Source organism: Schistocerca gregaria, chromosome 3 (genome assembly GCF_023897955.1).
Source record: "Schistocerca gregaria isolate iqSchGreg1 chromosome 3, iqSchGreg1.2, whole genome shotgun sequence".
NCBI classification, from domain to species: domain Eukaryota; kingdom Metazoa; phylum Arthropoda; class Insecta; order Orthoptera; family Acrididae; genus Schistocerca; species Schistocerca gregaria.
The window spans coordinates 615,657,618-615,801,796 of NC_064922.1; the positions used below are offsets into that span (position 1 = coordinate 615,657,618).

At 39.4% G+C, this 144,179-nt stretch overlaps 1 protein-coding gene across 1 annotated transcript; it reads right to left on the reverse strand.

The window, feature by feature from the left end:
- Positions 1 to 24,787: 24,787 nt before the first annotated feature.
- On the reverse strand, positions 24,788 to 118,982 carry LOC126354350 (oocyte zinc finger protein XlCOF7.1-like). Its single transcript, XM_050003924.1, has 10 exons — positions 118,864 to 118,982; positions 118,662 to 118,781; positions 118,128 to 118,591; positions 100,849 to 100,987; positions 79,274 to 79,447; positions 63,079 to 63,284; positions 55,529 to 55,730; positions 48,132 to 48,276; positions 26,239 to 26,395; positions 24,788 to 25,394 (listed from the first exon to the last, which is right to left on the reverse strand). The coding sequence occupies exons 1-10, from the start codon at positions 118,975 to 118,977 to the stop codon at positions 24,989 to 24,991; spliced, it is 2,127 nt and encodes a 708-aa protein (XP_049859881.1). The 5' UTR covers positions 118,978 to 118,982; the 3' UTR covers positions 24,788 to 24,988.
- Between the last annotated feature and the right edge of the window lie 25,197 nt (positions 118,983 to 144,179).

Here is a 144,179-nt window from a genome sequence, read left to right on the forward strand (position 1 = left end):
CGAGCAGCAGGATTTTTCTGCTGAGGTACGTTTGGAATTGGCTGGAAAGTTGTGACTGGAGAGCAGGCCATTTGTTGTAATGGAACTGGAGTACTTGTAAACTGCGATGAATGTATGTTAGTCGTAAATGCTTGTTGAGGCATCTGGGGAACATTGAAAGTTGTGTAATCTTAATATTTGATGGCTGATTAAAGTGCTGGATCTGGGAAGTAAATTGGATGTATACATTATTGGTTTGAGGTATGGAGGGGTACGTATTTTTAATTTTCGAAATGACTTGAAGATATTCCATTTGGCACTGAAGCCACTGAGTGTCGTCAAACTTGTCTACATGATGTAACAAACTTTCGAAGAATGACAGTTTGTCGTTTTCTCTGGTTCTCTTTTCTGTAATGTCTGTAAAAATTTTAAGTCGACTTCATCCATTTTTTATGTTGCCTTGTAGGTGGTTTTGCTTTTGAAGCAAATGTTTCGGCTGTTCCTTCAACTGTAGTCACTGCCGTAGGTACTGGTGGAGCACTTAGCTCTTCACTATTGTAGTCTTTGCCTCATTTGTTATAGATTTCTTCTGTTTCTCTTTCCTCGTATATTTTTCACAGAAACTGTAAGTCATTGTTGAATATGTACTTTCTTTTTTGGATGCATGTGAACCACTTGCGTTTGATTCTTTGTATTTTTTGTGACATGATAAAAGCATCATGTAAGCGTTTCCACCTTTTCATGGTTTCTCTACCTGAAAATAAAATATTTGTAAGGCGAAATACGGAAGTATATCGAAAAAGTACAACTTGTTAACTATAATATATGTGTGATTCTTGAAGTTTTCCTGGCGGACATAATGTTCCATATCTTTCGGGCGTGCACTCGAGACAGGGACAATTCTTCTTGTGATATTTCGGCTAGAAACCTCCCAGCCATCTTCAAGGTGAGTCGGAGACTGAGTTCATAGCACACACAAGGATGGGGCCCCTCCACGCCCGCACCAACGTGGTGACCAAACCAAAAGTTCTACTGTCACCTCCGTATAACACGTTAGTTTTAGAGTCAGGAGTCACAGGATGCAGGCTGTGATGTTATCCATGCGTCTGGGTAAGATTACTCATTTACATGGTCCATCAGGAGATAGAAGTGGTCGAAAACGATCGAAGGGTAGCGGTTGTAAGGGCAGAGGAAAAAAAGTGCCAAGGCAAGCGCCTAGGGAAAAAAAACCTCTGCGACAGTAGGACGGGTAGTAAGGGCAGCAGCGGATTGCTAGCTGCGACAGCGCATGCAAGGTGTGGTTATGTTAGTGCGAGGTATCGTGCATCGTTACCGTTGTCGTTGCTGGCGCTCGTTCCAGGATCTGCTGCTGCTGCGTCCCTGAAACATTTCATTGTCGTCATATATTAGTGGGCGATCGGTGATAGATCAGCTCACAGTGTGGGGGGTGTGTGTGGCTGGTTTGCGTGCTGTGTACAGTACGGTTTCCCTGCGATTGCCGGTATTTCGGCGGGTTAAGCATCTGGGGTTGCCAGTAGTAGCTGAGTTGCAGGGGCTCGCCAGTACTGTCATGTTAGCGTGCTATGGACCATAGATGTTCAGTTTCGTGCTAATAGTGTTTTTGGTCTATTATGTTTCCATCTATGGTTGTGGTCGTAGTTACCCAGAGAAAGGATAAACGGGTTACGCGAGTGTCTCGTGTTTCTGTATAGTCGTGTGGAGAGTTTTTGGAATACCTGCAAGATGGTATCTAGCCGATATTCCCGGTGAAGGTCCGCGGTGTGCGTGTAGCGCGGAGCGTTGCTTATGATTCTGAGTACTTTGTTCTGTATGAGCTGCAGACGGCGCACACGTGTGGGCGCAGCGTATCCCCAAACGGGAGCAGCATACGTCATCAGAGGTCTGATAAGTGTGGTGTACATGGACCTGGACACCCTCCTATTCAGTGTGCTATGCCTGTTAAGCATAGGGTAGAGTTGTTTGAGCCTCGCGTTTGCTTTGTTGGTCACGTGTTGGATGTGGTCCCCCCAGAGTAGTTTCCAGTCCAGCCAGACACCGAGGTATTTGACCTTCTCTCGGAAACGTATTGGGCGTGCGTGTAGTGTTATTTGATTGCAGTGTTGATGTTTACGCAGTAGTTTCGGTCTTATGGTGAACAGAACGGCTTCGCACTTGTCGACGTTTACTCTAACACGCCACTTCACCCACCAAGGCTCTGCCGTTCTGAGTGCGGTCTGTAGTCGTGAGTGAGTTCATAGCGTTTGCGGGTGCCTATTTATACGGAGAGTCACGTGATACAAAGCTGCTGAGGATTGAAAGTGCATGCGTCAGAGATATCACAGTCGCCACTACTGCACTGGTCGTAGATAAGATGTATATAGCAAAGATAAACATATAAGCGCAGAGTGCAAACAAAATAGTGATGCTGGGAATCCACAGTGTCTGTAAATAAATTATTAATCTTTAAAAGTGGTAACATCTGTCGGAAGTGAAGATGCAGAAATTCTTTCCGAACGAAGGTGTTAAATAAGCGGTTTCCAAGCATTGTCAAGATGAAATCCTTCGTCACGGTTTATCAGGTTCTCGGCTAGTTGTATTTCTACAGTTCCCTTAACAACTGAGTCCCAGAAAGATGAAGCAGTAGTTAAAATCTTAACATCTTTATAATCCATGGCATGGCCAGCAGAAATGCAATGTTCGGCAACTGCTGATTTGTTGGACTGAAGAAGACCTGCGCGTGGTTTACCCTATGTACTGTTTTCCACACTCTCAAGGGACTTCATAAACTCCTGCCTTCTGCAAGAGCAGATCATCCTTAACGGATCCCAACAAGGCTGCAGTCTTAGCTGGTGGGCGGAATATCACATCCACTTTATGTTTCTTCAAGATTCTAGCGATTTTAGAAGAAACATGAACCACGTATGGGAGAAGGGCTGTAGATTTTACTTCCCTTTTCACTTCCTCATCCTTTTCCTGTAATTTTTCTGCCGTTTTTATTTGCAGGGCTTTCTTAATCTGCTGTTGCGAATAGCCATTTCTCCTAAAAACTGCATCCAGGTGTACAAGCTCATCCTGCAGGCTGTCAACATCAGACACTACATGAGCCCTGTGGACCAAAGTTTTCAGAACACTCATAATTTGCGACGGATGGTGGCAGGTAGATGCCTGCAAATACAGGTCTGTGTGTGCGAGCTTACAGTATATGGAATGACCTAGGGATCCGTCTTCCTTCCGGCGAACCAGCACATCCAGAAACGGTAAACAGCCATTCTTCTCTCGCTCCATAGTGAACTTGATGTTTCTGTGAATGGAATTGAGATGTTTCAAAAACTCTATCAGTTTATCCTCTCCGTGGGGCCACACTATGAAAGTGTCATCCAGGTATCTCCAGAAGACAGTCGGTTTTAATACTGCTGAGTTGAGGGCTTTCTCTTCAAAATCCTCCATAAACAAATTAGCCACCAGGGGAGAGAGAGGGTTCTCCATAGCGACACCGTCAATTTGTTCGTAATATTGTTCATCAAATAAAAAATAACTGGAGGTTAATGCATGCTTAAACAAAGCTATTATATCATCCTCAAAATTGCTGCTAATGAGAAACAGGGAGTCAGCCAGTGGTACTTTGGTGAACAACGAGACAACGTCAAAACTAACTAATAAATCTGTGCTATTGAGCTTCAGACCTTTCAACCTACTGATAAAATCCGACGAGTTGCGGATATGATGTTCACATTTCCCCACAAACGGTCTCAACAGAGAGACTAAATATTTTGCCAATGAGTACGTTGGTGCACCTATATTGCTAACTATTGGTCGAAAAGTCAGCACTTTTAAAATCTGCTCCAAACATGGATCAAAGTCGCCACTACTGCGCTGGTCGTAGATAAGATGTATATAGCAAAGATAAACATATAAGCGCAGAGTGCAAACAAAATAGTGCTGCTGGGAATCCACAGTGTCTGTAAATAAATTATTAATCTTTAAAAGTGGTAACATCTGTCGGAAGTGAAGATGCAGAAATTCTTTCCGAACGAAGATGTGAAATAAGCGGTTTCCAAGCATTGTCAAGATGAAATCCTTTGTCACGGTTTAGCAGGTTGTCGGCTAGTTGTATTTCTACAGCTTCCTTAACAACTGAGTCCCAGAAAGATGAAGCAGTAGTTAAAATCTTAACATCTTTATAATCCATGGCATGGCCAGTAGAAATGCAATGTTCGGCAACTGCTGATTTGTTGGACTGAAGAAGACGTGTGTACCGCTGGTGTTCGACGCATCGTTCCTGTACAGTGCGCGTGATTTGCCCTATATAACGTTTGCCACACTCACAAGGGATTTCATAAACTCACGCCTTTCGCAAGAGCAGATACCAGCAGTACACACGTCCCTAATCGACAACTCAAATGTAGAGGAGGCAGCGCTTGAACTGGAGAAACTCTTAAAACAAGCAACTACCGACAGGAAAGTGAGAAGAGCTAAACCATGGTTCGATCAAGAGTGTTATCAGCAAAGAAAAGAAGTACTCCAAGCTTTACACCAACTAAAAACGGACACAGAAAAATCACTCACTACTACAAACATACGCTGAGAAAAGAAGATCCTATAAAACACTAACAAGGAAGAAGAGAATGGCATACAGGGAAGAAGAGGGAAGAAGACTAGCTAAAGAAGCCAGGAGAGACCCATTCATTGCAATCCGCCCCCGAAAGCAGGCACAGTCGCAGTACATAAGCATGGAAGAATGGACGAGACATTTAAAAGACATTCTCAACAAAGATGGTATAGAAGGAGCACAGATAGCAAGTCAAGAGCCAGCCTGGTCCCCACTCACTCCAAATGAGGACCGAAACATCATTGAATCTACAAAAAGCAAGAAAGCAGCGGGACCGGACATGCTTTACAACGAATACCTTAAAGACACAGCCCATCTGCTAGCACCAACCTGGACAAAACTTTGTAACAAATGCATTGAAACAGCAAAAATCCCAGGCCAGTGGAGAAAATCAATAGTAAGACACACTTTGGAAGCCCACCTCCCAGAATCTCAATTCGGGTTCAGGGAAAAAAGATCCACTATCACAGCAGTGGAGCTGCTTTAAAAGAAAAAGAGAGAAACCATCGATAAGAAGCAAAAATATTATGCTGTATTCATAGACTTCACAAAGACCTTGGACCTCCTCGATCGATCATTAGTAAAAAGGATGCTCGACGAAACCCTGGGAAGAGACAGCGCCTGGACGAGGACCATAAACTCCATAAATGAATTGAACGAGATAAGGATCTCGGACAACCTCGACCTGTCTGAACCAATAAGGCAAACAAACGGAGTACTCCAAGGAGACCCACTAAGCCCGCTCCTGTTCATTCTGGCAGCAAAGGACATTATGGAAATCGCTCGAGACGAAGATGTCGAGGCATATGCCTACGCAGATGACATTGTGATAGGCTCAAAAAACTTAAAGAAACTACAAGAGACTATAGAAGACGTGGAAAAATGGTGCACAAAACACAAGTTCGTAATCAACACCGACAAGAAAAGAATGATGGCATTCAGACCAAGCGGGCAAATCCCAAAAACGACAAGAATTGCACTACAAGGAAAGAAAACATCTATCACAAAAGATTACATATATCTAGGGACAACACTCCAGCCGTCCGCAAAGTGCTTCACTAAACACACAACACAGAAAGCGACACAAGCCATCAGAGCGATAAACGAAATAAGTTCCATCAGAACACTAAATCTAGACACAACTATGGCACTCTTCAAATAAAAAAATAATACCGATACAGGATTATGGGATAGAAATCATATGGATGCACCTAAATGAAAAAGAAACATTGGAAAGAGTAAAAGCAACCTATATCAAAAGAGCATTAGGGATAGCAAAAACCAAAAGATCAAGATTAGTCTACCTTCTCACCCGAGAATCTTTCCTCATAGAGGATCTAAGGACAAGGTTCTTACTTCCCAACTCATCAGCATCTGAGAACCTACTAAGATCACTACTCAAGAAAAGAGAGGAAGTACCAAAGGAATTCTATGGATCCGGGGCCATGATCGACCGCACTTGGACAGCAGCAAATTTTGAGATGAGACACATACTTACAAGACTTGCATTAAACGGATTCCACCATTAAATTTGTGCAAACACAACATACCAAGAACCGTCAAACCTTTGCAAGTGTACACTGTGTGGACAGTCTTGTGAGAGATACCATATAGAAATATGCAACAAGAGGACCAGATCAATTAGAGACTATGCAATAAATGGTTCAAATGATAATCTGTTATCATACCTGCACTGAATGTAATCTACTACTAAGAATTATGCAGACACTCAATACATCCTTGTAATTCACTCTCAAGTAATTGTAATCTAATGTACAACTATAATGGCTATTTTGCTGCAATAAATCGTTTACAAAAACAACGTGCGAGGGATTTGTCCATATAACTGCATCAGCCATACTGGATCATATTATCTGCTAAATTAAGAGATTCAAATACCATTCAGTCTCATTGGATTCTACTCCTGATATATCTCACGTAGATCAGCTGACTCTGAGAGAGCACTATGTCCTACCATCCGGACCAGTGGAAAGATTTGTGAAGTTTTTGGATATGGAAGGTCATACTGCTGAACAACTCTCCCAAAGCTTACTATCTTTTTTTACAGAAATTGGCATTAATATCAAAGATTGTCGTGAGCAAAGCTATGAGCCAGTAACATTGAGTGACATGTACACTGTCTTAGAAGCAGGCTTACAGACTGGTTTTGAAAATGAGTGAGTTGGAAACAGAAATAATGTGTACCGCATGGAACAGAATCCTACAACGCTTGCAAGCGACTGGCGTTTCGCTGCAGTCGTCTGATCAGGATCTGAGCACCAGATGTGCACTTAATAAATCCGTACATGAATGAATATATCCAAGCAATGAAGTTCACAATTTCAGAAATTGAGGCAAAAGCCAAATCCCTGACTAACTGTGAAGAATATCGGCAACAAACTTCAAGACGACACAAGCGAAATACAAAGTACGACCACTTTAGTGGGTCAGCTACACTCGATGAAGTTGTAAAAAATCAAACACCTGGAGAACATTTTGAATTTAAGGTGTTTATTGTGATAATTGACAATGTACTGGCTGCAGTAGCTAAACACATGGAAAAGTACCATCACCTGACTAATGTTTTTGGAATATTACAGGACTCTAAATATCTTAAAGCAGAAATCTTGCCCGCATCTCGTGGTCGTGCGGTAGCGTTCTCGCTTCCCACGCCCGGGTTCCCGGGTTCGATTCCCGGCGGGGTCAGGGATTTTCTCTGCCTCGTGATGGCTGGGTGTTATGTGATGTCCTTAGGTTTGTTAGGTTTAAGTAGTTCTAAGTTCTAGGGGACTGATGACCATAGATGTTAAGTCCCATAGTGCTCAGAGCCATTTGAGCCAATTTTGAGCAGAAATCTTGAGAAGAACTCCCAATATCGTGAATGCTTACCCATATGATTTAGAAGAGTCGCTAGGCGGCGAAGTGGTACAGTTCGCTGAGCTGCGGAAAATGGTTATCGCTGGTGCCATTGACAGAAAAAAGAACTATGGTTTGGAACTACAAATTTACAAACTTTTAATATAAAATTATTTAGGATTGTGTTTTCCAAACGTAGAAAACGCCTTATGCATTTACTTATCTTTAATGATCAACAACTGCAATGGAGAACGTTCCTTTTCAACACTGAAGTGCATTACAAATGAATTAAGAAATACGATGGAACAGGAACGCCTTAATGACCTCAGTATAATGAACAGTGAATACAATTTGATCAAAGACATTGAGCTAACTTGTATTATTTCTAAATTTGCTGAAATTAAATCAAGAAGTATATGTGTAACAATATTTTATTTTATATCCTAAACCATACAACCTTAAAAAGCCAAGGGCTCCTTCTCAGAATTTGCTATGGGCCCCAAACTTGCTAAATCCGGCACTGCTGTGGGTCTCATACAAGAGGATGCTAAACTGGATAGTAGTGTTGCTGACCGTCGATGGTCGAACCCAGGACTCCAGATAGCCGAGCTGAAGGTGGGACCCACCGCCCTGTATTTCGTCAGGAGGCCGAGCAAGTTCAATAGTGTCAAGGCATCAAGGGGCAGTGCAGAGTGATACAGCAGTATTTGGAAGTATTACCTCATTCAGGTAGTTTACAGAAGTGTAATGTCAGCGCGCCGCCCGCGCACTGTTCCGCGAGTCCGGCAGTCCCCTCACTCCTGGACTGCAGACACCGCTGCTGCGGTCGTCAAGGCCGCCCCATGATGGAAGTCAGCTGCGCTCACCCGGTCGCCACCAGCCGATGTGTCTCGTGTTGCGCCCTGTAGCTGCAGGCGATTCTGGAGACTGCTACAGTCCCTGGTCCTCGCTCCCCTCAGCCCCATTTGGTCTGCGCTGTCCAGCCATGGGACGAAGATGGATGTACTGATCACCAGTGGCCCTCGGGCCGCTGCTGCTCCCAGAACAGGATCAGACTTGAACCCGTGCCCTCCTGGACGCCGTGCCGCAACTTGCTGCTAGTGGTGTTTGCCGGAGGGAACACCTGCCGCCGACCCTACCGCTGTTTCAGCGCTGTTGCGCCTCCTGCAGCGTACGCCTCACCTGGACCCCGGTACGCCAAGTGGGAAGCGAACATGGCCCATCCTGGACCCGCTGCAGACCGCTGTCACTGCCCTCCTTCAGCCAGACCATGCAATCTCCAAGTACCCAGCTACCGATCCGTCCCGCCCCGGTGTTGTGTCCCCGCAGGCGGAATGCGGACCGAACAAGTACATAGAAACGAAGCTCAGGTTTACACAGAATATTTACAACATCGCTGCCAGTTTGGCCTCTATAAGCATAGACCAGCACAGGTCCGACCCGACTGACCTGTCACCACCCAAGCTATAAGTGCATGACTATTTATACTGCTTTTTCCCTCGCTTCTGACGTAGAAACTACGGCAGGGGTAAATTCCCAGACGTCAGTCACTTACACATCGCCACTCCCGGCTCTGGCCTACTGTCTCGCCTCACACATTGCAATAACTTAAAGCAACGCTGTAGTTCCCTGCCTTGCTGTTGCTCCACTCCAAACAAATTGTACGTGCAATACGCCACTGCAGCTCCGCACCATGATTACCCTGTCTGGCCCACTAGCTGCCAACTACTATTACCACACACTGCCAGCGGTCCCAGACTTCATTGTACAACCCCGATTTTACTGAATTTTAACAAAATTCCACTTTCCTACGACTAAGACTAATACTAGTGCTGCACGCCTCCCTCCTTTCAACAAGATCCGTCCCGAATCGGAATATAGCAGCCGTGGCCTGTGGCTCCGTAAACACACCCTTTTCACAAAATTTATATGCTACAGTATAAAACTAATGAGAACATAAAAACATTAACGCTACCCTTATACACTGTTTAGTCTGGTTACCCATGCTGTAGGCAACTGATGTGTTGGCACCTCCTCTACTGATGCACGTTTCCACACTCCCCACAACGCTATACTAAAGAAAAATAGAAAAACGGGATACCCTGTGGATGAAATGCCCACTACCATTATTCTGTCGGTGCGATGCTGTTGTAACGTACGAACGCGTTCCAATACTTTATTAACTATAATCGATCCTTTCTGTGTATTAATAAAGGAATGCAACGTTTCCAAAAACTCTGGATTTAACGTAGAGTTTAAATATGTCAGATTCTGCATTGGTAATATCTCCAGAACCCCTTCCCACTACAAGTTACTACAAAATCGTACGACACCCTAAAAAGTTCCCGATAGTTCACTCTGCCCCTATTGAATTCTCTGAAAAAAAGAAAAAAAATAGTCTTTCCCATACGATGACAAAACTAAAACAACAAACAAGAAAACTGCAACTATTATCTGACCCACGAAAACACAAAAAAAGAAAAACGCAAATTATCCCTTGATACAAAAACACAAAATGTAAATATGCCATACAATGTAACACATATAATAATTTACTCCCTCCATGACCGTAACGCATACGGAACGTTATATGTCCCCTGTGGCCCCTTGCAACGTCCTTCTTCTTCCATTTGCTTTGCCTAGCCTCTGCAATTGGGTCACTTCCTTGTAATTGGGTAATCCGTCCACCATTTCTTTAAAAGGCTTTACTCTACTTACGTGGATAACGGATGTTTTTGTTGGCAGCTGCACTTTAGCATTTACAGGCAAAGTCATCTCCACGAGCTGGTATGGTCCGTGGTACTTCAAGAATTTTTTCGTCTTTCCCTTAGGTGTATATGGATTCGTGATCAGTACCCATTGACCTACCCTGTACTGTGGTAAAGGTCCCAACTGCTTATTCTGTTCTTCCTGCCCTTCCAACGCTTTCGTATTGGCCTTTTGTACCCTCTTCCCATATTGTCCGTGCAAATTTCCTCACTGCGCCCCCTTTAGCTCCCGATTTCGGACATAGAATGTCAAACGGTGATGGTACCTTTCTTCCACAGACCACCTCGAACAGTGACATTCTGACCCCTCAATGTATTTTGGTGTTATAAAATGGTTCAAATGGCTCCGAGCACTATGGGACTTAACATCTGAGGTCATCAGTCCCCTAGAACTTAGAACTACTTAAAGCTAACTAACCTAAGGGCATCACACACATCCATGCCCGAGGCAGGATTCGAACCTGCGACCGTAGCGGTCGCGCAGTTCCAAACTGAAGCGCCTAAAACCGCTCGGCCACAACGGCTGGCTTTTGGTGTTATAACTCGATACCATGTACAGAAGATAAATGTCCCATTTATCATGGTTTCCATTCGCATAATAACTTTTTGAAATTGTCTTCATGTACTCGCTCCGTTCTCCCATTCTCCTGCGGATGAAATGGACTGGTCCGTTATTTTTTAATTCTAAATAACCGACACAATTGTGTCATTAATTCGGACATGAAGTTCGTTCCCTGATCCATAATTATGGTATTAGGCACTCCAAACTTCAGTAACCTGTTATTGACTAAAGCTTGTGCTACCGTGCTTGCCTGTTGGTCTGGTATTGCAACCATGGCTAGAAACCGCGAAAAGTTATCAATTATAGTTAAAACTTAACAAGTCCCTGGTGGTGTTTTGTTGTATGGCCCGCAGATATCTAGCCAGATAAACTCGAAAGGTTTCGAAGCCTCTGGTAACCGTTGCAATGGAATTCTGGCGAGCGTCACATCCGCTCGCTGTGCACAAGGTACACAATTTGCAACGTATTGTTTCACATCCCTTCTCTGAGTGCGCCACCAAAATCGTTCTTTACTCGTCTTTCCGTTGCTCGACGACCCCCATGCCCTGAAAGCACATTATCATGGGCCTGCTTTAAGACTTTCTCTCTCAAATTCTTTGGTATCACCACCCGTGGTCCACACCTGGTAACTCTTTTTCCCTTCACAATGAAATGTGGTTGAGTTTTAAAGCCCTGGCACTCCTCATCCTCTGCTTGTCCCCTTTGCTATTCCGCAACACTCTTACTCATTACTTCTAATGCGTCTAACTTGCGACTTAATGCATCTGTATTCCCGTGTTTCTTCCCTGGCTTATAAATTACTTCAAAGTCAAACTCACTTAATTTTAGAGGCCACCATGTTAATCGGCTAGAAGGATCCTTGAGTCCCAGTAATCATCTCAACGCTGCATGATCTGTCACGACCTTAAACTTATTCCTACCATAAAGGTAACGACGAAAATACGTTACTCCATATATTACAGCCAACATATCCTTTTCCGTTGTGGAATAATTCCGCTCTGCCCTATTTAACTGTCTGGAAGCATACGCCACTGAATGCTCCTGTCCCTTTACCATTTGCCCCAGAACACATTCTACTGCGCCATTTGAAGCGTCACATGGTAAGATGAAGTCGTCTTCAAAATTCGGAAACACCAACACCGGACCAGAAACTAATCTCATTTTTTATTCATCGAAAGCTTGCTGGCACTCCTCTGTCCACTGAAATCTAACCCCTTTCTTTAAAAGCTTTGTTAATGGCTCGGCTATTTTAGCAAAATCCTTTACAAATTTATGATAATATGAACATAACGCAATATACGATTGTGATTGCTTCGTCGTATATGATGTTGGAAAATTTTGAACTGCCTCTGTTAACTGAGGATCGGTTTGAACCCATTGTTCACTGATTACATGACCTAAATATTTCACCTGCGTCTGCGCAAAATTACATTTTTCTAAACTCAATGTTAACCGTGCCGACCGCAATATCCTCTAAAGACTTCTCTTAAGCGCGATACATGTTCTGGTACATCCTTCGAAAGTACTATAATGTCATCTAGGTAAACATGTCATTGGTTTCAATCCGCTTAAAATCCCATCTAATAATCGCTGAAATGTTGCCGGTGAATTCTTCAACCCGAACGGCATACGAATATACTGATAGTGCCCCCCAGGAACAGTAAAAGCTGTCTTTGCTCTATCCTCTGGCGCTACTTCCAACTTATGGTGTCTACTTCGTAAATCCATCGTCGTAAAATACTTACATTGTCCCAGATTATCCAATGTGTCAATGATATTCGGAATTGGATATGTGTCTGAAATGGTTTTCTCATTCCGAAGCCTATGATCACAACAAAACCTATACTTCCTAGTACCATCCACCGACTTCTTAAGTACGAGAACTACATTTCTTGAATACGGACTATCACTATGCTCTGTGGTTCTATTCCGTAGTAGTTGTTCTATAAACTCCTCTAGAAACGGTTGCACATGATGTGTTATTCAATATGGTTTCATAAACACTGGTGTATTATCCTCGGTTGGTATGTGATGTTTCGTAATTGGTGTTGCCGGTAACCTACCCTCCGTTCCGAATAAATTGCTAAATGTCAATAACAATTCCTCCAACGCGAACCTGCTGTCTCCCTGCAATTTTCCCCTCAATTGCGCTGCATTGACGTTTTGCTTATGGCTCGCCTCTCAATCCTCCCTATCGACGTCATCTCCATGAAAAACTCCCAATGTGTTCAATAACAACCCTTTCGACAAGCTAAAATCCGCTCTGCCGAAGTTATCTATACTTACATGAACGCTGTTATCTAGTTGAGAGAATTGGTAGAGCACTTGCCCGCAAAAGGCAAAGGTCCCGAGTTCGAGTCTCGGTCGGGCACACAGTTTTAATCTGCCAGGAAGTTTCATATCAGCGCACACTCCGCTGCAGAGTGAAAATCTCATTCTGGAAACATCCCCCAGGCTGTGGCTAAGCCATGTCTCCGCAGTATCCTTTCTTTCAGGAGTGCTAGTTCTGCAAGTTTCGCAGAAGAGCTTCTGTAAAGTTTGGAAGGTAGGAGACGGATACTGGCAGAAGTAAAGCTGTGAGTACCGGACGTGAGTCGTGCTTCGGTAGCTCAGTTGGTAGAGCACTTGCCCGCGAAAGGCAAAGGTCCCGAGTTCGAGTCTCGGTCGGGCACACAGTTTTAATCTGCCAGGAAGTTTCATATCAGCGCACACTCCGCTGCAGAGTGAAAATCTCATTCTGGAAAGTAGAGGTTGCTAATCAGGTAAGGCAAACACTAAATATCTTAAATTGAATGCAATGAAGCAGATCTCATTATTAAAAGAACAGTAAAATGTTACTTACCATCAGTTGGCAAGTCTACCACTGTACTGTCAGATAATGCTTCAAATTTCACTTGTCACATGTGGAAAACATTTTTACATGGGAATGGCATTAAACAAATACCAATATCATGCTTACATCCAGAAGGAAATTTGAGCAAACACATTTTCTGAGAATTCAACAGATGGTTTACGTACAATGACATATCAAAGAAACCCCCAAAGTGATGTAGTTGAATAGCTTTTCCAATGTTGTTAACAGTAATGTCACAGCAATTCAAAGAGGCTCTGTAATTTATTATTTTGCTCTGCAAAGATAAAACCATGTAATACCACTACCATATTTCCACAACCATTGTCGCTGTTATTTTCGATGTTCATATTGCAAAATAAGAGAGGCATGAATCGCTTGCTGTCCGCTTTCTTCTCCTTTCCATAGTGTAAGCATCTCATGTTATTTATTTATAGTATATGATTCAGTGTTAATTATGTTGGAAGGAGATCATATTAGTGATGTGTTGATTTGTGTGCATTAATGTGCAGATTTGCACAATGCAGAAAAAAAGTCTAATTTATTTAACGAAATCTTGATTCATGTTGACTAGTGTTAAGCAAATTATTTTTTGCATACACGCACACTTCACTGTCACCAAACTTATCTGCTTGCCAACAAAGATTCTGAGCCTGAAGACTTTTAACACCGGTAACAAAATTAACTTGAATTGACCATCCCCTGTAAATGTGATTCAACACTGATATTTTAAAATATTTTTTCCATATTCTATTACTGCAGTGGTCATTATGAAGTGCCCAAACTTCTAAACAGTTAAGACTTTGGAAAAATGCAGCATTCGCGTTTTATTTCAAATTTCAAAACGTTTCCTTTCTGTTTGGGTTATAATCTCCTCAAAATCGAGGTTGTGCATACAAGTACATTGCTTCATGGATTTGGCAGGAATCTCTTGCGCAGTGTAGAACACGAAACATAGCTAGGGCCCATGTGTGTTTCATTGTGTAGTGTGTTGAGGTCATGCTGCAAGGCAATTTAACTGCAATAATGTCTGATGATTCAACAGAGAGTGCACTGAAATTTATAGCTGATTACAGCCCAAAGAGAAGACATACGGAATGCCACACCCATAGATTATTTGACTAAAACTTTGAGATGTGATGTCCTGAACATCAAATACTAGATAAAAAGTCTCCACTTATATTACTGTAAAGAATTAGATATCATAAGTCTTGAAGTGTGAAAACAATGGAGAAGAAGAAGCCTACAAAATTTATGAAAACAAATATTCATGTTTGGTGATTAATAGCACAACTAAGGAACCTGACATCTGAACAGAAGAGACAGAGTATGTGTAGATCCTCAATTTATACATTTAATTGCAGTTCTTCTGTACTAATTTTCAAGTAATCCCTTTAAATCACTGTGTAGATAAAATGTATGGTCGAGCATTCAGTTTTCAACTAAATTCCAAGTAATTGCAAAGTCTTTAGTTACTTTAATGTTTTACAGTAGCCCACCCTTGCTCACCTACTACAGCACCCACATAGGTAATGACGTCTGCATTCAACATTTCTCTTTCACGCTGTTCACTTGGAAGTAGTGAAACAATCTTCAAACTTGAGAAACCATGTCATAATTAAAGTATTCTTCACTAAATCATTGCTCTCTTCATTGAATGTTTGATTCTACTCAACATGTCTCTTCAACTTTGTTAATCTCAAAATCGAACTTCTTCACTGTAGATTTGCATCTCACATTCGCCGCAACAGAGATGCATTCCGGGTGTCAAATCTGTATTAAATTCTTGATATCATTTTCTCCTTAAAATATTATCAAATAATTATTGTTCTATTTATATTTGTTCAGCATAATTTTTGACAATTTAATATAACCGTGAACATTTATTACAGATTCCTCTACAGACATCTGTTTTGAGTGTATACTAATCTCTCACTATACAAAATTTTTCGATGCTGATGTTATCCATTATCATCTTGGATCCTCATCGGCAACTTGTCATGCGAGATTACAAGCCCCCGTCCCCCAGGCAGCCTGTGTGGTGTTGGTGGGTCTGTTGCTGATGAATTCCAACTGCTGCACATTGCCCAAATAGTGCCTCAATAAATAACAAAATAAAATACAAATATTTGAACTAATGGAGAATATCCTATTTATTGAAACATATGTCACTGAAGACTGTCTTCATTTGCACTCTGGCAACTTGTTCTTCTTTTGTGGCGACCCAGAAGGAAAACTCAATGAAGTTGGGTTCTTAATTAACAAGAATATCGCTTGTAATGACACATTACAACACAGAGGGGATACAATACGTTAAATTCTGCGCCAAAGATTAAATTGAGAGGAATGTAGAATATAATCTCTGTAACGTTCATATTTGATTCTCTTTTGTTTCATACTCCAAGAAAGAGTTAAGACACACTCTCGCTTGCTACCTTGTAGGTGATCAATGTAATTTTCGATGTATGCTGAAAGACAGCCATCTTGTTAATATTTATGATTTGTGCAATGAGCATAGCAAGTCTTATTGTCTTGTGAATAAAAAAATAGTGAAAATAAATAAAGATGGAAATTTGGTGGAAATGATTGTTTCAGGTGCACAAGAAGTTGGTGGCCTATGCCAAAAGAATAAACAACCAAAGAAATTCAGCGCCAAAACTGAAAACCTCTTACAACAGAGGATAGAAATGAAAATCCAAACCTACCGATTGGGACATGGTAGCATATTCCGAACAATGTAAGGCAATTCGAAGAGAAATGAAAACTGACATACAGAAATTCAGTGAAGACACCTTACGAGCAAGTTTAGAGAAGAAGACAAGTTTAAAGTTGGCCAAACACAAACTCACAATCGGTAAAAAGCAGATTATTGCACTTGATGGAAATGACAGTTGAATCACTGAAAAGGAGGCGAGATTTGAAGTTCATCAGAGACTTTTATAGTAATTTGCATAGCAACCCAAGGGAAAATTGGAGTGTATCTAAATTAAATGATGTATCTAGTGTTCCAGATATACTCCCATCAGAAGTCAAGTGTGCTCTAGATAGCATGAAGAAGGGAACATGCTAGGTGTTGGCATCCTGAAACTGGCAGGAGAGGTAACAATAAATCACCTGGCAAAAGTATTTACTTCTTGCCTGTACTATGCTTCAATCCCACTATCGTGGAACAAGGCAAAGATTATATTGGTACACAAGAAAGGAAGTATTCACAATATCAAAAACTATTGTCTCCTATCAGCTTGCTGTCAATTTTGTATAAAATTTTCACAAAGATCCTGTTAAATCTAATTAGTTCCACCCTAGACTCAGTCCAACCTATAGAACAAGCAGGACTCTGAAGCAAATTTAGCACTATTGACCACATTCTGTCCATTAGTGAAGTGATAAGCAGAACAAATGAATACCAACTGCCTCTCTGCATTGCCGTTGTTGATTTTGAAAAGGCTTATGATTCCGTTAGTCATATAGTTGTCCTCCAAGCTTTGAGTGAGCAAGGAGTGGGAGCAGCATACATTGAAGTGATCAGCAATATCTACAAAACTTCTTCAGCTTATGTTAATAAGAATTCCACATCATGACGGGTGTCAAGCAAGGCTACCCCAACTCCCCAAAACTGTTTTCGGCTATGTCAAAGCTGAGCTGGGAAGTTAAGGGGATTAGAACTAATGGAAGAAGGCTTACCAACTTGAGATTTGCTGATGATATTGCCTTACTGGCCAACAACTTCGCAGAGCCCCAAAACTTAGTTACAGATCTTGTATCGGAATGTCAGTTGGTTGGTTTGAAAGTAATATCCAACAAATGGGTCCCAGCTGGAGATGTGAAAGTCAAGGACAGTTCATTAGAAGAAGTCAGTGAATATATCTACCTTGGCCAGATTATAAATATGAAGGGAGATGTAAAGCCAGAAATCTATCTGCACATCAAGCTTGGTTGGCAAGCATTTGGGAGGAATTCAACAGTGTTCAGATAAAAAAATGCCAATAAATTGGAAGAAAACAGTATCTGATCAATGCATTCTTCCTGTGCTGATGTATGGTTGCAAGACATGGAAACTGGATTCATTTGCAAAAGGGAAACTTAGGATAGCACGGAGAGCCATGGAAAGATCAATGCTGGGCTATACAAGAAAGGATAGGAAAAGGGCAGATGCCATCCGGTCTGTGACAAAAGTTAGGGACATCTTAGAGACAGTAGGCTCCTTGATATGGCAGTGGGCTGGTTACATCGCGAGAAGAAAAGACAGCGGCTGGACGGAGCTATTACTGGAGTGGTGTCCGAGAGAGCATTGGAGGCCTAGAGTAAGACCACCAGACAGATGGGACAAAGGCATCAAGAAAACTGCTGGTAGCACCTGGCAAAGAACTGCCCAAGACAGTTCCACTTGGAGACGACTGCTGAAAGCCTACCTGAATCCATGACTTGAAGAGGCCACATCATTTATTGATTGAATTGGTGATGATGATGATGATTATGATATCAACAAAAAATAACTGATTTTTGAAATGTATTGTTAATCACTCATGAAGCAATGGCAGGAGAACACACATATGAAAGTATTTGTATCTACAAGCTTTCGAAGCAAGTGACACCTTCTTCTGATATAAGGACAGAAGGGTGTGGGAAAGGGATAAAGGGAAAGGACTGGTGAGGTTGAGGAAATTGGAAAAGTCACCCAGAACCTCGGATCAGGGGAGACTTATTGGATGGGATGAGAAGGAAAGACTGGTTGTTGGGGCCTGCACTGGACAAGATTTGAAAAGCTCCAAACTTAAAGGTGGAAGATAGGGTAATACACAAGAGAAAGGTTGTTGACAATCATTGAGCACGAGTTAATGAAAGCAGAAAGCTAAATATTTTGTATGTGGGAGGGGGGGGGGGGGGGGGCAGTAAAGTTAGCACCCACCTGATTCCAATCCTATGACACCATTCCCGCTCACCTTAATCTACTTTTACTTACCAACTACTTTTAACTTTGAGGGGCAAACATACGAACAGATCAGGGGCACAGTCATGGGAACCACAATGGGTCGCTTGGAAGGAAGTACTTCCTAGGATCCATAAGCCTTCAGCTCCTGGTTCGGTTTGGATGCAGTAATGACATTTTTGCCATATGGACTCATGATGCTCTCTTATCAAACTTTTCAGAATATCTAAATACATTCTCTCAATTAAATTTTCTCGTGGCCCTATCACAAGTCCCACCTTCCTTCATTTTGAACTCATCCTCACTGAAGGTCAGCTACACACTTATGACCTACTAAAAAACAACAGTACTTACATTTTGACAGTTGCCATCCTAACATTCTCTCATAAAGAGCCTTGGCATTCAAAGTAAACATATTTCTTCAGATGCACGCTCTTTACATAGTACACCACTATTTCTACTGAGCCTTCACAAGACATAACAACCCCCCAGCCTATTTCAAAAGCAGCTGTCCCAACCATCACATCTGATCATGGTACTGCTAACCTGTCCAAACACCAATGTTGGAGTACTCCTCTTATCACCCAGTATTATCATCCTCTTGAATGTATTAATCAGTTACTTCAACAAGATTATGACTTTCTAAAATCATGCTCTGAAATGAGGTCCATTCTGTTCGACATTTTTTCCCACCACACCTTGAATAGTTTTTTGTCACCATCTCAATATCTGCTGCAATATACTAGTCAGACTCTATGCTTCTTCTGCATCCATTTCCTGACCCTAGGGGTCCTATCTCTGTGGTCATCCCTGCTGTAAGACTTGTCCTATGCACCCTACCACCACCGCCTATTCCAGCCCTGTAACTGGCAAAACATGAACTATCAGAGGGAGAGTCACATGTGGGACAACATGTCATATATGTGCTGTTATATAAACACTGTTCAGCATTTTATATCGGCGTGACTACCAGCGAGTTATCAGTTAGGATGAATGAGCGTAGCCAGCAGATGTAAATACACAATATCCTGTCACAGAGCATGCTCTACAACGTGAAGTTGTGTCCTCAGTGCCTGTTTCACCACATCTGCCGTATGGAGTCTTCCCACAGACACTACTTTATCAGAACTCCATAGGTGGGAACTGGGGTTACAGCATGCCCTTGGTTCTCACCACCAAATGCCTCAATTTATGTTAATTTTCCTTGGTCTCAGCATTCCTTTATTCACCCCTGTTTAGTTTTCTATATCTTTAGTTTTCCAACCTGTCTATTTTTCCGCGACCCCTCCTCCCTCTAACACATACAATGCACTTAGCGTTCTGCTTTTATTAATGTGTGAATAATGTTTTGGCAATAATTTCCGTCTTGCATATTACCGTATCTTCCATCTTCAGGCTCTCAGGTCTTCAAATCTCGTCTGGTGTAATCCCCTACAATCAGTTTTTTCTTCTCATACTGCCAGGTACGTCTCTCTTGAGCTGGGGTTCTAGTTGATTTTTCTGGACTCTCACCATTTCCTGAACCTCACCAGTCCTTTTCCTTCACCACTTTCCCTTCTCCTTCAACCCTTTTGCCAGAAAAAGGAGCCACTGGCTCGAAGAGCTTGCAAATTTTAATACCTTTATATGTGTATTCTCCTGCTGCCTATTTATAGAAAAGAAACACTTGTATAGTATTTAAACCTCATAACCATTACAACGTAACATTAATTACCAACATACTTGTTGATTTGTGGATGACAAGAGTACAGATCATTTCATATCTGTAATGCTTATGGGAAAAAATCCCAAATTTTTGGGCACTATTAGCTGAGGGCAACTACGGTCACCACTTGATGCCATCAGTGATGACACTGGTTTGAGCCATTGTCAGTGGTGGTATAACTGTTAAGCACTTGCTTCCTTCTTGTCAGAGTACAGTCAGTTGATAGAGTGGTGTCCTAGGAGGGACTACTACTTTCTGCACTTCTTTTAAAAAAGAAATGTCAAAGAATTCGGAAAATGCAAAAACATCCTACTTATGCTTCTCGACTGGCTAGATCTATATTATACACTGTTTGACAAAATAAGTGCAGACAACAGTAAATTTTGCAGGATGTTTTACGAGTTGCTTGGCTACGTAAAAGAACATATAATGGGAATCGACACAGAATTAAACAAGTATTACTCAGCAGAAGAAAAACTGGTCCTCACACTAAGGTAAGTCGAGTTGTAATTGTTACTTCGTTCTTATATCTTGCACAGCTATCTATAATTTAGGCAAAAACAAATAGCTAGGACTTTGATCACTTATTTACATGTCAAGAAAAAGTACACTTTTATATGTTAAAACATACATTAATTTTGAAATAATCATTTTCCATAAAAAAATTACTGGAAAAGATCACTGAAAATCTGCTGCCTCACTGGGTATGTGAATCACTAGTATGTTATTCAGTAGATAGTGATGGCGGTGCTGATGATGAAAACAGGTAGTTTTGTTGGTGATTTGAGTTACTTGACAGACTTTGTGCATATAGAAATTCATAAGAAGGGATTTGCTGATGAGGTGTATGTCAGTAAATATTGGAAGATGGATGCCTGACGTTGTCTTTTTTTTCTTTCCTAGAATGCGCTTCTGCAGCAATTTTCTTTTTTAATACTGCAGTGAGTTCATCGTCTTTACTTTTGCCTCTTTTCCTTGCTCTGTTTTTTTGGATTTTCAATTTCAGTTGGATTCTCATGAGTAACTGGATCAACTTCTGCACCTGTGTCTTATGGGTTCCGGTTGTAGCAAGAATGAATGATTTTGTTTAAGAAATGGATAAATATGTATTAGGTGCTAAGTGCAAAGTTACATTACATTGTAATGTACTTTACAAAACAGTAGTAGACAGTATAGTAGCTCTGATGATCAAAAGCTGCCTTTGAAACATGTCAGTTTCAGTGTAGTTTCAGTGCTTTTTATTTACATAATGTGTTTCTAATATGAACAGAAAGTCAGCTGCTTATGTTTTACTCTACAATTTTCAAAGAAAGTGTACCCTTTTTTTTAAAAAAAAAAAAACTTCAATATAACAAGATACAAATCCCCCACCCCAGGGCTCTTTTATAGTAATGACAGAGCCCACGCCTTTTGTGTTTGTTACTGATGAAGGATTTGGATTCTCATCTCAACGTACTCAGTCCTTACTCAAGACAACGCCTTAATGTTAATAAATGTGTATCTAATTACAGACTTTGTACTGCCTGCCAATATACAGAATATTCATTTGGAATCTTTACAAATAAGTGGAGGATTCTCCATTGGTCTCTTAATGTAAATTTGATGTTGTGTGAAGATATTGTTAAATACACAATGTTCTTCACAGTTTTGTCTAGGACAGGGATGGTTTTCAAATGGAAGACACTCTGACAGTTGATGATTTGTCTGACTTGGACTATGGAGAAGAAGTGCGATACAAGCAAGCTCCTAAGCTGAGAGGTAAGTTTGCTGTTTATTTTGTGAGTGAGCAAGTTGCTCTTCCACGGAAAACGAACTGCATTTAAAAAGTTTGTCGAAGCAAATTCATTGTTTATCTAAAGCTTCAAATTAGGTTTGTTAACTTGAGACTTAATTACGATTTTTCACACTATTATTGTGAAATGTGTTAATCTTTGTAACATGGCTTACTGAATAAAAAGACTTGCCTTTTATACTTACAGTAGACAACTGTATCAGTAATTTTTAAGGGTTATTGATAAATAAAATTACAGTCCATCAAAAATCTCCTTCATCTTGAAATTATGTAATACACCTCACAAACCACAAGCTCCAGCTTTTCGTATCAAAACAGCCAACATTTTAGCCACTCAGACCTAAGTTCATGTATCAGCAAATGCCAATATTCAGCTGGATGGTGACAAAAATATAAAAAATGCTATAATTGTTATTTCTTGGTTGCCACATACAGCAAAGAGATGGATACCTCCGAATCTCACTATTTACCTGTTGTTTCGCTAAGCGTAGTATGTATAATCTGTAAAGTTGTTAGTGCAGTAAATATCTCTGGACTTACACATTCATACACAATAATTTCCAATCAGTTTAGATCAGTGGTTCACAACTGAGGGTAATTACCCCCATTATGGGTGAAATGAAATTTTCTGAGGAGTGAAAATGAAAGAGTTTAAAGTTTGTTTCAGTCTCAAAACTAAAACCCACAACTATCATTAGTGTTTCGTAGTGCTGGAATACTGCCTACACCAGTGGCCAATAAATACATATTTTTTTCAAATGCTAACGTTAATTCATGACACAATGTGGCAGCGGCTGCAGCTTGTGAAACTAATGTATGAATATACGTTCCTCATCTAGTCCACCCACTTCATACATGTTTTGTACCATGCATCTATGACAGTATAGTTAACACACAGTCATCACATATGCTTGAATATCTCAGGAATATGGCTTCACCGAGTCATAGATATTCCCACGACAGATCAGAAATTGCTTCCACAGTAATGAACGAATTAACTGACAGCACAACACAACAGTAATGTAATGGCTGGTACATTGCTGTAGGGCTTACACATTATTATTAGTTACCGTAGTCAGACACAAAGCATTGGCAGCCTGAAGTCTTCCAATTCCTGCAAGTTCAGAAGTAAGGAGTCTAGCAATCAAGTGATTTACATGCAGTATGTTGCCTACAGTGCACACATTGTAACTTGAGTGATTTTAAATCAGGGTGGTGGGTGCGGGTGAAGCAAGTGCCTTTAGGAAGTAGTAGTGTGGAGGAAGGATGTTTTGTACGAAATGTCTACCCTCAATGTGGACAAATTTTGTTTTCTGAGAGGGGCTTGTAAGTATCACTCACTGTGCACTGACAACTGCTTCTTCATTTATTTATTTTATTTTATTGTTACTACTGTTACAAGGAAGCAGTACCAATTGTCTCACTGACTCATTAGTTTGTAGTTTTAATTCCTACAAAAACTAAATATAGTTTATCTTTCATCATTTCAGAAGTAAGAGCTTACAAGGAAAATTATATTCCATTCTGAAGTGTACTCAAGCACTAATGTTGATGGAGAGGGGATGGGGTACCAGATAATATCTGATTTTACTCATGGTAATCGTCTCAGAAATGTTATAAAACACTGGTTTCGCACAGTATTATTATTATCTGCATTGTAATATTGCCTTCAATAATCAACTGGATGCAATGAAAATATTAATAAAACCAAGTTCTGACATGACACGTTGGACTATTTCCTTGTTATCAATGGCTCACTAATAAAGCAACGTAATGGAAGGACATGTACAAATATTGAATATTTACGAATATTGCTAAATCCTGTATTGAGCTAGTAAAGTTATAAAACTCACCTAAAACATTCTTCTCATTCATGGGTCTTTCCTCGAACTCCAAAATGAAGTTCTTTAAAATACTGCACCAAGCACCCAGTTTCTCACTTTTGTTGGAATATGCTTCAGTTTTTACATCACAAAGTACTGATTTTCTTTGTATCCCAACAATTAAATCTTCTGTATTCATTTTACTTTCAAAGAGTTTATTCAGCTCCCCGAGTTCTCGAGGCAGTATTAACATATTCATAAGTTAACAATATTATAACACAGTGCAAGTACAGCGTACACAGTACTGTTGTACACGAGCTACTGGAGGACAGCTGTCAGAGTGATGCACCATATGTGTGCACTGGCCCAGTGGAAGAAAAGTGGTGACGTAAGTGTCTTACAGGTCATGGGCCCCATTTACCAAAATACCCTGTGAGGGGTCGGCAAGTTCGACTCGCCAGGGCAGTCACCAGGTCCCTACATTGGTATCTCAGTGTTGCCACAGGTGTCCGCTAGTGACTTCTATATTGTTTCAAATATTATCACGCAAAGGCAATAGTATTTTCAAAAATTATTTATTTTTTGTGCCGTATGTTACTCTGAATTTTTGTGGTTACTGAGACAGCTTTTTCAAAATATCATGACGCTGTAAATATTCACAGAGGATGAGGAATGTAATATAAAGATACCAACAGAAACTTTTACTCTCCACTTGGGGACTTGGAGTGGTTGTCGTCGTCGTCATTCTTTGGTACACCAGGAAACATTATTAAAATTTTGGCAACATGCACATTTGTGAGGGGATATAACCTTCACACGTCAGTATTGAGTGTAGTCAAGTACACTCAATGTAGTGACACATTATCACTTCATTACGAGGTAAAAAGAGAAGGACAAAGATTATAAATTAAATTAGTGTCAGCTGAGTAATAAATATTTCATTTCATGACTCAGTATTTGTTTAGCAGAGATGATGTGTAATGCTACTTTCACAATCACTACATTATACAGACAACTCAAATGTTATGACTTACATGAGGAATTATAAACATAATCACAAGCCTTACAATTGGTAGCAGTGCACAATAAAACCAGATTTCATATTATAAGTTATCAATAAGTGATACTGCTAACATCAAAAGTTGCTGGAACAAAGACCAGTCCAGGTTGAAGTCCAAAGGCTTCTGTAGGAGGTGGTTGCACAAACTGGGCAGTTGTTCCAAGAGTTGGTCCTCCAGTTGCTGTGGTCCCATCGGCTGCCATCAATGGGCCTAACTGTACAGCATCAGTTAATGTCAACATGCCTGCATGTCCTCCATCAAGCTGTACTAGCACAGGTGGGGTACTAGATGCTGATTGCTGCTGTGGTACAACAGTTTCAACAGAGAGTGGAACAGGTAATGGTGATGGCTCATCTGGATCATCAATGTCAGCAACTGGTGTCAGTTCTGAAGGAGCTTCAGTAGATGCTGAAGCTTCAAGAGGGGGATTTGAAGACTCAACCTCTGGATGACATTTCCTGAAAAGTATCACAATTGTGGGAAAACAACAAATTGATCTAAATATTGTGTTAAATGCTACACATGCAGCTGTCTTTGTTACATAATGAAAACTAAATTGACCACATATCCCTCTTCCAAAATTTTAAGTTGTTTCTGTAAAGCAAAGATACATTACCAACCATTGTACTGCCATAATTGAGATAAACTTTCACGGAAATAGGCTAAGGGGAAATTCTGCAGTTCTAACAAATAGTTCTTCTACCTTAAGCTTCTCTTCATAACTTTTCCTTTTCTCAGTATGCCTCATCCACAATCTTGTTATTACTCAGCTCTGTTATGGCTTTCTACAGCCTCAAATCTTAATGTTTCATTGTTGATAATAATTCTGTCAGACATTGAACTTTCTCTCATGGGGCCCAAACTAAAGGCTTCCCGATCTAGTTATAAAAGAACTTCTACACCTTTTGCTTTCTCATCACAAACTACTTTCCACGGACTTCTTGGTTCTGAATACTTTAGCTCTGGTGCAGATGTGCAGAGATACTTCTGTTGATTGATCTTTATACAATAGTACTGGATTGTGTTCATAATTATACACAAGGAAATAGGATGCACAAATTTCTTTGCATTACTTTGCTGCTCTATTCTGAAGTTAACATACTTGTCATTATTGTCAGAGTGAAGGAACCAACTGAAGCAAAACTGATAATCTATCTCAAATCCCCCTGTCCCAAACTCGGATTGTATGAACAAGTTTAAATGATACTTATCCCCTCCTGTTGGTTTTCATCAAACACTTCCTGAAGCTTGTGTGCTGATTGCAAATAAAATTGTTGGTGGTAGAAGGATTTAGATACTTACTTCCGATGCAACTTAAGGTCCCAACTACTGGCATAGCATTTGGGACAAAGATCACAACTGTATCGTTTCTCTCCCAAATGCCGCCGAATGTGATCATCCAATTTTGATTTTCTTATGAATCCTTTGCCACATGTTTGGCACAGGTGAGGGCGTTCTCCTGAAAAGGAATAAGTATTCATACAGGATTGCAAAAAACTCTTTTTACTAAATACTGATTTTATGTATCACCCTGATTTCAAACTTATCTCCAAACAAGTACAGCAATGATGCGTGATTTACAAAGAAATTTACAAAATGAGGCATCACTTCACTTATGAAAAACTTACATAAACAAAAGTAACCGAGGAATGAACATTATGTACAGACTGGAACACAGAAGCTCAGTTTACTTATTTTAACCCTCCCCCTTCCCCCAAATACATGTGCTCACGCACACATTGTGTAACATACAGAAGCAGATATGGGTGAAAGGAAGGAGGACATAAGCAAAATTTGTGTTTGATGCACCTTTGATGAGGAGATCAACAGAGTAGGGACATGAGCCCTGATGGAATAAGAATGGGGAAGGAATTCAACAATTTCTTTTTGACAGAAATTTAAGAAAATCACATAAAGCACATACGGAAGGTTAAACAGCGATTTGAAATTCTCTCTTCCTCCTGGATGTGACCACCCCATGGAGTGGCCAGCCCAATGGCTTGCCTCTCACTGCTACAGCCTCTGTCATGTTGGGCGTCGCCAGGAAGTCGACAACGACCTGTGCTGGAAGTCCCTGTCATCAGCGGCCCTTTCCTTTACCCATCAGAGGAGATTGAGCACTGTCGACTTGTGGTGCCAAAGGAGACCAACTCATTGGCCCCACCTCCACCATACAGCACCCAGTCCCTTGCATGGTCACCCAAGCTGTGCCCCACACACCGTCGATCACCCAAGTCTCTCACAGATGCCGCTGTCTCCCATGCCAGTTGATGGCAGGCACCCTCTGCAAGTGGCTTTGGTGGGCATTCCTACATCCCTCTCTCTTGGCAAAGTCAGCAGAGGCTGGGCCATTTTCAGCACTATGTGCTGATTAAAGAGGAGAGCACAACACATATACTCAGGCTTCAAAAGATGGCTGTGGCAAGCAAATAAGGTAGTGCCACCCTCTGAAAAGCATTTATCAATATACTGCAACCCGGCAATTGCAAGCAGCCTCTCACTACTGACTGAAGCCATAAGTCACGCAACACTGAATAGCAGAGTTTCGACCTTGTCTGATTTATATTTGTGACAAGAGCTTCTCCCTGGATGGTTGTATATGCTTCAGATGACTTGTCTATTTTCTGGACTTACATCAGTTATTAGTTCATCCATGATTTTTGCTGACATTCATCTCTGGAAGTGTCTGTTCTGGTCTGTCCATCTCTGTGTTACCATCAGTGCAAGTTATTATAAATAGCTTTCTGGCCACTGCCAACTGAGACACCTTCATTAGCAGATAGTGCTGACTGAAGCATTTTGTGTTGTTCTGTATGAAAAAGCAGACATGACACACCTACCTCATCATTAATTTTTGAATAACTCGAAAAACAATAATTGATCACAAAACAAAAAACAAAACTCACCACCACAAAGATAACATGTGACAATGATGCCACTGTACACCACATTTCACGCTAGTGGCAGGCTAGCAGCAATTTCAGACAAGAGAATCTCTGAGGGCCTTAATGTTGATAGGGCATTAACTTCTAATTGAATTAAACTGAATTTTATTTAATCCTCTAGGATTACATTGTGTGCAGTAAATGTGTAATATAGGACATGTTAAAAATAAATAAATAAATTCACCACCACTTACCTCCTTACGTACAGCTATTTTCATTACACTCTCCAACATCATTCATTATAACCAAAGATATGGACAAATTTAATTTAGTAGATCTATAAAACTGTTAAAGCTTTCGTTGCCACTTTTTGACAAACTGCTGCTTTCTGTCTCATGTTTTACGGCCAAAGTCTGTTTGATAATTTTTCTGATGTTTCACCAGCATGAATGAAAGACATTGTCTAAGTTTCACCCCCATTGCTGGTAATGGACTGGAGTTGAGCTCATGGCTTCAGATTATATGTACCAACATCCAAGGACTTTTCAGTGGTCATTTCTGTTGCGGTTCTCACTTTCTACCTGCAATGGTTGTTCATTGCAGAAAGATCCATTCACCTTGAGGCTTTCTTCTTTCTTGCTGAAGTTATTCTCATGTTAGTTTGTTTCTATAGCTTCTCTCCACAAGTGGGTGTGACCTGTTCAAATGCCTTCTTCTCTATAGGCAGAACTATCGTCTTGGCGAATTTTACTATGTAGTCGGCCTCACACAGCGCATGTTCCACCTACCCCAACTTACATGCCGCTTATTTTCTTTGATCCTGGTGTTGAGTGATCATCCAGTCATTCCAACATAAAACTTTACCCTTCAACACTGTAAAATTCGTTTTCCTGGATACAGTTTTTGAGCTTCTTGGAAAATTAGTGTCATGCATACTTTCATGCAGATATTTAGGCAGCCTTCTTAGTAGCTTAATAGCCTAGTACTGAGGTCCTTTCTCATGCATTTTCTGTCAGTGAGGTATGCTTTGTTCATTGTTCTTTCTCCGTGTGTTGTGGGTATGCACACTTGCATTTGTAATCCACTCTCAACCATCTTTTGTCACGAGTATTATTGTAGTGATTCACTTGAAAAATTTATTGGACATAATGATTACACATGGTGTACAATACGACTACAGCTCTAATTTTAAGAAAGATACTTGAAATTTGCACCATCAGACATTCTTGCAACAAGATCCATTTAAGACTCCACAGGATCGTGATACAGGAATGATTTCATGGCTCCCCACAGAAGAAAATCAAGGCTAGATAAATTCAGTGAGTGTTGGGGCCAGGGAACTGGGCCACTGTGCCCAAGGCACTGATGAGGGAATGACCTGTTCAAATGCCTATGAATAGCCAGTCCAAAATGAGCAAGTGCACCATCATATTGGAAACACGAGCTGCACCTGACATTTGTTGGAACATCTTCAAGCAAGCTGTTCCAGAAATGTCTGATAATTCATGGCAGTCAAGTGGGATGGCAAAAGGCACAACCTGACAAAGCAGACACTGATGAAACACACCCACATGTTAACTATGAAGTGATGTACCGTGTGGTGTGGAACATAATGGGGTTAGTTTGGTGGATGGTTAAAAGGACCAAACTACTAGGTCATCAGTCCCTTTTTCCTCGAACAGTCAGGTCTATATGACTGTAGATCAGAGGGCCTACTGCGCAAAACCCAAGAGAAGAAAACCCCAAGGTCTACCAATGTCTGTAAAGCTGAGGTGGTGGTGGTTGTTGGGATGTTTAAGGGGGACTAAACAGCTAAGGTCATCAGTCCCCCATTCCAAAAACAGGCGAGACAAAAATTTACGGAGCAGGTAAAACCCCAAGGGGGGAGGAGACGCCTCTACCCCCAGTCACTGAAAGAACACCAATGTGGCAGCGAACACTAGAGACAAGAAGAGTACTGATGAATACCGGACAGAAAGAAACAGAAGAAAAGAAGAGGGCCGGAGACTGGTTGACTGACCATGAGAACAAAAAAAAGGGAAAGAGTCAACCATCCGAATACACACTAAAATCTGCAACCAATGAGAGACTCGAGGACAAGAGACACAGAAAGGGAAAGGGGCAGGACCCCCCTAAATGGAACCATAAAAAGGACTACCACGGATAAAATTTAAAACATCGTCAGCCATGGAGGCATCGTCGCATAAAACCAAAGGCAACGTGCCTGGGTGATTAAAAGACTGCCGGAGGGTGTGCAGTCGGGGACATTCCAACAAAATGTGGGCGACTGTCAATCGGGACCCGCACTAACACAGGGGGGATCCTCCTGACGCAAAAGATGTCCGTGCGTCAGGTAGGTTATGGCCCTTGCGGAGCCGACACAGGATGACAGAGTCCCTACAAGAAGCCCGCAGGGAGGACCGCCACACATCGGTCGTCTCCTTAACAGCCCGCAGTTTATTCGGCGAAGTCAGGCTACGCCACTCGTCATGCCACATCCCAAGCACCTTACGGCGCAATGCCAGCTGCAGATCACGAGCCGGGAGGCCGATCTCCAAAGTGAGGGCGTCGATCGCCCCTTTGGCCAGCCTGTTGACACGTTCGTTCCCCGGGATGCCAACGTGACCTGGCGTCCAAACAAAGACCACTGAACGACCAGGGCGGGTAATGGCAAAAACAGACTCCTGAATAAAGGATACCAGAGGAGAAGAGGTATAGCAGCGGTCGATAGCCTGGAGGCTGCTCAGGGAGTCACTGCAGATGACGATGGACGTACCTGAGCAGGAACGCATATGCTCAAGAGCGTGTTAATATGGCCACCAGCTCTGCAGTAAAAATACTGCAGCCAGCCGGCAAGGAGCGCTGTCCGACATGGGCAGCGTGAGCAAAAGCGTAGGCAGTACGACCATCCACCAGGGAACCATCAGAGTAGACAGGCTCACAGCCTGAAAATGAGGCGAGGAGCGCAAGAAAACGGCGACGGAGAGCCACATGCGGAACTGAGTCCTTGGGTTCCCGTGCCAAGTCCAGGCGGCCGGCCGGCCGAGGCATACACCAGGGAGGCGTGGGTGCATGGACCCGGAAGGGTGGCAGAAGAGGGAACGACCCCAGTTCCGACAGCAGGGGCTGGATGCAGACAGCAATGGTAAGCCCAGACTTAGGTCGCCGGTCGGGCGGAGGGAGGATCCTGGCAGGGAAAAGCAGGCGATGATTGGGATGGCCCGGTGAGCAATGCACGTGGACAGCATAGTCGGCGAGCATTCGGTGGCGGCGAATCCGCAGCGTGGGAACCCCGGCCTCCACCAGCAGACTGTCCACGGGGCTCGTACAGAAAGCGCCAGTTGCAAGCCGAACCCCACAGTGGTGTATGGGGTCCAACAACGTCAACACTGAGGGTGATGCAGACCCATAGGCCAGGCTCCCATAATCAAGCCTGGACTGCACAAGGGCTCTGTACAATCGCAACAGTGTGCAGCGATCTGCACCCCAAGACGCGTGGCTCAGGCAGCGGAGGGCGTTGAGGTGCCGCCAGCACTTTTGCTTCAGCTGAGTAATATGAGGAACCCATGTGAGCTGGGCATCAAAGACGAGTCCTAAGAAGCGGCTAGTGTCCACCACTTCAAGTAGGTGACCGTCGAGGTAAAGTTCTGGATGAGGGTGGACCGTCCGACACCTGCAGAAGTGCATAACTCGAGTCTTGGCTGCAGAGAACTGAAATCCATGAGTCAGAGCCCATGATGCCGCCCTGCGAACGGCTGCTTGCAGCCTGCGTTCGGCGACTCTCGTAGTCGCGTTGAGCTAAATGAGATGCAGAAGTCGTCGGCATACAAAGAAGGAGACACCGACGACCCCACGGCTGCAGCCAGACCATTAATGGCCACTAGAAATAAGGAAACGCTCAACACCGAGCCCTGCGGGACCTCATTTTCCTGTATATAAGATGAACTAGAGGCGGCACCAAGTTGCACCCGGAAAGAGCGGCACAATAAAAAGTTTTGAAGAAAAGCTGGGAGCTGACCACGAAGACCCCACTCACGCAACATAGCAAGGATGTGATGCCTCCATGTTGTGTCATATGCCTTCCGCAGATCAAAAAATACAGCAACGAGATGCTGACGGTGGGCAAAGGCCGTACGGATAGCAGATTCCAGCCGCACCAAATTGTCCGCAGCAGACCGGCCCTGATGGAAGCCACCCTGGGATGGAGCGAGGAGACCGCGCGACTCAAGGACCCAACACAAACGCTGCCCCACCATACGTTCGAGCAATTTGCACAAAACGTTGGTGAGGGTAATGGGACGATAGCTGTCCACCGCCAGAGGGTCCGCACCGGGCTTCAAGATGGGGACAATAACACCCTCTCGCCATTGCGACGGGAACACGCCCTCGCTACAAATGCGGTTAAAGATGGTGAGGATGTGTCTCTGGCAGTCCCTGGAGAGATGTTTCAGCATCTGCGCGTGGATGCAGTCCGGTCCTGGGGAAGGGACACCAAGAAGAAAGAGAGACAGAGGAAGAAAGGAGAGCAAGATGTCCCATCCAGGGAACAACAGAAGCCCCTGAAAGCAGAGTGCAACAAATGGACGTACACCCCTCAGACCTCGCCACTTACCAGACATACTCTACTTCGAGACTGCCTTGGAAAGACTAGCAACACAGACAGGCAAGAGAAGTGCAGAGAGAAAAATGAAGAAGACGTCTACCAGAGCATGCGAGAGGGGGAAAAATAATGAAAGAGTAGTTAGGGTGACAACCTGACTAGAGCACCAAGCTCCAACAGCTGCCGCCAGGTCTGGGCAGAGGAGAATTAGCAGCTCTCCCTTACAGAGAGAGGGGTACAAGCCAGCTTCAGGAATAACATGTAAAACCAAGTCAAGCACTGGGGCATTGTCTTCTAACACCATGGGTAGCAAGTCGGGGGATTATGAGTCCTCCGCAGGGAGGCTAGGTTAAGATAGTCCATCAAAATGTGGACCACTGTCAAACAGGACTCACAACAACAATGGGGTGGGTTCTCAATATGGTGGAATGACCATGAGTCAGCCAAGAATGACCGACGTGGAGCTGGCAAAGGATGGTAGAATACTTGCTAGAGGACTGCATGGGGGACCTCCACAAATTAGCAGTCTCTTATCATCCATTGTTTGGAGAAGTCAGAGTGGGCCTTTCCGTATTCCAGGCACCTGAAACTTGATGGCATAATACTGATTGGAGGTCTGTTTCTGGGATATCGATCTCTTGAGTCGGTTTACAGATACCCAGTTTGGCCAGGCTATCAGCAAGTTCATTGTCTTGGATAACTGTAGTTTTACCCTTTCTGAAATCAAGCTGTGGTGGTACAAGAACATTATATTTGTCCAGATAATCATTCATTTCCAAGATTCTTGACAAACACAATATTAGTGAAACTAACGTGTAGTTGTTGGGGTCATCCTTATCCCCTTTCTTGTACACTGATACAACCCCACTTATCTTCAGTTTTTCTGGCAAAGTTCCATCTCTGAAAGAGCTGTTTGCTAGCCTAACAATGGTGTGACTGTATTACATGATTTGACATTTCATCACCACCAGCACATTTCTTGGACTTCAGTTTTTGTGTATGCAATGTTCAGAAGCAGAGAGGAGCCTGTGCATATGAATTTAGAAATGGGCGATACAAAGCTGGAAGAAGTAAAATACCCTAGATTTTCCACATTTCACATTCTGTGTTTGGCTTCAAGGACATGGTACTGTATCATATTTTTGATAATTTAGTAATATTCTCTTTCCTATTTTAAGTTCTCCATCACACTTACATAATTATCACTGAGTACATTTCCTGCTTCTCTACCATCTATAACCACTATACTATTTTCACTGATCTGATTTCTGATTTTTGTTTTTTTTTTTTTTTTTTTGTTTGAACCACTTTTTAGTTTAAGTATTAATTATATCCCAAGCTGCCTTTATCTTATTTTTGTGATTTCATTATGCCGGTGCTAACTGTTCTTGCTTTTGCTTCTCATCATTCTTCTGTACTTCTTTTGTAGTATTTCATAGTTTACAGCTTCACCCATCTGTCTCAGTTCCTGCAACTTCCTACGCTGTCTTTCTACTTTGGAGAGTGCTACATTAAACTGAGATTTAATTCATACATATTATAAAAATGCATGTATTTATATATTGATATGTGCACTGAGGCAAGCATACCTAATATGTTCCAAAACAGAACATAAAAAATGATTTCCTGATGTTCATATCTTGGGTTCTATTGGCAGTAAAAAGGTAGGGTCAAGTGTTTTGCATAGTGCTTGGGCTAGGGATCATTTTTATACCCAACAAAAGGATCATCTTATTGCCATTATCCTACAGCACAGGGCCAAAGTATGAATATTACACACTTCCTCCTACACAGGCAAATGGAGAAAATTGGTTGTATCTTTTTGCCTTTTAAGTGGTCTTTGGTGGGATTGATGGGACTTACAGAGGCACGTTAGTTCACGGGCAGTTCCTTCGAAAATTCAAAAAGAAGGGATTTTTTACTATAGTTTTGCCATCAGCTGCAGACCAAAACCCAGCCAAGGATTCCAAGATGGCTACATACACCAAATGGCTGAAAATTTTACGATGTATTCCTATGATTCCAATCTCAAACAACATCAAAAAATTTTGAAAATATTCTTTACGTCATTATCTGTTCCTGAGACACAGAGGTTTAAAGTTAGCCTATTTGTACCTGAAAAATACACATGTAAAATGTGATATGTAGGAAAACAAAGTTTACAAAATGACGTAGTATGGAGAAATATGCTGTAAAGTGTCTTCGTTATCATCCAGGACTCCAATGTGGTGCTGAAGCACATGCATAATGGTTTTTCTGCAGCAAAATCCAGTCTGAAGTGTACAATTAGTTTTGCATAATGTCAATTTCACGTAAGTAAACTATCAAAATTTTACTGAGCAATACATTTCTTTTCATACAACTTGCATGCCTTGCTGCAGATGGGAAAAGAAGGGAACCAGCTACAAAATGCTCCTATTGGAGCAGAAAAAATGTGAATATGTTCTTGTTTATTTAAAAGACTCTGACTGGAAAGTGGGGGTACCAGCTACCTCATTCTACTTTCCTCAGTAAATTTTAAAATTTTCCCCAAAATTTTGGCATGCAAACATATTTGTAGTTTTTATACTGAGAGAGAAGAGGACAGTTGCAGTTGCAGTGGCAGTGGCAGTGAGACAGAAAAGAAGTTAATACTGGAAGATAGTAGACAGTGGTTGTATTATATAAAGAGTAAATGAGAGAATGGCAGTGTGAGAGAAAGAGAGGGACACAATGGCAGAGGAACATAGCTGAGGGTGACAAAAGAGTACTACAAAGAGTGTGAAGGCAATAACACCGCGGGGGTGGGGTGGGGGTAGGGGTGGGGCTTGGGTGGGCTGAGGGTGAGGCTTGGGTGGGATTGGAGGGGGGGGGGGGGGTTGGAGAGGAAGGAATAAAGAGAAAGAGGAAATGGAAGCAGGTGACAGGCAGTAATAATGAGACACACGGTATGTGATAATAAGGCAGTAAGAAGCTGTGACAGTGAGAAGAGACAGCAGCAACAGGAAAGAATGAATGAGATATTAGCAGTAAGAGAGAGCAAGATGGAGACAGTGACAGTGAGAGGTGACTGTAGTAGGGGGACTGTAGCAGTGACATGGTAGAGAATGACAGAGATATGAAGAGATAATGACAATGAGCTGGGCTGAATAAGTCAGTGAGAAAGAACAACTGGGAATGGATGGGTATGACTGATTTACAGTGATGGACTAATGGGTGTCAGTAAGTAGCAGTTAGGAGAGCTTGTGGGAGTTTGCAATGAGTTGCAAACTTTTCGGGAAAATTTTGGAGGTACTGAGGAAGGTACAGTGAGGCAGTGAGCTTTTACACCACTTTTTAGTCAAGAATCTGGTGTATGTGTTCCACATCTCCTCCTAAACTACTGGACCAATTTCAACCAAACTTGGTACACATATCACTTACTGTCTGGAAAGAACTGCTCTCTCTCTCTCTCTCTCTCTCTCTCTCTCTCTCTCTCTCTCTCTCTCTCTCTCTCTCTCTCTCTCTGTGTGTGTGTGTGTGTGTGTGTGGAGGGGGGGTAAGGACCACCTACTTACCTATCTAAGGGGTGTTTGTGAGAGTGAAAAAGAAGTTTAGCCCACAATGTGCAAATACCCAAACTTCATTCATCTAGTATTTGAGAAGGAGAGTGCTTAGTGACTTACAACAAATTTTACACATAAGTTCAAACCATTACAAAACTTTTCCTCACTGACAAGCCCCATGAAATGAAGAAATGAATAAAGTTTATCTTTTACTACATTTATGCTCTTCGGGCTGTAAAATTGCCACATCAGGGACAACACACCAGGGACAACATTTTAATTTATTAGTTCTTTACTACTAACTGTACTTGCGACACATTTAGCAGACAGTATTTGCAGATACCACTGAATGTGTCAGCAAAATCATATCACTGTATGACATAGTTCAGGATACACGATGTCATAAACACTGAGATGCAAGCAAATCTGCCACACATGCATGAAATTTAAATTTATTACTTTTTTCTACTAACTCTATCCACAACACATTTCACTGATAGTATCCACATATGCCATTGAATGACCTACAGAACTACTGTATATTGTTGCATGACATGTAGTTCAGGAGATATGACATCATGAAAATTGAGCAGTGTAAAAATGAAACAGTCATGTGAAATTTGCTAAAGCTCCAGGTGAACTGTTTGTACAAATATGTGTGAAATATGTTAAATATTTGTGGAAAATATTTGACATACGCATACATGGTCAAAGCAACTCATAAAAAGGTTCTCCTAAGCCCCTGTATAAATTTCAGTCCAACTTGGTGTACACACTACTTACTATTTGGAAAGAAATGCAGTGGAAGTAAGAACCAGCAATGTCCTATTAGGGTAGGGCTGATAATGTGGAAAGAAAGAGGAGGTGGACAGAGAGAGGGAGGAGAAAGCGGTGGAAAGAGGGAGGGGGGAGAAGAGATAGAATGAGGGAGGGAAGAGGAGGAGACTGACAGAGAAAGGAAAGAGGAGGAGATGTACACACACACACACACACACACACACACACACACACACACACAGAGAGAGAGAGAGAGAGAGAGAGAGAGAGAGAGAGAGAGAGAGGGGGGGGGGGGGAGAAAATGAACAGGGAAAGGGAAGAGGAGGAGATGGACAGGGAGAGGAAAGAGGAGGAGATGGACAGAGAAAGGGGGAGCAGGAAGTGGATAGAGAGGGGGAGAGGAGACGATAGACAGAGAGTGGGGGAAGGAGGAGATGGACGAATAGAAGACTGGAATAAATACACACCTGGGCAACACCAGGTACTCAACTAGTTGTTATGCATCATACTTTTCATTTACATTCTGGACCTATAGGGTAAGGTTTCCCTATTTAATATTGTCTTACAGATATTAGTATTTTTTCATTGATGATAACGCTTTCTTAGGTGGTTCATTTTGATTCTGATACTACGTCATTACTTCTGCCAAAGCAGATCGGCTGTCCATGATGATCAGGCACATCTTTTTGAACTAGAAGTGACTCATAGTTGTATCCACTCTTAGTAGTAGTCTTCTTTCCTTCTCTTTTAGCAACCACACTGAGTGCTTCCATGGAATGTAAGTAAAACACAATAACTATGGAGTGTTAACAACCAATGTTTTCTATAAACATTAAAGCACAGCAACAGCTGGTTCTAGTACCATGGGTCATCTCACTCAGTTTAATCACCACTAGAACAAATTTCGAATGAATGGTGCATTTCACAGTATGTAAAAGAACCCTGTCATACTTGACAGAGTTAAGAGGACAGTGTTACAAAATGTCTGTAAATCAGACTCAGGACAGACAGAAAACCAAACACACTTCTAATAAAATATAATTTGTATGCAGTGGTTATTATTCACTCTCAGAATCTTAAGGTTGTATTATGTGCATAATTCATATATGATGTGTTAATAAGAATGCATATCTTAAAAAGAAAATTATCCTGTGTGCCTGGCCAACAATCCCTCAAGATTTGGTAGCAGGATCCTGAAACATCCTGTATACAATACGCTGGGTTTACATCCATAGAGCCCTTTCTTTTTTCTTTTTTTACCAAGTGAAGAAAGTGAGATCATGTGAGATTGAGAATAGATAACTGAAAGCCCTGGCTCAATAGTGATAAAAAGGCAAAAAAAGAAACAAATATCCTAATGTTATTTGCATCACATAAATACTAATATTTTAATGTTTGCACTACACAAATGGATTAATAAAGCACTGTGTATCACTACTTTACATTTCCCCTCTACTTGACTACTGTAGTAAGATTTTGTAAGTACAAGGGCTATTCAGAAAGTAGGGAACGTTTCTGTCTGACACCGCTAGGCAGACACTGATCGCAAATATTTCGGTATGTGCGTGCTCAGCAGCTCAGTCGGCATCCATCCGTGACATCGGGAAAGTCTCTGCGCATCTAGTTTGTTCGATATTTGAATTTGAAATGTGTTCTGCAATCGAAATTCCTGCCAGTTGTGAGGTGAGGTCTGTGATACAGTTTTTTTTTGTCAAATTGTGACTGCTGGTCTTGTCACTTAAGTTGATGAAACGATTCGTGAAAACTGTTACTTCACAATAATGGAGCTTTTGTTTCTTCTCCACACGTTTCACAGACTTTGTTGTTTGAAATTGTCACTCAAAAGCTAGGCTACCACAAATTTTGTGCATGATGCGTGCCCAAAATGCTTACAGAGCACCATAAAGAACAGTGAATGGGGGCAACGTTGACATTTCTGGAGGCCTACCACAAACATGACGAGAAATACGTCAATTGCGAGACAAAATTACAGTCCATGGATTGGGGGCACACAAGGTCCCCCAAAAAACCAAGAAAATGTTAGCAAACCATGTCAGCAAGGAAGTTGATGGCGTCAATGTTTTGGGATAGGCAAGGTGCGCTTTTTATTGATTTTCTCGAACGTGGAACAACCATGAATTCTGCCCGGTACTGTCAAACTTTGCACAGCATTAGAAGAGCAGTTGAAAACAAAACACCGAGGAAAGCTGATGTCCAAAATTTTGTTTTTGCATGACAATGCCCGACTTCACATGGCAAACCACACTAAAGAACTCCTTAATTCATCCAAATGGGATATTTTCCCTCGTCCACCCTACAACCCCAATCTTGCACCAAGTGACTTCCACTTGTTTTCCAAGATGAAGAACTGGCTTGCGATGCTGCACTTTGATGATGACACTTAACTCCAGGCGGGCGTGACGCAATGGCTGAAGTCTTAGGCGGCAGAGTTTTACGATGAAGGTCTTTCAAAGCTTGTCCACCGCTGTGATAAGTACCTGAATGTGTTTGGTGACTATGTGGAAAAGTAGTATGTCAGTCGCTCTTTCAGATGTATATAATAAAATGTATTTCTTGTACTTAGCTTTTTTAATTGCCAAAACATTCCCTACTTTCTGAATAGCCCTCATAACTTGTATGGCCTATAACAAAACAAATGCATTTACATATGCTGGCACATGGAAGTAAAACTTTGTGACAAGTTATACCAAATTTTAAAATACAGTCTACACATAAATACTGCACTTGACTGTTACTCTGCAACATGTTACCATATGCTACAAGAAACCAATAGTACATGTAATAATAAATCTAAGTTTGGGAAACATAGATATCTGCACAAGAGGAGTTACAGATGCAATACTTTGAGATATGCAGGTACACTAATATGGCAACTTCTAAAGAATGTACATTCCATCATTCGAAGTGCTCTAGTAGTAATTCCAGCAACATTATGTCTCCCTACTGGCTTTATACATGAAAAGAATGGTCACTAATCCCTTGTTTTGCACTGTTAACTGATGGCTTTGAACTGCTCAGATGCTCTTTGGCATCAAGTCAAACTGAACTTGGATGACAGGTACAGGTACCTCTATGCCAGAGATCATCAATCATCATGACTGGTGGGTAATGGCATGCTAGTCTCTCAGCAACCCATAGCCACGTTTTCAAAGGGTGAGAAGTGGAGAAAGTGTTAGCCAGGGCATAGGTCTAACACTAGTATTTTTTAAGACTAGTGCATGGCTCAGCGATATCACCTATGATTTAACAATGGAAAATCCAAGATGGAATGTAACAATATTATGAAAAGCATAGTTGCTACTTACCATAAAGTGGAGATGCTGAACATCTCTGCAATTTGGTGAGTAGCAACTATCCTTTTAATAATATTTTCACCTTTGTTTTAGATTCTCTGGGGGGACATATTTATAAAGAAGATCATGTAGTGGTTGCTGGGGTCCTGGAAACAGTTTGAACTGTAACCTCAACCAAGCACTTGAGGCTGATAGCAGGAATGTCAGTGAGAATGCGCTGCACACAAACATGAAGAATGTGTCACTCAGACACTGATTTGATGAGCCGCGGATGAAGCATATGGTTAAACATGGAAGTGAAGAATTCCAGGAGTTGCTCAACAAACAAATTGAGGCTACGATGTATGTGTGTTAGTGTGTGTTGCCTCTCACACGGTTGTACCCCACATAGCATGATCTATATCTGAATGTTTCCAGTAGGAGGCTACTTGCACATCTCATTTTGGGAATCTGTCAGTGTAACCAGAAAACTACATACAATACTAGAGATTTCCAATATTTGCTCGAGATTTTTTTAAGGACAAATTGTTCTGATAGAAGAGCTGCCAAATAACACAGCTGCAAAGAACAATGAAGACACAAAAATCAGCAGATTGGACTGTACAATGATTGACAATCGTAATAGATTTGGACTTTTCCATCAAACCACAAGAAGCTTTTTCAATACGAAAGATTAGCTTCTCATATAAATACAGGACACTGAAAATCTAAAGACATTCCTACAGATGTACTTCGCACAACAGAATATCACCTGGAAGCCACAGAAATTGAACGGGAGCTTCTATATGGAAGATTAGTATCAGAATACTGAAGGTGTAATGTGAGGAAGGCTTAGCGGCTATATACACAAAAAGTAGAACAAAGTACCACACCACAGACATCAGTGAGTACTGCATTAAGCAGCTACTTGAGAGTTAGTCTTAGTAATAGACTTTGAAACTTAGAAATATCTGGGAAATGATTGTATATGGAGATTTCAATATGAATTTCATCATGGTTGGTTTTGATTGAGGGCACCTAGGGTTACTGATGTCCGGGTTTGTTTTAAACCCCAAAGTAACAACTGCAACAAGAATAGAGGGACGCAGTCCAACAGACATTTCTAAAATCCATCTGTCTTTAAAGAAATAAATGTGAGCCCAGTAACAGCTTGTTCATCTGACCTGACAGTCAAATGGCATCAATAAAGCTTCGCTATCAATCAGTCTTAACTACAAAAGAAAAAGGAAAATTTGACAGATCTGTAAATCTGTCACACTATTTGGAGAGAATTTACAGGATGAAAAATGGGAACTAATTTACAAAGGCCACCAGCAGATGATAAATTTAATTCTTTCCTAAAAATATTTGCACAACATTATTACTGCAGTGTTTTATTTTTAATTTAATTTAATTTAATTTTATTTTTTTTTACAGTGAAGACTAACATCTGGGGGTATTAAAAGAGAGCTTTATTTAATGCAAAGGACTAGCTCTAATCAAGATTTAAAAATGCTTTATCAGGTTACCTTCCATTAGGAATGAGAGTGCACTCAGTAATATGATATAAAAATGATAGAGCAGAACAATCAGTCATCCTTTTTTTGCAGATTTTATTCAGCAACTCTAGCAATAGTGCCTATTTCATAGTATCAATGCATGTCAGTCACCTGTTGTTCGTGCGTCTATCACAGTTGTTTCGAGACTTGTGACTTCAAGAGTGTTGACAGACTGCGCTAGATGTCCAAACAGCAGGCAACTGACATCCATTGTACTATGAAATAGTGCACTGACGATGGCTAGCACTGGCTGAAATCTACATTTGCCGAATAAAACCTGCAAAAATGGACGACTGACTGCTATGCTCTATCATTTGTAAATTTATTTCGAAAAAAGACGTATACTGACTGCATTATTAATTATAGCTCAGCCCACCCTAAACAGCATAAAGCAGCATTTTTTTAGGTTTGCTTTTAATCGTGTATTTAGTGTCCCGCTTTCTGAAGAAGACCTGTAAAACCGAACTGGAAATTATTTACTTCATAGCTAAAACCAATAATTATCCTTTGCCTCATATTCAAAAAATTTACGAGAAAATTGCCAATAAATATAGAAATATGGGGGTGAACAAACTGAGTCTAGCGAATAACAAAAATAAGACAATGGGACAGTTAGCCTGAAAATTGTGGCCGCTTTAGGAAACTCAAGGTACAGATATCTTTTTCTTCTAAGAATAATGTGGGACATATTTTAAATCAAGGGATAGATAAAGTCAATCATTTACACCACTCGGGGGTTTATAAAATATTTTGCCCCGGTTGTAAAGAGTGTTATATGGGTCAAACGGGACAGAAAATTGAAACAAGGTTTGCCGAACATGTCGCTGTCAATAGAAGAGACGCAGCTGAAAGATCGAATTTTGCTGCTCATACTGTTAATAGTGGACATGAGCTTGTTGTGATTGGAAAACATGTGAAGATGTTGCATAAAGCCGAAAAGAAAGCTTTTCTTGATCTACTTGAGGATATGGCGATTTTTGCCATTACAGATCGCCTGATGTTTGCCTTCTCAATGGGCAGGTGACATTGAGGGGTGTTCATTTCTGGGAGCTGTTTTCCGAACATTTGCTTGACCGGGGGGTGAGGTGGGGGGAGCAGCTCTGGGGGTTTGCAATATGAATAATGTCTATAACATCCTCCTACCATTTAACCTTGACATTTACTCCATACATCCCGGGTGCCTTTTCGCTGTTTCTTCATAGATAGTGGCGTTTTTCCGCTTATTGAGTGTATGTAATCGGCATAATTTCACTCATTCTACCAGCAATGAAAAATAATAGCTTTTCATCCATTTAGCTAGGTACAAAAGGCACATCATACTTGATAGTTCTATTCCCTCGCAGTGCCATCTACCGTTATGGAAATTATATGTGCTCATCAATAACTATTCTTTTTCCCTGTAGATGGCCTCAGTGGTTCAATCTAGTTCGCTGAAGGAGTAGATTAACAGATTATGTCGTTACTGTTTTTCCATTTTCTAATGATTGACATGTCATTATCAGTATCACCTTACTCGATATACGACAGCCTTTATATTTTTCGGGAAAATTTACGTAGGTAATCGTTGTTTCAATGAATTCTTTAGGCCATTAGAATGTAAGTTCGATGTATTGAGCATATGATCTGTGACCACAAGATTGTTCATATTTGTTCACATTAGAATGATATAATACAGTATGTTGCGTTGTTGTCTTCTTCATGCTTATTTATGTCACCTTACACAGAGTGACGTCTATTCTACAATTTTAACTTTTGGTTTTATAAATGGTTTTGTATTTCTTTATATGTATTAACTTCTTAAAAAAATGTGTATTTTGTGAAATCTGATGCAACTGCCAATTTTCGCACCTAAACTGAGCCTTTCTTATTAAAAAAGAGTGGTTGTTAGATGGCAAATGGTTTTCGGTGTTTACGGTTGGTTTTACATATTTTGAACGTGCTGCTCTTGTTGTTTCATGACTGACTTTTGAGCACCTATTTTATCACTGGTAAAGCAGTTGTTGTTTATGCCCGGTCTCTTGTATTTGTTTTAGCACCGATGATAACTGATATCAGTTGAAATCGATTAGCAACAAGATACATAAATTATATTTCCGTGACTGGTTGCTAAATTCTTTATAATTTTATATTCCACAGTCACCGCACAGAAAGGGAACCTTATGGAACCCAACATTGAGCACAAAAGTGTGTTATCAAAAAGACAAAAACCAATGCAAAATTCAAAGAACAATGTGAGGATCTTCTGGAGCATTACTACACATGAAACAAATAGTCTCAACAACACGAATTATACTGAACTCCCAGACAGCAGCATCACGATGATGATATGAAACTCAAGTCACTGGCTACTATATTCAATGAATTCTTCCTGACTGCAGCTGAAAGCAAGGAGACAAAAAAATGTCCATCAGCAGCATATCCAATAAAGTTACATAGGAAATACATACTCCACTACAGACATCACTTTCACCAACCAATCTGTTATAGAAATTACAGCGGTCATTAGATGACTAAAAAGTAGTAATTCTTTTGGCTATGATGATATCTCAGCCAAAGTAATAAAATCTTGTGCTGTCTTGGTAGTGCCACTCTTGTGTTACCTTTGCAATCACTCAATGAGTTAAGGTGTATTTCCTATACGACTGAAGTACACAGAAGTAACAAAATACTCAAGTGGAGACAAGCAATTGACTTCTAATTATGGACTGATCTCCCACCTCCCATGTTACCAAAATATAATAAACAATATTTCTGAGAATAACCTTTTAACAACAACAATTTTCATAAGGCTTCTTACTGAGAGGGCAATATGTGAACTTAGTTTCAGTACAACTAAGCAATAAAAACTGTACACGCTGTCTGTGTTTTTGGCCTCTTTTTCCGCAATCATGGTTATACAAATTATGTAGGTTAAATAATGTCTTTTGTGGTTGTAATAAAATTTAATTATGATCGTTTATTATTGTCACAAAATATGGTATTTAAACTACATACATCGAATAAAAATGGCCCTGCTGGCACTATCTGCGACCTTGCCAAGGCTTTTGAATGGGTAGTTATTTAATTTTGTTAAGGATAGAATCATATCTTACCAGCAGAAAACAGTGTCTTATGAGCAACTGATATGACTGGAACAATATTACATTCAAAGTAATTAAATATTAAATATGGTGTGTTGCGAGTCACAGTGCTTGGCCCACTGCTGTTCTTGGTCTACATACATGATTTACCAAGGACACTGGAACACTCTCCAAAAACTGCAATGTTTGCTGATGACAAAAGTATGCTGATAAAGGGCCCAAACATAAATACAACAGACAGGCAGACAGGGTAATTATTAAACAGGTCTACTATAGGTTTACAGAAAATATCTTAACTTTTAATCTTAGAAAATCTCATATTATGCCATTCCAAACAAATAACAATGAGACATTTCTTCATAAGAAAGTTCTCTCCAAGTACAAAACTTTTGCAAAAGTGCTGGACAATTAATATGTTCTTTTCAATTTTCCTCTCTCTATTCTTAAATCTTATTAAAGCCTGCCCATTCATCAGTTTACTCTTGTTCCTTATGACAGTAACAAAGCATATTCCACTGACTGGAAAGGTTGGAGTGTTTTAATTCTTCTTTAACCAATCATATAGTATGGCAAGAGAGCATCCTCACTGCCATTGTCTCCTAAGATATTTACCTTTATTCTGTGTACATCAGTCTCTACAAATAATGCTAACGCTTCACATGTATGACATGTTTTCGTGTACCAGATCTTGCTCTTGTCCCTCTGGGCATCAAGTTTTACTGTCTTGATCAGTATTGACTTGTTTCCAGTGTTTGTTCCCAATCAGGTCCCATTAGAAACTTTTTTAGTTTTCAGGTTATTGATGTGCTGGCATGCATTGTCCACGATTATTCTTTTCTAGCGATTGGTTTTGTGTCCACCTCCTATTATTCACAAATTCAGGACAGTTCTTTGCACAATACCCTCCCTGTGTGAATAGATCTCCTGAATTTCTTGTGTCTTCATAGTTTCTGAGATTACCATAAACATTGCGCTTTGGGTGGTCATCACAATTATGATGCATATACTCCCCAAGATAATCTTTCTTCAAGATAATCTTTCTTCCCATGTACATTGTGGATATGGGAATTACCACAGCTGCATTATCTCTGTTCATGTATGTGCCCTTTATTCCTCCAGCTCTTCTCTGTCATGGCTTCTATAGTATCTAGTATTAAACATAATTCCTGTATATCACACAGTGTGTGTGTGTGTGTGTGTGAGTGTGTGTGAGAGAGAGAGAGTGTGTGTGTGTGTGTGTGTGTGTGTGTGTGTGTGTGTGTTGGGGGGGAGGGGGGCAGGGCTCAAGAGGGACAATTTTGTTTATTTCACAACCAATAATTCGTCAGAAACATATCCTCCAATTATTCATAGCTCTTGGATTTTTGATTTCTTGCTATGCTGCAAGTGTGTGTTCCTCCTTGCATAACACCAACACAAAAATCATTTTCTTCCATTTGTCCCAATTTACAGCAAATGCATCTTTAAACAGCTGTTTTAGAAGGGCAGCTGGATGTATATTGGAAACTGGCTAGAATGACTGAAATTTATGCACATTTAAATAATTATCTCTAAAGATGTGATAGTAGCAACAATAACTTATTTCTATTTAACTTCACACATTTTAGCAATTTCTTCACACAGTTTCCTTTCGTCTCTTTCAAAATTGGTAGTTAACACTTTCTTCAGAGGATGAGCACAGGTCCGACCAGGTTGTTGCTGTAACTCACTACATTGGTTTTGCACTCCACTGACATTTTAACTGATGATTCTGTTTTACCTGGGAGACACCTTTCGCTTCTGCAATTTATCTGTCTTGTTTTTTATCCTGCATGAACAAAATTGTCATCATTTCTTCTGACCAAACTTTGTTTCTAGGAATACCCTTGTAGTCCTTGTACCTTGTCTTTAAATCTTTTTGTGCTTACTGCTAAATTCTTCTTCAAGTTCTTTGTTAATAATCTTACGAACATCCATGAGTGAAACCTTGATATTTTTCTCACTTGAGCTTAATCTCTTCCTTCATGATTCATTCCATCTCTATGTCTATCTCTATTGTTCAAAGAGATATTGTTAACTGAAAAGTCCTAATAACTTTTCTTCCCCTGATAACATTCTCTTACTTTGTGCATGAGGCACAACTACGCAAAAATATTGATTTTGCAGTCAGTCATATCCGAGCCTAATTTCATCTCTTTAAATAAGGCTTTTGGAGCTCCAGTCCTCCTGCCATTCTGTCTGTGTTGCTGTAATCAGAGAGAAAGATGGCCTGCTGAGTTTTACTTTAACCACAACAATCTGATTGATGATAGTCCACTTGCAATCTGCTTCCTGACTTCAGCACCAAGATGCAGCCAACATGTTACAAACAGGATCTTGGGATCAGTGCATGTATCACCACATTGTAACACCCCCTTCTCCTTCCTGATATACTGAACATATTCAGAAGATATCACAGCAAGGATCAATGGATGTATCATCACACTGTGACACCCCACCCCCTTCTACTTTTCCTTCCTAATACACTGACCATGTTCAGAAGATGCCAAAGTAAAATTATTTGTAGTATTTACCACTTGAATTGTGAGGAATCATTAGTTGATTAGCAACAGAAGCACTGAGATATAACTAAACTTCTGATTTTTATCAATACTTTCTCACACAGCTGCTTATCACGTCACTAAACAACTGCTTAAGAGCAAATCAGCTTTCCAATGAATATTTCGAAGGAGCAAGATGATAACAGGCGAAGTTCACACATGAGAGCTCGAATAAAAGTGAAGCTGGCATGCAGTGCCAGTTGCCATCTGTACACTCCTACATTGTTGACACAGCAAATTACTTCCGACATTATTGACACAAATAAATATGCCCTCCTATTGTGAATATAATTACAAAGGTTATGTTCCATATCTTACTTATACTGTGCCTTGCAGGGAAGGGCTGGAACATGTTCTTTTATTTTTCATATTTTATACAAAGCAATCACGTGAGCATTTCACAACGGTATAAACAATTTGACCAGCTATCATCTTCATGACTGGTGTCTGGCCAGAGATCCAAACAGGGTACTATTTTAATTCTGGATTATTTTACCCAGGAGGACAACATTAATCATCAAATCATATAAAACACATGCATGTCATTCGCAAATGTAAAAGTGGTAGGAAACAAACTTCTTAAATTTACTTTATCTTGAAAGTGAATTCAAGGGCTAAGCCGGGCATCAGAAACACTTTTTAAAAAATCATGTTAGAAACATCCCAACACATCACTCTGCAGTTAACGTTCATGGCTAGTTATTATAATGTAGTGGAACTCATGGGCATAAATACAGTACACCTACATTAATGCCTTTATCAATATCTATGTACTCTCAGGATTGTGACTAGTGACACTGTATTAAAAATGTAAGCATGGATATCAATAAAACTCTTGTTTACTGTCGATACCGTGTAACACAAATTATTATGTTCAATGTACAGCTGAAGAAATTACCTGTATGTATTCTGATGTGGAACTTCAGTTTTTCTTTCTGTCGGAATTTGCGACTGCAGAAGGTACATGAAAATCTCTTGAGTTCTGTATGTGTGTCCAAGTGAGCACTTAAACTGCTGTGGGTTGAGAATTTTTTGCCACACACCTATATAGATAATGCCAACAGGTGTTATAAAAATTTCTGCACTTAACTAATTCAATGAATCTATTTGAACAATAGATAAATAGACTCTAAATGTAGCAACAAATAGCGGTGGGCATTTGAGTTTCAGTGAATATAGCTTTTTAGTAGCTGTGAAGCGTATACACTAGGGGTGAATTTTATTTTTCGAACTTGCTTCCTGTGCACAACAAAATAAGTTGTGTATAATACAGGCTCAATAGGAAAAGGGAAAGGCATGCTCTTAAGCTGCTTCATTATTTAAAAAAAGGCATAAAATCCTTTTTTTATATCTTAAAAATGTTGCTCAATAGTAGGCGACTTGCCAATAACTTATTCACTCTCAACGTAATTATTGATATTTCTGTATCAATCTTAATACTACAGTCTACAAAGCTACTATGTACGATGTTTGCAAGGCAAATGTGACAAGAAAAATCATCTTTTTTTTATTTTCTTTTTTCTTCTTCCAAAAATTGTTATTGTTGATGTGTCTCCCTTTATGATCTCAAAACATATGGTGATACATAGATACAACCTGAACTACATACTGCTTCTGTTTTCATTTTTGTAAATTATTTATTGTACATCTCCGTCAGATTGATGCCTATCTCAGCCAGATTAACAACAATTTTCACATTACAATAACAACTAGGATTGGCAAAATCTTCATTTCCATGCAACTAAGAAGGATCCGTCTTAAGAAGTTTATCCCTCAAAATCAAACTTTTGAAAAATATCCTCACTTTATTAGAAACATGCAGTTTAATCTCATTACTGATATTGTGTGGGATCTGACTGACTGCTACTTGAACCCCTATAATAATTTTGTCTGCTAGTTCTGGCCCACTGTTCAATGCATTGATTATTGATGCAGAAAGCTAATTAGGAACACGGATGGCCTAAACCACAGAAACAGAGACACATATTATAAATGAATTTAACTTTTTCCAGTGCTACATGATATCATCACTACTGATGACCCAATATTTATAAAGTTCTGAAAGAATACTAACATACAAATTGAATTGTTGGTTTGGAGAGTAAAGGGACTGAACTACAGGATCACCGATCCCTTCTTCCTTAAGCAAGCAGGTCTCAGGTTAATACCATGCCCAAAAGGAGACGGGAAAAGTAAAACTAATTGGGAACCACACTGAAAGACAAAAAAAAGAGGGAAATGTGCACTAACAAGAAAAAAAGCAGTGGAAGGTATTAAAATAATGTAGCAGATGGCCTGGGCTGGGGTGATTGCAAGAAGAAAAACGGATGAGCCAGCGACTCTACAACATGCTAAAATCTCCAGCCGAAAAACACAAGGCTAGAGAAACACAAATATGGAAAAGGCAAACATCAATGCAGACAAATAGCAAAGAAAGAGTGAAAAAGAGTTAAAAATTAGAGAGGGCGAAGGCCTGAGAGAGAAAGCCAGACGCCCACCCTTAGATTGGGTGATAAAAACCTCCCTCTCAAAGAAAACAAAAAACTAGATCAGCCGTTGAGGCATTGTCTCCTAACATGATGCTCAAATCATTATACCCACTGAAAGCAGGCTAAAGCCGGAGATAAGCCAGCCAAAATTTTTGAGAAGAACCTACCGGTGCTCCGAAAGGATAGGCTAAATATGGTTGGTGGTGGCGTATTTGTTGCTGTTAGAAGTAGTTTATCTTGTCGCGAGATTGAAGTAGATAGTTCCTGTGAGTTAGTATGGGCAGAGGTCACTGTTGGCAACCAGAATAAAATAATAATTGAATCCTTTTACAGACCTTCCAGTTCAGATGATACATTTGCTGAAAGGTTCAAAGGAAACTTGAGTTTGATTTCAAACACGTACCCAACTCATATAATTATAGTTGGTGGCGACTTTAATTTACCCTTGATATGTTGGCGAAAATACATGTTTAATTCTGGTGGTACGCATAAAACATCATCTCATCTTAAATTGTGCTAAACGCGTTCTCCGAAAATTATTTCGAGCAATAAGTTCACGAGCCCATGCAAATAGTTAATGGTTATGAAAACACACTTGACCACTTAGCAACAACTAATCCTGAGTTAATAATGAGCATCAAAACGGATACAGGTACTAGTGAGCACAGGGTTGTCATAGTGAGATTGAATACTGTTACCCCCAAATCCTCCAACAATAAACGAAAAATATTCCTATTCAAAAAAATCTGATATAAATTCACTTGACACCTTCCTGAGAGACAATCTCCACTCCTTCCAAATTAATAATATAAGTATAGACCAGATGTGGCTTGAATTCAAAGTAATAGTATTGGCAGCAATTGAGACATTTACACCAAATAAATTAACAAATGACGGAGCTGATCCTCCCTGGTACACAAAACAGGTCAGAACACTGATGCAATAACAACGAAACAAACATGCCAAATTTAAACAGACGCAAAATCCTCAAGATTGGTGATCTTTTACAGAGGCTCAAAATTTAGTGCGGACATCAGTGTGAGATGCTTATAACAGTTTCCATAATGAAACTTTGTCTCGAAACCTGGCAGAAAATCCTAAGAGATTCCAGTAGTATGTGAAGTATGTTAGCAGAAAGAAACAACAATGCCTTCTCTGCATGAAAGCAATGGAAATACTATCGAAGACAGTGCTGACAAATCAGAATTACTAAATACAGTCCTCTGAAATGCCTTCACAAAAGAAGACAAAGAAAATATTCCAGAATTTGAATCACGAAAAGCTGCCTACATGAGTAATGTAGAAGTAAATATACTTGGAGTAGTGAAGCAACTTAAATCACTTAATAAAAGCAAGTCTTCTGGTCCAGACTGTATACCAATTAGGTTTCTTTAAGAGTATGCTGATGCATTAGCTCCATACTTAACAATCATATACAACCGTTTGCTTGACTAAATATCCATAGCCAAACACTGGGAAGTTGCACAGGTCACACTAATATTCAAGAAAGGTACTAAGAGTAATCTACATAATTACAGGCCCATATCATTAACGTCAATATGCAGCAGGATTTTGGAACACATATTGAGTTCAAACATTATGAATTACCTCAAAGAAAACTGTCTATTGACACACAGTCAAAATGGGTTTAGAAAACATCGTTCTTGTGAAACACAACTAGCACTTTATTCACATGAAGTGTTGAGTGCTACTGACAAAGAATTTCAGATCGATTCCCTGTTTCTGGATTTCCCTAAGGCTTTTGACACTATACCACACTAGCGGCTTGTAGTGAAATTGCATGCTTTTGGAATATTGTCTCAATTATGAGACTAGATTTGTAAGTTCCTGTCAGAGAGGTCACAGTTTGTAGTAATTGATGGAAAGTCATCGAGTAAAATAGAAAAGATTTTTGGTGTTCCCCAAGGTAGTGTTATAGGCCCTTTGAAATTCTTTATCTATATTAATGATTTGGGAGACAATCCGAGCAGCCGTCTCAGGTCGTTTGCAGATGACACTGTCATTTATCAACTAATAAAGTCATCACAAGATCAAAACAAATTGCAAAACGATTTAGAAAAGATATCTGAATGGTGCAAAATTGGCAGTTGACCCTAATAATGAAAAGTGTGAGGTCATCCACAACAGTGCTAAAAGGAATTTGTTAAACTTCAGTTACACGATAAATCAGTCAAATCTAAAGGTCATAAACTTAACTAAATACCTAGGAATTACAATTACGAACAACTTAAATTAGAAGAAACTCATAGTAAATGTTGTGGGGAAGGTTAAAAAAAGACTGCATTTTATTGGCAGGACACTTAGAACTCCTACACTACGCTTGTCTGTCCTCTTTTAGTATACTGCTGCATGGTGTGGGGTCCTTACCAGACAGGACTGACAAAGTACATCGAAAAAGTTCAAAGAAGGGCAGCATGTTTTGTATTATCGCAAAATATGGGAAAGAGCGTCACTGAAATGATAAGGATTTGGGCTGGACATCACTAAAAGAAAGGCGTTTTTCGTTATGATGGATAGGATTTGGGCTGGACATCATTAAAAGAATGGTGTTTTTCATTGTCATGGAATCTTCTCATGAAATTCCAATCACCAACTTTCTCCTCTGAATGTAAAAATAGTTTGCTGACACCGACCTACACAGGTAGAAATGATCACCATGATAAAATAAGGGAAGTCTGAGATCGTACGGAAAGATATTGGTGTTCATTCTTTCTGTGTGCTATGTGAAGTTGGTATAATAGAGAACTGAGAAGGTGGTTCGATGAACTCTCTGCCAGACACTTAAATGTGATTTGCAGAGTATCCATGTAGGTGTAGATGTAGATAAACATCATAGGCAGTGTGGTGAGAAGATTAAAAGTCAGTCTCAGGGCAGCTAAAACTGAGCAGTTCAACAAGATGTGGACCACAGTCAAGTGGGAATCACAGCAACACTGAGATGGGTCCTCGAGATGAAGGAGGTGACCATGAGTCAGCCGATATGGCTGATGTACAGCCAGCAAAGGACAATGGAGTACCTGTGAGTGGCGGTCATGGGTGACCTCCACACATTCGTTGTCTCCTTGGTAACACGTGATTTATTGGTATACTGAGGGTACACCACTCAGAATCCCAGATACCAAAAATTTTATAATGTACAGCTGATTGAAGATCAGTTTCTGGTGTGCCAATCTCTACGGTTGGGTTACTGGTAGCCTGTTTGGCTAGCCTGTCAACAAGTTCATTGCTTGGGATCCCGACATGTCTTAGGGTCCAAATGAAGGCCACAGAACATCCACTTTTTTTGAGGGCGTAAAGAGACTCCTTAATAGTTGTTACCACAGGATGGCAAGGGAAGAACTGGTCAAGATCTTGTAGGCTGTTTAAGGAGTCACTACAGATGACGAAGTGCTCACCTGTGCAGGAGCGGATACGCACAAGAGTGTGAGAGATGGCTATCAACTCTGCAGTGAAAACACTGCAGCCATCCGGAAAAGGAGTGCCGTTCAGTATGTCCAGCGAAGCCAACATGACCATTGACCATCGAGCCATCCATGTAGGTTATTTCTGAGTCCTGGAACTTGCCAAGAATAGAGAAAAATTGCGTACGGAGAACCTCATGTGTAACTAAGCCCTTTGGGCACTGTGATATGTCTGAACAAAGCTGTGGCCGAGGCATGAACCATGGAAGTGTACGTGGGTGGATCCCAGGAAAGGTGGTAGAGGGAATGTCTCAATTTCAGTGAGAAGGGCCCAAACAACGACTGCAATTGGAACCCCGATCTGGGCTGCCATTGCGGGATACGGGTTTCTGTGTTAGGGAAAAGGAGACTGTAATATAAATATTGAAACAAACTACAAATGTGGTCAGTATAATGTGCAAGCAGTTGTTGTCGTCTGAGCTGCAATGGAAGTACTCCCAATTTCCAAGAGGAGGCTGTCCGCTGAGTTTGTTCAGAAAGCTTCCGTCGCAAGTCAAACTCCACAGTGGTGTATAGGGTCCAGGGGCCGCAGCAGTTAGGGTGATGCTGAGCCATATGCAGGGCTCCCGTAGCCAGCAAGATGGGACTGCACTAGGATTTTGTACTGCTGCAGCAGTGTAGGCCGATCTGCATCCCAGTCGGTGTGGCTCAGGCTTTGAAGAATGTTTAGATGCTGCCAACTCTTTTCCTTTGGCTGATGAAGGTGTGGAAGCTAAGTTAAGCAGATGTCGAAAACCAGTCCTAAAATGCGATAAGTCTCCACTACATGAAATAGTCTGTCATTGAGGTAAAGTTCTGGATGTAGGTGGACAGTACAATAATGGCAGAAGTGCATGACGCAAGTATTGGTGGCTAAAAACTGCGTCTTTTGTATGGCTCCCTGCAGTCAACGGTCAACCACACCAACAGCAGAGGAGCAAAAGGAAATACAAAAGTCGTCAGCATATGAAAAGGGTGATGCGGAGGACCTGACTGCCACTGCAAGACCATTAATGGCCACTAAGAGGAGTGGGACACTCAGTACAGAGCCCTGCAGGACTCTCTTCTTTTGGACAGGGGGGGGGCTGTGTGAACCACCGACTCTAACTCTGTAACTGTGGAGCAACATACAAATAATTGCATTGGTTCAGTACGGTCACAGAATCAAGCTTCAACATCCCTACTTTCATAGACAACTTTCGCCTGCTGTATTCTGCAGCAAGTTAATCAACTGAAATATTTCTATAATTAGCAGCATGCATGTGTAGTGAATTTTTATTTTATTTTATTTAGATTAATTTCCACTATAAATAAATAGTATACTGAATTGCTGAAATTTTTACTTGCTTGATCCAAGTTCACACGGGTGGGTGGGTGGACACTGTTTCTTTTCAATTATTAATTTCTGGCATTCTTCCAGCATATTTTTGCAGTTGCCTCCAGTGTTAATATATAGCTTCTAATTTTGATACACTGTTACTATGATACTATGTCAAAAGTCCTGATTTTTTTCCGATAAATTGTCACTTCCAAAACAGCAAGTGTGACACTCCAACAAGGGAGGGAGGGAGGGAGGGAGGGAGGGAGGGAGGGAGGGAGGGAGGGAGGGACGGACGGAGGGAGGGAGGGACGGAGGGAGGGAGGGAGAGAGAGAGTGAGGGAAAGAAAAAGAAGATGAAATCCTGAATATTTCGTTGACAGATAGTACTTTAACTCCATTTATCTCACTTGAATCATGCTCAAACAAATATATTACAAACTAAAGTGGAAGTCATTGTACTTGTTGCAACATATACCTTCCTATCAAAGTAAACTACTGGGCCGAGTTGAGCTGTGTAGCTAAAGGGTTTGGTTCAGATCGCTCTGAGCTCCTCTATCTGTCTTGGGGTCACTAACCCCACATGAAACTTTACCAGTAAGAACTGTGAAATGAGAATGCTTTCAGTTCATGAAATTGAACTAAAATACACATTCATTATGTTATGAATTTATTATGTAGAAGTAATATTTTGCAAAGTTGGCATTGTTTCAGGATTTCCCTTATCCCACTGAACCCAAATTATACAGCTCATTTTTAAGTGAGATGGAACAATACTGGGGGATGGACCAAGAAAAATGATTGAAAGTTCAAAAAGTTATGCCCTAATATATATTTTTCTTCTATTTTAAATGTACTGCAATACAAATAACAAAAAATCTCACTTATATTCCTACTCAAATGAATATTTCAGATTAAATTCAAGGACAGAAGCGGCATATTTTTACAAAAGAAAATGATGATAAAAATTCAGTGTTTTTAATAATAGCAGAAATATATTAATGATTTTATGCAGTAAGTTGTTTACCTGACATAAGAATTTCCTTTCAAACCGATGAAAACATATTTTGTGCCTCGTTAGATGTATTCTCTTCGTAAATGTTTTCGAGCATTCATCGCATGTGAAAAGGCTCTCGTGCCTCTCATGACGATTTACTTTATGTTTCTGCAAGGATGTTCTGAGCTTAAAATTTAAACCACACTCATCACAGAAAAAGCTATTTGCACCCCTGAAACACAAAGCTTCAATCAAATATATACACAAGTTCTGGCTATTCATTACCAGGAATCTTGTGAAATTGCTTTAGATTATGTTCATACCTCAATTATAGAAACAAACAGTTAAAAATACTTTACACAAAAAATGTACAAAAAGTTTCAAAGTTTGCTGGTTTGAATAGCATGAAGGATTCTGCTCTACATCTCCTAACACTGACCAGAGTTACTCAGTTTTGTGGCTCCACAGAAGGTAGCAGTAAATGAATGACAGTAGAAGAGATTATACTCCATGGCCAGTGGCAGTGTTCCTAGGATACTTCTAAGGAAAAACAACAGCCAATAGCCTTGTTCCGATCCAGCAGTCACATGAAGATTTTAAGTGCACGAGGTATATCAACGACGAAATTACAATGATGACAACAATAAAAACATCCAATCACCACTTCAACATAAGACTGCTGAGCGACAACTTTGAACTTGATGTCATGGCTACAGATAGCGCAGTACAATTATACCATGAGTGATTAGCTTTATTCTTTCCATTTTTTGTATGCCTCCAATGATTTACCAGTATTTTATTAATACAAGAAGATACAGTTGGATATATAGGATGCAGATAGTGATTACTGGATCAAGACTCCCTTCGAATGCTTTCTTGGCAAATGACTTTCTATTTTCACATTCTCCTCTATTTATTTATCTCTTCAGATCCAAGAAAAAGAGAGCTATGGTTTTGAAAGCATCAACATTTATTTACCTTATGGTACCCATCATTCCAAACCTCTTTCACAGTTTATAGTTCACAAAAAATCTCATTATTATTTTTATTATGAATATGACAATGAATAACTAAGGACAGCAATATAAAAGAGCCAATCCTTTATAAAGTTAAAATTTGTGTATGTAGGCTAAAGAATTCTGAACAGAACTGAAATATATAGTTTCTCTAAAATTACACACACTATCTGGTAATGTAACCAGGGTTGTTTATAACCTTTCTGTTTTTACCAATGGTGTCTTTCATTAATGCAATTTCTTTCAGATACACCTTTAGAGAGAGAGAGAGAGAGAGAGAGAGAGAGAGAGAGAGAGAGAGAGAGAGAAGTAAGTGAAGCAGGTTAAAATTTACTTTCTTGACAAGATCTTTATAAACGGTACAATAGTTCACTCGAACAAGACTGTGTGAGATAATGTTTTGGCTTCATTGATGAAATCATATTGGAATTCACATGAAGTAATTGAGGAACCCTACAGAAAACCTAAGTCTCAATGGTTGGATGGGGATTTGAACCTCACTTCTAAATATCAGTCCTCTATCTTAACAGCTTCACTCATTTGCCAAATTTTGTCATTTAAGCAAATATGCATCATAGTAAGGAAGATACTTAAGAGGAAGAAGACCAGGGACAGACTGCTACTCACCATACGGCAGAGATGTTGAGTCGCAGACACGCACAACAAAAAGACTAATAGACTTTTTGTTGTGCCTGTCTGCGACCCAACATCTCCCACTATATCATGAACAGCACCCTATCCTTTTCATAATATCGACTTTTATGTTCTCCTTCCACAGAATTTAATTTATGGATAAATGCAAGCCTCATCTGAGAGGTTTATGAAAGAAGTCACACATGCCTCTTATTAATGCAGGTTCTCTGACTTAAGAAGACGTAAGTATACACAATCAGCAGAAATCTAACAAGAGCTAAACTTAAAATGTTATAGAAATGATTTCCAATGAACCATTCAACATATTTATATGCATGTTGCAGGATCTACACTCTGTCTGTAAAAACTAAGAACTCTAGGAACCTTTTTTTACATGCTATACAGTGGCAATCACTTATTATGGCAGCCAGAAACCACAAGAAGATTTCTTAGAGTTACTATATCACCGCAGCAGCAGTCAGAGAAAGTGAATTGTCAGTGACTTTGTTTCCTTCATTCTGTGTTCTTAATGCTAATAATTAATTTCAGAGAATTACGAATGAGATAATGCAAGCAATAAAACTGCAAAAAAGCGGGTGAGACAGATGGTTTAATGAAAAACATTTTGTGGATTATATTCAACATGTATGCTAAAAGTGAATATCCATCAGCAGAAATATTACTTTTGCATATGAATAAAGCCAAAAATTTTGAAAGGAGCAAGTGGTCTACACTGAGGATAATTAAAGATATGGGTTTTGGGTATCAGGAAAGAGCGACGGGAGGAAACTGCTAATGAAGCATAGTGGTACTGCAGGTCTGGGGACTGTGTTTTTGAGAACAATGCACGAGATCAAACAAGATAACATATCTCAAATTCATTACATAGATGAAACATACACCAATCAAAAGCACAGAAAGGGAATGTGCTACACAATGAGTAATGGGTATGGTGAACTTAAAGTTGGCAAAAGTAATTGATTTACAGTGCTTCATGTTGGGTCAGCAGAATATAGCTTTATTCTACAGAGTAAGCTGATTTTAATGTGTCAAAGACTAAGAATTTTGAAGATTACCATTCTGAAATGACATACAGTGTTCTTAAAAATGATTTGAACAACAATTGTTGCCAATTTCCCAGCACACTTCTAACAGAATACCCCATAGTTTATAGCAGACCAGAGCAAAATTGCTGGTACTTATCAGTAATCACGAGCCTGCGGACAGAACTTATGAGAAGATGAAATTGCAAAGCAGCATGGACACAATGTTGTTGAGTCACTGTCATTATAGCACAACAGAGCTGGTCTTAAAGCTCAGGCAAAATCATATATTGTGAAGAAGAACAATATACTCAGAACTGTACATGTTGAGAAGGTTCACACACATGACAGTAGACAATAAACACCAGACAATATTTCAACATCTGCAGGTATAGCTTGCATAAGGCACATGGGAAAACTAGAGGATGAAGAATAATGAAAAAACTGTCAGGGATGCGACTATGAAACCTTTTATTACTAACTCTTTGTGAGTGAGATTTCTTACAATGAACTATGGAAGTATTAATTACTGTACTTATGATTTTGTTACCATAACTATATCTACAGCTGCATTAAAAAATAAGGACAAAGGTTCATCTTTGGCTCCTAAAATGTATTTTACTGTATAAGACACATTAAGTCCCATGTAAATATATAAATATTGTAAGCAGTTCATACAAAAAAGCAGCAGATATTGTAAGCAGTTCGTAAATAATAATAATAATAATAATAATAGTTGCTAAACATAGTAATGAAAAATTGGAAAACCACACTTAATATCCAAATAAATTCAAATAATATCACATCACAGCCATTACAGATTAAGCGTGGAATATACCAAGGAGACTCATTAAGTCCTTTCTGGTTCTGCCTTGCTCTGAACCCACTACCCAACATGCTAAATAATACAAATTATGGATACAATATTACGGGAACATACCCACACAAAATCACACATTTGCTATACATGGATGATCTAAAACTACTGGCAGCAACAAATCAACAACTCAACCAATTACTGAAGATAACAGAAGTATTCAGCAATGATATAAATATGGCTTTTGGAACAGACAAATGTAAGAAAAAAAGCATAGTCAAGGGAAAACACACTAAACAATAAGATTACATATTGGATAACCACAGCGACTGCATAGAAGCGATGGAAAAAACAGATGCCTATAAATATCTAGGATACAGACAAAAAATAAGAATAGATAATACAAATATTAAAGAAGAACTAAAAGAAAAATATAGACAAAGACTAACAAAAATACTGAAAACAGAATTGACAGCAAGAAACAAAACAAAAGCTATAAATACTTATGCTATACCAATATTGACCTACTCATTTGGGGTAGTGAAATGGAGTAACACAGACCTAGAAGCACTCAATACACTTACACGATCACAATGCCACAAATATAGAATACATCACATACATTCAGCAACAGAAAGATTCACATTAAGCAGAAAGGAAGGAGGAGGGGATTTATCGACATAAAAAACCTACATTATGGACAGGTAGACAATTTAAGAAAATTCTTTCTAGAACGAGCAGAAACTAGCAAAATACACAAAGCAATCACTCATTTAAATACATCAGCTACACCACTGCAATTTCATAACCACTTCTACGACCCTTTAGATCACATAACATCAACAGATACGAAGAAAGTAAATTGGAAAAAGAAAACACTACATGGCAAGCACCCGTATCATCTAACACAGCCACACATCGATCAAGACGCATCCAACACATGGCTAAGAAAAGGCAATATATACAGTGAGACGGAAGGATTCATGATTGCAATACAGGATCAAACAATAAATACCAGATATTACAGCAAGCATATTATTAAAGATCCCAATACAACAAGAGATAAATGCAGACTTTGCAAACAACAAATAGAAACAGTAGATCACATCACAAGCAGATGTACAATACTAGCAAATACAGAATACCCCAGAAGACATGACAATGTAGCAAAAATAATACATCAACAGCTTGCCTTACAACATAAACTTATAAAACAACACGTTCCCACATACAAGTATGCACCACAAAATGTACTGGAGAATGATGAATACAAATTATACTGGAACAGAACCATTATAACAGATAAAACAACACCACATAACAAACCTGACATCATACTCACCAATAAAAAGAAGAAATTAACACAAATAATCGAAATATCCATACCCAATACAACAAATATACAAAAGAAAACAGGAGAAAAAATTGAAAAATACATCCAACTGGCTGAGGAAGTCAAGGACATGTGGCATCAGGATAAAGTTGACATTATACCAATTATACTATCAACTACAGGAGTCATACCACACAATATCCACCAGTACATCAATGCAATACAGCTACCTCCAAACTTATACATACAACTACAGAAATCCGTAATTATTGATACATGTTCAATTACCCGAAAGTTCCTAAATGCAATATAACATATACCGTACAGTTAAAAGGAAGTCATGCTTGATCAAGGTCCGCGTCACTTTCTACTTCTGACCAGACATAACGTCTGAGATAAGAAAGAAATAATAATAATAATAATAATAATAATAATAAGCTTTTAATATCACACTAAATCTTCTGTTTCTGATATCATTAACTTACATATTTTCACAGTTTGAGATTGACTTAAGTATATCTGATTAATGTAGCTGCCAAACACAAGCAATACAAAGAATCATTTGATCAACAAATCAGATCATTCTAAGTGTAGTTTTTTGTGGCTGTTATCACTGTCAATAAAATTCTTCTTGGTGTGAGCGCATTTTCAGTATGTAAAATTCTCCTACACTTCGGCCACTGTTGCAAATGGTCTTCCTCAGGGTGTTGTGCTTTTGCTGAACGAGATACGAAAAGATGTCTGTTTCCACCAATAAATGATGTATAACACCCCTCCTCCTCATCCTCAATACCCTACCATATTACAAAAACAGCTTCTTCCTCTAGAATGCAAAAAGTAAGTTTTCTGATTATGCATCAGCATAACACCCTCAGGAATGCCATTTGCAACAGTGGCCAAATCGTTGGAGAATTTTATGTATTAACAATATGGGCACATACCCAGAAGAATTTTACTGAAAAAAAGATCATTATTGTTCAAAGTACAAAATTTAAACACTGACAGTATTTAAAGAGAAAAGCTACAACAACAACATCATGATTAATATAAACACTGACTCTAAAAATGCTTGTTGGTTGCTGAAAAAATCTTGTAGCTGTTTTTGGAGACTTTTTTCTTTCCACATTTACAATATATTTTGGGCCCAGCCCATCGTCTGGTGACCTGTCAGTAGTTAAAATTTGGGTTTCCAAACTCTTCCCCTAATACAAATGCAATGTACATATCATATGCAATTACATAAGCTCAAGAGGCAATTGTATATGCTGTACGTCAAGAAATGCGTGTGGTACATAAGGTGCAACAACCTTTCACTTGCACAGACAGAAACCAAATGTACCAGCACCAGAGCGGTAGGTAATGCACACCATGGCTGATAGAGGGCACCCTGGGCTAGCACAATGCATGGCAGAACCATCAGCATCAAAACAAAATTTATTAAAAGTTGCACAGCAAGATTACTATCAATGACTTACACAAACTCTGTAAGATATGACAGGAACTACATGTGTAAAAATTACAGGATATTAAAAAAATAAACTCAAAAATGTGGCAAATTTCATCAAACATTTGATGTTATAAATAGTTGTCGCAAAGAGCACACGATTTTTACTTCCAGTGGCAACTGAAGAAATTATCAATAAGACGAAAATATCAATATCTTGTTCCACAGATCTGCTCATTAAGTAATCAATCATGCAAGCACCATCTGTGCACGAAAATTTAAAGGTCTTCCAAAACATCCAAATAAACACTCTTATTCTCACATTGAAGAATCTGTACATTGTTTTTGATATCATGAAGCGGATGATTACACTCATGTAAGTGGATTTCTAATGCAGTATCACAGCTAGAATAACCATGTTCCCTACATTGAGTTCTGAACTCCCTCCCAGTCTGTCTGATGTAAAACTTGCAACAAGCTCCACACTTAATCTTATAGACTCCCCCCCAACCCTCCAAATGCATCCTTATGATACTGGCAGTTCTGCTACAAGGTGCTGTGCTAGCCGAAGATGCCATCTATCGGCCATGGTGCGTGTTACCTACAGCTCTGGTGCTGGTAAATTTGGTTTCTGTCTGTGCAAGTGATAGGTTATTGCACCTGATATACCATACGCTTTTCTTGATGTGTGGAATTTACAACTGCCTCTTGTGCTGCAATAGCTGCATATGGTATGTAGATTTGTGTGTGTTTTGATATCTTCGATTTATTATCATTTTTGTGTGTTTTTGAACCTTGTATTTGTGTATACATGCATTAGTATTATGGGAAGAGTCTGTAATTTCAAATTTTAATTACTGACAAGTCACCAGATTTTGGACTGGGCCCATAACATGTTGTGAATGTGGAAATAAAAAAATCTCCAAAACCAGCTACTAGATTTTTTTCAACAACTAACAACCCTTTTAAGTCATTTTTATCATATATGTCATGATTGCTGCCTACCTTTACCAGGACTTCCAGTCTGAAATAAACATCACTATTACTCTCAATACTGTCATGTGTGTGATTATCTACGCATTTGCATTATTGAGAATGCAGATCACTATGGTGTATGCCAGCATTCCTACTGAACTGAAAAACAGAAGTAAATCTCTCGGCATTACATTCACATTCTGTCTCCCCCCCCCCTTTCCTCCTCTTACTGTGCAGAATCCACTACCCACCCACTTTCTTTACTACTCCAAACTCTTATATTAACACTTATCCTCCTCAATTCTACTCAATTACAAACCTGTGTGCCTTGCTTTTATGTTGGTTGAGTTCACGTGGATAATCATACTTGTTTGGGCAGAGCTCACAGCGATATGGGCCACCAGAACAGCGTGCCAGATGGTACAATGTTCGAGCCAAGCTTCTGAATTCTTCTCGGCAAAGGCCACAAAGGAATTTGCGAAGCTGTCTCAGGTGTTCAGCACTTGCTACTGCCTCCCGTCCTAGCTGCACTCATAAAAGAAGAAGAAAATGTAGAAATTAGTCACAGTGATCAGTGGAACAACAGCTTTCCCTTTACCTCAAAACACATTCTTGAAATTGGAAGAAATATAATTTTTTTGGTAGATCACAATATCTCTGCTAAAAACGAAGCATAATGTGATAAAGGAAAACATTTAGAAGTAAATCACATGAAGGACAAAAAATAAAACAGGTGATATGAGACAGATGTTCTAATGTAGATTAGAGTCAATGGTAAAGACAATTTTAAATAAACACAGAACAAGCGATTCAAGTTTCCTATCTGGTGTGTAAATTAGCAGCGGTCATGCAGAGTCGTTGATCGGTCTGTGGGTATACAAGCCAGTATAGAACTTAGATCCGTTCTGTCCGATCAAACATTCATTCTCCGTATTACACACACTTAAAATAAATGGAGCAGTAAACATATAAGCCAAAGATCAACAGGCAAAAACAGACAGTTAGTGCACAACAACAGAGAACAGCAACTGAGCACAAATTACAGAAAAGCAAGGCATTGACAAGAAACCATTATAACACAACAAAAAAGCAAATATAGAAAAATAGTCCATTTTTGCTTTTAAGAAGCAACCAGCACTTTTGCAGGTATAGTTTACATTTTCATACAGGTAATGGACTTTTCAGCTATCAATCCAGTGTAAATTAGAGTAAGATAGTAACAGGAATAAAGTGGAGATCAGTGAAAACACAAAGGAAAGTTTACAGTAACTTATTACTATAAGTGAGGTAGGTACTAGAATGTATATCTACTGAATGCAATCACAGGAGTATTCAATGCAGCCACACAGACAAGAGAGTAAAAGTCACAAGAAAACTATTAGGATAATTAACTCTGATGTTGTGAATGATATTTCCTCACTCAGACAACAATGTTTGTACTAATGTGTTATTTGTCTGCCTTCTTGTAATGTAGCCAAGGTTATCCATCATTACATGAAACCACTAAATGTAGCAATCTATATAGTTGAATTTGAATCTGCTTCACAGGATGATAACAGAGCTTTCAAATTCAACAGACAAAAAACCACTCCCTTCGGGGCAACAAGTGGCCCATCGGGACCATCTGAGCACCGTGTCATCCTCACTGAGGATGCGGATAGGAGGGGTGTGTGGTCAGCACACCACTCTCCCGGTTGTTACGATGGCTTTCTTTGACCGGAAATTTAACAGACAGAGCTTTCAAATTTAAGAGACAGCTTTCAAATTTAACAGCCCTTACTCAAGTCTCACCTCTAATAATTCAAGTATTAGAGCAGCAGAAGCAGCATTCACTGCTAACATTTTGATCTTGCTTTTGTTCTCCATTCCTCTTCTTGCAAATGCTTTCATACCCACACATAAATAGCTTCACTTTCTGATAAACTGATTACAGAAGGAAAGTTACTTCAGTTCAGCTCAGATATGTATTAACAGTTCTTGACGCAAGTGATTAAAAATTGTAATAATACAAGCCTATACAGACAATTATTTTTTTTAGTGTCTGTGAAGAACAAGTTCTCATAGCTTTCTTCAACTACAAACTGTGACCCATATGTCTATGATAGGCTGCGATTTAAAGAATTACCAGGCAGTCTGCTACACCCCATGTCCGCATTTATCAACACAACAATTAGCTCTAAATATATTTGTATGTGCATATGTGGGGAAAAGGGGAGGGGGAGAGAGAGAGAGAGAGAGAGAGAGAGAGAGAGAGAGAGAGAGAGAGAGAGAGAGAGAGAGAGAGAGAAGTATATGGAACAAATCCAACTATTCAGTTTACAATTACATAAAAATGTTACATAAAGATACCTTATACACTATGACATACATCATCCATGTGGTGCCACTTCTCTTGAATTCAATTTTCAGCTATCTGTGAGAATTTACTCACGACTTGGGCTAACAGGCATTCAACAATCAAATCCATCTCTCCAATTCCCACTTCCCAAACTCCATTAAACTCTGGAGTTTATTAGTGCTGGTACACACACTTTCAAATATCCCGCATGAAAAAGTTAGAAGTGGACATGTCTTATGATCCTGGAGGTCATGGCACATCACCAAAATGAGGAATCAGGTGTAGAGGGAAAATGAACACCGCTGATGTTTATCTGCTGTAAGGAATATGTTCAGCATGTGTACCTAATGTCTGGAGTTCCCTGTCACTGTTTTGCCATCCTTCTCAAGAGAGAGAGAGAGAGAGAGAGAGAGAGAGAGAGAGAGAGAGAGAGAGAGAGAGTGGTTACACCAAACCATATGGTCACACATGGGGAGTGAAGAAATCTTTCATGAACTACATAACTGCTCATAAACACTTTTGTTTGGGTCAGCTGCACAGATGACTTGCATACACAAATTTAAGTCTTCTTGTTGTTGGAAGTCCCAATCATTCATGTGCTGAACTATCAATATTTTTTACAGATGGAAATTTATATCCAAAAATAATATTTTTCTCACAGGCTCAAGGCACATCTGTAGACAGTGTGAATATTGATATGCAGATCATCTCAGGCTCCTGATGACTCACAATACCAATGTGAGGTGTCCCCACTTTTTTTTTTATCAGAACTTAGCACTTTCTTTTTAAGAATGTTTTCTGTTGTTCTGAAAGCTGTAACCCATCATAGGACTGCACTGCAATTTCAGCTGAGCAATTAAAACAGCAGTGAAATATGTGCCTTGTTGCAACAACAGACTTGGCATCTGGACCAAAAGTTTCATAAGCAAAAACAGTACTTCACAGATTAATTACTACTGAAATAGTGAACATTTCTGAAGTGAATGATGTATGCATTGTGTCCCTCCCACCACTGCCAGTAGTGTACTAGACAATCTAAAAATGCCTGTTTCCTATAGATCACCTTGTCAATAGTCCAATGATTGTCTGGGGGAATATAATGAAGGCTTTCACAGCCAGTATTTGCATCATTGGTAAATTTTGTATTATAGGCATTATGCTGTGGTCCAAGACATGTTTATGTTGAAATTTATTTCTAAAATTCAACCTTAATAGGTATAGACGAACCACCTTAAAGCGACACGTTAATATTTATGCCACACGGGGACTGGTACCTGGATTTCCTGCTTACCGTAAGTAGTTGCCTTACCACATAGGTTATCTAAGCATGCTCCAGACTGACCAAAACATCTACATGTTACACACCTATCTATTTATTCTCACAGATTATTAATCATTTAATAAGTGGGAAATCTGGGTTTGATAAATGTGGAATAAATTTCAATATTTGAAATGGTAATTCATCATCAAATATAAAAATGCATATTTTTGTGGCTATAGTTTTGTCTCCTACTCCCTACTCCTGGAGACAACATCGGAGGTTATAAATAATCATACTTAAACAAGCTGAGCGGGCCAAACTGTTTATAGACTTCTGCATAAGAATGAAACAGTTGTACTTTCTAAAGAAGGAAACTACGCAATTTTCATGATATAGTATCAATGGAAGACATTATTCCCAATATTGAAGCCGGAATCAGTGTTTTAGCTGGACTAGCAGCAAAGAAAATACGCATGGAATCAGCTGAGATATTGCTTAGAAGAAAACCACCTCACGGGTGCCTAAAAAAAGATGAGAAGACAGTTCCCTGAGATGTAAATTCTGATAAAGACATTCTAATTCCTGTAGAAGGTAAGGGAAATGCTTATAGAGTTAATGGGGAAAGAAGAATGCCACAATAAATTTCGGAACGTGTTAGAACACTGAAGATACAGAAGTCTTAAGGGAGATCCTGCAACCTCTGTTCTTAATGTAACAAACAAGGCAATGAAGGTCTCTTTGATTTCTCCCTATGAAAGAAGTGTCTCACCAAATCAGAAATATTGTCACCAATACTGTATGGTTTACCAAAAATTGACAATCCTAACATTCCATTAAAGCCTATCATTAGCACTACTGATTGTACAACCCATGGGACTGCCCACTATTTAGGCACTCTAGCCATTTGTAGGAAATACTGAACTTACATTAAATGTAAATTGAGTGTGGAGGGGGAGGAAAGGAAAGGAAAGGGAGAGGGAGAGGAAGGAAATAATGATATCAGCTGCATCTGGACATTACATGTAATCAGTAACGCTTAGCAAAAATTTACATGATATGATTGGCAGCTGCAGATTTCATGTGGTGTCTGTTCTTTCAGATAAGTCTGAATGAACAGACACCACCCCTTCATATAACATATTAAAAATTTTGGTCAATTTATCAAAAAATTAAAATTCAGGGTGAGTCCAAGACATAATATGGCCAGTTTTGATGTTGTATGACAGTTTGCTATGGTCCCTGTTAATGAGGTGATGTCACATTTGAAAGGAATTTTCATAACGGACATAGAACATTCCCATAAATGTTCTCTCACAACATCTTATTTCCAATGGGACAGCAAATTCTGTGAGCAAATTGATGATGTGGCTTTGGTGAACCCATTCCGTGCAGTAGTAGCAAATTTCTACATGGAAAAACTTGAAGACAGAGCCCTTCAGATGGCCATGAAGAAACCCTCTTGCTTGTTTCAGTATGGATATGACACTTTCAGTACATGGCTTCAAGGAGAAAAAGAACTCAGAATTTCTAAATTTTCTGAATGATACATAGATAAAGTCCCCTTTTGGGAGAGGAGAAAGAAGGTCAAATTTCATTTCTGGATGGATATGTACTTCCACAACCTAAAGGAACTTTAGGACACGAAGTTTACAGATAGCCCACTTCACAAAAATTCCAATCACCATTCCACGCATGAAAAAGAAATGGTCAAAACACTGGTGCACTTGGCAAAAAGAATCTGTGAACCGCTGCACTTGGTAGAAGATCTTGATCATTTAACAACTTCTTTCAGAAACAACAGGTCCCCTGATGAAGAGAAGAGCAGGTCACTACTTTCTGAAACATTTGGAGCTTCTAGTGACAAAAAAATCAATGAAAGGGAAAGTTTTCTGCCCATTTGCAAAACCAGTCACAGTTCACGTTAGCTGAATACTAAGAAGACATGGCATTGGCACAGTGTTTAAACCAACAAGAAAGCTGCACAAATATTTGAACACTGCAAAGAACCTGCTAACAACAACAGAAGTATACAAAATCCCTTGCACAATCAGTCAAACATACATAGAAACTACAAAAAGCATCAACATTTAAGGAAGATGACAGTAATTGTCATCTGGGAAACAGATAAAATCAGCAGACCAAGCGGTAGGACCAGGGAACTACCAAATAATTTTCTCAAGATCGAATCATCATTAACCTAGGAAGTATAGAGAGGCCAAAGACATTCAAAGACACAAAAACAACTTTTACAGAAAAGAAGCAGCATTGAAATTATACAATTTGTGGACCTTAGAGCTAAATAACGCTAACAGCGTCAACTCTTCTCCATTAAAAGTTCTATAATATTTGGGAAGACTCTGCTATCTTAGGCAGCAATCTGATGATGTTGGGGCACGACCTGACTCTCTCTCTCTCTCTCTCTCTCTCTCTCTCTCTCTCTCATGTGTGTGTGTGTGTGTGTGTGTGTGTGTGTGTGTGTGTGTGTGTGGACACAGAAATATACCTTCGACCACAAAACAATGCCTGAGGATGTATGGAATATTTTAACCAATTTAGGAGAAACAGTTAACCCTTTGCCTTACGATTTAAGTTCTGTTAGTGTGAGCCGTAAGTGGCTGCAAGGTACCGATGCACCTTACACACGCTAAGCATGTGGTGCACTACGCCTGGTGGCATCCGAGTGTCGTGCAGACGCCCTCGGGATTTTTAAGTACGTGTGTGAGATACCAGTAATGTGACATTTCTACAGGCATCATAAATAATGACGATTAGTTGCCAATTGGAAATGAAACATTCAGTGTCTCAAACACAACGATATATTAACAAACGTTTTATTTCCCTTTATAAGCAAACATATATTGATGAAATACATCTTAATAATGATATTCACACCAATGCAATGCTCTAAGACTGTATAATATTTTGTTCAAAACATTCTGGGACCAGTTATGTTAGTACGTTGGCAAACATATTTTCAAACGCACCGTCTTCAAAATGAAATGTACACAAATTTAATAAACTTTGATTGTATGATATTGTTCAAAACAATATGACACATGTAATGCAATCCTGCACTTGTTGCAGCCCCGTGTTGTTTCGCTGTGTCGTTTATGCTTTCTGCACACTACACAAGCTCTCGCAGGATTTACTTTTGATGGTGTTCGATCAATATGTTCGGGAAAATGTGCCCAATGTTGCGCGTGCAGTCTTTGTGGTATATCGCCGGACACTAATTGCCCCTTCTGATTATATTGCAGTAAAGGTGCAGTTTTCAACAATGATTCTGCAATGTGAATCCTATATTCTGCGTAGCTCTGTTGTATGCCGCAATGTATTTTGTAATACAAAATGTACGTGTTAAATAAAGCAACATCAAATAGGTAAAAGAATATCTTGGGGTATCCTTTCATATATTTTCTCATCACAGGGAAGCATGCGAGCTTCTGATCCTGGCGATCAATTCCAATCGTGCCTCTATTGTATTCGACGTCACATTTCAGTTTCCACGACGCATTGCGGAGAGGTGTGTCTGTGGCAATCATTTCTGCTGTTGAACATTTTGTGGAAAGCATGAAAATGTCTCGTTTATCTTTCCATGTTAGTGCCAATATTCCATTACAACTCCTCACTGTATATTCTCCTTTCTTTAATTTCGCCTTCAGGAAGTCTGTGGGCATATTTTTTCTGTTTCAGCGCACTGTTCCAATCACATTAGTTTTATTGGTGAGGAGAGTTTTGAACACTTTTGGTGAAGAAAACCAGTTATCAAATATAGAGTATGCTCTTTGTGTAATACCGACTGTGACAGTTCTAGAGCTACACTTTCAGAGGCACTACCACTAGCATCACGTTTGTCGCTACCTGTGTATATCTTAAAATCATAGCAGTATCCTGAACTTGACTCTCACAATTTATAATTTTAATACCAAACCTCACTCTTTTTGATGGGTTAAATTGATTGTAGGATAAGCACCCCTTAAATTTCATTAATGATTCATCAATGGCAATATTCGCTTGCACTGTGTACACTTCCTTAAATTTTTGATTGAACATATCTATGACTGGCCTTAGTTTGTACAGCTTATCTGTGTTGTTTGCTAAACTGTCATTCACTAGATGCAGAAATCTACTTATGTGCAGAAACCTCCTGAATGGCATTTTCTTCCTAAATATTGGCGTTTCTATAACGGCCCTCCTAGATCAATACATCTGAATCGATGGTTTCCTTACTTCAGCCATGATTATACATAGCGCAATGTATATTTTTATATTTCATTACAGCCGATAGGAGACCACTTTTGGTCTATTTTTCATCTCTTCTGTTCATTGTTGAGTACTTCTTGTGCATATCTATTCGTCTCAGTTACGATATTTTCCCAAAATGTACTATTAAATATTACATAGAAAACATCTATTCTCTGATTGTTGCTGGTAGGTTTGCTCTTCTTCGTCAGTATCAACTTCAATCACCAGCCGCTTACACCATATCCGTACAGGAGGTAAAACGTCACTACCATTGTCTCTGCCGCTGTCAAAATATCCTGCAAAATCATTGTTGGCTTTGCCACCAGATGCCTCCTTTTCCTCGTGAACATGTTTTTTACACGTCGGGAACATTGTGAAAGTATTTTTGTAATGTCGGCAGGTCTGAATGCAGCGAAGAACACTTTGTGTATGCTTCATGTACTCGATAAGCTCCACAACGTATCAGAGACGTTATGTTTACATTTGGCGCAGCTGACCGATGACGTCTCTCACACGACATGCGCTTGTTCGGCGCGGTAAACGTAGCACGTCTCTGATACGCCTAGGTGATTTTTGGCCGGGTCGGCACGCTACGTCTCTCACACGACATTGTAAGTTAAGGGGTTAAAAACGAAAATACAAACACCAAACCAGAAGAGTAAATATAGGGAAAATCACGTAAAACATTCACGGCACAAAGATGTTCGTGAGTGGTGTAATTAATTTAACAAATAATACTGTGTAGTTAATTAAAACATGAAGCTGCAGCAAGAAAACAAAAAAGACTATATCACTGCTGTGCTTTACAAATTTCTGTATCACAATTATATTTTTAGGTCATAATGAGGAACAGCTTTCATTATTTTCTTAATTTAACCCCCATCTTAACTAAATGCCCACAATGATTATTTACTTGCAGCAAGATTATTTTCTCCCTAGCTAGAATTAGAAATTTACTATGTTCCTATCATGAAAGCTTATAATGCATAAATTCTTGCTATTTATATATTACAAATTAGTAACTAAAAAATGTGGAAATTGGCAGGAGATGATGTACAGATTTTTACACAATTTTGTGGTAGACAACACTGCCATTTGTGATAAATTAAATGCACTTAAATCATTAACACTTATAACCAGAAAAATATATACAGGGACAACAAAACACGAGGAATAACCAGTACTCCTAAAGCAAGTTAGTAGCACTGCGGCATGGTACTAGCAGACAGACTGCACTGTCTAGACTGGCACACAAGATGAGAAAAGTCTAGGGAGGCAGACATGGCCAACAGTCATCAACCAACCCACGAGTGTCCATTGCTACTGGCTGCATTGAAGACTGCTCAAGAGTAAGCCATGTATTAGCAGAGCCCAATATACTACCACTTTCAATACATTTCATAAAATGGCTTGGTGTTTCAGTTCTCACAAGTCCACTTGCTACGTCTTCTGTGCCCGCCCATGCCATGCTGTTTGCTACCACCACGCAACAGCACAACACTGTTGCTGCTGATGTACTGATTGTACGTCATGCCTATATTAACATATTTATGTCATTAAACAAAATATTGAACTAGACTTTTTCTGACAGCTCTTTCAAATGGGCACAGAACAACTACTTTATAAAAAAAACATTCTGTTAGTGGTGAGAGAGAGCCAACAACCTCCACTGACAATGGCGTTGGATGGAAGCTGGTTTAAGTCTTATCTGTTTGGGCTGATTCATCTACAAACTGTCTTAATTCTTGCTCAGCTGCGGATATCAGTAAGATTGACAACATCAGTTCCACAGCTCTACAACATGGATCGGTAAGTATATACTTTACAGCTGGCTGATGTGGAACTAATGTTATTGATGTAGAAAGTCATCAGAAATCATCCACTAGAACTGTAGTATCATGGACAATAATTTTTTTCTTTCAGCTAATAAAGTGAACTGAATCAGTTTGTCCTAGCCTCAGGGTCTTTCGACAAATCTGAATATGCTTTGCTTGTTACCTCAACTGCAGTATACAAATAATCTTGAACATTAATTTCACAAATTAATTTCAGAATTTTTATTACGATTTTTCAAATTAAAGATGACACTAGAGAATTGAAAGCTTAAAGAAATTAATATGTGTTACAATAATAAAGAAAAGAAAATAACATAGTAAAAATGAATCAAAACCAAACTGGGTACAGAACTTAAGACAGTGGCGCTAGTTAAGATTATAAATTTCTTGATCACTGTTTTTCATGTGTGTGTTCAATGAAGCTGAGTTTTATAGATCATTAGAAAACTAACCTTGTGTTGACTTGTAATTTAGATCACCAAGCAATGAATTGCTTGCAGTTTACTTAAGATATTCTTAGGCCTGTACCTTGTTATTAACCATTAGCTTCATTTCAAGGAAACACTAGAAGTAACACGATTCTGTGAAATAACTGTTGTGATACAGATTATGAGGGTATGGAAATGTATTACATGTATTTTTAAATATATTTCATAAAACACTTTTCTTATATATGAATTTTTCATAGTTTCACAATAAGTTTGTGGATTACGTGATTTCCATTGACACTTGTTTGTTGAATCACAATTCTTTCAACAGAGAAAAAAAAGAAAGGTAGAACCCAGTGTTAAAATGTAGGGTCATTTGTTATAAATCTGTAAACATGTAAAATGTTAGTACTTAATACTGTCCAGTTTCTACAGACTAGTCAGTAAGAACAAGCCTGATTGTGACTGTGTTAAATTAAGAAACACTATTGGTATTGAGTATTAATGAAGAAGGTGTCCAGGAGAAATAACTAAAGAACTTCTTAGGAAAAACAGAAGAATCTACTCCCATTCATCATTTCAGTAAAATGGCCCATTTCATCTGTTTAAGGATGCTTGTCATTCTTGACTACAATTTCATGATTTAATACATAAATACACTTCTTTAGCTCTCACATAAACAGTAAGTGGGCTAATTGAAAATATAAAGGCTCTTAGTCGGAAGTATTTGAAGGTGATAATGTGAAAGGGATCCCTTCGAATCCGATGTCAAAAGATGATAATAAGAACTCAAATGTAAACGAACAAATGTGCAACTAACCTATGCAGCACTTGAGATATAAATGAATTTCTGGCAGCAGTGTTTGTCAGATAAGAGTTGTGGGCCAAGAGTATTAAAATTAGGGCAGAGAAAATTAAGGGGAGCAATTCAAAATTGTTCTCTCTTTCTGACTGTATTTACAGCTGAAGCAACTCAATAAAGCGGTACAACTGTAAAAATGAGGGCTAACTTTTATTATTGTACATAACATTTCTATTTGAGGAGAGATAATTACTGAAAATTTCACTTCATACTGCTAGCCCTTGAGTGGGTATACTGTTTTTCATAACATGAGTGGGCATGTGGTGTACTGTGTACACATGTAAAGAATAGCTGTCTTTATGTTATCAAGGTAAATCTGTATGAACAAAATCACAGTTTAATCTCAGTTGAATTAACCAATGATAAAATAAACTTATATAATATGAGCTCGAGCACTATTTAATTAAACAATAATGAAATAAATTTTCATTACATTACTCAGTTGTCATGGACAGTATACAGCTCACAGTAACGATTCACGGGAAGCATTAAATAGCACAGTTGCATCAGATCCCATCCAACTGCTTATTCAATTACTGTTTATCTCAGAAGAAACTGCCTCATTGTGGGATTGTGGTGCTAGCTCATAGTATGGGCCGTTTTCTTGCATGGACCATGAATTTTTTCTCACCTAGCTCACTGTTTATTTTATATTACCACTGGTTACTTGGACATATGGCAATACAATTTATCACTACATTAGCTGAAGTAATAGTGAAGGAACGGGTATGGGCTTACAATTGTGAAACAACAATGGAATGGCGCAAAACAATATTATTTGTGGCTGACGCACTTTATACCCAGACACACCTGTTCAAGGCTTAATGATACCATTTAGCACATAAATCTGTGTGCATTGGCTGTTCATTAGATAATACTTACTTCAGTCTGGTTCCATGTTTACCACTAGAGCTTGCACAAAAAACGGTGTTCCAGTGCTGGAACACATTTCCGTGCTGAATGCTGTGAGAGTCCACCCATTATTCTAAAAGGACTGTGACCTCAAATTGCTTGTCACCTGCCAACTTGTGCACTTTGAGTGTTCTGTTTGTTTTCTCTACACTGCATAGCATGGCGCCACAGGTGCAAGATCATTTCCTCATAAAAAGGCACAAGTGACTGTATGGAATGTAATTTATTCTGGAAGACACGAACAAAGCAGCAAAAAACTCTTTAAAAACCTGCTTGAGAGGATTTCAGGAAATGTTAACCATTCCAGACATTTAATAATGAGAATGGAGGGGGGGGGGGTATATAGTTACAAGTACTTCACTTCACTAGGCCGGACTACTTCTAAAAGACGCAGAAGAAGGAGAAGAAAATTGAAGTGGGAGACTGACAACATAACTGTCAACTGAACCCTGTGCTTTATTTTATACACTCCTGGAAATTGAAATAAGAACACCGTGAATTCATTGTCCCAGGAAGGGGAAACTTTATTGACACATTCCTGGGGTCAGATACATCACATGATCACACTGACAGAACCACATGCACATAGACACAGGCAACAGAGCATGCACAATGTCGGCACTAGTACAGTTTATATCCACCTTTCGCAGCAATGCAGGCTGCTATTCTTCCATGGAGACGATCGTAGAGATGCTGGATGTAGTCCTGTGGAACGGCTTGCCATGCCATTTCCACCTGGCGCCTCAGTTGGACCAGCGTTCGTGCTGGACGTGCAGACCGCGTGAGACGACGCTTCATCCAGTCCCAAACATGCTCAATGGGGGACAGATCCGGAGATCTTGCTGGCTAGGGTAGTTGACTTACACCTTCTAGAGCACGTTGGGTGGCACGGGATACATGCGGACGTGCATTGTCCTGTTGGAACAGCAAGTTCCCTTGCCGGTCTAGGAATGGTAGAACGATGGGTTCGATGACGGTTTGGATGTACCGTGCACTATTCAGTGTCCCCTCGACGATCACCAGAGGTGTACGGCCAGTGTAGGAGATCGCTCCCCACACCATAATGCCGGGTGTTGGGCCTGTGTGCCTCGGTCGTATGCACTCCTGATTGTGGCGCTCACCTGCACGGCGCCAAACACGCATGCGACCATCATTGGCACCAAGGCAGAAGCGACTCTCATCGCTGAAGATGACACGTCTCCATTCGTCCCTCCATTCACGCCTGTCGCGACACCACTGGAGGCGGGCTGCACGATGTTGGGGCGTGAGCGGAAGACGGCCTAACAGTGTGCGGGACCGTACCCCAGCTTCATGGAGACGGTTGCGAATGGTCCTCGCCGATACCCCAGGAACAACAGTGTCCCTAATTTGCTGGGAAGTGGCGGTGCGGTCCCCTACGGCACTGCGTAGGATCCTACGGTCTTGGCGTGCATCCGTGCGTCACTGCGGTCCGGTCCCAGGTCGACGGGCACGTGCACCTTCTGCCGACCACTGGCGACAACATCGATGTACTGTGGAGACCTCACGCCCCACGTGTTGAGCAATTCGCCGGTACGTCCACCCGGCCTCCCGCATGCCCACTATACGCCCTCGCTCAAAGTCCGTCAACTGCACATACAGTTCACGTCCATGCTGTCGCGGCATGCTACCAGTGTTAAAGACTGCGATGGAGCTCCGTATGCCACGGCAAACTGGCTGACACTGACGGCGGCGGTGCACAAATGCTGCGCAGCTAGCGCCATTCGACGGCCAACACCGCGGTTCCTGGTGTGTGCGCTGTGCCGTGCGTGTGATCATTGCTTGTACAGCCCTCTCGCAGTGTCCGGAGCAAGTATGGTGGGTCTGACACACCGGTGTCAATGTGTTCTTTTTTCCATTTCCAGGAGTGTATTTTCAATATACAGTATAACCTCGTTAGCGCGAACTCGCATAAGATGTATTCGCGGTTAACGCGAAAAAAATGTTGGTCCCACCAGGAATACATTAGTTCTTATAGTATGTTTTATTTCAGTTCCTAGCATAATTAAATTTCACTGTAACACAAACTTCCGGCCATAGAGTATTCTAAAGCGTAATTTTTTTTCCGAAATGAATGTAGGAAATGTAGCTACAAAAGCTAATTACAGTTATTGTTGACTCATTTTTAACGTATTGTAGGTTGGTAGCCACGATTATCACCTCAACAATCAGCGTATGCTGTACATTGTAAGACATACAATAATGTGTGCAGCAGCATTTAGGAATGTACTCAGTGTCAGATTTGACAGGTGTTCTGTTAGTCGTAGCCGTATTGAGTTGGAATACTGAATAAAAACTAGTTACAAACGGTACCGTAGCACGCGAAAATGGCAAAGAGGAAACAGACAGCTCTAAACGTACAGTTAAAGTTTAAGATTCTAGATGAAGTGGACTGTGGCACCAAGACAACAGCAATTGCAGAGCAGTTTGGAATACCTAAATCTGCTTTATCTATGATTATTCAGAACCGAAAAAAAATTATTAATGAAGCGGCATCAGGTTCTGGAAACAAATCTAAACGACTTCGTACCGCCAAGTATGAAGACATCGAGACATTACTGCTAGAATGGTTCAATCATATGCGTCCATCTAACATACCTTTAACTGGCCCTGTGATTCAGTCAAAAGCAAATGATATTGCTAAAGATATGGGCATTGAAGACTTCCGTTGTTCTGCTGGTTGGTTGTATCAGTTCCAAAAGAGACATTCAATTTCATCTGTACAAATTTGTGGTGAAGAAAATAAAGTTGATAAAGAAAGTGCGATCAGGTGGTTGCATGAATTCATACGAGTGAGGGAAAAGTATGCCTTGTGCGATGTGTTTAACATGGATGAAAGTGGATTTTTCTATAATCTTTTTCCAAATCGCACGCTGGGGATAAAAGGTGATAATTGTCACGGTGGAGCACGAAGCAAACAATGTGTGACTGTTGTACTGTGCTGTAATGCTGATGGCAGTGAGACGTTTCGTCCCTAGGTTATCGGTAAATCCGAGAAACAACGTTGTTTTAAAAACATAAATATGGACACTTTACCTTGCATCTATTCTCACCACAAGAAAGCTTGGATCAATGGCACATCATCTTGCAAGTGGCTTCTTCGTTTCAACAGTTGAATGGTTGCTCAAAATCGACATGTTGTTCTTACATTGGACAGATGTACTGCCCATAACGTTCACGATCTGAACCTATCCAACATAAAGATTCAGTTTTTTCCACTCAACGCCACAAGCCGCCTTCAGCCTTTGGACTAAGGCATAATCTCTCTCATAAAGAGAGCTTACCGTAAGCGACTTTTAAGAGCTGCAATTTGTGCTGCTGAAAACAATAGTGCAACCCCAAATTGGAATCTACTTGACGCAATAAAAGCCATCACAGCAGCCTGGAACTCAGTATAGGGAAGTGCTTTAACAGAGCTTGGAGACATATCAACACTGAAGATGTCCACGAGTTAGAAGATGCCACTTCACCTGATGAATGGACAGTCCTGCAGGACATTGCAAACCCTGGGATTAGTTTCAAAGAATTCATTAGTGTAGACGACGATGTTGCCATATGTGCTTCTGTGGAATTGGATGTGCCGAAAGTTGTGAACGAGGTGCAAGAAGGACCATCAGAAGAAAGTGAAGAGGAAGAGAATACAAATGCCATTCCATCTATCCGTCAGGAGATGTCTACAGCCTTGGACTGTTTACAATGGTTCACTTCAACATCCGACGTCACTGCTGGCTTTACGGACGCTATCATTCCAACTGGTTGTGAAATTACAAAATATTATTGTTCCCATGAACGTCAGTGAACCATGATCAAATTTTTTCCGAGAAAGTAACGTACATAAGTTGTGTGTACTTGTAATTTCACAATCACTTTATAGTGTTATAAGTCTACAATAACGTGATTGATAGTGCAGTGTATTACACATTAGTGGACTGCTGTACATGTATACTTATTAAAATCAGTGTTTTACACTTAACACGAATTTTTTCAACACAAACTCCTGATTTTTCGGCCCCTTTGGATTCGTGTTAACGACGTTTTACTGTAGTAGTAGGCAGTGTTGTCTCTTGCACTATGTTCTTATCCCTTCTTTGTTTTATGAATTTCTTTTTGGAAATGCATGATTGGACTTGTTTTGCTTTGGCTGATCCTTTTTCAGTACTCTAGTGAGAAGCTATTTACTTTGAACATCTACATGTGTTAAATTATTGGTCTGATAAACATAACCGGTTACTACAATCACCTGCAGATTCGCTAGGTGTAGCTTGTAAGTAATGCAAGATATGCATAGTATACTTCATAGATATGCATAGGCTTCAGTTATCAAACAGCACTGCCCTTGATGTTCAATGGTCATTCACGCTGGAACCTCCATGACTACTGGTGTTGCTTCCCCTACAGTACCATCTGCACAAGTACATTTTGTCTGCACTTTAGTTGTGACTTTTCTTTTCAATTTCCTAATGTACATGAAAAATTTAACTATCAGAATTTACGAATACTCACACCACGTACTTCAATCAAGCCAAACATCTCAGAAGGAATATAAAAATCTCTTTACTTCTCTCTCTTTTCATTGTTTATACTCTCAGAAACATCAAGACAACTGATAACTTACTTTGAGACTGGCGTCCTTGCATGCGTGGGTCACGAAATCGGATACAGACTTGTAAGCAGACTGACACACAACACAGCAGAAGAATGGTACATCATCTGGAAAATCATCCTTAAGAGATATTGTATCTCCAGCAGTAGAGGCAGATTCAGTTGATGCCAAAGGTAGTTTATGAATCTGAAAAGTAGATGTAAAATAATGCTGAATATAGTGTATCATATGAAATGAGAAATTGCTGTAGATTAATTTCCAACAAATTTAGGTATAGGCCTAATCTGAAATTAAAAAAAAAAATCGAATACTAAAACAATACCACCAAGAGTATATGCCACAATTTTTCATCTAGTAACCATTTCAGAAGATAGACATGTAGTCTGTAGAACTAAATCCAGAACAGAATATGTAGCTTCAAACTTGGAGATAACATCAGCGATTCTTGCCAATTTTAAACAGCTGGCAATGAAGTCAATTTATGAAAAAGGTTGAGAGAGACAATGTAAGGTAGTCTAGATGCCTATCTGTATTACCGGAATTTCAAAAATTACTAAAAGAATTAGGTATGAAAGGGCATGCAGCTTCTCTTGGGGGGGAAATATGTTACATACAAAACGAACTTAGTAAAAAGTTAACTGAAACACCAGTTTATAAAGTCTTGAAACGGACCTTGATTATCACCATCAAGGTACCTTAAAAAGTGTAAAAAATGTTTCTACAGCACTTGTGCTAATGAAAAATGATCGTATATTTGTGAAATTTGAAATTTTATATTATCTATCAAACAAAACAGAAGAAGAAAATGTAATTGCACTTGACACCAAACTCCATATTAAATGAGATAGTGATATGATGACACTGATCTACAACAATAGCCATTCCAAGTGGGGCAGTGCTACGAAACATCTGCTTCACAGTGAATGAGTTATTTCTGTGTAAGTTACAAATAAAAATCAAGTACACTGAGCTCATACATAATGATTAAGGGAATATTAGACACAGCAAAAATCTCACATCTGGGAGGGAGGAGAAGAGGGAGGCACAGGTGGGGTGGGGGGAAGACAGGAGGAGTTAGGTGGAGGGAAAGGGGGGAGGGAAATTAGTCTATGCATGGGAGCTTAAACAGCGAAAGTGTGTGGGTAAAACTAAAATGAATAATGACAGTCATTATATCCCTGCCATTTACCTGCTGCTACTACAGCTACTGGTACAACATCCATGACGTGGAGTTCCACAATCATTGTTTTGTATCCTGCAGTGGTAGACACACATGCAATAATTGTAGATTCCCAGGTTCTACATAAATAATACTTTGCTGATACAACAGGCGTAAGAGCAAGGTTCAACATAATGCTCATAAATTAAGGCTACCTGCAGTACTCCATGGCCATCTGTGGGCTTCTGACGGTAAGATATCGGATTTCTTGTGATGATGTACACTGTGGACATCCCGTACTGTAGCGCCTGGACATGTCTCCTGTCTGCTGGAATCATTGCCATAATCTTGAGATCACACTTTGTAGCACAAGGAGGGCCCGTGCTATGACCTGCTGTGTTTGACCAGCCTCCAGTCGCCCTAGTATTCTACCCTTCATAACATCATCAGTGGCGTCCTAACCGCCGTCTGCTTCACGTCTGCTGTGCAGTGAGCTACCTTAATTTAAGTAATAACTATATTTTTCTTACTTGTTACTTCTTATCCGTGTGTTTTTGCTTTTAGGAAGCTTTAATTGTCGAGTGCTATTAATAGTGTTCCATAGATTTCGTGTTTGTTTTGAATACAGTCAGAGAGAATCCCTTTAGTCAACCATAGTGCCAGTACTGCTAGTGTTTGTTTTCAATACAGTCCACAGACAGGTAGTGCTATTTTCATTGTTTTCTACAAGAAGTGGCTAGCAATCACAGTTTAGTCAATAATCAGCTGCCTTTAGTGAATTAGCAGTCTAGTTAAAAGTTGATTAAGTCTCTTCAGTAAATTGATTCCTTAGGATGGATAGGATGTGTGACTGCTGTGTACGGACGCAGGAGGAGCTGACCACTCTTCGCGAATAGCTGAGCGTGTTGATGGCCGCGGTCAGCCGTCTTCAGGCTGCTACCTCGGAGTGTAGCGGCAGTGGGGAGTCTGGTGCATCGCAAGGTACACCCCAGGTGTTACATGCTTCACCCACTGTCCCTGCTGTCGAGACATCTTTGCGGGTACCGGGCGCTGTTGCGCCACCCTCTCCCCAAGGGGAGTTGCGGATTCAGCGGCGTTCGCGGCTCATGAGGTGGAGGGTCACTGTGGTGGCTGGCCGTGTGGCGTCGCCCACTCTGCTTGTGAATGGACATGTGGCTGTTCCTTCAGCAAGGTCTGAGCAGGCACACGGGGGGAGGGGTTTATTAGTCATTGGGAGCTCCAACATTAGGCGGGTGATGGAGCCCCTTAGGGAAATAGCGGAAAGGTCGGGGAAGAAGGCCAGTGTTCACTCTGTCTGCTTGCCGGGGTGGTCTCATTTGAGATGTGGAGGAGGCCCTACCGGCGGCGATAGAGAGCACTGGGTGCACCCGACTGCAAATTGTTGCTCATGTCGGCACCAATGACTCCTGCGGTCTGGGTTCAGAGGTCATCCTCAGTTCGTACAGGCGGTTGGCGGAATTGGTGAAGGCAGAAAGCCTCGCTCGCGGGGTGGAATCAGAGCTAACTATTTGTAATATCGTTCCCAGAACCGATCGTGGTCCTCTGGTTTGGAGCCAAGTGGAAGGCTTAAACCAGAGGCTCAGACGATTCTGCGGAGATCTGGGTTGCAAATTTCTCAACCTCCGCTATCGGGTGGAGAAATGTAGGGTCCCCCTGAATAGGTCAGGCGTGCACTACACACCGGAAGCGGCTACAAGGTTAGCGGAGTACGTGTGGAGTGCACATGGGGGTTTTTTAGGTTAGAGAATTCCCTCCCTAGGCCCGACAAGAAACCTCCTGAGACGCGGCAAGGTAGGAGTAGGCAAAATGCAACAGGGAATAACAATATTAATGTGCTAATAGTAAACTGCAGGAGCGTCTATGGAAAGGTCCCAGAACTGCTCTCATTAATAAGCAGTCACAACGCCCATATAGTACTGGGGACAGAAAGTTGGCTGAAACCAGACGTAAACAGTAATGAAATCCTAAACTCAGATTGGAATGTATACCGCAGAGATAGGCTGGACAGTGAAGGGGGAGGCGTGTTTATAGCGATAAGAAAGCAATAGTATCGAAGGAAATTGATGGAGATCCGAAATGTGAAATGATTTGGGTGAAGGTCACGGTTAAAGCAGGCACAGACATGGTAACTGGATGTCTCTATAGGCCCCCGGGCTCAGCAGCTGTTGTGGCTCAGCACCTGAAGAATAATTTGGAAAATATTTCGAGTAAATTTCCCCACCATGTTATAGTTCTGGGTAGAGATTTTAATTTGCCGGATATAGACTGGGAGACTCAAACGTTCATAACGAGTGGCGGGGACAAAAAATCCAGTGAAATATTTTTAAGTGCTTTATCTGAAAACTATCTTGAGCAGTTAAACAGAGAACTGACTCGTGGCGATAACATATTAGACCTTCTTGTGACAAACAGACCCGAAATATTTGAAACAGTTAATGCAGAACAGGGAATCAGCGATCATAAAGCGGTTACTGCATCGATGATTTCAGCCTTAAATAGAAATATTAAAAAAGGTAGGAAGATTTTCCTGTTTAGCAAAAGTGACAAAAAGCAGATTACAGAGTACCTGACAGCTCAACACAAAAGCTTTGTCTCAAGTACAGATAGTGTTGAGGATCAGTGAACAAAGTTCAAAAAGATCATACAATATGCTTTAGATGAGTATGTGCCAAGCAAGATCGTAAGAGATGGAAAAGAGGCACCGTGGTACAACAACCGAATTAGAAAACTGCTGCGGAAGCAAAGGGAACTTCACAGCAAACATAAACATAGCCAAAGCCTTGCAGACAAACAAAAATTACGCGAAGCGAAATGTAGTGTAAGGAGGGCTATGCGAGAGGCGTTCAATGAATTCGAAAGTAAAGTTCTATGTACTGACTTGGCAGAAAATCCTAAGAAATTTTGGTCTTATATCAAAGCGGTAGGTGGATCAAAACAAAATGTCCAGAGACTCTGTGACCAAAATGGTACTGAAACAGAGGATGACAGACTAAGGGCCGAAATACTAAATGTCTTTCCAAAGCTGTTTCACAGAGGAAGACTGCACTGTAGTTCCTTCTCTAGATTGTCGAACAGATGACACAATGGTAGGTATCGAAAGAGACGACAGAGGGATAGAGAAACAATTAAAATCACTCAAAAGAGGAAAGGCCGCTGGACCTGATGGGATACCAGTTCGATTTTACACAGAGTACGCTAAGGAACTTGCCCCCCTTCTTGCAGCGGTGTACCGTAGGTCTCTAGAAGAGCGTAGCGTTCCAAAGGATTGGAAAAGGGCACAGGTCATCCCCGTTTTCAAGAAGGGACGTCGAACAGATGTGCAGAACTATATACCTATATCTCTAACGTCGATCAGTTGTAGAATTTTGGAGCACGTATTATGTTCGAGCATCATGACTTTTCCGGAGACTAGAAATCTAATCTGTAGGAATCAGCAAGGGTTTTGAAAAAGACGGTCATGTGAAACCCAGCTCACGCTATTCGTCCACGAGACTCAGAGGGCCATTCACAGCTAGATGCCGTGTTTCTTGACTTCCGCAAGGCATTTGATACAGTTCCCCACAGTCGTTTAATGAACAAAGTAAGAGCATATGGACTATCAGAGCAATTGTGTGATTGGGTCGAGGAGTTCCTAGATAACAGATCGCAGCATGTCATTCTCAATGGAGAGAAGTCTTCTGAAGTAAGAGTGATTTCAGGTGTGCTGCAGGGGAGTGTCATAGGACCATTGCTATTTACAATATACATAAATGACCTGGTGGATGACATCGGAAGTTCACTGAGGCTTTTTGCAGATGATGCTGTGGTGTATCGAGAGGTTGTAACAATGGAAAATTGCACTGAAATGCAGGAGGATCTGCAGCGAATTGTAGCATGGTGCAGAGAATGGCAATTGAATCTCAATGTAGACAATTGTAATGTTCTGCGAATACAAAGAAAGAAAGATCCCATATCATTTAGCTACAATATAGCAGGTCAGCAACTGGAAGCAGTTAATTCCATAAATTATCTGGGAGTAGGCATTAGGAGTGATTAAAAATGGAATGTTCATATAAAGTTGATCATTGCTAAAGCAGATGCCAGACTGAGATTAATTGGAAGAATCCTAAGAAAATGCTATCCGAAAACAAAGGAAGTAGATTACAGTACACTTGTTAGCCCACTGCTTGAATATTGCTCACCAGTGTGGGATCCGTACCGGATAGAGTTGATAGAAGAGATAGAGAAGATCCAACGGAGAGCAGCGCGCTTTGTTACAGGATCATTCAGTAATTGCGAAAGCGTTACGGAGATGATAGATAAACTCCAGTGGAAGACTCTGCAGGAGAGACGTTCAGTAGCTCAGTACAGGCTTTTGTTGAAGTTTCAAGAACATACCTTCACTGAGGAGTCAAGCAGTATATTGCCCCCTCCTACGTATATCTCGCGAAGAGGCCACGAGGATAAAGTCAGAGACATTAGAGCCCACTCAGAGGCATACCGACAATCTTTCTTTCCACGAACAATACGAGACTGGAATAGAAGGGAGAACCGATAGAGGTATTCAGGGTACCCTCCGCCACACACCGTCAGGTGGCTTGTGGAGTATGGATGTAGACGTAGATCTAAATGTGTTGTTTGTGCCATTTTCAACACACACTCACCATTAGCACATCTGAAAATGTCTGCACACTTACTCGCTGCACCGTACTCTGACATGCACGAACACACCTCTGCATATATGGGCTGCTGCCAGTGCCACAGTGCAACGACCACAGGTCAAATGCACTGAATGGTCATACCACCCCAAGGTGATTTAAACCTGCAAACCGGCTACCAGAGAGTTGTTTCACCATGTTTCAGCATTATCCTTAATTTATGAGCATGAGTGTAGATTCTGATGCTGCAGCACCACAGTCACCTGCTGTTGGAGACACACATCAGACAGTTCAAACACTAGACAGTGCAAGCACTGCACTTATGGCAACATCACAGCCAAAAACATAAGTATGCGTGTTGATAAGCCAACCTTCAGCAGGCTCCACTAGAGGCAGCAGCGTCACCAGCAGCATCATGTGCATCAAGGATGACGCCACTGCAATTGTGGGCACTATGCTTCATCTGCAAGTCACATGCTCACTGACCACTGCACGAGTACCCTTCCACTAGACGAATATTTACAATGCTGTCTGGCTGCACCCAGTGGCCCATCTCTCTGAGATCATTGGCTCTATTTACCTGAGCATAGTCTCTGCATCTACAACACACCACGATACCGCTCCCGCTGCCACAATTGAAGATACTGAACAAGAGCAACACCAGGTTGCCAGCCATCACCCTCAAAACCTTCAACTTCTTCGACACTGGCCTTCTCAGGACTCATGACTGGTATTCTTCTGTGGAATGTAGTGTGTGAACCACTATTCTTCTGTGCAACTTAGATTGTGAACCAGTGCCTGGAAGTAACATCAACAGATTCTGATTCTGTCACATTTATATCAGATCATGTGGATGGTTTAGTTGTGTCTATTAGAATCTCTTATAGTGTCGTGTCAACAAAGTATTATACATGCACAACCTGGGAATTAGCAATTAATGTATGTGTGTTTACCACTGCAAGACACAAAAACAGTGATTCTGGAACCCTATGTTATACAAACTTAACTGCAACCACTATATAGCATTCTACATGGGCATGACGACTAACAAACTACTGTATCTGTCTGAATGTATGGTTACTGCCAAACTGCGGCCATTAGTCAGATGGACCACCGAGCTGCTGAACATGTTATCAAACACAATGTAATTTAATTTAACAACTGCTTAACAATATGTGCCATCTGTATTCTTCCCATCAACACCAGCTTTTCCGAATGGTGCAGGTGGGAACTCTCCATACAATACAACCTTCCTTTCCATAACACCCCTGGCCTCAATCTTCACTAGTCCCTGTCCTGCACCTGCTGCTATCCCATCGCCAGTATTACACATGCCTTCTATCCCACCAATGTAACTACACAGTCTTTCCCTCTTCTCTACTCCCCCCACCCCAACCACTCGCCCCTCGAAGCTGCACCTAGCAGCTCTATCCCGTCCCTACCATGTCCCTGCACACCAACAAGCGGCACTAGCATCTTTTTCCACCGTACCTGCTATCTCCCCCCCCCCCCCATCCCCCCTGCCTCTTCCTTCACCCCACACCAGCTAGACTGCTGCTCATGTCACAAGCAGTCCCAGTTGGGCCTTAGTGGTTATGGTCAGGTCGTGCGTGGTGTGTGGTGTGTGTGTGTGTGTGTGTGTGTGTGTGTGTGTGTGTGTGTGTTGGGGGTCCAACTTCTAAAGGAGGGCAGCAATATATCTTTCTTTTTTGTTGTGCCTTTCTCCAACTCCATGCCTTCTCTATGTGGTGAGTACCAATCTATCTGTTCCATATTTTACAGTATGTCTTGTAATGAGTTATAGCATCAATATAAGAACTGGTTCTGACTAGCACATGCAGTTTTTTTGGTCTTACAAGACACCTTTATTTCATGAATAATCATTGGCTTCTGTGTAGACTTTGGTCTTGCATTTTTCATTCATGCCAAGAACACTGTATATCTCACTCTACTTCATATCTACGAGGAATTTCCCAAAATAATCCAGTTTTGGTTTACTGACTACCCTGTTGAACTCAGATTTAGTATATTTTATATCATGTTCATTATTAACAAAAGAAACTGCATGTCATGGTCTTAGAGGCTGTTGACTATTTGCTTTCTAACATAATTTTGTTCATTAGAGCTTTCTGTAGATACACTATCAATGGTATTTTGTAAGCAATTACCTACACTAATTAAGACAGTTTACGGCAGGAATTAAGCTGAATAACACAGATTGTAATAAAGTCTCACTGGAAGTGTTTTAAAGGGAACCTACATTAAAATAACTGTAAGTCACTATTTCTTTGTATTTCATTGTTAAATAGGCCAACAGAGCTCCACAGCTATTGAAGAATGGGTTAAAATAACCTGAAGGTACTCAGTACATACTTATAAAGAATTTATTATGAAATTCTACTTCTGCCACACATGCTTGCTGAAAGTAAAATTTATGAATATGTCTGTTTTTAAATTAATGATATTTCCTAATAAGTGAGGCAACACCTCCTCTCTCCATTTCTGCTCTAAACTCTAAACACTAATGTAAATTCTGTAACACTTAACACATCTATACCAGTAATTTACTTTAAACATCTGTATCAATGGTCTCTTGATGTTCAGAGGGGTAGATTATGAAAACTGTATTTCAGATCCTAATTCATTAATGAAGTTAAGTAGTTCATTAATTTTACTTCTCAGTCTTCAAATATTTTAATGTGATATAGATAGTAGGCATTTCATATTGGCTGAGACAAAACTGAGTGGAAATAAAATTTTTAACCAACATTTCTTCATGCTGATGCAATATGCCATAATTAAGTCATTTAATTTCTTTATCAAACTGAAGATCTGTTCCAATCCTAGTCCCCCTTAAAATTTTATTTCTTTCCCTTCCTATTCCAAAAAGGTGCAGCTCTGACAACTGTAACCACAACATGAGATGAGTTAACCATTTCAGGCACTAAGCAGGTACCTGTTTTTCTACTTGGGCTATTATCTTATAGTAGTGTTTATAATGCCTTTACTGTGCAGGTTTAGAATCCAATGATGCTATTTTTGTTGTCTCTTTGTCTCAAAAGATACACTTACACCTTTAAGTGTTTAACACACTTTGTAGGTTGGATTCTGTAATATTTTTGGAAACATGCTTTCCAAAAATTGTTATCTCAGTTATGGACAAACTGTATTTTGAGTTAGCATCTTCTCCAAGACACACTGGCCTCCATTATTCGTTTCTTGAAAGAATGACATGAATACCTGAATAGCTTCATTGTTCATTATTGTTGTTGTTTTTCACCATGGCCCATCTTGGTCAGACTAGGCATTACGAGGGCTGATCAACAAAAACTGAGACTGATTTTTTTCCCATGAATGGTTATTACTCCATTTCAATGTTTACATCACATTTTTCAAAATACTCCCCTCCTACTTGAATGTAATTTTCATGGAGTTGTCATAACCCGACGGGGTTGCAATATACTTATGTGAATCCCTTAGGTGAATAGGAAGTGATGAGAGATTTTTCAGGTCTACGGACTCTATGACAAGTGAGTGGCTTCGTGCAAAGGAATAAGTTGGTGAGAGAGTCTAGCTAAAATTAATTGGAGACAGTACGGAAAGACTTGTGTAGCAGGTTAGGATGGTAGAAATGAAGAAACGAGTTTCTGAGTTGGTACCTTAATCTGATTTTATTACTTCTTCCTGAGTTTACATGAACATGCTGAAGAACATGGAAACTGGGTCATAATTTCTATGAGTGAAGAACACAGATGAGACTTACTGGATACTCAAATTATTAGAACAGATAGCATTCCTGACCTATCACTTTGACTTGAACCATGGGAAGTGGCCAGTTTCCTATTGATCAAATCGAACCCTCACCCTGGTTCCATTACATGTCACACTGTAAGTGACAATCAGTCATAGGTACAAGTAAGCCATGACAGACCAACTACCCAAAGTCCAGAGGTACCTACAGACAAGAATGCAAGCCCTTCTTAGTGTACAAGCTTAACTGAAAAGATTCTTTCACTCACATAACTCTTTGCTGTTGCCCGACGGACACCTGAGGCTCATCTGCTGGTAGGAATTATCAAACTGTTGAATTCTGCCCTGCTCGTCAACTGGTGGCGTCTTTATACTGTACTGAGGCTGTTAGCTTACAGTTTGATGTGACTGTGTCACATTTTTTCCTATAACTTGCAAACAGCCAACTTGATATCGGCAGTTTCCTAATGCCCCCAACCTCATACAGGTCTGGTGAAAGCGTCAAGCACCGTGTGTCTTTGCCTAGGTTTGCAGGCTCTACGTGTCAAAATTCTTAGCAAGATGACTTTCTCTCTGTTGGCAATCTCTTCACGATTCAGTCATTACAGCATGTCTGCCAGTCCTCAAACACAAGGTGCACGCCATTCTTTGTCAGGTCCTTGAGAATTACCACTCTTTTCTTGAGCACTGCTTCAGAGGTCTCAAACCTAATACCCCAAAGCTTTGCCTTTAGTGATGAAATAAATTTCACACAATGCAAAGATTGCTGCCATAAGGTACAAAGGTGATACTGAAAAGAGCCAGACACTGTGTAACTCGATACGTGATAGGGTGCTGCTCACTGTCATGATGCTTGCCATTTGCTTCCTCAGTTTAGCCAAGACTGACATATAGTATGTTGTTGTAACAATAGTGTGAGTGGAAACTGCATGCTGGTAATCATTTCATGACAATAAAAAAAAAATGTTATCACCATCACTTTCCCTGCAGGGTTTCCACACCGTGCTGGCTCATTTTCCTTCAAGATCATAATGATGCAGCCATGAGTCATCACTGTGATAATCAATGCCAGAAACACATCCTCTCCATCATCAAGGAGATGCAGCACCTTACGCCTTGTCTCCATATGCACAGCTTTTTGTTCAGGGGTCAACAGATGTGGCACCCAATGGGCAAAAACATGGGTATATGGAGATGATAATTCATAATCGCAAAAGCACTGCTATATGAAATTCTCAGCACTTCACTGAGGTTAGGTAAAATTATCTGCTGATCCCAACATACAACCACAGCAGTTGTGCTGATGCTGACTTCAGTCATAGCAGAAGTCAAAACACTACGCCCATCTTGCTTAAGACAGACAAGTCGGCCTTCTTTGAAGTCCTTGAACCACCGGAACACTGTTGCATGAGGTAGTGCATCTTCACAGCTTTTCCTATGTTACAATGGCTGTATGATTTAAATGGCCACCGAATTTTATTGTGACATACAGCTCCTCTCGCATCACCTCCATTGTTCATTATGTGAAATGCAGAAGTGTCTACAAAATAGACCATTACTACCAACCTATTGATACGGGAGTTCTGCCGACTACAACATTACACGTAAAAACCCACTCTTTTCAAACTGAGCCAGTCTGGGGTCAATTGCCAAAGATCTCAGGCTGAACACAAGGCCTCGACACCCTTATTGCCTTGCTAGGAGGCAATAGAGTTATGACACTCTGAAATAAAGGAACACACATGGCCAGGCTAAGAGGTCTGTGGGTCCTGTCTGCCAGGAGTGTTCTACATGATGCTGGATGAGTAGTATCTGCGTCACCAAGTCTGTTGTTTTGAGTTGAGGGAAGAGCCTGTGGCAGTTCTACCGTGGCGCTCTGGCAGTTGGATGTGTGGTATTGTTCCTTGGTCATGGTAGTGCACCTTGCAGTAGAGTATAGTATAGTATACAGATGGTAGCCATAGCAGATAGCTGCCAGATACGGCAATCAGAAACACCACATGGAGTTGTCAACTGATCTGTATATTAGTCATCTAGTGTGCATGCTTCTCAAGATATTTTTGCTGATGGAGTATACAGCAACACTACCATCCCTGTGAGCACTATGTTTGCATGCAAATAGTTTTTCATTGGCATTAGGACAAGAGAGTGTCATTTGTGCTCTGAACGTTCAGGTGTGTGTCTGGACTTTGAAGTCCCTGAATTTGACTGGCCCTAAGGCTTTCGTTGGTTTAAGAATTTGTTGTTTTAAGAATAGAGGTTAAACTGTTTAAAATTCATTATGTTTTTGTGGACACAATTCCTTTTAAACGTTCTCATTGTGTTGGCCCACTTATTTTAGTGCCATTAAACTTTTTGTAGTTAATTTTGAACTTAAATGGTTATGATGCTCGAAGTAAATTATGAAAGACTGCAGCTAGCTTGTAATGCCTTGTGGTTTTCTGAAATCTGATTAGGCTGATCCGAAATTTAGTTTAGATACGTTACAAGCATTAAAATTCTACCTTAACGTAAAGTGTATTTTCTATTAAAAATTTTGTTTCACATTACTGAGCATAAAATATTTAATGAATATATTGAGTTTTATTACTGGTTTTTAAACTCTTGTAATATATTTTGATTTTCACTGTAAGACTGGCTAAATGAGTGTCAAGCAGGTTTCCTTTTAATTATGTTGAATGATTATTGCCACTCTATGTTTCGCAATTTTATAATATATATGTATTTTACATTTTGCCTGTACCTGACATGTGTTAAAGTGTTTTTTGAAAGCAGTGGTCAGCATGACCGTAGGGGCTGTTTGTTTGGAGCCTATGCCGTTTGTCGTGTGCCAAAGCCACTGTTATTTGAAAATTTTTGTAAACTATTCAGACAGTTATTTATTGGTAATTTATTGCTGAATAAATGTATATAATTAGCGTGTGTTTCTCTGGTTTTGTGTCCACAGTTCTTGTATGATATAACTGAGCATGCTTGTTTTTCTTTGTCCAATAGTACAGGAAACTATCATGGAAGAAAATCAGTCTCAGTCCTTGTAGATCAGCCTTTGTCTTACTTTTTCCAACCATTTTTTAAGCATCTGAAGTGTATTGGCTCGTTTGCTATTTTTTGGACATATTACATGTCATATATGATGTAATATTAACGTGAATGTAGAAAAAATGTCTCTAAGACTGTAAAGTTATTATGGGCAATTAAAGTTATTATTATTATTTCACCAAAGCATCATGATCTTGTTTCACTGATAATGACACCACAACCACCCAAGCACTTGTAGCAGTCAGAATGAACAGCCACACACAAAACTACATGTATTAGCAACATATACTAGCCTGCAGTTGAAAATACTGTGCAATGCAACAGGAGTGATCTGAATATCATTTTCACCACTTATTGTCTGACATTTTAACACAAATGTTGCAAAAGCATACACTGAGTGCATGGCTACCAACTATCACAGATTGTAATTGTTACAGATTTAAGGAATTATGGGAAGTAACTAAAAATGGGGAAATACACATTTTACAATTTGATGTTATAAAAAAGTTGGAAAATGTACTGTTCGCTTTTCGCTAATCATATGCCATTAAAATGTTTTATAAACTGTAATGGTTTCCTTACTGAGTATACAGTACAACTGTCTACAAACGATTTTGTCACCATGGTGTACTAAGAGAGGTTATACTAAGTGACAACAAAAATTTTTCATTCCCTGCGTGTTAGCTTAAAGGACAGTAATAAACCTGGAATTGAAATTACAAAAAAATAAATCTCACAAAGGCGATGGTGCTAGTGCCACTGGAGTACACACTAGAAGCTTCATTCATCATACCAAGTTCTAAAAATCTGTTGTTATAAAATTTTATGAAGTTTCCGCAGTCTTTTCATAAACAATAATTTCACAAAGGATTGGATTCCGGCTGCAAGCAATGCAACAAGATGATCATTCATGAGAAAATTATCTTCAGTAAGCAATGAGAATCCAGATTCTGTATTATACAAGTATAGGCAAATCCAGGAAGAAGAAGAGGCAGTGGATGAGGCAGGATTGTGAATATTTCTGTATAAAACACTAAAGACAGGCCTCTCATTTATGAATGTAACTTGATATTGTTTCATGTGTTTATTGATTTTGCAGTATTTGAAAATCACAGAATGTTTCTCAAGCACCCTTGATGTTTATTAAGCTAAAAAGTATTTTCCACTTAACTTCATTATTTCATTACAGTTGTTTTTATTTCTGGAAAATCTTTATGTAAGGTAAGAAAATTTCTGAAATCTGAGCCTCTTTTCAAGTGTGGCAGCTGTGCAAGAATAACAATATCCGGTGCAAAAGCCTGGATTTTTCATTGTTTGAGTAACACATTTTGGGTCTTCTCATTCACTCTGATTTGATTCATATTTGTTTATTATCCCTTTTCCTACTCTGTACTCTAATACAGCATCTTCCTTTCCATCTGTGTGCTTGTATCAGTTTATGTTTATTATCTCAATATCCTGGCCCCCTCCCCCCTTCTCTTTCCCTACCTTAACATTTTCCTCCATTTTAGTATCATTACTCTCTTGTGATTTTTTTTTATGGTACAGAATTTCATTTTTAACAATTGAGTGATTGCTGTTTTCTTCTTTAGACAGAAACACGTGGGTTGTGAAACTTTTCTTGAAACCAGCACAGCAAATCTAATTTCATAAATTACTGTCTGGACAGTGACATCAGCGTACATTCAGTTTTGACGTTTTATGTAAACTGAAACCCAATTTTTCTCTTTAAAATGAATGTGGTAGCAGTTATGTTGGTAATGCTGGAGCTCAGATTTGTCTGCTTGACATCAGTATAGAAGAAAAAGAGTAAATACAATTTGTGACTGTATCAAGAGAAAATGTTAGCACAGATAGTCAACAACAAATTTCTTTTAGATTATTCCTGAAGCTACTTCAAAACATTAGAATGATGTCAGAAAGATTCATGAATCATAACAGAGTTCAAGATGCTACAAGCTGAAGTCTCTCAAACATATTAAATCAGGAACTTGTGTAGTAAGAATTGCTGAGATTAATAATTTCCAAAGAGTTACATACATGTGTTTTAAAATCACTCTCCACTATTCAAGATACTTCTGCTCAATTGCACTAGTACAGATGCTGAAGAATATTTTATAAGAGTATTGCTGCCATATTGTCTTGTATCATACTTAGCGAATAATCTGGTTGAGTCAATTCACATATGACTATCGAGTTACATTCACCATTGCCACTAATATCTATTTGAAGATTTTCTTTTCAGAAATTAAATCTTCATTCGCTGCATTTTTGAAACTTGTAGTTTGAGAAACAAAATCAGATTTAGAAATAATCTGGGAATATGCAGGGTTATTCTAAAGGATGGACCCATTTTCAAAACTTCGTATTTATTCATGTACAAATCCAAAATGAATGAGTTTTATACCAATGAAGAGAGGAAGTTTCAAGGTTTTTTTATAATGTTTGATTCAGTTTAATAATTTGTAAGTAATCTGAATGATCTGCGGAACCGTATCACTACTGCCGTGCACTCAGTAACAGCAGATATGCTTCCACGTGTGTGGGATGAATTTGGCTACCGCGTCGATGTATGCCATGCAACCAATGGTGGCCACATTGAATATTTATAACATTTACCACATTTCTAATTATTAAATAATTATTAAAAACTAATTTTTTATGAATTATTACGAATTATTAAAATATGAAACTGATGTCAAACATCAGGGAAAAAGCTTTGAAACTTCCTTTTTTCATTGGTATAAAGCTTGTTCATTTTGAATTTGTACTTGAATATATACGAATTTTTGAAAATGGGTACATCATTTAGAATAACCCTGTATTATTATAATACAAAGCAAAGAGATATGTTACTGTGTGAAGCATTATCATCAAATTTGAAACTAGAGATTATGTAGCATTTTTTAAAATGTACGGATTTTTATTCCTGGTCTCTATAGTACTGACATCAAATTCTAGAATCCAGAGCTGCCAAGTTTCTTTGTGATTCCACCTATCTGGGAAGTTTCTTATCTCCTACATTTGCTTTGTACACATTAAATTTTCTATTTCTGGTGTTAGCTATACACTGTATTCTTTGGGTAACTTCCACATTTGCGCAATTATATTTTTAGTAAAGTCATTCTCTTCAGTATGGCTTCATACTGAACTAAAAAATCTATGCAAGTTTCTAAACGCAGAATGGGATATTCATTAATCTTAGGTGTATCATTATTTTTTGCAAGTATGGTATTTTAGTGAGCAACTCAGATATCGTCATTTGCTTGCTGTTCACGTCATGAACAATTGACTCAAGTGCAGTACAGTATCACATTTTGTTCTTGTAATGGTTACCATTAATATCCTACAAGCACTTATGCATATTGTAACGGCCCAAGAATCAACAATTTTCTCAGTTCCCCATCCCACCTAACCCAAAAACACACGATTTACTATCAAATGTACAGTTCGGCTTTAGATGTCGTTTAACAACTGAAAATGCTATATTCTCTTTTCTCTCTGAGGTACTGGATGGGTTAAACAAAAGGTTTCAAACACTAGGCATATTTTTTGATTTAACTAAGGCATTTGATTGTGTTGATTACAAAATATTGCTCCAGAAGTTAGACCATTACGGAATACAGGGAGTAGCTCACAATTGGTCAACCTCTTACTTTAACAATAGACAGCAAAAGGTCATTATTCACAATGTTGAGAATGCCTGAGATATGGGTGTCTGAGTGGGGTACAGCCAAAAGGGGGTGCCCCAAGGATCAGTGTTGGGGCGACTCCTGTTCCTTATTTATATAAATGATATGTCCTCTAGTATTACGAGTAATTCTATAATATTTTTGTTTGCTGATGATGCTAGCTTGGTCTGCAAAATTGGCTCGGTTTCAAATACTGCCTTTCATGACCTAAGTTCATGGCTTGTAGAAAATAAACTACGGCTAAATCACAGCGAGACTCAGTTTTTACAGTTTCCAACACACAATTCAACAAAGCCTGATGTTTTAATTTCAAAGGTGGGCATATGGTTAAAGAAACTGGATAGTTCAAATTTCTAGATGTTCAGATAGATAGTAAACTGTCATGGAAAGCTCACATTCTAGATCTTGTTCAAAGACTTAATGCTACCTTTTTACTATTCGAAAGGTATCTACATCTACATACATACTCAACAAGCCACCTGATGGTGTGTAGCAGAGGGTACCTTGAGTACCTCTATCAGTTCTCCCATCTATTCCAGTCTCGTATTGTTCGTGGAAAGAAAGATTGTCGGTATGCCTCTGTGTGGGCTCTAATCTCTCTGACTTTATCCTCGTGGCCTCTTCGCGAGATATACGTAGGAGGGGGCAATATACTGCTTGACTCCTCGGTGAAGGTATGTTCTAGAAACTTCAACAAAAGCCTGTACTGAGCTACTGAACGTCTCTCCTGCAGAGTCTTCCACTGGAGTTTATCTATCATCTCTATAACGCTTTCGCAATTACTGGATGATCCTGTAACAAAGCGCGTTACTCTCCGTTGGATCTTCTCTATCTCTTCTATCAACCCTATCTGGTACAGATCCCACACTGGTGAGCAATATTCAAGCAGTGGGCTAACAAGTTTACTGTAATCTACTTCCTTTATTTTCGGATAGCATTTTCTTAGGATTCTTCCAATTAATCTCAGTCTGGCATCTGCTTTAGCGATGATCAACTCTATATGAACATTCCATTTTTAATCACTCCTAATGCCTACTCCCAGATAATTTATGGAATTAACTGCTTCCAGTTGCTGACCTGCTATTTTGTAGCTAAATGATATGGGATCTTTCTTTCTATGTATTCGCAGAACATTACAATTGTCTACATTGAGATTCAATTGCCATTCCCTGCACCATGCTACAATTCGCTGCAGATCCTCCTGCATTTCAGTGCAATTTTCCATTGTTACAACCTCTCGATACACCACAGCATCATCTGCAAAAAGCCTCAGTTAACTTCCGATGTCATCCACCAGGTCATTTATGTATATTGTGAATAGCAATGGTCCTACTACATTCTCCTGCGGCACACCTGAAATGAATATTACTTCGGATGACTTCTCTCCATTGAGAATGACATGCTGCATTCTGTTATCTAGGAACTCTTCAATCCAATCACACAATTGGTCTGATAGTCCATATGCTCTTACTTTGTTCATTAAACGACTGTGGGGAACTGTATGCCCTCTGAGCCTCGTGAACGAATAGTGTGAGCTGGGTTTCACACAATCGTCTTTTTCGAAAACCATGCTGATTCCTACAGAGTAGATTTCTAGTCTCCAGAAAATTCATTATACTCTAACATAATACGTGTTCCAAACTTCTACAACTGATCGACGTTAGAGATATAGGTCTATAGTTCTGCACATCTGTTCGACGTCCCTTCTTGAAAACGGGGATGATCTGAGCCCTTTTCCAATCCTTTGGAACGCTACGCTCTTCTAGAGACCTACGGTATACCTGCCGCAAGAAGGAGCAAGTTCCTTTGTGTACTCTGTGTAAAATCGAACTGGTATCCCATCAGGTCCAGCGGCCTTTCCTCTTTTGAGTGATTTTAATTGTTTCTCTATCCCTCTGTCGTCTCTTTCGATACCTACCATTGTGTCATCTGTTCGACAATCTAGAGAAGGAACTACAGTGCAGTCTTCCTCTGTGAAACAGCTTTGGAAAGACATTTAGTATTTCGGCCTTTAGTCTGTCATCCTCTGTTTCAGTACCATTTTGGTCACAGAGTCTCTGGACATTTTGTTTTGATCCACCTACCGCTTTGATATAAGACCAAAATTTCTTAGGATTTTCTGCCAAGTCAGTACATAGAACTTTACTTTCGAATTCATTGAACGCCTCTCGCATAGCCCTCCTTACACTACATTTCGCTTCGCGTAATTTTTGTTTGTCTGTCTATCACTTTGTCATCTGTGTGACAATCTAGAGAAGGAACTACAGAGCAGTCTTCCTCTGTGAAACAGCTTTGGAAAAAGACATTTACTATATCAGCCTTTTGTCTGTATCCTCTGTTTCAGTATCATCTGAAGTGAGTGATCATTTGACAAGAAGATTAGTCTACTTTACTTATTTTCATTCACTTATGCTGTATGGTATTATATTTTGGGGTAACTCTTCCCATTATAAAAGGATATTTTTGCCTCAGAGACGGGCGCTTCACAAGTCTGGGTATTTTGACATTGGCCTCTCAATGTATATATTCCTTACTGTCATTTCTTGTTACCAATATTAGCTTATTCCCAAGAATAAGCAACTTTCACTCATTTAATACTAGGCAGAAATCAAACCTGCATTTGGATTGGACTGCCGTAACTCTTGTGCAGAAAGGTGTACAGTATATTTCTGCATCCATTTTCAATAAGCTACCACCCAAATTCAAAAATCTTAGCAGTAATCCATGCACTTTCGAATCTAAACTGAAGAGTTTCCTCATGGGTCACTCTTTCTATTCTGTCAACGAGTTCCTTGAAAAATTAATCTGATTCTTGTTGTATTGTTGACTCTGTTTACTTGAACTTATGGACTGACTTTTTCGGGTTCATAAATATTTTATTTTTTATCTGTCATTACTTTTATGTTGTAATTTCATATACTGACACGTTCCATGACCTTGGAGATTTGCTGCTCAATATGGTCCTACGGAACTTCATGTGTAAATAAAAACATAAAATAAAACACACAACTGATAGTCATGCTGTGAAAGTTGGAACGACTTAAAACTGAATAGTTTTAATGATTTTCACCACTGTGAGTCATGCATACACAGTTGCTAACAGCACAGTTTTGAAACAGTGTTTTGCAATGTATTGTCTCCTCGTAAACTAGGCTTAGCTATAAATGCAACTATGTTTCTTTCATTTGCAAGTCAGTTAATTCTACAACATGATTCCTCTTTCCACAGTTGATACATGAACACTTCACATTTGTTACTTGTAGTGCACATACTAAGACAAATTTAGCAATTATTTGTTCTGTGCTGCTAGCGAATCTGATGAATCACATGACTTGTGTTTTCACTACTAAATGCTTTCCTTTAGTCAACATATTACAGATAGATTATCAAAACTGTGCAGCTTATGAGTTCTTTTCTTAGTTGGGTCTTTGTGAATGAGTACCACACTGAGATTAAGCCTGATAAATTTAGAGAGCTGCAGGCATCCTTCAGGCACTCAAATTGTAAGTCACATGGAATAATAACAGTTATTTAACCCCTTAACATTAAATCCTGAGTTATCTCATTTTAATTATTTTGACAGAAACTTTAAATCCCTAGTACACTCGAGCAACTTAAGAACGGATCTCTTTTTAGGAGCGGGGGAGGGGGGGGGGGGGGGGGGGGAGGAGGTGGATGTTTAGATTCATTTAAGCACTGATAGTTAAGTGTTCAGCTGCTAGAGAGCATCTAGTCCTACATTCGTAGCGTAGCTCTCATGTTCTGGTTGAGGTGGTTGGCACTAGACATCACCTTTACTGAGTGTGGCTTTGAATAATTTACAACAAAACAAATGCTTTCAGCTTCTCTCCTGTATTGTTGTTTAGGCAGTTTTTTTAAGGGTGGCTAAAGTGATCCAGAGTTTGACGCTGGATTTAGTAACTCAGAAAGTGAAGAGCAATGCGATGTTACTTCATTGGAGACAAAGTGACGGCAGTTTGTCAACTGAGTGACAAATGCTTGCCAGTGGTACGAGAGAAATACATCACATCCATTGGGCTCCAGCTAGCTTCTTCAAGATTTATGTTCATAGGAAATCACTGTGAAATGCATGGTTTGACTTCGCAACTACACAGAAATAAAAAATATGACTTCAAGTTACTAGGTGCGCAGTCCGGAACCGTGCGACTGCTACGGTCGCAGGTTCGAATCCTGCCTCGGGCATGGATGTGTGTGTTGTCTTTAGGTTAGTTAGGTTTAAGTAGTTCTAAGTTCTAGGGGACTAATGACCACAGCAGTTGAGTCCCATAGTGCTCAGAGCCATTTTTTGAACTTCAAGTTTCAGGACTTTTAGTCAAAGTCCAGTGCACAAGTATACTCGGGATTTTATTATTGGTGATTGTCAAAATTTTGTAACTCTTTATTTTTAACTTTAAAAGTTATTTTCATTTGTCTATATATAATGTCATTCATTAGAGGATGTTTTTTTAGTAAAAAAAGCTATTATTCTCTGGCATTTAATTTGAAAAAAAAAAATCAATCATTATGTTACAGATTTAATTAACATTTAGCAATGAATAAGCAAAATAAAACCTAATAACATGGCAACCACATATCAAAAAACAGAGTAAAAAGATTATCACAGAGCTGCCAATGCCAAGGAAAGGAAGGCACTGAAAATAAATTGAGAGATTTGAAAAAAAACTCCACCACCAAGAGCAAAAAATCATTACTTATTCAGAATGAATACTATCTCATTCTGGAAACACCCCCAGGCTGTGGGTAAGCCATGTCGCCACAATATCTTTTCTTCCACGAGTGTTAGTCCTGCAAGTTTCACACAAGAACTTCTGTGAAGGCAGGAGATGAGGCACTGGCAGCTGTGAGGCCGGGTTGTGAGTCATGCTTGGTAGGACATTTGCCAATGAAAGGCAAAAGTCCCGAGTCAGAGTCCCAGTCCAGCACACAGTTCTAATCTGCCACTAAGTTTCATTATCTACTGTTTTATTACTTATAATAAGTACACCTAAATCCACTAATTTTACTAACATTATTAGAACATTATACTACACTAAGATTCCATAAATCTTCATACCTTCTGATCCAATGACCATTAGGAATTTTGCCAATTTAAAATTAAAATTGGATAACTTACTATGAAATCAAACAAGTATCAGTAAAATAACAATAACCTCATACAAAATATGTTAATTTCTTCTTCTCTGCTGTCAGTATACACTCATAAATCTTTGCAAACACAAATTACACATTTATTATACTACTATGTCTGTAAGATTTTTAATGACTTACCCTTTCAATGTGTAAATTTAGTACACGTTGTGAAGAAAATCCCATGTCACAATATTCACAAAACCTCGTTTCTGCCTTGCCCTTTGCCTTGCCACACTTCGATAAATGTGCTGCCAATCGACTTTCCTTGAGAAATTTCCTGGATTCAGAATACTTTAGTGACTTTATGTACAGTGGACAAAATAAGTCAAAATGAACAATGTTTTGACTAAGAAAAGAGAAGGCATAGTTATTCAAATTAAAACTTCACACTATGGCACAATAGTGTCAATATGAAGGTATTTATAAATAGTACTGAATTTGAAGAGAAGGAATGTTATGAGTTATCAAAATCCAAAATAAATTTTATGGTAGTCACAACTGCTATTCTTGCATACCCAAGAGGATGTGTAATGTGAAATGACAAGTCTAATAAAATCTCATAAAAATTAGATTTACCTTTACTGAACTCCTACTATGAGTATGAAGTGTAACTCCCACATCTACATCCATACTCTGCAAATCACTGTGAAGGGTAATTCCTCACGCTTTCCCAGCAATTTGCTGATATTCTTGAATTGTCGGTACTGCCCAATATTGTCTTCTTCCCTGTATATGATGTTTTGGTGATGTGACTAGTCACTGTCATCAAGTGCTACCTGAGACTACTGATTGGATGAGCGTGTCCACAATTTGTATCCTCCATCTTCCTTCATCTGTGGTTCACTCCCAAGTCCCCAAGTGTTTTGTTTTCAGTCCAAACCGACTGGTTGCATTCTGTTTGTGGCCTGTCCTATTTGGGTAATCCTGACATGATCTGATGCCAATCCACTCTGACTGGTAGAAAGCTTGAGGTTTCTGGGATGACAAGGTCTAAATTTGTTGTTGTTTGAAGTGCAGAGAAAAGAATGTACCATTTAGTATGGCATCATCACATTCAACCCACATATGGAGTGTGAGGAGGAGGATTGCTTCAATGCCACTGTGAGTGCTGTTATTAGTCTAATCTAGTCTTTGCAGTCACTATGAGAGTAATAGAAGGGAATTTTTATATTTCTAGATTCCTCACGTAATATTGATCCTGAAAGGTTTTATTATACCCCAGCAAGTAAATGACTATGATCTCTAAGTTTCTGCAGATGTGGCCTCACTTGCCTGAGACTGCAGTCGTGTGTGTGTGTGTGTGTGTGTGTGTGTGTGTGTGTGTGTGTGTGTGTGTGTGAGGGAAGGTGGGGTGGGGGGGGGGAATCTATTTTTGATGTAGGCCTTACTGTCCGAAAGCTTTATTTGTGACAGTCTTTTTGTTGTACCTATCTGTGACTCAGCCTCTCCGCTAAATGGTGAGTAGCAACTTTCCTTTTCATAATATTGTTGCACTCTGTCGTGGATTTTTCACTGTTCGACTTCTGCAGTTCAGATATTTCAAAACCCCTATGCTGCTCTTTAATGGGTTAATAAAACTTGTGACTGTGTGCCGCCATTCTTTATATTTGGTCAACATCCCATGACAGTCCTCTCTGCTATATCTGAGCAATATTCTAGGGTGGGTCACACGAGTCTTTTGAAAGCAACCGCCTTTTGTCAAGTTATTGCATTTTTCTCAGTATCCAACCACTTAACTGAAGTCTTTCACCTGCTTTATCTATGAGTGAGCCTATGATCTTTTCATTCCACATCCATACCAAACTGTTACACCCCACTATTTATATGAGTTGACAGTTTTCAATTGTGACACATTGATATCGCAATCACAATATACTATGTTTTAGTGCCTTGTGAAATGCACAATTTACATTTCTGAACACCTAAAGCAAGCTACCAATCTGTGCACCACCTGAAATTCCATAAAATTTAAATGAATATTTGTGCAGCTTTTTTCAGACAGTACATCATTGTACATAATTGCATCATCTGCAAAATGTCTGAGATTACATAAACAGCCTGGGTACCAACACACAACCCTGGGAAATATCTGAATTTAATACAACATCTGTTGATGAGTCCCCACCAAAGAGAACGTACTGTGTCTTTTCTACCAAGAAATCCTCAATCCAGTCGCAAATCTCTCTACTCCAAATAATCATATTTTCGTTCATGTGTTGGGGTGGCACTGCATCAAATTCTTTTCAGAAATCAAGAAATACTGTACTATATTTACTTGTTTGCTTTGATCCATGGCTTTTGGGATGTCATGTGGTAAAAGTGCAAACTGAGGTTCATGTGACCGGTGTTTTCAGGATCAGTGGTAGTTGGAATTCAGAAGGTCATTTTATTTGATACCTAATAATATCTGAGCTTGGGATATGTTCTAAGGTTCCACAACAGATGGATATCAAACACGCTGAATGGTAATTTTGTGGATTATTTTTGCTGCCCTTCTTGTAGAATGGTGTGACTTGTGCTTTCTTCCAACTGATGGGCTTAGGTTTTTCTTTTTGTTTGAGAGATCTATGGCTCCTTTTTCAGTTTTTCAACATTTCTGTTTTTTTTTCTTTGCTTTTAACTTTCAGTGTCATCTAGGAGTGTTAGGATAAAACTTTAGAATCACTGACAGCTTTTGGGAGGTTTTATGAGATATCTTTCAATAAAATGTTGCTACAATGGTTATCAAAAGCTTCACACGCTGCCCTTTTGAAACCCAAACAAATTTCATTTACATGTTATTGTATCCATGCTGGATCATTGAACTGTACGGCTGTTAAGGATTGTGATGAAGAATGTAACCAGCTGCAAATACTTATAGAATGCTTTAATTTAACTCCATAACCTGTTTTGGGCTACCCTGCCCATCTTCAAACGGCCAATATTTCCAATTACATTAATGTTTTCATCAGCAGCATGTCATTCACTCCTGCACAACACAAGACTATTTTAATGTTTAGTGCAACTTTACATGTTGTTTGGATAGCAAAACCATACTAACATGCCAGCATCTGATAAGATGAAACAGTTGTATTCACTTACATATGTTTCTATGGGTGACACTCCGTCTTGCTTTGGCCCTTATGCTTTCTTGTACAACGTTCCAACTGTTGCAGTGCAAACAGCACACATATTCTACAAAAATCACTGTGTAAAATTAATATAATTGGTAACATTAGCCATTTGAAGATGAGAATGTCAGTGTGAAACTGGTTATAGTGTTAAAATAAACATTCCTATAAATATTTGTGTTTGATTTCCTTCTTCATCACCAATAATTTCATTTAGCTTTTCTCCATATACAGCACTATGTTTTATTGTGCAGTAGCAGCTGCTTCTATTCCTGCACACCACAAAATGCATCTTACATCTTGAACTGACTAGATGATATATCTATCCAGTGTGTGGTCAAGCATCTGAACTTCAGCCACAGTTCCTCTACACGCTTCAACCTAGAGCCAGATGTTTCAAGTTCCACATTGGGATACGATACTACTACCTATATTTTGTTTGCTGAATTTGTAAATTTCTCTACTTGTTTTTGTTGCCCTTTGTAATTTGGTAATCACTGCTGAAACAACTGCATGATCAATGGTACCTGTTTCAATATGGACATCCTCAATGAGGATTGGATCTATTTGTTGCCATTAGAGCCAATATTTTCTCTCATGAGGGGGCTTCCGAATTATCTGTTCTAAGTACTTTTCAGAGGAGGTATTTAGTATTGTTCTGGAAAATGTCTTGTGACATTCACCACTTACAAAACTGTAACTTCACTCTGAAGGTCTTAGCTTCCTGCTGAGGGGACTTAACTCTGACCTCAAAGCAAAGCAAATAAATGTGTATTCAACAGACATATTTCCATCTCATTATGCACATCGGGAGGTAAAATTAAAGAAAGAATCAAATAAATAATACTTCAGAGGCAATCAATGTGCATCACAGCTTACTCTGTTTCTATACCATAGACCACGGAATTATGTTTATGGTATTTTTTCCAGGATGTATAAAAAGAATGGCAACACAAATTAGTCAAAGTTTGTGTACCCACATGATAGTGTCATGGAAATGCTAATAAACCAGAACTGGCAGATTCTTGAAGATGGATGCCAACTACCCCATGAAAATCTACTTACGAAGTTTCAAGAACCAGTATTAAGTGGTTAATCTAGGAATACATTACAGCCTCTCACATATCATTTCCTTAGGAACAGTGAAGAAATTAGTAAACAAACTGCAACAAAAACAGCCACTTAAGCAGTCATTCTTCTTGTGCTCCATATGTGAATGCAATGGGAAGAAACCCTAATATGTGGTCAAATGGGAAGTACACTCTCCCATGCAATTCACAGTGGTTTTCAGAATCTGGATGTGGATGTAGTACCAAGTCAGCCATGATGGAGACAACAAAAACGCTTACATTGTGCACTAAATAAATATTATGTACCGCTATATTTAGAGCTATCCAAGGATTTGATAATATTAAACATAACATTTTACAAATAATTCAGAATCATTAGGAATAATAGTAGCAGCAAATGAATGGTTCCAACCACAATTGCAAAACAGGGTACAAACAGTAGAGTTGGCATAGATTTCGAATAAAGTGAAAATTTTAATAACACTTCGATCAGAACCAAAACACTTTACTAAGAGTTTCTCAAGGTAGCAACTTAGGACCATTACTGTTATTGATATAAATCAGTCACTTTCCAGATAAAGATGGGCTCGAGGAAAAAAAAAAAATCTCTTTGACAATGACAGCAACATTGTTATTACATATAAAACTACAGGACTCCTGACAGAGAAAGCCTCTTGGCCTGACAGATTCGGACATTCACAGAGGTGGCGTTACTGCTAGTTGTGATCTCTAATTGATATGGCTGCCAAGGAGGGGAAGAAAAAGTGTGCACTCTGTGTACATACTGGAGACATCCCAGACGTGGAATAGGGAGCAGCCAACTGGCTCATGTTGGCACTGATGATGTGCATCACTTTGAATCGGAAGAGATTCTCTCTGGTTTCTGGCAGCTATATGAAGTGGTAAAGACTGCCACTCTTGCTTTACAGATGAAGGTAGATCTTACCACCTGTAGTATCATGGACGGGACCAACTGCGGACCTTTGGTACAGAGCCAAGTGGAGGGTCTGAATCAGAGGCTCAAGCAGTTCTGCAAATGTGTTGGCTGCTGTTTCCTTCATTTGGACCATCAGGAGGTGGGGTTTTGGGTTACATTTAATACATCAGGCTTCCATTAAACACAGGAGATGACTACACATGGAGTGGGCACTGGGTATTGTGGACAGAGTTGTATTTTTAGGTTAGATTGCCTTTCAAAAGTACAATAGCAATTCGGTCTCAAAGGATGCATGGTAATCACAGGATTATGACAGACCTAGGAACAATCAGTATTATAGTTGAAAACTGCCATAGCTGTGTTGGGAAAGAACCAGAGCTTCAAGTACTAATAAAAAGCACTGAAGCCCAAATAGTTACAGGTTCCGAAAGCTGGTTAAAGCAAAGTTTAAGTTCAGTCAATTAAATACAGTTGTTGGTGGTGTGTTTGTTGCTGTTAGAAGTAGTTTACCTTGTAGTGTAATTGACAGTTCCTGTGTGTTAGTGTTGGTAGAGGTTAAACTTGACATCTGGAATAAATGTCCCTTTTACAGACCCCTAACTCACATGATAGGGTTGCTGGAAGGTTCAAAGAAAGCTTGAGTCTCATTTCATATAGGTATCCCACTCATGCAACTTTACTTGGTAGTGACATCAACCTATCTTTGAAATATTGGCAAAAATACATGTTTGAGGTCGGTGGTAAGCTAAAAAACAGTGTCAGAAATTATACTAAATGTTTCCTGTGAAAATATTTTTGAGCAATTTGTTCAGGAGTCCAATTAAAGTGTAAGTGGCTGCAAAAGTATATGTGACAACTTAGCAACAAATAATCCTTTGCAAGCAAGTCACATCTTGATGAACACAAGTCTTACTGACCACAAGGGGGTTGTAGTCAGATTGAATACTATAACATCAAATTCCACCAAAAACAAACATAAAATATACCTATTTCAAAAAGCAATTTAAAAATTGGTTGATATCTTACTAAGAGAGAGTCTCCACTCCTTTTAAACCAACTACAAAGAGAATCTCCACTTCTTACAAACTATGAAAGTGTGGACCAGATGTGGCTTAAATTCAAAGAAATTGTATTGATACCAACTGAGAGATTTTTACCAAATAAATTAACAAGAGATGGAACTGATAATGGTACACAAAACAGGTCAGAACACTGTTGCACAATCAATGGAAAAAGTATGCCAAAGTTAAGAAGCTCGTGATACTTTAAAGAAGCTCGAAATTTAGTGTGGACTTCAATTCAAGATGCTTTTAATAGTATCCACAATGGAACTCTGCCTTAAAAACTGGCAGAAAATACAAAAAGATTTAGGTCATATGTAAAGTACACAGGTGGCAAGACACGATCAATACCTTCGCTGCTTGATAGCATTGGTAATGTTCCCAATGAAGGTGCCACTACAGCAGAGTTTACTTTCACCAAAGAAGGGGAAGTAAATATTCCAGAATTCAAATACAGAAGAACTGCAATGTGAGTTACATGATTAACTCACAAGTAGATATTATGAAAAGGAAAGTTGCTACTCACCATATAGTGGAGATGCTGAGTCGCAGATAGGCACGACAAAAAGACTGTCACAAATAATCTACATCTACATCTACATCCATACTCCGCAAGCCACCTGACGGTGTGTGGCGGAGGGTACCCTGAGTACCTCTATCGGTTCTCCCTTCTATTCCAGTCTCGTATTGTACGTGGAAAGAAGGATTGTCGGTATGCTTCTGTGTGGGCTCTAATCTCTCTGATTTTATCCTCATGGTCTCTTCGCGAGATATACGTAGGAGGGAGCAATATACTGCTTGACTCTTCGGTGAAGGTATGTTCTCGAAACTTTAACAAAAGCCCGTACCGAGCTACTGAGCGTCTCTCCTGCAGAGTCTTCCACTGGAGTTTATCTATCATCTCCGTAACGCTTTCGGAATTACTAAATGATCCTGTAACGAAGCGCGCTGCTCTCCGTTGGATCTTCTCTATCTCTTCTATCAACCCTACCTGGTGCGGATCCCACACTGCTGAGCAGTATTCAAGCATTGGGCGAACAAGCGTACTGTAACCTACTTCCTTTGTTGTCGGATTGCATTTCCTTAAGATTCTTCCAATGAATCTCAGTCTGGCATCTGCTTTACCGACGATCAACTTTATATGATCATTCCATTTTAAATCACTCCTAATGAGTACTCCCAGATAATTTATGGAATTAACTACTTCCAGTTGCTGACCTGCTATTTTGTAGCTAAATGATAAGGGACCTATCTTTCTATGTATTCGCATCACATTACACTTGTCTACATTGAGATTCAATTGCCATTCCGTGCACCATGCGTCAATTCGCTGCAGATCCTCCTGCATTTCAGTACAATTTTCCATTGTTACAACCTCTCGATACACCACAGCATCATCTGCAAAAAGCCTCAGTGAACTTCCGATGTCATCCACCAGGTCATTTATGTATATTGTGAATAGCAACGGTCCTATGACACTCCCCTGCGGCACACCTGAAATCACTCTTACTTCGGAAGACTTCTCTCCATTGAGAATGACATGCTGCGTTCTGTTATCTAGGAACTCCTCAATCCAATCACACAATTGATCTGATAGTCCGTATGCTCTTACTTTGTTCATTAAACGACTGTGGGGAACTGTGTCAAACGCCTTGCGGAAGTCAAGAAACACGGCATCTACCTGTGAACCCGTGTCTAAGGCCCTCTGAGTCTCGTGGACGAATAGCGAGAGCTGGGTTTCACACGACCGTCTTTTTCGAAACCCATGCTGATTCCTACAGAGTAGATTTCTAGTCTCCAGAAAAGACATTATACTCGAACATAATACGTGTTCCAAAATTCTACAACTGATCGACGTTAGAGATATAGGTCTATAGTTCTGCACATCTGTTTGACGTCCCTTCTTGAAAACGGGGATGACCTGTGCCCTTTTCCAATCCTTTGGAACGCTTCGCTCTTCTAGAGACCTACGGTACACCGCTGCAAGAAGGGGGGCAAGTTCCTTCGCGTACTCTGTGTAAAATCGAACTGGTATTCCATCAGGACCAGCGGCCTTTCCTCTTTTGAGCGATTTTAATTGTTTCTCTATCCCTCTGTCGTCTATTTCGATATCTACCATTTTGTCAACTGTGCGACAATCTAGAGAAGGAACTACAGTGCAGTCTTCCTCTGTGAAGCAGCTTTGGAAGAAGACATTTAGTAATTCGGCCTTTAGTCTGTCATCCTCTGTTTCAGTACCATTTTGGTCACAGAGTGTCTGGACATTTCGTTTTGATCCACCTACCGCTTTGACATAGGACCAAAATTTCTTAGGATTTTCTGCCAAGTCAGTACATAGAACTTTACTTTCGAATTCATTGAAAGCCTCTCGCATAGCCCTCCTCACACTGCATTTCGCTTCGCGTAATTTTTGTTTGTCTGCAAGGCTTTGGCTATGTTTATGTTTGCTGTGAAGTTCCCTTTGCTTCCGCAGCAGTTTTCTAACTCGGTTGTTGTACCACGGTGGCTCTTTCCCATCTCTTACGATCCTGCTTGGCACATACTCATCTAACGCATATTGTACCATGGTTTTGAACTTTGTCCACTGATCCTCAACACTGTCTGTACTTGAGACAAAACTTTTGTGTTGAGCCACCAAGTACTCTGAAATCTGCTTTTTGTCACTTTTGCTAAACAGAAAAATCTTCCTACCTTTTTTAATATTTCTATTTACGGCTGAAATCATCGATGCAGTAACCGCTTTATGATCGCTGATTCCCTGTTCTGCATTAACTGATTCAAATAGTTCGGGTCTGTTTGTCACCAGAAGGTCTAATATGTTATCGCCACGAGTCGGTTTTCTGTTTAACTGCTCAAGGTAGTTTTCAGATAAAGCACTTAAAAATATTTCACTAGATACTTTATCCCTGCCACCCGTTATGAACGTCTGAGTCTCCCAGTCTATATCCGGCAAATTAAAATCTCCACCCAGAACTATAACATGGTGGGGAAATCTACTCGAAATATTTTCCAAATTATTCTTCAGGTGCTGAGCCACAACAGCTGCTGAGCCCGGGGGCCTATAGAGACATCCAATTACCATGTCTGAGCCTGCTTTAACCGTGACCTTCACCCAAATCATTTCACAATTCGAATCTCCGTCAATTTCCTTCGATACTATTGCACTTCTTATCGCTATAAACACGCCTCCCCCTTCACTGTCCAGCCTATCTCTGCGGTATACATTCCAATCCGAGTTTAGCATTTCATTACTGTTTACGTCTGGTTTCAGCCAACTTTCTGTTCCTAGTACTATATGGGCGTTGTGACCGTTTATTAATGAGAGCAGTTCTGGGACCTTTCTATAGACGCTCCTGCAGTTTACTATAAGCACATTAATATTGTTATTCCTTGTTGCATTTTGCCTACTGCCTTGCCGCGTCTCAGGAGGCGTCTTGTCGGGCCTAGGGAGGGAATTCTCTAACCTAAAAAAACCCCATGTGCACTCCACACGTACTCTGCTACCCTCGTAGCCGCTTCCGGCGTGTAGTGCACGCCTGACCTATTCAGGGGGACCCTACATTTCTCCACCCGATAGCGGAGGTCGAGAAATTTGCACCCCAGCTCTCCGCAGAATCGTCTGAGCCTCTGGTTTAAGCCTTCCACTCGGCTCCAAACCAGAGGACCGCGATCGGTTCTGGGAACGATACTACAAATAATTAGCTCTGATTCCACCCCGCGAGCGAGGCTTTCCGCCTTCACCAACTCCGCCAGCCGCCTGTACGAACTGAGGATGACCTCTGAACCCAGACGGCAGGAGTCATTGGTGCCGACATGAGCAACAATTTGCAGTCGGGTGCACCCAGTGCTCTCTATCGCCGCCGGTAGGGCCTCCTCCACATCTCGGATGAGACCCCAATGCTTTTGGCCAGTAAGGCCATCATTAAAAATAGATGGCAGAGCCCCCCCCCCCCCCCCCCCCACACACACACACACGACTGCAGTCTCAGACAACTGTAGCCACACTGTCAGCAGCAGCACCAGGGCAAGATGGGAGTGGCAGCTGGGTGGGGTTAAGGAGGAGGCTGGGGTGGGGAGGGGGAGGGATAGTAGGGTAGGGGTGGCGGAGAGTGGAGTGCTGCAGGATGGACAGAGGGCAGGGTAGAGGTGGAGGTGGCAGGGGGGGGGGGGGGGGGGGGTAGCGGAAAAGGAGAGCAGTAAAAAGACGGGGTGCGATGGTGAATAGAGGGCTGTGTAGTGCTGGAATGGGAACAGGGTAGAGACTGTATGGGTGAGTACAATGATTAATGAAGGCTGGCTCCAGAAGGGTTATGGGAATGTAGGACGTATTGCAGGGAAAGTTCCTACCTACACAATTCAGAAAAGCTGATGTTGGTGGGAAGGATCCATATGGCACAGGCTGTGAAGCAGTCATTGAAATGAAAGATGACATGTCTGGCAGTGTGCTCAGCAACAGGGTGGTCCACTTGTTTCTTAGCCACACTTGCTGCTTATAGTGTGGGTACAGTTGCCTGAGACTGCAGCCGTGTGTGTGTGTGTGTCTATTTTTGGCAAAGGTCTTACTGGCGGAAAACTTTATTTGTGACAGTCTTTTTGTTGTGTCTATCTGTGACACTGCATCTCCACTTCATGGTGAGTAGCAACTTTCCATAATAAGTAGATATCCTTGGCGTAGTGAAGTAACTTAAATCGCCTAATAAAGGCGAGTCTTCTGGGCCAGATTGTTTACCAATTAGGTTCCTTTCAGAGAATGCTGATATAAGAGTTCCACACTAAACACTCATAAAAAAAACTGCTCATTCGATGAAAGCTCTACACCTGGAAAGTTGCACAGGTCACGCAAACACTCAGGAAAGGAAGTAGGAGTAACCCGCTGAATTACAGAACCATATCACTAACCTCAATTTGCTACAGGATTTGGAACATGTACTCTGAAACTTATGTATTCTCTAGAAGAAAATGATCTATTGACACATAGTGAGAAATGAGTCAGAAAATATCATTCTTGTGAAACAGACACAAAGTAATGAATCCTGTTGACAGGCGATCTAAAACTGATTCAATATTTCTAGATTTCCAGAAGGGTACTGATGCTGCTCCTCACAAGCAACTTCTAATCAAATTACCTGCCTATGGAGTATCATTTCAATTGTGCAACTGGAATTATGATTTCTTGTCAGAAAGGTCACAGTACTTAGTAACTGATGGAAAGTCATTGAGTAAGACAGAAATTGTATTTGGCATTTCCAAAGGAGGTGTTATAGGCCCCTGTTGTTTCTAAGAAATATGATTTAGGAGACAATATGAGCAGCCCAGATGTTTGCAAATGATGCTGTCATTCAACAGTAAGGCATCAGGAGATCAAAATGAACTGCGAAATGTGACTCTTCAGTTTCTCCCAGCATATTTGTTACTCGAACAGTCTATGAGTGTACTGCTGGACCACAGGGTCCAACAAGCAGAATATTTCGGTGATCAGACCTGTCACCATGTCAGGTGCCCTGAGACTGCTATCTTACCAGCTGACAAAGTTAATGCTACTGTTGTTCTCTCCCATAAGATCAACACTGACTCCACCAAGGAAGTAGAGATCAAGACACTTCTGAAGGAATCTGAGTTACCAGAGGGGTCCTCAAGAAATTGGCACCATAAAGACCAGTACCACCAAGATTTTATGGCCTCCCAAAGTTCTCAAAGGTGGTATGTAATTATGTTCCATTGTTGACAAAATACCTGATAGACATACTACGTGGATGAATGCCCACATCACACCCAAAATTATATGGATTTTGTGAAACATCTCAACAATTTCAGGTCGAAGAACTCTGGTGTCATGGTGAATTTTGATGCTGTTTCACTGGGGTGTCTAAGTGAGTCACTAGAATTCACTGGTAAGAAATCTGAGATAAGACCACCAGCCTTTTCATGCATGTCCTCACCTCCACATATTTTCTATTTAATGGAGATACTAAGAGCAAAAGGTAGGAGCCACAATGGGCAACCCACTCTCAGCAGTGGTTGCGAATTTGCATTTGAATGACTTTGAGGAAGAGGCTCTGATGGCATCCACATGGAAACTGATCTGCCTTTTCGATTCTGTGGGTGACATGTTCATCATCTGGCCTCACGGAAGGGACAAACTCCTTGATTTCTTGGTATATATGAACTCCATGGATCGCAACATCAAATTCACTATGGAGATCGAAGTAGAGGGGGATTACCAATCCTGGACATATGGTCAAGAGAAAAGCTGATTATACCCTGGGCCATAGTTTCTATGAGAAGAAAATGCACACTAAGCTGAGTACTAAAAACACTAGTACACAAGGCACCACACCATCTCAGATGCAAAGTATCTGCCACAGTTAATGGAACGTCTCAGAACTGTGTTCCAATAAAATGGATACTCAGGGCGGCACATTAAGAGCATTCTTTGCCCCACCACTACAGTACAACCTGTGGGGACAGATGAAATCACAGATGAGTGCATAGTGAATAAGCTCCATGTAAGGACTGTCTCCTGCCAGACCAATAATAATAATAATAATAATAATAATAATAATAATAATAATAATAATAATAACCTTACTGGAGAGTGTCAAATATGACCTTGGTTTATGGAAGGCCAGGCTATATCAGATTCCGTGCCAGTGTTGCAAGACATATACTGGACAAGCAGTGCACACCATAGATGATCAATACCAAGAACAGCACTGGCACATTCTACTAATGTACCCCCTCAAATCGGCTGTCACTGTGCACTGTTTGACAGAGAATCATGCGATGGAACACTAACGTATCACGATTTTAAAGCAGACATGCAAATACTTGTACACTGTCATTACCGAAGCCATCAAAATTAGTACTGGAGATAAATTTATCATTTGGGACTGTGCCTATAATCTCAGCAAGGCTTGGAAACCAGTACTGAGTCTAATGAAAAAAACACTCAGCAATCACGATATGGCACAACCACTACCAGAGAGGCTTACACAGGTCTATGCTGCAACTGCCAATGTGCGCCCTCGGATGTGGACCACTGTGGCAACGGATTACCGTAGGAGGGGATATAAGTCGGCTGCCTGCCATCAGGAGTTCAGTTCCTCAAAGAACCTGGTAATGGTGACATGGCTGCCCGCTGAAATACTGTGCCTGTTGGACACTATGGGCCAGCAGTACACTTGTGAAGCATTTGCAATATGATTTAGACAAGATATTTGTATGGTGCAAAAAGTGGCAGTTGGCTCTAAATAGTGAAAAGTTAAAGATCATACAGATGAGTACAAAAAGAATTTGATTATATTTTACTTGTATGATAAATCACACAAAATTAAAGGCTGTCAGTTCATCTAAATACCCAGGGATTGCAACTATGAACAACTTAAACTGGAATGTTCACAGAAATAATGTTGTAGGGAAGGCGAGCCAAAGACTGTTTTGTTGGCAAAACATTTAGATGATGCAACAGGTCTACTAAAGAGACTGCCTACACTATGCTTGTTCCTCCTCTTCAGGAATAACACTGCACAATATGAGATCCTTAACAGATAAGGCTGCTGGAGAACACTGAAAAAGTTCAAAGAAGCATTCACTTCAGTAATAAACTGAAACTAAAGAACCAACCTTTGGAAGCAGGGGATTAGGGCAGTGACAAATAAATATATGATATGAAAACATCACCATCTGAGAACAAATATTATCCACACACTCTAACAAAAAATTCTCAACATATGGCATAATGCTATAAGCAGGCTATGTAAACCACAGGACTTATACATTTCCCTTAACCTATATAGCTCAAACAAAGCTCTTGATATGAAACAACCAACATAGGCAAATCCAAAACACAGTATCGCAAATTTCTCTTCACCTATAAAGCTCAAACAAAGCCATCAATACCTAGATCCCAAACACAAGTTGAAAGTTCCGGTATTGTAAATTTCACACAACATACATTGCTGAAATGAAGCCCATGATATCACACCCCTCCTCCTCATACACAATTTGAAAATCCAAAAGCCCTAGATTCCTCTGCCCAACTAAAATACAAGCAAAAAAAACTATACACCAAAATAAACAAGTCATAAACAACACTTTAAAAACCAAATAAAACAAAAAATTACAACCAAGTTAGCTATCCCCCCCCCCCCCAAACACACACAAACACACACACACACACACACACACACACACACACACACACACACACACACACACACACACACACACACACACACTAAGATTCTTCAATCTCCACTACCATCCCAAGTTCCCCTTATACTTCACATACTCATTAATACATTTCCCTACAAAAATAAAATCAATCTAACACATTTTGTGCATTCACTCCTGCCTTACTGGCACAAAAATGTAAAGATGAACAATAACAAAAATAATATGTAAGAGAAAATCCCTCAAACCAGGTCCTCATCAAATAGTTTTGCAAATATTGTCACGGTGACACCGCCACACATACAGGACCCTGGTTTGAGAAGCTGGGACTCTAGTCAACTTAATCTCATAACACCTAACTTCTTACGCAGTCGGCCATCGAGCACAACTCCTGAAAATACCTTATAGTTGTTGTCATATCATCACCCAGAGCAAGCCAGAGTGAATAACTAATAAATTTTTTCAATTATATCCATCTCTAGCAAAAACAAGAAAAATTGTATTGCATTTCACTATAAACATGACTATTATAACTAAGACAAACAAGAATGCATAAATGCTCGAAACAAACACACGAAGTCAAATGATCACATACCACATGTAACACAAAAACTTCACAAATGAACATCCACCACAAGAGTGCACCAACAATTACTACAACAAGTCATCTACAAACATGACCTGACTCAAAACACTGCACCACAATAACGTGATACAACACAACACACTTATGTCATGGGTCACACAGATGGGTGGAATCTGGAATTTCTCCTGACCCACTTTTTATATATTATTGCGAAAGTGGGGGCAGAGTGTCACAGATGTGATACAAGAGTTACGGGTGGCAATCATTAGAAAGAAAAGCAATTTTTGCTGTGGCAAGATCTTCCCATGAAATGTCAATCACCATCTTCCTCTTTTGAATGTGAAAGTATTTTACTGGTGGCCACCTACATAGGGAGAAATTATCATTGTACTAAAAGTGAGAGAAATCGGAGCTGGCATATAAAGATTTAAGTGTTCATTTGGCCACACTCTTCAAGAGTGGAGCAGAGAACTAGTCTGAAGAGGATTCAATAAACCCTCTGCTCGGCACTTGAGTAAGAATTACGGTGTAGTCATGTAGATGTAGACACTTTGAGGGATGTTTACTTCTAGTCAGCCATTAACTAATGTTGAACATAAATAAAACAAAGTGCACGAATTCCAGTTTGAAGTGGGGATTAATAATGCCACATGTAGATGTTAATTCCATTGACTGTAACAAACACAAAAATTTTAGCCATGACAATTCACTGTCAGTGGAACTGGACTGAGCACACAAAGATACTAACAAAATACTGTCATGAACATGTTATGCCTTTAGAGCTATGCCATCAGTGGGTAACAGAAAGGGCCCAGGCTCATTCTTCAGCTATGGTTTCTTTTTGGGGAATAACATGCACAAAAATACAATGGCAATATTCTACCTATACAAGCTGGCAATAAGAATAACAGAAAACAATAACTGGGCTTACTGTAAAATTTTGTTTAAAGAGCTGGGATTCTAACTGCCTTGTCCAAGTACATCTGCCAATCCATATGTGTGTGTGTGTGTGTGTGTGTGTGTGTGTGTGTGTGTGTGTGTGTTAGTATTATACTATCAGCACTATTGAGGATCATCAAACAAGAACCTGATTTTAACTAACACATTTTGAGGAAAATTACACAAAAAACTTAAAACTATTTAGTCTACCAGCACATCAAACTGCAACCCCACCACCCTACAACAAATTACCTACAACAGTGAAAGGGGTAACTAGCACTAACATGTTTCATCTCAAAAATAATATAAACAATAAAATATTATTCAAAAGTATCAGGGGTCGGTAAAATGAAAATATGTCAGTTATTCTATAATATACTTTTAGAATGTAATGCATATTACTGGAAAGTTGTAAACAAAGATCTGTGATGAAAAATAGTAGCTGCCCCTTGTCTTTTGGAGCTCAACACTGCTCTCATCATACAGAGATGCTTACTCAATTTTTCACACAGATAAATAGGAATGAAATAAGAATGTAATGGAGAGGCTGGTGTACACTTATCAGTCTTTCAGCCAAATGGACGTATTGTATGTGCAAACAAACGGCAGAGGCTGATTGGAGCAATTGCAAAGGCATTTCCCATTTACAGCCGCTCCCATCAGCCAGTGCACCGAGTGTCAACTTTGTTTGCATGCTTAATATGTAGGCTTACAGTGTTTCCAATGAGTGTAATGTGTTCATGACTTACAAGATAAAAAAAAGTAACATTAGTTTAGAAATCAGTTAGATCTGTAACTAACATCATGCCTGCATGTTTTTTTTTTAACATTCAATTATATTTTATTGTTGTCTTTCATATATTAGTTCATCCTAGAATTATTTTACAATGACACAGGATTTGTGTCAAAATGCAATGAAAATAAATAGCTCCAAAATATATACACAAAGAGGATAGGATAGATAGTCAGCTGTGAATTTGTCAAAGGAACCATCCTGGCATTTGCCTGAAATGATATACAAAAACCAAATTTAGGATGTTCAGCTGGAGCAGACTCGGTCTTCCAGAGCATGAAGTCAATATTTTTAACAATTACACAGGCTGCTGGTTGGTCCATAATGTGCGTGTTTTCTTGATCACACACAATTTGCAATTAATAAGTAAACTATAATTGTAAAATTATCTATAGATGAATAAAGAACTAACTACCATAACTAGCTACCTAAGATATTTTAAAATAAACACTGAATAAATGGTCACAACACTGAAAAGGATATGACACAAGCAAAATTGTAGAATGAAATTCATTATGTGGGCACACCAGTACCAGAAGCATAAATTATTCAAATAAGCTGTGTTTGCTGATTTTTTTCCCACAGACATACATTGCTTATTGCGAATCGTTACAAACATAAACTTTGAAGCCGTCTTCAAAAATATCTTTCCTCTTACTTCAGCTATGGGCACGGTATTTGTTCAAATATATTCTTCTAAGGGGACATTTGCATCTTGAATTTTTATATCAAGGTTCGGGTTACTATACCTGTTGCATACTGGACACATGAAAAATCTGCTTCTAGTATCATTGTTGCCGGTATCTTGCATATGAGAGCTTTTCCCTGTAACGTCATTTTCTGTTTTGCAGGAGCGCTCATCTTTTTGCTTTCGGCGTAATGTTTTACAGGCTTTGACATTCTCTTTTGGACTGTCAATATTCTCTGTCACTACACCCTCATTCCCATTCCCGTCCTGAAAGTTGGAGGGTGTTTCATGGTTTGTTGAATCTGCTTCGTTCACATTATGAAGAGATGTTAGGTTCTGAATGTCTTTTGTTGAGTAATCAATCTCACAAAAAGATAAAACGACGGACTCGTTGGTTCTAGTGGTATCAGTCTTCCCTTCTTCATTGCTGCTGCACGTTTCAATCCTAACACCATTTAAATTTTGAGGCGATGTTACTGCGGGTTGACTGTATGGTCCAACAAGGGCCTGCTCCTGAATCACCAACTGCAAATACAAATTAACACTCAGATACAGAAATAATCGTGTACTTTCTCATGTCATGAACCTTTCTCACCTGCAATTCGTTTATAAGCTCGTTGACAATAGGCTTAAAAAGATTACTAGCAGGTTCCAAAACGCCGACTTTCAGTTTGTAATTAAAAATGAGTGCTTCAAATACACCAAGCTGAGCAACCTGAAAAGACACATAATGTTGCTGTGGTAATCATATAATAAAAATATTGTATTTAATTAAGTTTTTAGTGATAATGATTTACCTTGTGTAGAAATAGTTCTAGGTTAATAAATGTTTTGCCAATAAGACTATCGGCAGCCATGCTACGGATACATTGACAGTTGAGTGTTCTGACGCGTCTAGTCACTAGCGGCATTTACAAACGACTTCGGACTAGTATTTCACAGTCTCTTGACGAAAGAAGCTCGTGTTAGAAAAAAGGACAAACCATATTTAGGGGATAAAAGGAAATGGAAAGAAGATGCAGAAATTACCCGAACAGTCATACTTTTGTGCGTACATTTAACGACTGTTGATGAATAGGAGCTGCACTTCACAATGAAAGCAAAATTGCATGAACCCGTAACTGAAACCATATGGTACTCATTAAGAAGTTGTATACTGTTTTTGCAGGTAACAAGCAATTAGTACATTTGATATAATTCGATCCGCAGCAGCTAATTTAATGCGAATAGATTATACTAGCTTTGCGAGTCGTGGAGAGTAAATTAGTGAAACTTTACTATGATTACAAAAAAATGGTTCAAATGTATCTGAGCACTATGGGACTCAACTGCTGTGGTCATTAGTCCCCTAGAACTTAAGAACTACTTAAACCTAACTAACCTAAGGACATCACACACATCCATGCCCGAGGCAGGATTCGAACCTGCTACGGTAGCAGTCGCACGGTTCCGGACTGCGCGCCTAGAACCGCATGACCACCGCGGCCGGCACTATGATTACAGTGTTGATGCGTTTCTACTGCGGTCATTCTAACTACTTATGAATGTCAGTATGTGTTTGCTAAATATATTCACTAGATGTAAACACTATATGACATTACTGGATTTTTTTCACATTAGGTAAGAGGTACTTCAATTGCATCCAGTTTTCTTTCACCACATTGCAATTTATAATTGAGCCTTGTTAGAATAAGGTTGTCTCTCTGAAAGGCTCTATCAGTAGGAAGCAAGCCAACAATCACTGCATGTTTGTCACTATAAACGAACAGTAGTAATAATGTTTGAAGTAGATAATGGCCTATCTTGCATACCAGTAGGCCTATTGTAGATATCTTCAAAGACCTCACAGTTCTTTCTGAGTTAACAGTGCACTTGCCTTTTTAATGCTATTTGTGTTTACTTCTAAAAACTGCTTAAAGATTAGCAATAATTTACGCAAACCACTAGACAATACTCAAAACAAGTTCTGTGCAGAATATAAATGTTTGACAACAGCTAAAGTGAGGAATTGTATGCTAGTGAAAAGAGATCTTTTCGACAGGCTACTGACAGACATAAAATGAGAAAATGGGTATCCCTGCTCATTCAAAGGAAAATCAAATTCGTATGGTTTCAGTCATTTTTACTATATTCAAGGAATGAAGATTACTGCTCAGCGTTTTGTTTGGTTACTTATTTATACATTATTTATACTGTATTTGTGACAAGTTGCGATTTTATTGAACTTCTTAGTAAGTTTACACCACGTATTATCTTTGTAGCAAATTTCTGTGCAATTAATCGTATTTGCCTATGTGTTTGGATTAAATCCAGAAAAGTGTTTCATGTGGCATTAATGAAGAAAAGTATGCAAAGTATGTTAAACTTCTGATGCTATCTTCAACAAAATCATAAATCTGAAATAGAGCAAATGTTATAGGATATTTCAGGAAGAATGTTAAATATTTTAGGAGATGGTAGCGTAGACAAGTTGCTGTAAAAAATGTCATATAATATGTGCCAATTTTTATTGAGTACAACTGAGTTCAATACATTTTCATATTATGTGTTGTTACACTGGTTGGTATTGTTGCTATAGGCATGTTTATCGAATGTCAGGATATTCATGTTGTGAAGTTGTGCTCTTAACTTACATTGAAGCTTTCATTGTGATTTATTGGCCAAGTCAACTGTACTGTAGCATGTAAACATGCCACATGTATTTACACATGCTGAGAATGGTGATACGGTATTCGTGTATGGGTTTTGTCATGGAAATGCTGCTGGTGCTTGTCGAGAATATGGCATATGATTTTTTTAACTACAGAATACCAGATTAAACAGTGTTTACTTGGGTGTTCAATACACTGCTTGACACTGGTACAGTGCACAGAAGTCATATTGCATCTGAACTTATAAACGAACAGACTGTGGATGAAGTAGAATACATTATTCAGTCAGTACAGTGTAGTCCTCCAACAAGCACACATAGTATTTCTGCACATATCGGTGTTCCACATACAAGAGTATGGTGGACATTACACATGCACAAGTTCCATCTATACAATTTACAGCTCATTTAATACTTTTGAGCACGAGATGAAGATAGATGACTGGGATTTTATCATCAGAGACTTGAAAATTGGCAGGTAGTCCCATTTCTACAGCATGTTTTTCCTACGCCTATAAAAAGGAAGTGCAATCTGAAAGCTAGCCAAACTTCATACCTTTTGTTTGTGTGGCTATTGATGACACAGTCCTTCTGCCTTTTGATGGGTCATCTCCTCTATTCTTAATTAATTTGTGATTTTCAAACAGAACTTTCCGTACGTTATTATACTGCCTAGTAGCTGGGGCTTCCATCCAAACTTCACGTTGTTCATCCTTCATTAAGCTCCCCTCTATTGTCTATTTCTTTCTCTCTCACTTGTACACTCACTCTGTAATGGCCGTGGCACACCCTTTGGTATTTGCTGTGTCCATTATGATAGCTGAACGTGTAACTCCACCTGCCATGCGACCCCTAGTAACAGCATAACACAGTTTTAGCAACTCAAAATCCTTCTGTCCCTCACAAATCACTCCCAGTTTGCCTGTTCTTGTTTTCTTTTCATGTCTTATGTGTGTGATAAACCAGGCATGATCAAATTTGTTTTGCACACTTGACAATACATCACACACAATCAGATAGACATCAGTAAAAAAGCTACCCTGTACCCCTAACATAATTCCTTTCATTCCTTACAGATTCAATATTATTCAACTCCCCTGACAACCACCTAACACCTTTACTCACCACTTGCCATTGTAATGTCTTTCCCCAGTGCTATTTCCTCTCTGCAAGGGACCCCTGCTCTGTTTATCTGTACTAGTTCAGAAAAGTTTCCCTATACCTAGCCAAAACCCTATCCCATATCCTATTCCTTAAATGTTGCCTAAGCCATAAATCCCCCTCCACATGGCCTAGCAATAAAAATCCCTATTTGTGGATCCCACTCCTCCTTCCAAAATGACCTTCATCTTTTCATATTCCACTAGTTACTTTCCCCTCATAAACCTGGTTCAACCAAAACAGATCTCCATATCACAGGCATCCCTGAACCAGCTCCATTCCCTCCACATAATACTGTTACTATGCAGTCCCTGCTACCGATACCTCAGCACCCAATCTGAAATCCTGACACCCCAACATGTAGAAGAACATTCAAAACACTGTCTTCACAAATTATCCAGCGTGCTGCCATCCTATTCCTGCCTTGGGGCAACACTATCCAATCCCCACCCTTCCCACAGTGTTCCTCGTCAACCTCTCATTAGCACTCAGGCTCTGTCTAGCTGACAATTACAACGTACCACATCCTCCAAAACCCCCTACCAACAATCCACGAAAACCAAAGCCGAAACAATCCAGAACATTACTGTTAACCTCGACACCGAAATCCTCAGCGCCACAGAAGTTTCAGTCCTATCCAAAGGCCTCACATTCACCCCTACTCCCAAGTTTAACCATTTTGGACTTGTGAAAGACATAGTCTTCTTCTCTAATTCCCTACCGTGGAAACACTTGATTGCCACTGAGCCCACCAACCAAAACCAATCCAATCCCCCCCCCCCCCCCACACACACAAACACATGCACACACTCCCGCATAACCATCCCTGTCATCCCGTCACCTTCCAGGAATTCCTAACTTCCAACCTGACCTGATCATCCTACCCCAGGTCCTTACCTAAGAACAACAACCTTTCAACAGAAGAAAGGACTGCCCTACACAACTTAAAAATGGATCCTGATATTACCATCCTCCCGGCAGACAAAGGTTCCACCACTGTTGTGATGAACCAGAGTGACTACCTGCCAGAGGGCCTCTGCCAGTTGTCCAACTCCTCCATCTACAAGGTCTGTCAGAGTGACCATGTCCCAGAAGTCCAACATTACCTCCAATCCCTGCTGAAACCCTTAGGCTCTTCATAGAACCTCTGTCCTGAATCCTTCTCCCTACTCACTCCAACAACAGACCACACACACACACACACACACACACACACACACACACACACACACACACTCACACCCTCTACAAAATCCATAAATCCAACAAACCTGGGCGCTCCATGTGGCTGGTTACAGTGATCCCACTGAAAGAATCTTGGCCCTTGTTGATCAACATCTCCAACCAATTGTCCCAAACCTAGCCTCCCACATTTGAGATACCAACCACGTCCTGCACCAGCTCTTCACCATCTCCACACCCTTACCTCCCAGATCTGTACTCGTTATTGTTGATGCAACCTCGCTATACACCGACACCCCTCATGTCCATTGACCTTGCCACGATGGAGCACTACCACTCCCAACGCCCTGCAGATTCCAAACCCATCACTTCATTCCTCGTACACCTAACCAGTCAAGTATACAAACAAATTAATGGCATCTCATAGGCATTGCACCCTCCTACGCCAAATTCTTCATGGGCCACCTTCAGGAAACATTCCAGACTTCCTAAAACCCTAAAACCCCAAATTCCTGGTCTGGTTCAGGTTTATAGATGACATCTTTATAATCTGGACCCAAGGTCAGGGCACCTTAACCTCATTTCTCCACAACCTCAACATCTTCTCTCCCATTCAGTTCACCTAGTCCTTCTCCACCCACCGTGCCACCTTCCTAGATGTTGATCTCTTTCTGTCAGATAGCTCCATCCACAGTTCAGTCAACATCAAACCTGCACTGTTACAGATGTCACCCCTTCCACACTAAAAAATCTCTCTCATACAGCCCAGCCACCCTTGGTAGATGCATCTGTGGAAGACCCAGATGCAAGACCCACCCAATCCACCCACCCAGTACCACCTACTCTAGTCCCATCACAGGCTCACCAAATCAGAGGCTAGACAACCTGTGAAAACAGCCATGTTACGTACAAACTCTGCTGCAACCACTGCACAGGGTCTTACAGTGGTATGACAACCCACAAGCTGTCAACTAGAATGAATGGTCAATGCCAAACTGTTGCCAAGAACAAGGTGGACCACGCAGTAGCACAATGTGCAGCACCGCACAACATGCAATATTTCAGTGGCTGCTTCATAACTCATGTTATCTGAATCCTCCCTACCACCACCAGCTTTTCTGAAATGTGCGGATGGAATTTATTCTTACAGCCCATCTTCGCTCCCATAACCTTCCTGGTCCAAACCCTAGGTAACTTGCTCTTCCCTCCCACGTATAAAATCTTGCACACTGTTGCTTTTGAAGTATACATTTTTTGTCATGTCATACCTTTTACATAATAGAATGAACTGAGGTTTTTTTAAATGATGATAACAAAAAGTACTGCAACAACTTCTATTTGTACATCATGTCAATAGTTGATTTCTTTTATAATTGTGTAATCATGCGACATACACGTATGTTAATATTCAGTGTGCTGCAACATAAGGCAAGGAGATAACCTATACCTGGAGCAAATCTGTGTGTTGGATTTAAAGGGCATTGGTTTGATATATTGATCATGTTGTTTGAGCCAGCACTAAGCTAGTCCGCAATCTCAACCACAGAAATACAATAAACAAACAGTTAAAATGTGATTACATAAAGAACAAAGTTTTCCCATATTTGCAACCTTGAATTTCAATCCTTGGAGTAATTGAAAATTGTTCTAACAAGAAAGGTACCAGGTATAGAATTAAAATAAAAATTATTTTGAAGTTGTGAATGGGCAGTTGGAAATCAGTGCAAACACTGTCATAGGAACAAATGCTGAAGAAGAAAGAAATAGCATTAACTGTGAAATCATGTAAATATTAATCAAGCTGTGGTAGAGTAGATAATTCAACAACTACTTTGTGCTATATAATTTAATGTACCAGTTTAATAACTGTGTGTTATAATTAAAATATACAGAACTGAGTTTTGAGAAATCTGACAGTGTATACCTTGACTTGTTCCACATTGTTGAACGTTCTTATTTGTGTGGAAAGTGATTTATGCACCTTGTTGCATAAAATTTTCAAATCAGGAGTGTCCCACAGTAATAACATTTTAGGAGAAATGCAAAAGTTTACATTATTTTACATACATTTCTGAGATACGATGAAATACTTACTATTGTTTTTACTACACAAAAATACATAATTTATGTACTTTTTACTACACAAAAAAAATATATAATAAAAGCCGTGTACCCGGTGTGTTTATACCAACTTCAATGGGTCATGTGCATGACAGGTGTGTTCATTTATGTATTCTGACATGTACAGCGCCATCTACTGATCAATTTTCACATTAATTTCTTTCTTCTGCCATACGTTTTCCCCTTCTCCGATAATATTCCATTCCAATTTGATGTCATTCTGACCAGTGGTATTATTTCTACAACATTTTGATAGTTTAACTGTAATTATAATCACCCTGTACATCCATGATTTGCTATGCAAACACACAGAATTTGATAAGAAATGATTTTCCATGTTGCATTGAAAAATTTGATGTGGTACATGGGGAAGATACTTCTTTTAGTAACTTTACACAATTGTGAGTAAAGAATGGAAATATTACATAGAGGAATTGCAACATAATTTGCACCCACACCTTTAAAAACTTTACATTTACTTGTGGAAGTTGGATTGTTATAAGGTTAATATTTCTCATCTGAGCTGCAGATATACTCTGAAGTCTAATTTTGATGATATTTTTTTGCTTAATACAAACTTGACTAGGACATGCCAGTGTACTTCTACATTTCTCATTGCACCAGGAAAGTGTAGAAACACTAAGTGGAAGAGGCAAAACATTAAGTGTTTTGTGCCTGCGCTGGTTGAGATGGTGACTATGATGTAAATACAATGTTGAAAGAAGTAAAAGTTTCATTTGACTTGAGCTATATCTAACTGAAAATAATGATAGTAGTTGGGAGAGGTTTGAATTTTACCCATAATAGCAGAAGTTTGATTTAGTAAAAAAATGGTAATACAGTAGAGATTTGATCATGCAACAGCATCACCTTGAAATAAGGAAATATTCGGATCTAATAAGAAAAACTTATCTATAGTGAACAATTACTATTACCATGAGCTGCAGTGTTAATCTTGACAAAATGCAGACTGAGAGTAAAATACTAGCAAGTAGGATCACTGTAACTGCCACTTGAGAAAATAAAACATGAAATGAAATATGAAAGGATAAAAAACTTAAGAGTAAAACACTTGTACACTGAAATATGTTACAAATGACCAATGACTAAAGTTGAACTTAGAATTTTGCCTCCTCCATCCTCAGACTCCAAAGATTTTTTTTTAAAAAAAAAAAAAAAAAAAAAAGACATTCTTTAGCTGCAGACATTGAACTGCCGCCAACATCTATATGCAAATAATAATTACATGTGTTATAATATGTGAACTATGTTACTGTAAATAATTTTTTTCAACATTTGTACATGTTACCGTATTGAAATGTCTGGCACCTAAACTATAATGGCTTGTGTTTAGAATTGCATATGAAATATTCATTTTTAAATACAAGACCTTGCTGCTTCTTTATAGTTTGCTACTAGCAGTTTCTCACTCACATTAATTAATTGTAAAGTTAATAGCATGTCAACAACAATTCCAAACATTGTCAAATATGGGCAACATCAGTAATTCTATACTTTGGGAACTGGTGGTGATGAAATAAACCTGCACGATGTATTCCTTTTGCCTCAAGCAGACACTGTAATTGGTAGGAATGTTTAAAACCATTCTATTCTCTTAATATTACTAAAATTATGCTTCCATTGCTGTTGATAACACACTTAAAACAAAGTTATTTGAAAGTAATTAAAATCAGTAAAATTCAGTTCCAGTCATTATCAATGATACATAGTTTAAAACTAATTTAGTTAAAAAAAAAAAACAAAGAACAGAATCCAATTAAAATACAAGTGTAACTACATAATTGCAAAGAATTATCCTGTCTACCAGACTCAGTTTTGAAAATATTGTTTTACTGACATGAAGTACATTTTTATTAAAGGAAGGAAACGTGCTAGGAAGAATTTATATTCTATATTTTGTGAATGATCCACAAAAATGTAATATGTATTTTTATATTTATGTATCTGACTATTTTTGTTGTGAGTGAGGCTGCCCCACAATGAAAATCATTTATTGTGTTATGTCATTTTGTTTTACAGTTGATTCAATCTTATTTAATGTACTGTTATATGTCAAAAGAGTTTCGCTTGAAGAATCAATGCGGCACCTGTGCCAGTCAGTTTAGTAAACATCAGTTCTAAAAGGTGCAGACTGTGCCAACTTTGTACAGTCATGCCTTCAATAAACAAAACAGAAACTCAAAACTACTTTTGGCGTGAATTAATGTGAACATTACTACCCAATTGATCAGTGTTTGTAACACCAGGACTTTGGTTTATTCTTGTTTTCTACAGCAACAGATGCAACATAATCTCTTCGTAACAGATAACAAAGGTTAAGTATCTGACCTTAGCTAAAGAACTTTCTGTGGGGAAACTTTCCCACACTGATTCACACACAGCCAATGTTACCTCTCGTACTGAACCTAAACTGTTTTTGAAAGGCACATGCTAGGCAATGTTGTTGTCTAAGGTCAACTGTTGACAGGACATTGTAATGGGACACCCTTTTCTAACATCACCTTTCCTTAATAGAAACAGCAGACCCCAGGAATATTTTTGAATCTTTTATAGGTGGACATTATCGCAGCAGTGTCACTAAAAGAATTTCATATGATTTTATTTATGGTGTATTGTATTTCAGGTTAAAATGTATAAAAAGAAATTAATTTGTTACAAACGAATGTATTAACTCTGTTTCTACAGTTAAAAATACTCTTCTTTTAAAAATATTTGGAAATATCTGGCATACTTAAACTTCATATTATAAATTGCACAATCTAACAGTAATTATTAAATTTATTTCTGGATTCATTTACAGAATAATGATATAACTCGGTGATGATTTTCCTTTGTCAAGAAAGTTTGTAAACTCTCTTGTTTTGTAAACTCTTTGGAATATAGTTATACTGCAGAATGAGTTGATTAGTAGTGGACATGCCTCTGATGGAATCAGACATGTTTTTATGATTGGCAATAACAATGTAAATTTCTGGTTTATGTAAGTGGAGATAGTACAGTCAGTGTGATATAGAAGAGTGCGACAAAGGTGCAATCAGAAATCACGCAACAGGCTTGTTAAAGTTTATCTAGTCATCTGGAACCCACAAAGTTAAAAAAATCTCGGCCTCAAGAACCTACCCCTAGAAGAGCCGAACTGCAGCCAGCAATGAGAAAATGAAGATAAGTAAAAAAAGTTATTTGTACATCTTATGCCACTTGATGCTTTTGTAAAGAATTAATCTTTATGAAGAGACTGAATATATGAAGGTTGAATAAAAAGTAATGCCTTCTTTAATTGGGTTTGGATGGGAATATTTTAATAACTCAAATGCAGAAATAATCCTTAGACTGTGATCTTTAATTACCAATATTCACTTTTCCACATAATCACCAGCAAATTGGATACATTTCTGCCAATGATTAACAAGTTTTCTGAAGCCATCATGGAAGAAGTCAACACACTGTTTCTGCAACCACAGTCTCACAGTTCTCTCAACGTCTTCACCAGAAGCATAATGATGTTCCCGCAGATCGTCTTTAATTATCGGGAACAGATGGAAGTCAGATGGTGCTAAATCTGGAGTGTATGGAGGATGCCATACGGTGGTGAGATTCAGTCTCTGAAGTTCTCCTGTGGTGGCATGTGACATGTGTGGTTTGGCTTTGGCATACTGCAGGAAAACATTTCCCTTTTCCTTTTGGACCCTTGTTAGCCATCGTTTCAGAGTTTGCAGCATTGTGATATAACACTCTGAATTTATTATTGTTCCACAATTAAGGAAATAAACATGAGTAACACCATCTGCGCCCCAGAACATTGTGGCCATGATTTTTACAGTTGGGGGCTGCATTTTGAATTTCTATTTCTGGTGCGAGTCTTTGTGTCGATATTCCATAGACTGATGTTTCATCTCAGAGTCGTAATGGTGTACCCACATTTTGTCTCCTGTCACAATTGAAAGGAGAAAGGTGTCACCTTCATTCTCGTAACACAAGAGGAGTTCCTGGCAAATTTCAAGTCTGTGTGCTTTCATTTCAGGAGTCAGCTTCCAGGGTACCCATCTGCTGGGAGCCAAGCGAAGCAATAATGTGACCCATACATTCTTGTGATATACCGATTGTGCTTGTAATTTCTCTTGGAGTGATACGACGATCGTCCTGAATCAATCTGTCAACATTTTGCTTGTGAAACTTACTGGTTGCTGTCACAGGACATCCAACTCTTTGTATGTCATGCAGGTCAGATGTTCCTGCCTCAACATCTTTAAATATGCAGTACTCACATCAACATAATCACCATAAACTGCTTTCATTCTCTGATGAATCTTCTTTGGGATGACACCTTCTGCTACCTAGAATTCAATGACTTCACGTTGCTTAAATCACATTAACCGACCATCTGGTCAGGGTTCCATACTTTACACTGTAACAGCACAACCATTCAGTGCTAGGGCTTCCCACCAACTGGAGTTGTAGAGGAGAGGCTACAGAACAAGCTAGTACCTGCCGCATGCCAGTGCTACCAACTGTTGAAGAGTTATGAATTTGGAGGCATTAATAATCATCTTGCAGTTGAAGCTCTTTTTGCTATAACAGTACATATGTTTTTGGATAGGGCCCACCTTTAGCAAACCACAATTTTGTTTTTTAACCAAAAAAATCCTAAAGCTTACTGTCACCCTCTCCCCTCTCCCCTCTCCCCTCTGCCCTCTGCCCTCTGCCCTCTGCCCTCTGCCCTCTCTCCTCCCTCCTCTCCCTTCTCCCCTCTCCCTCTCCCTCTCCCTCTCCCTTACCACCCTCCCCCCCACACATAGAATTAATTAATTTCAGGCATAAAATAACAAATTTCAAATTGTAATTTTGGCTTAAACAGTTTTATCTACTTTAAGGTGTAAGTGGTTGCAGATAACAAACTGTGGAACAAAACAGTCACTGTAGAAATACAATACAATACAACAGAAAAACCACACCATGTGGTAAAAGGTATGAATTCATAATTTATGTGTTTTTTCAAATATCTGTAATTACGATTTAAAAACTAATAGTTACATTAATAGGGGCGAGGGTAGTAGTGATGTAGAAGCAAAAGCTGTAGGACCCAGCCAGGACATGTTTGAACCAGGTGAAAGTGTAGTCAGCAAAGAAACAGTGAAAAGTGATATTTTGAAGTTGATTTTGGCAAAACTAGAGAAAATGAAGATGGATAAAAGTAGCAAATTTAGTGCAGTTAATGAGCAGTTAACTGAAATAAGGACAGACAGTAGCAAAATGGATAGGGTACAAACTTAGTAATCAGGTTTTGGAGCTACAAATGGGTTGTCAGAGGGATTAAAAATATGAATGAAAAAGTTGATGTCTTAAGTAAATAAATTTATTGTTTTGGAAAATGAACTATTAAGTGAATCTGCGCAACAGGCAAAGAATGTTAATGACATCAGAGTTGAGTAGAACGTCATAGAGGAAAAAATGGAACAGAACTTTAGTAGTATGGATCAAAAAAATTTAAATGTTGAAAACAGTATGCAAACTAATGTAAGTGTTTAAGATAAAAAAATTTCAGCAGGTCATGAAAATTGTATTCAAAACAATCTGTAGTCAAACAATGGTACTGTGTGGTCCAACACTCCAATTAAAATTTTCCATCAGACAATTTACATCTTGTGGATTTTCTGTGCCCCTGTAGAGATGGTTTTGTGTCAGGTGTGAGTGATAATAAAAAAATTAAATTTGTTAAAAGATGTCTTGAAGGTGAAGCTCTGCTTGGGTGAACCTAAATTTAAGTCAGTGGGAGACATTTGAAAGCTTCAAAAAAAGTTTTTAAAATAAATTTTGATTTGAAGCTGATGGAGGATAATTAAAAGTGAATTTTTGGATAGACCTAATTATAGGAATAGGGATTGCACTCTGAAAGAGTTTTGTAAGAATCAACTTAAGAAATTAACACACCTTGACAAACCATTTGACAAAATGACATTCATTGATGCACTAAAAAGGAGATTACGAGAAAGGTTGCAGCGGGATTTAGTACACGGATCTGGCGATTCTCTTGAACAATTTTTATGATATGTTGACAGGCTGGATAGGGCAGTAGAAAGTAGCATGTATCATAATAATCGAAATGATAGAGATCACAATGGTAATAATTACAGTAACAGAGATAATGGTAACTTCTATCAGAATCAAAATGTTAATAGAGACAGAAATTTTGAACATCAGCAGAGTATGAAACGGGGATAACCATAAGCAATTTAATAAAAGAAACAATCATATACATATTTACTTGGTTGGTTGGTTGTTTTGGGGAAGGAGACCAGACAGCGAGGTCATCGGTCTCATCGGATTAGGGAAGGACGGGGAAGGAAGTCGGCCATGCCCTTTCAAAGGAACCATCCCGGTAGCTACTTGGAAACGGCAGTCCGCCTCAATGGAGGTCCACAGTTATGGGGCGAGGAAGCACAGAAAGCACAGAACCCCCAATTTACACTTGCATTTAGACAATAATAACAGTGTCGTGTGACGAGGGCCTCCTGTCGGGTAGACCGCTCGCCTGGTGCAAGTCTTTCGATTTGACGCCACTTCGGCGACTTGCACGTCGATGGGGATGAAATGATGATGATTAGGACAACACAACACCTAGTCCCTGAGCAGAGAAAATCTCCGACCCAGCCAGGAATCGAACCCGGGCCCTTAGGATTGACAGTCTGTCGCGCTGACCACTCAGCTACCGCGAGTGGACAATGTTAATAATGTGGCACAGGTATCTGAAGTTGAACAGAAGCAATATCAGTTTCTCATTTATGCTTTGATCGGAAGTTTTGGGATACTATGTTTAATTATAGTGATGTAGGACCTAATCACAAACCTGACTGTGAAAGTAATGAGAATTTTGATGTAATGTGTACCAATGGTTTCTTCTCTTGGTCAGAAAATAGTGTTACTGATGTATGTAAACAGGCGACGACTGTATTAGATCTGAATAAGGTGGTATTTTTGATGTAGATGTGAATGAGACCTGTGAAATAACTGAGGTTGGCAAGTCAGACTGGTAGCTTATTGCAAATGAATGTAGGTGAGGTGTGTAACATTGATGGTGATGAGAGTAATGATGTTATTCATGAAATGTTTTTGGAAGAATATTATGATGATGATGGTGATAATGAGTATCAGGTATTTGTGGAGTTAAAGAATAATGAAGTTTCAGAGTTATTTGTGAATATAGATAATGTAAGTGATGATATAAGTGAGAGTCATGGAATACCAGTCCAGTCAAAACAGTTTTTCAGTAAAGTCATGCAGAGTAATGATCCAAACAGTAAAGGTGAGTTATCTGTAAGCTTAGAAAATAAAAGTGAAAAAGTTTTGAAATTTGTTAGGGACCAGATTGATGATAACATAAATAAATGTACATTCTGAAATACGTTAGTCGTGGTTAGTCAAAATCTGAATCCAAATTGGTGGAATGAAGTGATTAAAAATGTAAATAGGAAATGTAATTTTGACAGTAATATCTTTTGTGTTCCTTCTGTAACAATTAATGTTAGTTGTGCTATGGAATCCATTCAGTGTGTTCAATCTGTACCTGGCAACTTGAGTATCCAAAGTAATGCAATGATACCAGTGAAGTTGATAAAACCCTGTAAAAACAGTGCAGATGTAGCATTTGATGAAATTGAAATGTTTTACATGAAGTGTCTAATAACAGAGATGATGATTCAGATTTTGGATGTCCTTAACATCAAGATTGAGATTGATCAGTGTGAAGGGAACTGTTTGATTGATATATTTGAACAATTTAGAGGCAAAATCCAGAATAGTAAGAATCTTGTGGAAACGTCTATTGCATGTGTAAAGATAAGAGGAGCTACTGGTAAGCGAAGCAAGTATGTAAAATGTCAAGTACTGTTAACTGTTAGTATAGAGGACAAGACCTATGAACATGGATGCATAATGATTCCTAGTCTAGAAGAAAATATCCACTACGTTTGTAGATTTAAGAGTATCTAGTTGTGTTTTGTTTGTAATCAATTTAGTATGTAAGCTCATGTAATTTTTCAAGTTTTATTGTATTCATTGACCGAGTTTAAATCTATTTGCAGATTCATAAGACTAGATAATTGTGTTTTGTTTGTCATGAATTTAGTATGTAAGATGATGTAATTCTTAGAGATCTGTCTTATTTATTGACTGAGTGAAAATTTATGATACACTATACAGTTATGTTCTGCAATAGTTTTGTTCTTTAGAATCAGATACAATACGCCATGAGACTAAATGAGCAGATCCTTGTACAACTTTGAAATGGGACAAAGTTCATAATTTGTACTGCAAAAATTAGGAGTAGTATGTTAGCAGATATGTGTGTATCACCTCATTAGTTCATTTTTTTTTTCATTGCATTTAACTCTGTTTATTAATATTTCATATGTGAATAATTTTTAATCGCACATGATGTAAATCCCGCATTAATGATTTTGGAAAATTAATAGGGAGAGCATATCTTGTATGATGTGAAGAAGGTACTGAACAGCATATTTAGTACACAAAACAATGTTTCAGAACTTGATGTGAATACTAGACAGGAAGTTGCCTATCCGTTGAAGCGTGTGATGAGAACTCTAGGGAGGAAATTGAAAGATGTGGGTGGATCCACTCTCCACACTGCTGTATGGCTGTATACTGCTGGACCAGTCAACTTAAAAGAGATCATAGGGGCTGGGTAGTGTACTTGAGCATCTGTCTACTACATCAGTGTTGTGACTGAGATTTGTAAATTGTTTATCAAGACTGACAAAGACAGTGTTATTTCACATAAATGTACTTTTTTTGAAGTAGGGAGATTGACTTTCCAGTACATTATGTAAGTTTAAATCAGTATGTATTTTATTTTTTTATAAATTCTTAATTAATCTTCTAGGCTTTTGTGCATGTAGGTTAGTTTGTATGGACAATTAGCGAATAGTGTGGATGATATTTATTAGTATTGACAATATGACCAGATATGTACATGTCTGCTTTCATACACCAATTTTTTTCCTCAAGCTACCCGATTATGTCATCATTCAAAGCTATTTATGACTCTGTTTACCTGTATTTATCCTGAGTATTGCAGTATTGTATCTGATTGGAACATGAGTTGTGGACAGACTGTTTTGGGTAACCTTGTGTGTGTGTGTGTGTGTGTGTGTGTGTGTGTGTGTGTGTGTGCGTGGGGGCACACGCGTACTCAAGGAGAGCGTACAACCATTGATTGAGGCTAGATGATTCATAAATTACTCTTTGCATATGATTGAGCTTATTGATATGGTTATGAACTTTATTCATTTTGTACCCGGTGTGCTTTCTATTCATGGGTTGGTCCCACATTGTAAACTTAGGCCCTAATATTTTTCCATTATTCTGTTCTTTTATGAGTCAACATATCCTTAAATACTATGTTTTATGTGACAGATTGATTTTGTACTACATGCCTACTCATGATTGAGTATATTCGTCTGGTCTGTACCTGTTGTAAGTTTTTCAAGTCAGCTCACTCGTCACACACTTACACTCTGAAATTTTTCTCTTCTCTTTTGAAGATTTTGAAGGTTTGATTGTATGGATGTAAACTTACAATTTGTAATTATAGTAATTTACCGTGTCTCTGTATTTATTTCTATAGTTCAGTGGTGTAAAGTTGTAGTTTTGACCTTGTATTACTTGTCTTGTGACAGTATATCTGAAAATCTGAATGCCATATTTTGATATACATATATATTATGACTTGTATGGTAGATATTTTTCTTATGTTTTCTGTAATATGTTGTGTATCAGGTACTTCTATACATCTGTATTCTAACTTTTGTCACCAATTTGTAACACTGTTTGGAAAATGTTATAGTATGTCACAAAGTATTGTAAACACAAAGTTTCCAAATTTTGTGAGGAGGATTTTGTAATGGGACACCCTCTTCTAACATCACCTTTCCTTAATAGAAATAGCCAATACCAGGAATATTTTCAAATCTTGTATAGGTGAAGATTATCTCACCTAGAATGAGAATTTCACTCAGTAGCAGAGTGTGTGCTGATATGAAACTTCCTGGCAGATTAAAACTGTGTGCCAGACCGAGACTTGAACTTCGGACCTTTGTCTTTTGCCAGCAAGTGCTCTACCTACTGAGCTACCCAAGCATGACTCACGCCCCATCCTCACAGCTTTACTTCTGTCAGTAGAGCACTTGCCCGTGAAAGGCAAAGGTTTCAAGTTCGAGTCTCGGTCCGACACACAGTTTTAATTTGCTAGGAAGTTTCATAATCTCAGCTGTTTCACTGAAAGAATTTCATATGATTTTGTATACAATGTGTTATATTTCAGGCTAAAATGTATAAAAAATGAATTTGTTACAATTGATATGTGTTAACTCTGCATGTACAGTTGAAATTACACTTCTTTTAGAAATGTTTGAAATTTTGAAATATCTGGCATACTTTAAATTCATATTATTAATTGCACAATCTAATGCTAATTATTACTTTTATATCTGGTTTCATTTACAAAATAATGATATAACTTGGTGATGATTCTTCTTTTGTCAAGGAAGTTCGTAAACCCGTTTGTTTTGTAATCTCTTGGGAATGTATTTAGTAGTGCAGAGTGAGTCGAGTAGTAGTGGCAATGCCCCTGATGGAATTGCACATGTTTTTATAGAATTAAATTTTTACTCTGCAGTGGAGTGCGCGCTGATATGAAACTTCCTGGCAGATTAAAACTGTGTTCCGGATCATGACTTGAACTCGGGACCTTAGCCATTTGCGGGCAAGTGCTCTACCAACTGAGCTGCCCAAGCACGACTCACGCCCCGTCCTCACAGGTTTAATTCCACCAGTAGAGCACTTGCCCACGAAAGGCAAAGGTCCTGAGTTCGAGTCTCAGTCCGGCACACAGTTTTAATCTTCCAGGAAGTTTGACATGTTTTTATGTTTGGCAGTAACAATGTAAATTTATGTTTTATGAAAGTGGAGATTGTAAAGTCAGTGTGATATAGAAGAATGTGACATAATAATAATAATAATAATAATAATAATAATAAAAGACAGGTGCAATCAGAAATCGTGCAACAGGCTTACTTAAAATTTATCTAGTCATATGGAACCCACAAAGTTAAAAAAATTTCAGCCACAAGAATCTACCCCTAGGTGCGACAAACTGCAGCCAAAAATGAGAAAATGAAGATAATCAAAAGAGTTATGCTTACATCTTATGCCTCTTGACACTTTTGAAAAGAATTAATCTTATGAAGAGACTGAATATAGACGGGTGATGTGTGGGAGGGTAAGATTACATCATCAACTGTATATTATCCAATATCACCACACAAAGTTGAAAATAAACTTGTTAAGAATGTAGTTAGACATTCTCCCTCAATATTATCTCAAAAAAAAATTGATGTTTTGTAGATAGAAACTTTAGAAGTAGTGGAAGTTATTGAGGAGATAACTTAAAAATTGTTGTGAAAACAAGGAAATCTTGCACTGAGGTTTTCTGCAATATTGCTGGTACAATTGCCCACAATGCAACACTAAATGTTTTTCCTACAGCAAACATCAACATGTGGTCTCTGCTTGTCACAATCATTCAGGATTTTCCCATGGCAAGGCCCTGCACTATAGAGTATCAGACAGGCTCCTGCAGGCAGTACCAAAACTCACCTGAAAGTGATGATCTCATTGATTATCTACAACATGGATATATTTCCTGGCGGATACTTGAGCTTCCATATCCCTAATTGACACTGGAACAAATTGCATATCAACTCATCAGCTTGTTTCAAGCAACAAACATTTTTGGTCTAGAATCTGTTATTTGTGTTAGTTTTCGAATTCGAGGCTCACTGACTTGGGCACCCTTATATAATAAATGTAATCTAGATTGTGCACAAAACATTGAATCACAGATATCACTGAAGCCTAATACTGCTGCTCATTTTCCCAGGCTAAGCCCATGGCTTATACTTTGAAGGGAAGTGGGACTTAATCATTTTGAAGGATCAGGTATTATGACACAATTACATACAGCCAAAGGGCAGGGCCCATTGTTGTAATTAAGAATCATGATGGCACAATTCAGGGCTGTGGCAATTTTAAAGCATCAATCAGTGCTCAGTCTAATGTAGATGTTTATCTGATTCTGTCTGCAGGAGAGCTACTGTCTGAGTAACTGTGGCAGATATATTGCAGTCAAAATGGGTTTGGGGATGTATCAGTGTATTAAATACCTTTTGGTTTTTAGAGCACTCCAAAAATATTTCAAAAATATATATGGCAGTTTATACACTTACTACCATAAGCTGTGAACTACTTAGCAAACCTACCAGATAAGATGATGGAACGATTAACTGGCGGGAGTTGTTTTTCAGCAAATTGCATTATGAGATCCACTACCTGCCTATTGCACAATATGCCAATCCCCGTGCCCTACCATGTATACTGATGGATCTGATCGCATTTCCAGCAGCACTTTGTTTCCACCTTGGTGAAAACATTAGGGATACACTCAAAAGTTCCTTGTTATGACCCAGAAGCTGGCTAGACTCTCAAATAAGGTAGTGACACTCCCCAAGACAGTAAGATTTGCACATTTCAGTTGTCAGGAACACCTGCCCAAAGCTATGAAATGAAATGTGCACTGTAGACTTAATCTTCTGCTGTGCCAGACTTAACATTAATTAGGTGCTACTTTTGCTGGTCATAGAAGAGTCTATGTGCCAGGTTGTAATCTCAATTACATTCTGGCTTCACATTTTCAGTGATAAGTCTTACGCTGGTTGAGAGGCAATGGAAACACAACCCAAGTAAACAATCTAAAACAGTTTTATTGAAAAGTACATCAACCAAAATAGTCCTTGTAACATGACAGCCTATTGTAAGGGGAAGAGACACTTTATTCAATTTCAAACATATGACCGCTGACCCACAGGGGCGGCTAAGATTGGGTCATATTCAAGTTGAAACCTGAAATCAGTTTTACAGGAGCAAGTGGAGGGCTAGTTCCACACTATGCTCCACAGATGAGGTTGCCTCTGGACTTCTGCTGGCTGCGAAGATGATCATGTGACTGGAAAAACCCATCTACTGGGCAACAAAGTGGCTGCTCATTTCTTATGCCAATGCGAAACCGCAGTGTGAAACTAGCCCTCCACTTGCTCCTGTAAAACTGATTTCAGGTTTCAACTTGAATAAGACCCAATCTTAGCCGCCCCTGTGGGTCAGCGGTCATATGTTTGAGATTGAATAAAGTGTCTCTTCCCCTTACAATAGGCTGTCATGTTACAAGGACTATTTTGGTTGATGTACTTTTCAATAAAACTGTTTTAGATTGTTTACTTGGGTTGTGTTTCCATTGCCTCTCAACCAGCGTAAGACTTATCACTGAAAATGTGAAGCCAGAATGTAATTGAGATTACAACCTGGCACATAGACTCTTCTATGACCAGCAAAAGTAGCACCTAATTAATGTTAAGTCTGGCACAGCAGAAGATTAAGTCTACAGTGCACATTTCATTTCATAGCTTTGGGCAGGTGTTCCTGACAACTGAAATGTGCAAATCTTACTGTTTTGGGGTAGTGTCACTACCTTATTTGAGAGTCTAGCCAGCTTCTGGATCATAACAAGGAACTTTTGAGCGTATCCCTAATGTTTTCACCAAGGTGGAAACAAAGTGCTGCTGGAAATGTGATCAGATCCATCAGTATACATGGTAGGGCACTGGGATTGGCATATTGCGCAATAGGCAGGTAGTGGATCTCATAATGCAATTTGCTGAAAAACAACTCCCGCCAGCTAATCGTTCCATCATCTTATCTGGTAGGTTTTGCTAAGTAGTTCACAGCTTATGGTAGTAAGTGTATAAACTGCCATATACATTTTTGAAATATTTTTGGAGTGCTCTAAAAACGCAAAGGTATTTAATACACTGATTCATCCCCAAACCCATTTTCACTGCAATATAACTGCCACAATTACTCAGACAGTAGCTCTCCTGCAGACAGAATCAGATAAACATCTACATTAGACTGAGCACTGATTGATGCTTTAAAATTGCCACAACATGTGGGATTTTTACATGAGCTCAAAACCACATCTTATGATGGATATGTGAAATTCTTTTTTGTTTTGTTTTGTTTTGTTTGTTATGTCCTGGAAAAGTCTTCAGAAATAAATTGGGACAATCACAAAGTGAAGTCAAGAAATTCAGACAAAGTGCAAAAATCGTAATTTTTGTACACACTCTCAACCATAACTGATGATAGGAACAAAATATTTGGTTGATTCTTTTCTTGGTTTGTTCATTATCCTACTGAAATGGAAATAACTCAGTCAGAATGTGTTGAACTGAAAAAAGTTCTGGGAGATTTGGAAAAGCTCTTTCCAATGTAAATTAAAATAAGATTACATTCGTTTTACTTTTGTATTATAATACAATCTGTCAGAAAACATATTTATTTTATTTCTATCCTGGTATATTTCACTGCTATGTGTGGAAATGAATTTGAATAATCATGCAAGAAGACAATCAAATGTTGCATTGAATACTCATTTAGCTGCATTCTACTACACTGTGTTGATTGATTACAGTGCAGACCAATCTGTTGCTAATGGATCGATGGTCATCACGTGCCCATATTATAAGGCACTGGAATACAGATATGAAACTCCTGGATTGTGTTGCAGAAGTGGCAAAATCAAATTGACTTCATTGGTCTCACCACCACAGCCACTGTACTCATTGGTTTATGGAACAGGAACACATTCCACATATATCTTACATAAATCCAGAAATATAACAGTTGCTTTCAAATGACATCATTTTTTGTAACAAATGTGTTTCAAGACAATTTCTTGTCCACTCTCAAGGCAATTTCAACACAATCATCTTTCACAACAAAACTTCCTGGCAGTTTAAAACTGTGTGCATGACTGAGACTCAAACTCAGGACCTTTGTCTTTCATGAGCAAGTGCTCCATTGGCTGAGTTACCCAAGCATGACTCATGCCCCACCCCAGAGCCCTACTTCCACTAGTGCCTCATCTCCTACCTTCAGCAGTGCACTTGCCCATGAAAGGAAAATATCCCGAGTTTGAGTCTCGATCTGGCACCCAGTTTTAATCTGCCAGGAAGTTTCATATAAGCACACAATCCACTGCCAAGTGAAAATTTAATTCTGGACTTTTCACACTATTTGATACAACAAACATTCACATAATTTGATATTTCCACACAACATGGTTATTCAACAGCTATATTATCATCATTTTGTATTATATATATTATCATTATTAGGTTACACTTTTAGCTCTGTAGATTCAAGGTCAGATATATCATCAAGTAGGTTCACTATTGCCACTGTGGGATGCAGACTACAAATTTCTGCAGATTTATTTCATGCACAATTCACCACCAGAATTAGATCAGCATTGTGCACACAACAGTTTGGTGAAAGTATCAATTATGAAACAACTGCAAACTTTTTTCATCAACACAATGAATTTATTTATATTAAAAACAAAGATTGCAAACTTTTTTCATCAACACAATGAATTTATTTATATTAAAAACAAAGATTCCAAGACTTACCAAGCGGGAAAGCGCCGGCAGACAGGCACAATGAACAAAACACACACCCAGAATTACTAGCTTTCGCAACCGATGGTTGCTTCTTCAGGAAGGAGAGGGAAAGACGAAAGGAAGTGGGTTTTAAGGGAGAGGGTAAGGAGTCAAGGAGTCATTCCAATCCCAGGAGCGGAAAGACTTCCCTTGGGGGGGAAAAAAGGACAGGTGTACACTCGTACACACACACATACATATCCATCCGCACATACACAGACACAAGCAGACATACTCTGCTTGTGTCTATGTATGTGCGGATGGATATGTATGTGTGTGTGTGTACGAGTGTACACCTGTCCTTTTTCCCCCCCCCCAAGGGAAGTCTTTCCGCTCCTGGGATTGGAATGACTCCTTGACTCCTTACCCTCTCCCTTAAAACCCACTTCCTTTCATCTTTCCCTCTCCTTCCTGAAGAAGCAACCATCGGTTGCAAAAGCTAGTAATTCTGGGTGTGTGTTTGTGTGTTTTGTTCATTGTGCCTGTCTGCCGGCGCTTTCCCGCTTGGTAAGTCTTGGAATCTTTGTTTTTAATATATTTTTCCCATGTGGAAGTTTCTTTCTATTTTATCTACAATGAATTTATTTGTTTGTTCAATGGTGCATTGAATTGCATGCCATGTGATAGTCACAAACTCATTATCAGGGATGATAAGACATCTAGAGGAGAACACACAAAGCATCGCCAATTGATTAAGTCATTATTGGTGAAAATATGGAATCCCATCACATTTTTCTACATGAGCAGAGTGATCAACTACAGAATGTGTAGGAAACGCATATCATATGATGCATTACAGTATTCCATCATACTGTATATTGGCAAGGTAAAGACGGTTTTATTTCCCGATCAAGAAAGATGATAAATCTGTTTACAGCTCAGTAGCAAATCTATATTTTTTGTGATAAGATTAATTCATGTCACTGACACAAAAATTCGTTTACAAGTGCTGAAATGAACAAGAAAGTTAGTTCAGACAACTGTTATTCATATTGATTGATGGCTTGTGAAAATGAGAACAATCAATTGTTGGTGACTATTACATCAATATGCTGTTGATATGTATGTCAAAGTTGAAACTGAGCAATGGATGTTCATCAGATTGAACCAGGAAAACTCTGTTCTCAAAAGTATGAGATGCCATCAGTGCTGATGGAAATGCACAGAATGTTGGCCAAATGATGATTCTCCCAGCAGTGTGCATCAGAAGCGTGCAACATATGCTTGAATACACTCAAGATGGCATATTGTCTTTAAGGCACAACAGATTTGTTCATCACATTCACATGCAATGCACAGTGGATAGAAATCTGAGATGAGCTATTCCTTGGCCAGTCACCCAGCGATCGCCATGACATCATTGTGAGAGTCCTCAAACAAAAATTGGAGTCATTTAGGGATTTCATTGTATAGTATTATGTGCTCAGTGAGACACACTGCTGTATGTATTCAGTGGAGTGGCAGAAACATGGATTGCCACTTGAACATATTCTAATTTGGTTGATTCAGAAGATAAAACTGAATGAAATCCATGATGTGATATCAACAGAAATCCCCGATGAAGAAGAAGACCAGACATGCACATGAGGTTGTTACTATGAACATGATTCATGGTCCCTGGGGAACATTAAATAACAATTCTCCATGTGGCAAGCAATGGAAACTCCTTATAGGATTATCAACAATGTAGGAAAATATAGATTGTTACTTATTTAAATAAGACATGTTAAGCTGCAGAGAGACACAATTAAAATACTCTTACACAGTACTTTTAGCCACAACCTTCATCAGCAAAAGTTTGTCTGTATGAATGGTATGTGTTTCTCTTTTGCTTATGATGGCTGTGGCCGAAAGCTTTGTATTAAGTTTCTTTTAATCATGCCTGTCTGCAACTTAAGGTGTCTTATTTACCGTAAGTAGCAATCTATCTTTCCATACATTGTTAATTCTCCATGTATGTTTGACACAAAATGTTCAAAGTGTTACCATGGACATTAGTAGCAGAAACAATTACCAGAATGACTGTTATCCACTGTATCATTGCCAATTCACTATGGACAATGGGAGATCAACAGTGGTCAACAGAACATTGGAATTGATAATCACTGGATTGTTCTGTACTCATCATTACTCTCGAAGACATTTAAAGTGCACATGGCACCATTTATGAAAGAGATCCCACTGTTGTCCATTTGGCCATACATCTGCGGAATGGTCAAAGAGTATTCTTCACTCTGGAGAAAGCATTACAATGAGCTGATTGACCACCATCTAGAACACTGAGCACTTATTTTTCAAATGTGCCAGAATGTTGACATTGCCCAAATGCTGAAATGTCAAAATATTATAAATGGAGTCATCAAAGATATTTCAGTGATGGAAATATGGAAATCAAGTTCTAGATTACCCATATGTATTTTCCACTGATGCGTTAGGTTACATTTACTCAGTCCATCTAAGCAACAATGAGTTGTTGTATTTGGATGTGCTATTAGTCAACTTTCATGATCCAACATTACTCCAACATCTACAAGCTATTAATAGTGAAATGTGTGACATGTGTAGAGAAGACTGTCAACATTTGTGTTGGCCTGAGAATGATGCTAATTGGAATTACACCTTCCAAGGTTTTATGATTTCATCAAATACTCATTGTTTTTGATAATTATCTCATCATGCTTCCCATTAAAATGAACTGATTTGTGGACCAAACACAAAGATGACATGTCTATGATATTTTGCATCAGATTCATACTAAACACCAAATACAGATATGCAACTGAAGAAGGAAGTTTACAATAAGGCATTAGCATTAAATTAGGCCATGTGCATGATGATATTGAACTAGATATTACCTCCATTATGCATGACAGTGCCCCATTATCTTATGCATAATGCATTTAATCAAGAGTTGAATGAGGAAAATAATATAATTGCAATGCAATGAGAGAATCAGTTCGAATGAACATTCCACTGTTGAATTGACAACAGAATTGCGCATGTGACACCCTCATGAAAGTATGAATGATGGAACTGGAGAATTTTCTTCTTGGCTACTCCTGGTGGAACTGCAAGAACGTTTTTGAATGCATTAATTTTGGCAACGATTTGCTTGCAGAATGAAATTGCACTTACACTTGCTTCATTGGGAACTACAGCTAATTGTTGGAAGGTGCTCGAACGGCTCATTCAGCTTTCAAGTTACCATTGAATATACAAATCCATTAAGCTCCATAATGCAATGTTTCAAAGAACTGTGTGATGGCCAAAATTTTGCAGCAATTCAAGTGGATCATTTGGGATGAATGGACGATGGTGCATAAAAAGTTTTTGCAGGCATTAGATCAAACAG

Bases quoted from the DNA above. Each gene is read 5' to 3' on its own strand.
- LOC126354350 (XM_050003924.1), bottom strand. From the start codon at position 118,977: ATGCCGCTAGTGACTAGACGCGTCAGAACACTCAACTGTCAATGTATC. The intron at 118,592-118,661 runs GTGAGAAAGGTT...TTGTATTTGCAG, and splicing joins AGCTTATAAACGAATTGCAG to TTGGTGATTCAGGAGCAGGC. The intron at 25,395-26,238 runs GTAAGTATCTAA...GATACTTTTCAG, and splicing joins GACCTTAAGTTGCATCGGAA to GAAATGTCATCCAGAGGTTG.